This window comes from Dicentrarchus labrax, unplaced genomic scaffold, assembly GCF_905237075.1.
Source record: "Dicentrarchus labrax unplaced genomic scaffold, dlabrax2021, whole genome shotgun sequence".
Taxonomy (NCBI): Eukaryota; Metazoa; Chordata; class Actinopteri; family Moronidae; genus Dicentrarchus; species Dicentrarchus labrax.
The window spans coordinates 23,255,143-23,377,038 of record NW_026136711.1 but is presented as its reverse complement, the minus strand read 5'-3'; the positions used below and the strand labels follow the sequence as shown (position 1 = coordinate 23,377,038).

General features: G+C 40.5%; 7 protein-coding genes across 8 annotated transcripts; 5 read left to right on the top strand and 2 right to left on the bottom strand.

Annotated features, from left to right (window-relative positions):
* Nucleotides 1–12,510: 12,510 nt before the first annotated feature.
* On the bottom strand, nt 12,511–58,180 carry pax7a (paired box 7a). Of its 2 annotated transcripts, none has more exons than XM_051416099.1 (9): nt 57,688–58,180; nt 56,153–56,388; nt 55,296–55,440; nt 54,735–54,863; nt 36,399–36,598; nt 28,783–28,948; nt 28,131–28,324; nt 16,543–16,792; nt 12,511–15,356 (listed from the first exon to the last, which is right to left on the bottom strand). In XM_051416099.1, the coding sequence occupies exons 1-9, from the start codon at nt 57,773–57,775 to the stop codon at nt 15,241–15,243; spliced, it is 1,524 nt and encodes a 507-aa protein (XP_051272059.1). In that variant the 5' UTR covers nt 57,776–58,180; the 3' UTR covers nt 12,511–15,240. The 2 variants fall into 2 exon arrangements, with proteins under 2 accessions (XP_051272059.1, XP_051272060.1); XM_051416100.1 differs by having other exon boundaries at nt 55,311–55,440.
* Nucleotides 58,181–70,490: 12,310 nt separating this feature from the next.
* On the top strand, nt 70,491–73,321 carry mrps16 (mitochondrial ribosomal protein S16). Its single transcript, XM_051415831.1, has 4 exons — nt 70,491–70,652; nt 70,859–70,889; nt 72,046–72,312; nt 72,815–73,321. Exons 2-4 carry the CDS (start codon nt 70,877–70,879, stop codon nt 72,940–72,942), a joined length of 408 nt encoding a protein of 135 aa, XP_051271791.1. The 5' UTR covers nt 70,491–70,652; nt 70,859–70,876; the 3' UTR covers nt 72,943–73,321.
* Nucleotides 73,322–75,775: 2,454 nt separating this feature from the next.
* Nucleotides 75,776–77,895, top strand: LOC127371928 (mucin-5AC-like). Its single transcript, XM_051415167.1, has 4 exons — nt 75,776–76,062; nt 76,965–77,806; nt 77,838–77,851; nt 77,886–77,895. The coding sequence occupies exons 1-4, from the start codon at nt 75,930–75,932 to the stop codon at nt 77,893–77,895; spliced, it is 999 nt and encodes a 332-aa protein (XP_051271127.1). The 5' UTR covers nt 75,776–75,929.
* A 9-nt stretch (nt 77,896–77,904) lies between these two features.
* On the top strand, nt 77,905–84,239 carry LOC127371927 (mucin-3A-like). The gene is made up of 9 exons (XM_051415166.1): nt 77,905–78,268; nt 78,557–80,291; nt 80,499–80,623; nt 80,880–80,944; nt 81,044–81,243; nt 81,397–81,562; nt 81,667–82,333; nt 82,622–84,055; nt 84,234–84,239. The coding sequence occupies exons 1-9, from the start codon at nt 77,972–77,974 to the stop codon at nt 84,237–84,239; spliced, it is 4,695 nt and encodes a 1,564-aa protein (XP_051271126.1). The 5' UTR covers nt 77,905–77,971.
* Nucleotides 84,240–89,801: 5,562 nt separating this feature from the next.
* LOC127371926 (mucin-5AC-like) lies at nt 89,802–92,265 on the top strand. The gene is made up of 2 exons (XM_051415165.1): nt 89,802–91,490; nt 92,260–92,265. Exons 1-2 carry the CDS (start codon nt 89,874–89,876, stop codon nt 92,263–92,265), a joined length of 1,623 nt encoding a protein of 540 aa, XP_051271125.1. The 5' UTR covers nt 89,802–89,873.
* Nucleotides 92,266–93,542: 1,277 nt separating this feature from the next.
* Nucleotides 93,543–102,321, top strand: LOC127372286 (mucin-3B). The gene is made up of 9 exons (XM_051415832.1): nt 93,543–94,333; nt 100,022–100,146; nt 100,400–100,464; nt 100,564–100,763; nt 100,901–101,066; nt 101,177–101,341; nt 101,482–101,552; nt 101,650–101,732; nt 101,864–102,321. Exons 1-9 carry the CDS (start codon nt 93,580–93,582, stop codon nt 101,906–101,908), a joined length of 1,674 nt encoding a protein of 557 aa, XP_051271792.1. The 5' UTR covers nt 93,543–93,579; the 3' UTR covers nt 101,909–102,321.
* Nucleotides 102,322–105,107: 2,786 nt separating this feature from the next.
* errfi1a (ERBB receptor feedback inhibitor 1a) lies at nt 105,108–111,589 on the bottom strand. The gene is made up of 4 exons (XM_051415522.1): nt 111,343–111,589; nt 108,682–108,887; nt 108,411–108,499; nt 105,108–108,156 (listed from the first exon to the last, which is right to left on the bottom strand). The coding sequence occupies exons 2-4, from the start codon at nt 108,831–108,833 to the stop codon at nt 107,063–107,065; spliced, it is 1,335 nt and encodes a 444-aa protein (XP_051271482.1). The 5' UTR covers nt 108,834–108,887; nt 111,343–111,589; the 3' UTR covers nt 105,108–107,062.
* Nucleotides 111,590–121,896: the final 10,307 nt, after the last annotated feature.

Sequence of the window (121,896 nt, the reverse complement as noted above, 5' to 3'; positions counted from 1 at the left end):
ACATAACTTCCTCTTTCAGTTGTAACGGTATGGTGACATGTGTAAAGCCTGCTTTTACACTGCCCATCACTGACACTAAAAAACCCGAACATCTGCTCAGAACAAGGACAGTAAGTCAGGGGAAGAAGACTGCCCGCAAACGCCTCCATCCCTTAATTTGATGACCAGGAGCAGTTGTTAAAAATCCCTTTGAGGAAAGAACTTTATGTGAACTTACAGATCGTGCACGTGGCACTGTTACAGCAGTTTTATATGTATTGTGTTATGTCTATAAAGTGTAATCAAAGGTATGAGGAAATATTTTATAGAAGATTTTACCTTGTCTTGACCTCGCTGTTGTCATCGGTGGAATGCTGTGAACCCGGAAAAAAAAAAAAAGAGTTCCCATCTGGCCTGCCATCACTCCAAACGCTGCTGTTATACGTGTGGGAACTACAATGGTCTCGCACTGGGCACAGAGGAGGAAGAAAAAGAGGGAGGAATAGTAGGAAAGAGGGATGGATTCACTTGAAAGATCCAGCTGTTAGGCCATCCGAACCCTGGGAAAGTCTGATACTGTTTTTAATGTATGGGTGATCACCTTGCCAGCACATCAGCCTGACTTATAAAGCTTCCTAAAAAATGTAGGGAACAGGTGGACGGGGAAGTTTGGCAAAGGGTGAAAGAGGCCGAATGCCAGGTCTGTTCTCTCTGCCAACATTATATGTCGCTTTGAACCCCCACCCCCCCCTTTTTTTTTTACCTCCTGCAATGCAATACATCACTTTTATTTTGTTAATTTCACCACATTTTTTTTAACATCTATTAAACCAAAATCCCTTGACACGTTTCTGTCTCCACCTTTAACGCACACAGATTTCTCCATCTTTTATCACATGCTCTATATGTTGTATGCAGTTGTTTGTGTCAGTACAGACAGGTAGACATGAAAAAAACTCATTCCGAAGCTTTAATGTGGTGCAATGCGGGCGAGGACTGTACAGCAGTGTGTATATTGACTTCTCTGTTTCTGTAATGTTTCATTGAATAAAACAAACAGCCAGCCCCTCAATCCAGTTTTATCCATAACCTCTGAAATGAGACTTTATGTTTCATACAAACGGCATCTCGGTTACATCAATAATCCTGCAAATGAAATCGATTTCCCCTCCCGCTCTTCCAATTCTGATCACAGCTGGGTTCCCCATATGGAGTATTAATGGGGTGGAGCTCCCTGAGCCTGATCTAAAGCTGGAGAATTCTGGGCACACCACAACATCAAATCCCACTGTAATTACCTTCATGCAAACACAGGGGCCCTCTCCAACACAATATGGGTTGAAGATTGGGATTTGTGTGCATTGTTTTTGACGCTGGAATTGATCTTGAAAATTGTTTGGTGCAATTTACCAAGATGCTTAAGAAAATTGAAGAGCACTGACTGTGTGGAATACAAATGTCCTGTTGTGATGAGCACAATACACCAGCTCTATGTGGCTCATCTACATTTTTGACAGCAATGACTTTCTGGTACAATACAACAATAGCTAATCGTTGTATTTTCCATAAATTCAAATTAAAGAGATCATGGATCTTGACAATCGCCACTTATCTTTTTACTTAACAAGAAATTCTCCAAATCGAAAATGAAACCAATTTTGCCCATGCAGCGTGCTGGCTAAGCGGCTGGTTCTTCTCAATTAGCTTACATATGTATTTGAGCCCAATTTTGGCACAGCAAATAAAATGCCACTTTGTCACTAGATTATGCTATCTGACATAAGGCTATTGTCTTAATTCCCTTAGGCTGTGGTGGAGAAAAAAATGCTAAACATTCAGAAGGCCAGGCTATATCCTGTCTTACAGACGTCGCTATCCCATCATGCACATCCCAGCCTTCTCTCTCCAGCAGGTGGGGGTGGTCATGCACCACGCAACACGGTTATGGGTTTAAGTCTGAAATCTACATACTGAAATGACTTCAGCTCTCTTGCACAATGCCAAACTTGCTGGAAGTCTGATGAGTTTATTTCATCAATTCCAGAAATGCTGCAGAGAGAGAGAGAGAGAGAGAGAGAGAGAGAGAGAGAGAGGGAGAGAGACGGACAGACAGAGAAAGAGAGATGGACAGAGTGAGTGGAGAGAGTCTATTTCTACATACAATAGCCTGTGTCCATCATCCTGAGTACGTGTGTGTGTGTGTGTGTGTGTGTGTGTGTGTGTGTGTGTGTATATGTGCACTTATATCCCCTCTGCATACATAGATGTGTGGAAGTAAGTTTGATGTGGATCCTCTCTGCCCTCTGAGTAGCACAGTGACTGCTGTCCATCTGCTCCAGGGTCTCAGGTGTGTGTTATCTCTTCCTGTGCCTCTGGGAACTTTCAACAGATATGCCAGTCAGCTTGGGCTGAACTGCTCTTGTAAATTACTCACTAAACAGCCCTGCCCTGGATTCTGCATTCGGGGGAAAATCAATTATTTGACCCCCCCTTACATTTCACAGTCCATTTTCAGCATGCTGGGGCCAATTACACCCAGCAGAAAGACTACTCTTTATGTCATTCCCACGATGACCTCCATCTTGCTGCTCCACACGGAGCACTGTTAATGCACCAACTACAAGCACTTGTGCCACGAAGGAGCGTGCTAATGCACTGGTTACCCACACTTTAGCCACACCAAGCACACAAATACAGCAGCTGAGAGGCAGTACCACAGCCGTACACAGCCAGCTGTAGTGTCTCTCAACTGGGAGGTGATCATCCCGTGTCCAGTGCACTGAGAGAACGCCGCTGACGGTTTGACAGCCCTAATGAAAGCTGATTACCAGGAGGCATCTATTAATTTGTCCTTAATCATGACAAAGAGAGTCTGTGGCTAACAGCTGTGAAATGGCAGCCGCCGCGCGGAAATGAGGCTCAGGGAAAGGCCGGGGACAAGGGGTTAGGCCCTGCGCTGTCATTAACTGTCTGCCATTGTGTGTGCTCGCTCAGAGCTTAGCTACAGGTAACTCAATAAGATAACACAGACTGCGGTCTGCCCTGGTCTTTGTGAAAAGCTATTGCTGTGAATCCTGGGCGGCTGAGCAAAGAATGGGAGGATATTGGTTTGCATGCTCCGAGCAGGAGTTCTTATGATCCAGGTGAGAAGCTGACAGTAACAGGTTTAAGCTCTGTTCCTTCATCTGCTGGAAGGGTGCTGAGGGAAAAGTCAATCACGGACTGAACAGGTTGCTGAATAAGGAACTGAGCAGGCTTTTCAAAGAGACACAGTGCAACAAATGCTCAATCAGCCGCTAATTTTAGATTTTCAGAATACGAAGACATAAATGACAAATCTTTCTTGTGTGTGTGGAAATTGACCAAAAATAAAGCAAGAATAAATACTGACTGCAATATACACAGATTTCATGCAGGGAGGGCACATCCTAATGAAATCATCATATTTGAATATTTACAGCTGTGTCAAATCCTTGATGAAGCTGCTTTGGCGGATTGGTGGGGTGATGTTCAGAGGAGGAGCCCCCTCATATAAGTCTAAATGATCTGCCTGGCTAGAGTGGCTAATGTGGTTTATAGGACCCTAAGGAAGCATTGGGAGGGGAGATAATTATAGTGGCTGTCACAAGGTCTGTGATATAACAACACCACACAGTATTTAAATCATACAGTGATTCATCCTGAGACTAATGATCTTTGAATATCTAAGCACAATAACTGAAACACATGCTTTTGAGTGTAAAACAACACCACACCCCATCATTAAACACACACACACACACACACACACACACACCAGAAGACGACTGGAAGGCCTCCTGCTAACAGTGTGACTTACCTGTACATGATACCTGTCGGCACCTGTAAAACATGTCGTTGCTTTATTTCCTGGTCGTGAGCGATAGCAATTTGTGTTTTGGCGAACGGCTGTTTCTGGTTAAACAAAAGGTCTATCTCTGTAGGCATCCTTTCTGTCATGTAAAGTAATGTAATGCTTATAATAACAATCAGTAGCAAAAAAAATGCTGATAGTCATAGACATACTTTGACAGACGCATGTGTCCCCAAGGACGTGGCTGCCATTTTAGCCTGTGCTTGCAAATATTTTTACATCTAACTTGATTTAGAGGTTTATTTTGACCAAGCCAGCATTTGTGATTGTTGGGAATTGTTGCTGTTTTTGTGAGCGTTATTATAATAATATAAATAATACTATATGTGAGGTAGAATTGTGTCCTTTTTTTTGGTCTGAGATGCAGTGTGACATCTAGTAGTAATGAATAAGATATATATAACCACTAAAATTCTTGTTGTGCCACTTTGCCTGTTTTTGTATCAGACAAACTGTTGACTCCAGAGAAGGTCAAACAGAAATATATTGCTCTTGTCTGATCCACAGACCCACTGGGATTCCTCTTGATGTGAGATCAGACTCACCAGCAGTAGGATGTTAGATCATCGTTCAAACGATGGTTACTGGGCCTTATTTGAAAACGTCAAATGGAAATGGACTGGGTGATTTTCTGTTTTAATTTCTTTCTGCTGTTAGCTGAACCACTGGGCACTTAGCTTGACCAAATGTCCATGCATCACTAATGTTAAATAATCTGAATAATCCATTTAATTAGTGTACTACAACACAGGCAGATGATGCAGTGATGTTAAATCTGTTCTGCTCTGGAAGACGTTTGGTCTTAAATTGTTCCTGTTCTTCATTACCGTTGCCTTTTTCTGCATCGTGTCCAATCACAACGAGCCCGATAAGTTTTGACCAGTTGGGTGTATAAGGAATAGATCTGACACCAGTGCAGGAATGTGTAGACCTACCAATGATATCTTTGTGAAATTCACCCTGGTGTTCCTCCTTTTCAACATGAATGGCAGTGAGTGGTGTTAAGTTTAAAACAACTCACTTTTCGAGATCCATTCATTTGTAATACAATTTTACGGTGGGGATTGTGTGAAATGATGAATTTTGATTATGTACATCGTGACACACCACAGTGGGACTTTTGTGTTGTGCCGCTGCAAACCTTATTAAATCTCTTATTCTGTCAGGGTTTAAGTTTAATTTTCAGAATAGACATGTATACATTGTGTAGATGCTATGTAAAATCATTATTCTTATTATACATATGAATTCTCTGCTTTATATTTCATTTTGCTCCAGACCAAAAACATTCATTATGATTGGGGGAAAGACTGCAGGGCTTGGATGCAACATGACAAACAAGGCAGAACATTTCGTTTGGCTTCGTACGAATTAATCAGTGGAAATGGGCAGACATGTAGAGCAAACAGTCATTTAAGACTCTGCTGAGACACTGATGGAAACCGTGATTCAATTAGATACTGAGCTCTTAAAGATGCAACAAGTCTTTTAGCTCAGGAGGGAGGACAACAACCCCAGCTAGCTTTAACAGAAACCCACAACTGATTTACTGGTCATACTTTATTTTTCTATAAATGAATATTGTTGAAAATATTAAAATTGCACCAATGTGCTACTGTGTTTATATTTAATTCTCTAAATCCTTGAAAAAATGTGAGACTCCACGTGTGTAAAATACAGCCTCAGTAGCTTGAAACTACTTCAGTTTATTGTTAAGCACATTTTGCTGCTCATTTGCATTGCATCAGAAACTGGCATTAACCCTGTATGACCATATAAAGGATCTCTCTTTAACATCAAATATTCAAACATCAGATTTGATGTGCTACAAAAATAAAAGAAATGTGATCATTGCATTTAACATTATTGAGAAGAGTATATCTATCTGATTTAAATCGCATAACATCCACATGAAACATTCAGGATTCCAGAGAAATTGTTGCCGTTGCTTTAAACGGCAGTTGTATTGAGTCCAAGACATTAGGGGCTGTTACTGTGGGAGCTTTATTATTCCCTCTCCTACCGAGTAAACTTTGAGCCTGCATTTGGCTATTAATCAGACAATTGCAAAAGCGTTCTTAGTCCTTAAGTGCCTATTTGCATATCCTATAAAGCGGTGGCTGAATGTACGTGATCAAGTGACACATTTTAGCGGTAAAGGGGAACTCATATCTCAAGCGAAACAACACAAAGTAGATTTTTAGTGTTTTCATGATTAAAATTCAGGTGTCTTTCTAAGAGTCAGTCGATGTTTTATTAGCATTTGATTATTGCGCACTTTGAATTTGACTGCATTGAAAAGACTTGAATGATGGAATGCAGCCCAGTGAGGTTTTCTGTATTTTTGTTTGGCATTTGGTGGGTGTTGTCAGTTTAGGGTTGGGGCAGCACGGAGCTGAGAGGCACTGTGAGCCTCATGCTGAGTCCCCTGGTGCTGCCCCCTCTCATCTATGAGAAGAGTCTCTTCTCCCCTGCTAAGTTTGCAAAGTCCAATTTTCAGCTAATATGGAGGTCGCAACAGCAGGCGCAGAGGGCGTAGTAGGACATAATGGCTATGGGATTGTAAATATTGGTTTTAGAGAGACACAATTGGAGGGCAAGCGGAGAGAAATTTCCATAGAGTATGTGCTAGCACCATTGGAGGCCTTGGTGCGGCAGAATAGATTTTCCATTCTAGTGTGTCACATTAGATTTTCGGAGGTGCTCAGTGGCAGGTACATGTCATTAGTAACACTTTAGCACAGTAATGAACCTTTTTATTTATCCGGTGCTTCTCTCATGAATGAATAAGGAGCTGCTCCCCAACTGTGCCCATCCATGAGGAGCAGACAGAGGAGGCAGAGAGAGAGAGAGAGAGAGAGGGGGGAGAAAGAGAGAGAGAGAGACAGAGAGAGCCTGGAGCACCATGAAGTCGAAAAGGGGAACGTGGAGCCCAGGGGAATGCTGAGGAGGGTTAAATGATCATTATTGTGACACTCGCATGCACACACTAACACACACATGCGCTCACATATGCATTAGTGAACAAAAGAGCATACACACACATGCGCACAAGCACACACACACACATGCACACTCCCCACCTCCACTCCCTGGGGTCCTGATCTGACACTCTATTTACACACACATTTACACAGTCTACTCCCTCCTTTATAAAGCTGACAGGTACTTAAGCGGTACATTACTCTGAGGAGCTCAAGCCTCACGGCGGTGTAACCAAACTGTCCATTCACTGCTAGCCTTGTCTCAGTGTTCATTCAATAATGGCCTCACAGAAATGCACCAGTAACGAGCGCTTGTAACTGGGCAGGCAGGCTATGGGAGTCTGACACTAAGCATCAGGAGACTTTTAGGATGGACCCAGGCTCATTGAGTGGAAAAGAAAAATCTGTCAGGGTCCAGTAGCTTGTAGAGACACTGAGAGCCTCGGTTTCAGTCAGTGGGAGTTTCAGTCACATGGGAGCTCAGCTCTCCAGACCCGCTGATACCAGCAGAGTTGCTTGACGTTTCTCTGCTCCTGTTAGTGTCTCTTTCCCCTGTGCTGCATCAGAAATCAATAGTACAAATGGGTTTATCTGAGTCTTGATATCACTAAAAACAAATCATTGCATGTCTGTCTTAGGTCAGTGACTTTAACCATTGTTATACAGGTGGCAAACCTCAATCTTAGCACCTCCTACTCGGCTCCTCTCAGATCCCAGCCTGGTGCAGTGAAGCGGTTAGAGTGGCAATGGCTGGCGTGGTCAGGGCCCCATGTCACCCCCAGCATCCTCAGTGTTCATTTCCCTTTCATCTTGAGTGTGAAATCGCTGCCGGTGCAGCGCTGACCTCAGCATTAAGAGGTCAACTATTGAAATCTGATGTGCGCCTCTCTGGCTGAGGGACTTCAACAGATGGAGGGAAAGAGAGGGAAGGTAAGAAATGGAAGGAGAAAAGAGGCTCTTAAAAAAGAATCATCTCAACAAGTCGTCCATTATAGCACCTAAAGTGTTTTCAAAAAGTTACTTTGCTCAAAATAAGTTCAAAAATCTGTTAGCAGAGTAAGAAATTGTTTCTGATTTGTGGATCAAGAATTTTCTCGACTCTAGTGAACTGCTTTATTAATTTGGTAAAAGATGATCAGAATTTTTAAGATTAAACATTTTAGTAGATTATTAGCATTCTTATGGGGAGGTGAGCATCTTTAAATCTCTGCAAAAGCATCACCGTCTGAGCCTTTATTATACTGTAGAAACATAAGAAGTGAAGAGGAGATGTGATGATGAATTTGAATGTCACCATGAAAATGTGCATACATGTATTCAAGGTCATGTGCAGTATTTTGACACACCTTGTTTGTTTCCATCTTAAAACACTCCCACTCATGTAAATACGTAAGTACTTTGTAGCTGTTTGCACATTTATTTGCTAGTAACATTATGTTTTACTTTCATATTTTTCCTCACAGTTGAGGGCACTAATATCTCTGAGTAGAGAAACTCCCACAACTCCAAACTTTGCAGCTTTTGGCAGCTTTCTACAAAATACATGCCAGAACTTCCTGTCTCCATGTGTTTCAAACATAAGGTTCTGCATTTAAAGTCAATTCGACACCTCATCTCAGTATGAATCCCCTCCGAAAGCATATGTGATATGAAGCGTCAGAGAAGTTTGAGGTCTTGTCTCATATTTCCCATCGGCTACACTTTCATCCCTCTCTCTGCAGCAGACCACCCCTAGCAACCCTACCCAAATAAGGTGTTCTGCCTTCAATACTCTCCTCTCTGAAGAATCTGAAGAGTTTGGAATCTGCCGAAACTTTGGATCTCAAACACAAACATCTTTTATTCAAAGGGTGTCTGTAATCACAAATAAATAGCATTTCTAGCGATGAGCACAAGGCACAAGAGAGAGAGAGGAGCCTATCTCAGGAGCAGATAACTAGTAGATATGATTCCTTAGATAAGGAGCAGTAATTTGGCTTTTAGAGATAGCTCCGGGGGCCGCTGTGCTGAGCTGCGCTGATTTACTGTGTGTATGGGAGGTTGTTTTTTTCCACATTTTATCTCTCCTGTTGAAGAGCTTTTCATCTCTGATGATTTTCTCTCTTTTTTATGTATTTCCCCCAGAAGGTGAGATCACAAACCCACAGAAGGCAGAGTGGCATGTTTTAAAGCGATGGACAAAATACAAATATTTGAAAATGTATTTCATGGTAATTATGTCAGGTTTCATGGCCTTGGCACAGTACTGAGGCACAGCCTGGATGCCTTAATTTGTATAGAAACTGTAATCATTTGTTCATTTCAAGGTGAAAATTGCATTTTTTAATTTAAATTGTATCCTGCGTGATAGGCTATTATCTAGAAAAATTGTCGCTGTGTATGGCGGTCTATGCCCTGCCGTCACGCCTGTTTAGAGCCCACCTCTCCTGAGAAAGGGCTTATATATGAATCTCCTGACTGAATGCACCCAGCTTGTTCTTCACTTAGGGCCGCCACTGCACTCATTTCCATTTTTGTTATTAATATTAATTAGTTTGAGAGCACAGCTCAGATTTTAAATGTAAATCAAGCTTGGCTTCACAGTGATTTTTATCTTGCTGTGATTTCTTAGATTTACAACTTTACTTGGACTTTTTTTTTCTCCTTTCGTTTTTTAAAAACTGCTTTAAGGGAAGTGTGCATTGGTCTGAGTGTGTATTTGTGCATGTATGTGCACATTTGTATTTGGACAAATCATGTCGCATAAACTAAATGTAAACTGATCAAATGCAATAAAATATTTTAGGATTGGGACACACAGTTAAGGATAAATCTGATGACTTTAAGCTATGACAATACCCACATTTGAGCTCTTGCTTTTTACTTATACATGACAGATTGTCTATCTATAATACCTGAAAGGGGTAACCATGAAATTCAAAAAACCTAAAATGTTCTGAAAATAAGATTTTCTCCCTATGCAAAACACACAGTTGGGTAGAAGATATATGCACACCAAGCTGTGCGTCTGTGTCTGTGTCAGTGGGATCCTTGAGGTGACGAGCACAAAGCTGAGGCTCAGGTACACGGCGTATGCTGGCATAATTACAGGATTTGGAGGATTATTATACTGTAAGTGCTTTCATGGCGACAGCTGGGAGCTTTTTACTCTCCGTGACACATAATCTCAAAGAATAAAACCAAGACCCCCAGAGCATCTCTTAATCATTTCTTAGCATACCTGCACACGGCTCTGAACTCTCTTTCTGAAGACAGATTTGTAAAATTAGAATATAATTATCATATCTGGTATAAATCATTCTAAAGTCATGTTTTCAAATACATATTTTCCTTAAAATGGTGACATTTCTGGCCTGTTTTTCTCCACAGAAGGCCCCTCACTGCACGTTGTGTTCTTCTTCTTCATGGCTTTCCTGACTCTTCACCAGCGTGTTATTTATCATAGCATGGCCAGGTTTCTGGAGCCTGGTCCTAAATTAGATCTGAATCAGAGCTTCTATTCCATGGCTCAATCTGAGAGTGGGTATGACCAGGCTGAGGCTGTGACTTCTCTATCGCTGCCTCCTGAGTGATAGGGCCTCCTGGTCTCTACAGCGAGGCTCAGGAGTTTCATTTCCATCCCTGTGATCTAAACAAACCCATTACCGCCAGCCATTTATGCACAGGGGCAGTACGCAAGCCCCGGGCCTGAGGACACAGCCCACGGCTAAGCTACCGTGGCGCAGAGCCACCTTCAATGGCCGTATGTCCACATAGAGAGGGAAGAGGAGGAACGGAGAGCTCGGGCCTCTGCACTTTATCTAAACCACTCCAGAGAGGCGAGTGGAATCGGCTCTTGTGGGCTCTGTTTATCCTCTGCTCCTGTAGTCAATCAATTAGGGGATCAAAGGAGGAGATGAGGGGAAGTGTCACAAAGCTCTCCCACACACCACTGCCTGAGCTGCCACCTCGTCCAGTCTGAGTGACAGCAGACCGGAGGGAGACAAAACTCTGGGGCCGGCACCTCAGGAGACAAGCTGGAGCAAAGGGGACAACCATGGCACATGCCAAGGTCTAATCTGGACAACCAGAACACAAACTTTTAGAGGAATATATGAGGGATGACACACAGCAGGCAAAGAGCCACCAAACAATACATATTAAAATGTTGAGAGGATCCACTGAAGTCTCCTCAGAGTGAACACTGCTTTAGAATTGACCACATTTCTGCCTTATTGACATGCTACTCCAGAGCCCAAGAATATTTTCTTTTTTATAAGTATGTGTGTTATAATTAGACACTGATGATAATTTCCATTTGCATCCAATTTAACTGATGATGTGGTGATAACAGTGCAGTTTGTAGCTGATTTGAATCTGTAAATCTAAAGGGAATACTAAATATTTATACTCGCTGAGCTGTTCAAAGTATGAAATATGAATGATAGTTACTTCATGATAACACAGGCTGAATAGAAGTTGATTTAGATGAGCACTTACTTTATTTAGCATCAAATTTATCTCCTAATACAATTTGATGTTAATGATGTTAATACTTGTGATAAGTGATGCCTTTAATTAGTTTTATTTAATTGCAAATTAACAGTAAAGTATTGGTTATTGTTTTATGGTATACAAAATGTAAACACACCTCTCTCAGATCAACTTGGCGTGATTTGCTTCTTTACTAATTTACACAAGATTATGTATAGACACTTTATAGCTACAGTGACTGCAGACATACCCAACATGTTTGAGATTGTTTAAAATCTGTCAGGACTGAATGAACATACCAAAGGCGTGTTTGACATAACTCCAGCAGTGCTGATTGTAAAAACTGAATGAGCTCAACTGTTACTGACGTGTAATATAAAACATAGCGGATGCTTCCATACCACACTGGTTAGTTCCCCTGCATTCACACCATGCCACAGAGATTTGCAGACAGCATTCCCGGGGCCAGCGGCAGGAGAGGACAGCGCTGCTGGTCAGTGGCTAGAATGAATGACTTCCTACAGCTGCAACAAGACACGCTCTCAGTCTGTGTCTCTGAGTCTGGGACGTCTGAGCTCTCATCACTCCCTAATCACATCACCAGCACTGGAACAGTCACTGGTGGCCTGCTGGCTCTACTAATGTACTTGAACACACACGGAGGACACACACACACACACACACACACACACACACACACACACACACACACACACACACAAACACACACACACACACACACACACACACACACACACACACACACACACACACACACACACACAAATGCACAGGCAATGTGCATATACTTAGATATTCGTACAGCCTGTGCACAGGTGCACTCATAAACTTCACACTAGGACTGCAACCAATAATTATTTTCATTATCGATTAATCTGCTGACCTTTTTTTAAATTAATAATTATATTGTAGTCCAATAAATGTAAGAAAATACTGAACAATACCGATCACAATATCTAAATCTCAAAAATATTCAGTTCACAATGATCATTTATGTTTAAAGAGCGACTTAAACAATCAATCAACAATAAAAATTGTGGTCAATTAATTTTATTTTATCAATTATTTGAGGAATCACAATACTTCACACATGCATGCACATGGTCAAACTCATTTGCAAAACAATCAGCACGCACAATAAAGAAGAGACAAATGGCAGAATCAGTTTTGGATCTTTAATTGATAACAGTTACGCCAGTGTTACAGTAAACACACCAACAGGCTGAAGGTAGTAAATACCAGTACAAGTTTCCCACTACTCTAATACTTCATACAGCAGAATAAATTATACCATGATAATATACACACATGCGGAACAGAAAAAGGAGTAAAGCAAAGCACAGATGTCAGAAAGCAACTAAACAGGTTAAGGGTCAAACAGACGGGAGGGGGGATAAGGAGTTGTATGCTTTAAATATCCAAATGTTTATTGACGCAAGTGTTAGAAATGGGTTTGATACACTAAAGACGATTCTAAAATTCTTCCTTTTTAAAATATACACATGAGTGAGGCGTCTAAGCGGAGCAGTTGGAACTGCTGCGATTCAGTGCGGAGTCAGCGTTACTTTGACTTTTTCTCCTGAAGTCTTATTGGTCCACAAATCAAATGTGACTCGATTCAGTTTCCCAGAGCAGAGACAATGTCTTCACCAGCTTCATCATCCTCATCATCATTGTCATGCTGAACCGTTGGTGGACTCCCACACCGAAGTCTCTGGGGTTTTCGGGTGTGTGTTCAGGTCCTCGGTCCAGGCAAGTCTGGTCTGCACTTATAATAAGTCTGTAAGATCTGGTGGTCAAAAACACCCTCGAAATGCTCTGACGCATGAAGATGTTTCGTCCAGCCACCTTTCAAATATACAGCGGTCCTGTGGTCCAGGGAGTCTATCTGTGTCACCAAGCTTTCATTTTCCATTGAGCTCAGTTTGATCCTCCTTTATACAAATTTAATTGGAACATTTTTAATGGAATTTATATTTTACTAATTTATACAAATTCATTCTTACCTGGGTCCAAAACAGTAACAAAACTTTTGGTCAAAACAAGTAAACCAATTAAATACAATTAAAAACAAAACCAACAGAAAACAAGCCAGTTAAGGAAACTCAAATCAAACATTTACTTCCACAGATCCCTCGCTTACCTACCACTCGACATAGTTTTGTTTTAGTATAAAACATACTCTTTATAAACAAACAATACACAATCTGCTCCAGCTACTGTACAGTTTTCAGTTTTTAAAAGGCGACTGAGGACCGAATCCTGTCTTGAGATAAAGTGAACACTTCTGTGTACATCATCATCACACTGATGCCAAGGAAAGAAAAAAACACACACACATCTCAAAGGAACAGCTGGTCCTGGATCGTGTCAAAAGTTAACTATGAGTGCTACACAAATGTCTCATATCCACTATTCTTTAAATTTTTTCTTCTTTTTGTACATTTCAGTGAGTGCGTCAAAGCGAGGATTAGAGGGGGCTCCGGTCCAAACCAGAGAGGGGGGCCAATCAGTGGTGTTACCTGTGCCCTTTCACAACTGACTGGATTAAATGATTTTCCAGAGTGCATGTGAATGGCACAGCTTGTGTACTTTTTAATCTCATAACAGAAAGCATTGGAATGCTTGTAGTATATTCGTAGATTGAGCCTGTGGAATGTTTTGAGGAATGCTTATTTAGTCCAAGAGTGGAAACCAACTGAAGGTGCATTTACAAAATGTGCTAATTACTCTATAAAAACAGAAATAGTGACTGGTAATAGGAAGGGTCACTGTGAATTAGCTTTGACATTATTTTTGTGTGATTTAATCTGCTTTACACTGTTAAAGTCACTCAGGGTTCCCTGGCAGATGGGATTTGGGATGAGCAGAGGAGGGGGAATTGAGTTAGCCCTCCTTGGCAAGGTCCATATTTCTAAACAAAATACATTAATTTCCCCAATCCTGTTTTTGCAGACAATGCCCCCCTCCCCATGGACCGCGGCTAAGGATGGGATGGAGGTTATAAGGGGAAAGCTATTGGCCGCCACAACGCTGCTTTAATTCCCTGCAGAATCCATCCAGCCAGACTTCCCACAGAGTGGCCAAGTTCTTTAGGAATGTCAAGATGAATTTGAAAGTGGGAAGGTCAAATCGCTCACGAACATTAGAGCTCAGGGAACAGGCTGAGGAACAGCAGCTTGGAAAACAATCATCTTCTCTTGTGTGACTGTGCCGACACGCAGAACATGCACACGCAACAGACACTCACTCCCAAATCGTCTCAGTCATTCACACTGTGTTTTACACACCAACATCTAACAGAGAAAAGAGATACGAATGGAATCAAAGAACAACATAAATCACATTAACCATAATCATATAACAGCAACAATAATCTTAACAATATCAAAAAGGAACAAGAATAAGAGTCGTTCAAATGATATTGGCTTTGTTAACTACTATGAACAGCAAGGTCAAAGTACATGTTGTTGATGGCTCTAAATGTGTGCTGGACTGCAGCCATGACAAAGAGGAACCCAGGCCAAGGCGGCCGACTATCCTCGGGTGTTCTGGGGTCCTGTCTGGCCTTCTGAGTAAAACAAAACAGGGTGTGGGGCTGGGGTAGGAGTACAAGGAGCAGGCAGCGACGCCCAAATATTGAGGAGAGCGGGTGCAGAGCCGCCTGGTGGTTGACAATGGCGTGAAAAGTTTAGTTCCATTCCCCGAAGAGCCTTGTCACACCCGCAAGCGTCCCTTTCTCCGGTGCACAGCGAGGCTGCATGTCTGTGCGCTGATGTCATGGCCGGGCTGCAGAGTGAGCAGCAGAGAGACGAGCTGGAGTTGGAGTCCAGACTTGATGGAGCATGGAGGAGGGTGGCAGAGGGCGGAGGAGAGTGGTGCAGGGTGTCTCTAGTAGGCCTGTCCCGTCTCCACCTGCAGCAGTCCCAGCACGGCTGAGTGGTCTCCAAGTTTCATCCTCCTCTGAGTGGACAAGCTCACGTTCTTAGCCAGGTAGTCTACAGCAGCTACACAGAAACAAAAAGACAGGGGGGAAACACACGTCAGACAGGTGGTAGATTCCTGAGACATATGTCCTATTCACTCTCATTTCATTTCTCTGATTAAGGCTGAAATAAGTTGTGGCAGAAGCGAGTGAGTCAAATGAAAAACAATTCACACAGAGAGAGTGAAAGATAAAAACCCCTCCCCTGTCCCTTGTCTGAGGTTGGCACGCTGCTGGCACGGAGCATGTGCATCCTGGTAAAGTCTCCATGCTGTCACTCAGACGGGTCCCCGTGTGTGTTCTATGTGCCAGTCTTCATTACACTTGGCATCTCTGATTTCATGCCCTCCACACTCCACATGGCCGATCATTTTCATCCTCAGACAGCAGCTCTCTCCTCTCTCCTCCATTCATTACCCATCTACTGTGCTCAATCACCATCTTAATTAACCTCACATCAGCTCACATCCGCACTGCCATCAGTTTCTTGCTGCTGACAAAAACACTGGTACGCACACACTCGAAACGTGATGGATAGACACGCACTCATGTGCATTCACGCGCCGCAACACAAACACGTAAAAAAAGAAGAAAGCCAGCAGATGCACAGTGCAGCATATCACTACTAGAAGCTGCATAAATACAAACAAATGTCGGCTAGCTGGCGCTGGCTAGCTTGTTGGGGAAGTGTGCTTTATTTTACCTCCTATGAATGGCTGTGACAGCATCAGTCAATTATGCTAATCTAATAAAGCAAACTCTTTCCTGCCCTGAGGGTGTGTGTATGTGTGTCTGTGATGGAGAACAGAGAAAGAGGGAGAGAGAGAGAGGTGGGCAAGAGGACACTGTGGCCCCTGAGGGTGTGCCGTTCTTTGAAGTGGCCCTCTCCTCTTTCCCATCCAAGTGGAGTGGGGTGTGACTAAGGCAGCTCTCTAGGAGGATGGTGGCGGTGTTGGTGGTGGTGGTGTGAGGGAGGGGGGTCTTTATCAAGAGCACGTGTCTCCCTCCACCAGCCAGGGTGCAAAGGTCAGGAGGCTCTCTTGCTTGGGAGCTGGGCATCACTTCACAGGCTTTTTAAATCTAGTCAACTTAAGAGGGGGATATAAAAGAATGACCTGCTCTCGTTTGGACAAAAGCGCTTGCTTCTTCAGCAACTTAAGCTAAACACAATCATACAGTATGTAAATGTTAACGCAGGGTTTACTCACTCTGGCCGTACTGGCTGTACTGGTAGCCTGCAGTGACGGGGTCCACGCTGTAGCTGGTGGCGCTGTAGGTGGGGGGGCAGTATGACTGGGAGGAAGCCAGGCTGTCCACACTCTTGATGGTGTCAGAGCGCTGGCTGCAGCTGGCTGAGATGGGGTTGGAGCTCTCCAGGCTGCTGTGCAGGGGGGAAATGGAAAAGTCGTGCTGGGGCTGGGAGGATACGGCGCTGGGGTTGCTCAGGATACTCATCACCTGGGGGGAAGGGGGAACGGAGGATGTTAGAAATTTGGAAAATTGAGGATCAAAGCATTGACAGAGTTGCGGGAAAGTACTTTTTTCTGCAAATATAGAGCCATCCTAGCACTTCACGGTAAAGATGGCAATAGAAATACACCATTTCAACTTTGAAATAGGGAATGGGAAAAACTTTTTTTTTTTAAAGAGCAGGGGGAAGGATACAAGAAGGGTGATGAGGTTAAAAAAAAGAGAAAGGGAACAAGAGAGACTGTTTCCATTAGCTGGCGCTGTCAGTAAGTGTTCTGCTGTGGGACAGAAGGGTCCCAGGGTGATAATAGACCCACCATCCGTGCCAGACAGCCCCTGTCCCGGAGCCTGAGGCCTGAGCCCGAGCCTACAGCACAACAAGCACCAAGGGAGTCCCTAATCCCTCGCCCCTAGCCTACCCATCTCATGAATAGTAATGGGGTTGGAACTGGTAAATGATCCCCTCAGATCCCCACACAAAGTAGGCTCCACAAACCTTACTGAGGGGCCCGCTGATACTGCAGGTTGAGGCTCGCCTGAATATCACAGTGTGTATATTATTCATAGTGCATAAAAGCTTCCAATTCAATATTCTAGATTAATGTAATAGCATGTGACATTCGTCAGAAGAAGGTCTCAAAATATGTTAAAATGGAAGAGATTACCTCTAGTGCTACTCCAGTCTGAAGCACAGCGGCCCAGAACACTGTGAAGAATTTTGTTTTCTTATGCTCCGAGTTTCTTTAAGTGAAAAAGGAAAGTGGAGTGTGTGTGTGTGTGTGTGTGTGTGTGTGGGAGGGGGTGGTAAAAAGGGAATTGTCCCACACATGCTTCCCTCCTATAGTAGGGAAGCCTTCCCTTCAACATCAGGTTCATGTTGAGTTTTGCTATGCTGCACTGGCCTTTGGCCCCTTGGCTGCTAAACCAATTAGCCCATCATGGAGGTGGTTACACAGGGGTGATACATAGGCAGACATATGTTTGCATGCACGCACACACGAATGGACATATGCGTGCACACACACATAAGCTGTGAACATAGAGGGGCAAGCCAAACAGTCCACAACTGATGCACTTGGCCAGGAATATCCCGCAGAGGGAAAATTAACCATATTCTGCAAATTAATCATATCTTTAGAAAAGGCCTCCCAGGAAATATAAAGCACTCGAAGCACATCAGAAACATAACGGCTGGTTAGTCATTTCCACATGTTAATTCTATCAGTATGGAAACCCCCACCCCGTCCCCTCCACATCTGCGGACAAAGCATGTGACATGTATCCATAAGAGGGAGATTCATGGCCCTCTTCATGCTGGACACATGTGATGCTCCCTCCCATATGGAGCCGGGCTGGAGGATGAGAGGAATATTATGTCCTGATGGTTTGTGGTGGCTAAAAGTGAAAGGGGGGAGAGCTTGTTAAGTGTCCTGAGAAAGACAGCTGGAGGGCATGAGTCCATTTTAGTCATTGGTTAATTGAAGCTTGATTACATCGCTTCCGTTAGCCAACAATTGGCCCGAATATTATTCATGCTCATAAAAGTTCTTCAAAAGAAAATGACTTCTTATCATTGACATTGTGGCAGTTTTGCTATTTTAGAATGAATTAGGATGGGTCGGACACTTTAGAGTCTAACAAGTATTGTCATCTGTGAGGTTGTCGCTATCCTTCAGTTGTCCTTCCCAAGAGAGGATTCTGTCTTAATGATTTGAATTTTGCTAGAGGGAAGAAGGTAAGCTCTTCTAAAGTAGTCAGGTTCTCATCAGCTGTGTATAAGTTAGATTTTGTGTTCTCAAAACTATAAAAAAATTCAATGTTGTCTCCATTGTCCTCTCAATCTGATGAAGGTGCAGAGAGAGGTGAATTTATCGTTAAAGTGCCAGGTTTGACTATGTTCCACTTCAGTCTCTCAACAAAGTCATCTCCTTCACCCACATGTACAGAATTTTATGTTATAATTGCATGGCTTTGTCACTTTGATGTCCCCATAAAGTTTTCTCCCTTCACATTCAGGGGTTAAACGATACTTAGTCACAAAAGCTTGTAAAAAAAAACATTTGCAGCTGGATACCTTCATGTGTTTCTGTTGCTACATGCGTTGTAAAACAAAAACTTTATAGATGTAAAATTCTGTCACAAACTCTTCGTGAGTGAATTTACTCTTAGAGAGGAATAAAAAGCGCTTTGTTAGAGTTTTATATATGTAACATGCACACAGCTTGATAGACATTAATGGAATGTGGTTTTGGATTGACATGGTTATTGTCAATGCAATTTTCACTGGAGTTTCCCTGGATGGGGTCTGGTGCACCAGGATGTTACGCAAGTTTTAAATTACACATCTCAGTAGTGTACACTCAGGTGCATTAAACAAGACTTGTGGAGTTTGAGTTAGTGTAAAATTTAAGAGCTGAAAAAAAAAGAAGAAATCTTAACAACCACATTATTTTTTCCTAATATACTCTTTACACTCTTGCAGAGAAGACTTCCTCCTTGCTTCTCTCCCTCCCTCCCTCTCCTCTTCCCCCACCTCCCTCTCTTTCCTTGCATACAGCGTCCTCAGCAGCCCAGAGTTCGTTTGTTGTTTGACGTTGTGTGAGTGCTGGTTTGGGAGATAATGTGAGCCAGGACCTAGTTTAAAGGACAATGCTCCAGGGCGTTCCCTGCCTCCTCTGCCCCCCCACCCTCTCCTTCTCCTTCTTTGCTCCCTCTCTACAGATAGATTACTTTATAAATAATAATAAAAAAGTAATTAATTCTCTCAACTTCTGAGCCCTCCAGCCTGTGGCGAAGTGAATGGGGAAGTGTAAATTGATACAATGTGCATCCTTACAGATAAATAAATAGCACACTTGAGACACAAAAAGAGGCCCTTTCATACCTCCCTAATTTCTTCAACAGTCAAATTACATTTTTTTTTTGTCTGTGCGAATGTTTGACGAGATGTTCTTTGTTGGATTTCTTTCCAGAATAAAACAATGTGACAGAGACAGAGCTGAGAGAAACACTGTGAGTGATACAAGAAAAAAATAAAAACAAAAATAAGGGGGAAACAAGTCAGCAAAGCAATAGAGTGTAGATGTGCTGTAACACAACACATTGTTTTAAATTAAAACTTGTTGGTGTTATTGAACTTAAACCATTTAGTTATATCTTGAGCAATTTTGAAATGTGCAGCATTTATGTCTTTTTATACAGTATAATGTCCCCCAAATCTGTGACTATCTGTCATATTATATTGGGACTGTTTGTCCCCGTTCAAGCACCTGACAATAATAAGTGGGCACATGAACTCTTGCGTTGGACTAAAACAACACAAATTCACAAATGTAAAGAGAGGAAATGGAGCAGTGAAAATATGATAGCCTATAGAAAGAGGGCGAGGGGGGCAGAGGAGAGAAGAGAAAGTGATACAGAGTGAGTGAGAGGAAAGTGGAGGCTTTGGGAAGTACAAAGACTCCTGTAGGACTGCGCTGGCCTGAGGGCTAGCCTGCCTGGAGAGCTGATAGGAGCCCCTTCTGTTCCATTCCCGGCGCCAGCGCCAACACACCCCACTCCACAAATACTCTTAATCTGCGCAAGACTGGATTAGTTCCTCTGTCACCGATAGCTCCCTGTTCTGCCCAAATCAAAATGCCCCCAAGATGTACCTTTAAGTTAGGCAGAGGTCACCGGGGCAGACAGGGAAAAATGAGCACTCCAAATGTCTGTAAGTTATCTGAGTGCTGCAGAATAGCATCTTGCACCTTAGCAGATCTGCTTGGCTGATATTCGCTTCAGCAGAGAATGATTAAAGATCCACAGTGATGACACTGAATTTCAGATCAATATTTGAAGGCCAGTCCTGAGGGTGTGATTACAGGAAGAGAATAATGTTTAAATCTGTGACCCAGGACTCACATAGATCCAGTGTCTGGAAAGTGTCTGACTTTGAGAACAGCTCTTAGACAAGAAATATGTATATATGTATATATATATATATATATATATATATATATATATATATATATACATACAACTGTATGTACATATATATATAACTTTTAATTTTAATTTAAAATCCTCTTTCAAAATCTGAATCAAACGCCCCAAAAAACAAACACGAAAGAAGTAAATAACAAATGAAAATATCATCCCCCCCAAAGTCAGTCGACTCCTAGTCCTACAATGTTCCACCCTTCCCCCATCCCTCACATGAGAGGGCCGGCCCAGCGGGCAGTAAGGCCCCTCATCTGAGCAGACAAAATGACTATTTAAAAATAACAGTGATTGCATAAATTGAATTAAAGCGTTTTGGTCACGGTGGAGGTGGCGCGAGGGGTGGCGTGGGGCCACAGCAGACAGCCGGGATGGTGGCAGGCAGCAGATGATGGGCTCTGGCCTGCATGCCACTGTGTTAATTGGCCGCAGCACATTAATAAAAACTGAAAAGTGTCTTCCAGCGCCATAGGATGAAGAGACAGAAGCAGAATGAGAGGTAGAATGGGAGGAAGGGTGGAGGAGGGGGGCCTTGGTGCTGGAGGGAGAGAACTGGGCCTTTGAAGAATGTGGTGCGTATAGGGGGTTGGGGTGGGGTGCTAATTGTGTTCAATTAATTGGCTGATTGGCACTGACAGAATCTGGGCATTGACAAGGCAGGCACAGATGAGGACGATTAGTGGGCACTGGAACAAGCTGTCACTCCTCACAACATGTTAGCCACCCCGCGCCTGTGTCTCTTCTCCCCACACTCCAGGAAGCTGTTCATGCATACAAAGGAAGCTAAAACAAGTGGAAATTGAATAGAATTCATATTTATTTTAGTGTCCACACCTCTTCTCTCTATCTTTGCAAATTTTCATTAAACTAAATCCTCTCCAGCCCACTTTAGCTCATGCTAGTCTTAATGTTCAAGAAAGCACAGCTGCTCAAGCTGGAGGACAGCCCCCCTCCCTCCTAAACGTCCCACAGTATAAGCTATAAACTTGGCCCCGCACTAACCAGAGGTTAATATGCCGTCTATTGGACTGCAATTGGAGAACGTGTGGGGAGCAATCCTCTATTCTCTGGTAGTGATATGCTTGAGTAACTATGGGATGGATTCAGCCACTGGGAACAAGAGAGGCCCCTTCAAAGTGCACACACACACACACACACACACACACACACACACACACACACACACACACACACACACACAGACTTCAACTCTCAGCACCTTGCACCAACGCCTCTTCTAAATTAACCGGCAGATTTTCTGATTCCAGGAGAGTGGTTTCAGCGAGGCAGGGCCTGTGTGTGTGTGAGGGAGCAGTCCCAGAAGGAAAGCGAGGCGGATCGAGGGAGTGAAGGAGAAAAAGGGTGGAGGAAGAGGAGGAGGAGGGGAGGGTGGGGGATGTTTGCTAAAAACAGCAGGGGCCAGGTCTAGTGAAAAATGTCAGGTCAAATTGTTCTTGACAGTGTTAATATCTGCACCTCATAGCCATAATTACATGTAAATAAATAGTGAAATAGCTCTCAGCTGGAGACTGAGAGGGGAGAGCTGCTGCATGAGACAACCAGCTGAGGACCCAACCACCTCCCATATTCTCATCTTATTGTCAGGAGGAAGAAGGGAGGAGAGAGAACGAGACATGTGCAATGAAGCATGCTGGCAATAGATACTCATATTTCTAGCCTTTTTCTTTTTTTTCTTTTTTTTTTTCACAAAGAAAACCGTGAGTGTTAGATCAACTTTGCAAAGGGGTCATGAGCACAGTCCACAGTGAAGCGGGGACATGACATCAGAAACCAATGAGGGACATGCAGAAAGAGACAGCGAGAAGGAGGGACAGAATGAGAAAACGTTGGTGAGAAAAAAAAAGTCAAAGAGAGTATTAATCACAGCTATGCACCTGTCAGAGTGGCATCTGGAACTAAAAGGAACCACATGCAGCCAGACATCATCCCGAGACCTCCGGCTAGCAGGACAGGTTCACAGCAAACCAGCCCTCCTTCTTCCCCCGGCTGTCCCATAACCCTGTGCACCCTGACCCTTGACCCCGAAGAGGTAGGTCACCCAGCATATGCCCAAAAGACGCTTCACCTGCCCTGCAGCATGCTATTATAGACTGATTTATTATTATTATTATTATTATTATTATTATTATTATTATTATTATATTATTATTATTATTATTATTATTATTTCATTACAAGTCACCTTCAAATTGTGTGTGTATGAAGCTGGAAATCTCCGCAGATGAGCATGTGACACAGCGTATGTCTGTGTGTAATAGGTATTTTAGATAGGATCGATGTCTGTGCCTATACTTTAATAAAGGCAGTACCGCTCTCCACCTTATAGGCATTTCAACTGCGTGGGACACACAGCATGTGAATCAGTCTCAGTCATTTTCCTCCTTAAATCCCCATCTTCTAGGATTTACTGAAATTCATATTGGCTGCCTCTGCAAGATAAATGTAAATCACATTCCCTTATATTTACTATTTATCAGGATGCAGCAGCTCACTTTCAGCAGGAAATATCTCTCACCCGCACACAAACACCCTTGCATTTAAATAGCATTTTTATTGTCCGCCATAGCCTTTCATCTGGGCGTAGGGAGAAGAGCTGCCTCTCCAGGGGAGAGAGTTGGAGCAAGAGAGGAAGGTGGGGAGAGAGAGGGAGAGAGCAAAGCACTATTGGCAAGGCATCATGGGTATGACAAAAAGCCAAATGGAGGGAAGGAAGGTTGGTAGGTGAAAAATAGATTATGAATACATAAAGCTCCGACCGAAAATATTTTGGAATGAAAAAGAAAATGGCTTCACTTGGGTGCTCGGGAGACCTAAAAGATGGAATGAGCAACAAATGGCTCAGGTACACAGACGGCTCGTAAGCTGCAGTACAGTCTCAGCTCCAAGCGAAAGAGGCCCTTATGTAAAGCCGTGGCTATAACAATGATTTGCTCTATGAGTGGCACCCTTTGGTTCTTTAAGGTGTCTTAAAGCTTCAACTTTAGACTGTTAAATATTAGTTATGTCATCCTTCACAAAGCATACAGTATGTAGATACAAGTCTCTGCAAGCTGCAGAATCAAACCAGGACACATTATCTGACAGGAGACGAAGGCCAACTCAACACGAGGACGACACAATGTGTGCAGAGGTACATTTCTGGTGTCACAGACGCAGAATCTTTCCTCAGAGTTCAAAAGTGTTGCAAAACAACAGCAAACACTAATAATCTGTACAGAAACAGTATAGCCAGTGGATATGATTTACAGTCCCTGGATTTTCTTGGCAGCTGCCAACAGCAGGTCTCTTTTTTCTGAAAGCCTCTTACATCTTTTTTTATACTTGCCAAATTGAAACAGTATTTGTTTTAATGGGAGTTCTAATTAACCAGTATGTATTCCCCCTCTTGCTCTGCGAGTGGCTGAGCTATGAATGCAGGCTATGTGCTCATCCCCTTTGATTTGTTGTCAGTGGAGCCTGCCAGCTGACACAGTGCCCGGTGAGAGGCTTAATGCCCAAGTTTTAATAATGTGGGGGACTACATGAATCTCCCCCTCTCATTGGTATTCAGGTGCAGAATGTCTTGTTAGAAGTCAGGGAGGGAGGCGGAATGAAGCCAGAGCTCCAGATTGTTCCGTACATTTTCCCCTCTCCATTTTTTTTTTTTTTTTGGGACACGGCAGAGCTCGCTTCTTAAAAATAATTCATCCCGTTTTTAAAAGAAGCGTCTGCGCTAGCTAATGGAAGAGCAGCAGCACAGTTTGGAGTCTCCCCTGGCTTATCTCTCTCAGACAGTTGTGGGGAGTCGCTGGTGAGCATGGTGTCAGCGTGCGTGGTACGGTGCAGCGCCGCGCGGGCAGGCAGGCCTGGGGACACAGATCAAAGGGAGGCAGGGGTGAGAGCCGCTCTGCCTCTGATCCCGTGTACGTGTGTGTGTGTGTGTGTGTGTGTGTGTGTGTGTGGAGGCCCGGCCCACTCACACAGCCCAAAGGCCCTCCTCAGATACACACACACATCCTTGTCATTCCAAAACACACAACACTTTCATAAAACTGCAAAACAGAAAAAAAAAGTTCCTCACAAAACTTTGTGAACTTCCTTCATCAAAACAGCAATAAAATCTCTGTCCACCGTACCTATGGTGTTCACCTTGCACCATCGTGCCTTCTTATCGTGCTAAATAACCTGTGAACACCATACAGCATCACTTCAAAGCACTCAACAGTGCATTTCTCGCTGTTACTTTCCAAGAGAAATGCGTTTTCTCCTTTTTTTTATCACCTGGTGTCATTATTTCTTGAAATTTCTCTTGAGGAGTGAAACCAAAGCTCTGCTACTGAGCTGCTCTCACATGACTCCAGTCAGTGCAGTTGTTTTCTTTCCTCTCCCAGCAGGTGTCCCTGTCATGCAATAATGAGGAATTCAGCCCAAATGTTTCCCCACAAATGCAATGTCCATGAACATTGCTTCTAAAAGGCTCTTTAGAATTTCCTATTACCAGGTTTTGTTGGAAAATATACAATATTCTTGAGAGATGACTGTAACAGCCTCTTCAGTTAAAGGAAAGCTGTCTGTCCAAAGCAAATATTGCTTATTTGTTTTCTAGCAAGAGTATGCTAAATTCATATTTGAAGCATCATCATGGCCATTTAAAAGGCAGAGACAAAGAACTAAAAATGAGAAAGGTCATAATAAAAAAGCAGACATAAGCTTAAATCTTCAGGTAAAGATAGAAAAATACTGGAATGCCTGTCCTTCATGCCCTTGCCTTTCCTTCTTTACTAGACCCGCTGTGCCGCTAAATGAAACAAGACCAACAACAAAACACACTTCTGGTTTTTGCCCAACCATGCACAGCTTCACTCTCACCAACCCTAATATACTGCCTCCCTCAACCAGCCAAACACGCTGTATACCCCACAATGACAGCAACCAGTTTGAGAGTGCATGGCTTTTCCACCGCCTGTAATGGGAAAATGTGTGCTGTCGGGATAGGTTATGGGATTGGGATGGACGCGAGCTCCTGTCGGGACTGCTGAACGCTGCAGGATTCCATTACAGACTTGGCACCTCGCCACCGCAGCCCATTTACTGGGAATCAGAGAATTTTTGTCAATCTTTACAGCAACAGCTAGGCCCTCAATGCCAGACACTTGAAGAAATAGCTTGCACATACCAATGCACAAGCATATCTTCTGCAAACAGATGCTGTCTGTAACTTACAATATCAAATTCTCATTTCCATCTCGATAGAGAGTCTCTTTGTGTTGCTTTTTTCCATTACAGGGAAGGGAAAACAGGAGAGTAAAAACATGCTGTGAGTTGTGAAAAATAAACTGTGAGGTGTCGAACGCGGGTGGATAATCATTAAATCAATTAAAAATAATTTTCCAAAGCTGAAACTGATTTGCCGTTTGAGTGAAATTTGTTTAAATGCAAAGACAAAACAGTGTCTGACTCGGACAGGGTAAACTTGATGTTTATTGTGTGGGTTTTCTGTGTTGTGAGTTTTATGTTGTTAGCTGCATGTTGGTACAGAGAGAGAGAGAGATGAGGGCTGCCCAGCCCAGCAGGACACTGGACCACAGAGTGAACTCTGATTCTGCTGTCAGTGTGAACATTCATCTCCATGCTGAGAGACTGATAGGAATGCCACACAGCATTCTGCATGCATTCAATACATTTCAATTCTGTGCAGCACAAACATGGTGTGACACATCAAAACATCCACACCAAATGCTAAAAAAAATACACCACACCAAATGCTAAAAAAAAATAAAAAACATGAAAATTCACAATTTAATTTTTCAATAAATAAATAAATTGAAAAACAAATAAAATAATTTTCAGGTTTAATCAAACCCACTTGATAGAGTAATTGAATAGTGGAAATCCATGCTGTACAGTTGCCCAAAGGCTCCTGTCCTAATCCTCACTATGACAGGAAATGTTTAATATCCCAACACATTCTTGAATGACTGTTAAGAGAGAGGGAGAGAAAGCGACAGTGTACCCCATGCCAGTATTAGAGAGAGCCATTAATGAAAAAAAAAAAAAAAGACTCCATGTTCCTGGTGTTTTTCTGCAGGTTTGCAGAGAGAGCATTAGCAGTTAAAGCCCCTGTGCCACGATTAACAATCAAACACGCTGTGAGCCTCCATGTTATCCTCCGTCGCTCCAGCAGGAGAGAAAATCTCTTTTTTGTCACAAAATCCTTAATTCTTTCTTCTCTGAAGAAAGAGGGTAATACCAAGAATGTTTCCAATCTGCTTTGAGAAATATTTGAAGAAAAAAAAAACTCCCAATAAAACACGTGTGAACGACGGGGTAATTGTGGACAAATGCAGCATTGAAATTCATTTTCAACTCTTTACACACCATTTCAATCTTATTTTCTGCCTGTTAACCACATCTTGTTGGTGAGGGTGGGCAAGACTGGCCAGTATTGATGGGTAATTGTGTATAATTCACTCCGTACACACGATTTGCATCAATACAAATCATTTTTCATTCTGTGCTACTTAAGGCTCAACCCTTACCATAGAGTCGCATTTAAACGCTCATTAATGGAGGTGTCCAAAGAGGTTAACATGTGAAATCCAGCGCATTTCAGAGGAGGATGCAAACAAACGTGCACATAGCAGCAAAGGAGGATGAGGAGAATGAGTAGAGGAGAGATTTTTGGGCTTTTATAGATTTAAACTGCTATTAGGAGCCTCGGGATCCTAAAGAGGCTGGGTAATGTTCTTCTTTATCATGACATGAGAGCATGTGAAGTGGCCAGCAGGATAAACCTACAAGAAAAACCTCACATGCAGAGAGCACATCGCCTCTGTCGCTTTGCCTGGAAATCATGCAGTAAAGAGATGAGGAAAATCACACATAGCACTGGAGTCTTCCAGCTGCAGACAATTACGTGAAGAAGATTATGGGTCTACATTTATAAGCTTTAGCTAATTATTTCATCTGCATGTGTTCTCACTGCGCTGCACAGGATTTAGATGTCCCAGGAAAGTCGAAAACCGCTGTTTGGAGCAGCTTGAGTACTTGCGGTACTATCAAGATGAATTTTAATTTGTTGATGTTAATCCAATTGTTTTACAAATGTAGCAATTTGGAGTAGCTAAAATAAATCCAGGGCTTTGGAAGGCGAACATAAAAGCCCGCACTGGCGGTTATTTTGCTGAACATGCTGTTTCTGAATTTTAATTTCAGTCAAATACAATTACATGATGAACAGTGAGAGGAGGGGGAGGGGGTAGACTGAAGAATGTGAACACTACCTATATGTGGGGACATTATATATACTTGCAGATATACTAAGGTAGAAATTGTTTGGACTGACCTGTGGGGAGAGCCCGTTGCCGACTGAGTTCATGTGGTTGCTGGATGCTGAGGGGCTCATGAAAGTATCAGAGTAGCTGGAGAAGCTGTGGCGATTGGATGAAAGACCATAAGCAGAGCTGCTGTCAGCCCCCAGACCTCCCTGGTGCATGGATGATGGAGGCAGGGGTTGGGGTCTGTGCAATGTGCTGCCCTCTGACACCAAGAACAACAGAAACAGTGCACAGGTAAGAGAGAATCAAATCAAATTCTGTGCTAAAGCTAAACAAGAATAAACAGTAGCCTCAAGATTTAAGCTCAGTTAGTCATAGGTCATACATTAAATGTCCTTCATGAAAATTCGTTACCATAGGAAAAATGTCTTTTTATACGTTGAAAGTGTTTCAAAGAACAGAAGTGACTTGTACTTGTAATGAAGATGAAAATATGTAAAGGCTTGTTTCTGTTTCACTGAGACAAAGATGTGATTGTAAACATAACGACTGGCTTATATGGTGCACATGGTTCATATGTAATTTATAATGTTATTAAACATTAAATATGACATACCACAAAGAAGTAGGACTAATGTAATTTTTTACCAAAATTAGATTAAACTCACAAATAATTTCTGAAATATTTCCTTAGGCTGCATGCACAAGTGTTGGTCTTACCCTGCGATAGCGTGGTGCTGGGGTAGCTGGAATCTGGTAGCTGGTACGTAGGTAAAGTTGGCATCCCTGTGGGTGGGAATCCTCCAGGAAGCAGGTGGTTGAAGGCCGCTAGCTGATTGGCCCCAGCCTGTTTGCGCCACCTGGCTCGCCTGTTGCTAAACCACACCTGAAAAAGAAGAAGATACACACAACTTGAAATCAGAGCTTCAAATTCTTTGTTTTAACTCAGTTTTAGTTTTGAATGTTGAGTTCCTGCAGGTTACAAATTCGTTTTGCTTTATTTTTCTCTCACTTAAACTCCATTTATGTTCGCACTGTGAGCATTTGACTGCAGTGGACTCTCAGTAGAGCCTGCCGGCTCCTGCCACCTGTGATTAATCTGCCAGTTAGTGTGAGTGGTGGTGCTGGTGGTATTTGGGAGTCTGCTGTCCCTGTGGGAGCTGCCATAGAGGCTCAGTGGTCCGTCCCTGTTGTTCTTAAGGGACTGAAGCTGTGATCTGTGTAAACAGGCTGCCCTAAGCCCCCTTCAGAGGGAAGAAGTCATTTAAAGGTCAGACGTAGGCAACTAGCCTCCACAACACACACCTCAAGTGTGTTTGTGAAGCTTTCAGATGCTTTGAGAGAGGCCATCACTTTTCTGGAGATGGAGAGATACATTAAGCGGTATATTACCACTGTGCTGTTTTAATGTGGTTGTTTTTAAAGCTTTAAAAGTCAGTTTGAAGAGAAAGAAAGTGTTTTAACTTTTGAGTCGAGACAACGAGCTCTCAAGCTGCAAATGGCAAAATGCTCACAAAATGAACAGCACCAAGTTCCCTGAATGAAAGGGGGAAAAAAATAGGACTCTTTTGAACCGCAAAGATTTACACATTTTAAAAAGGCTTCTGCTTCAACAAAACATGAATATAATCAGGCCCTTTTGAAAAGAGCCAGCAACCTGTTCCATTTAACCAAGACAAGGCCCGGGCTTCACTGTGTGCTAAGGGTTGAAGGACATTGATCTATGCCTCGCACAGGCAATTCATCAGAGTTTAATACACTGTCAGCGCAGTTCATCTACTGTTGTGTTTCAAACGGCCGGGGCTATTGTGAGAGCACATGAAAGAGGGGGACAAAAGCCCCTCCATACGCCACAGAGAACAGTGGACACAAAGAGGGGGCGTCCCTTTTAAACAGGTCTTAAAGAGGGACACTTTCAAGGGGACTTACACAGCGACATACTCACTGCTTTTTGGGGGCTGCCTCTTTTTGTACACACAAACATACATATAAACTCGTATAGGCCTACAAGGGATCTCAGCCAAACAGAGATCTTAATTTGAATGTGGTTCTTTTCACACACAGTCACTGCGTCTGCAAAGACCAGGTGATTTTTTTTTGCCTATAGCTCGGTTTAGTCTTGAGCACTCACTAGAAAGAGAATGGGGTGCAACAGGCGATGACTGTGTCGGGCAAACCTCAATTGTGCAACTGGAAAACCAACAGGAAATCTTTATCTCAAGCCTGATCGCTTCTAAGGACCCTGTTTGAATCCCTCAAACAGCTATTCCAAAACAAATGTGGTGAGTGGCTCCAGCAAAATTTCTGCTATTGGGATGTAGTGGAGCGTGGTCCAAGGTCTGAACTAAGCTCCTACTGGGCCAGACAAACAGCTGCCTGGTCCAGGGGAGGGGGCAAGGGGGGCACACCCCTTTCTTCCACACACTCCCCATCACCCCACCCCGCAGTGCCACTTCACCTCCGACCTCATCCACTCACCCCACCCCTCTTTTATGTTCACTTTAACTTCCTTCCCCCGTTGTCATCCAAGCTTAGGAAGGAGGTGTTCCATCATGGCAGACACAAAACTCTTTAACGTTGAAGTCCGCCTTTTGCTTTCACCATTTCCCTTTCTTCAGTGCATTTTCGCTTCCTTTTCCTGCAATCTTCCACTCCTAACATTACTGTTTCTAGTGCATGTGTACATGTCACTAAATTATTTTGTTCTACAGCATGAGGATTGTGGTGTTATTTGATGATAATAAAGCACTAAAGTAGTAAATTAATAAAGCCTTTTGTGTCTCATGCTCCAAGCCATTGTTGATGTATTCAATATTAAACCAACACTCTGATCTTTCTTTAACCCTCAAGCTGTGACCATAAAAATGTTGAATTGTGCATTAGTTGCTATAAGCAGATGTCAATAAACATTTAGCTGATACCTTCAGTATGAACATTTTGCATTGACATTAACGTTTCTATTATGTTGATTCTTTCAAAATGTATTTGCTGTTGCAAATTCATAGCAGCTGCCAGAAAATTCAGAAAGAGAAAAGTCAATGAAGCGTATCCTCATAATTTATTGGAATTTACAGTATTCTCAGGCTTTGAAGAGGCTTTCTTCAACATTAATACACTAAATTTGCCTAAACTACCAAAGAGGCTGCAGCTCTATTGAGTTAGTGTGAACAAAAGCCGGGTGTAGTGTTTTAATATATGTGCCACTTTGTCCAACAATCGTCAGGCTCTCAGCAGAGACGGGGATAAACATGTACACAAGTGGCAATGCACATGCGCACAAGTGCCCATATGCTATCACACACATGCATACATTGCGAGCACACTCTTACACACATATTCACTCGCACGCAGACTAACACACAGCCTGAAGCTGAGGATTTGAGGCTGCGCTCTGGAACCTGATCACAAAGTCACCTTGGACCATAGATTCTCCTCTCCCCAATCCGGTTTAATTCTCTGCAGTACAGAGAGCTGCAGCGCTCCTCCATGTCTCCCCTATCTACCTACAAGTGTGCCACAGAATTCATGTGGCTGACTTCTGTTTTGTTTTCACGGACTAAAAGGTTTCCCTCGATCCACTGCACTTGGATACGTCTGCGCTACATCTCTGAATGGTTATGGAGAAAGTTTTGAGAGGCAGGGAGGATGGAAGAGCAGCAACCCATCTTATAGAAGTCAAGCTTAGCCCTGCTTGTAAAACAAAAGAGGAAGGTCTTGAGGAAGACATACTTGGAAGATTGTTGTAGAGCATAAGTTGAAGGGGGTCTTGTTGTAAACCTCAGAACTTGCAATTGGATAACAATCCTGCAATAGGCAACAGCCACGACATTCACAGTTTTAGTCTCCAGTTAAAGTCTGGTGGCTTGCTTTAAATCTTCCATTCATTCTTAGCCAACAGAATCGATTCCTAGCGATCAAGTGGCATTTTGCATTTTCTTATCGCTGATCAGTGATAATACACACTCCAGCGTAAACGTGTGACACTGCACTGCAGTAAAAACCTCTCTCTGTTGTTTCTCTTAAATAGGATCACTCATATTTCAGAATTCCCCGCTCAGACAATCCTCCATGAATTATTTTGTCAAAGACAAGCGCTGAATATGTGACGCCTTTCAGGAGCCAATTTGCAACATTCGGTAGATGAATACCAAGAGCCGAGATAATGACAAAACAAAATGTGCTGCTGACTTCATATCCACAAAAACACAGAGGGGTGATGCAACCAGCCTCAACATACAAATCCTCTTCTGTCTCATACCACGCAATGCCCTCCCTTCCCCTTACACCTCCTCCTCCTCCTCCCCTTCTCTCGTTTCCCTCTTCTTTCCCCTCTCTCTCTCTCTCTCTCTCTCTCTCTCTGATTCCCTCCCTGCTTGCCTTCCAGACTGGCACTATGCTAATTAAAGTAGCTAGGAGTGTGAATTTGAGAGGAGAGTGGGATTAGCTTGATAAGTATCAGGAGTACAGAAGCACTGTACCAAAGTCATTTAAATTCTAATAATAAGAAACTGTTAGAACATTCACACTGATGCATTGCAACAATTTCTCCTCTACAATCTACACAAATCCTATTTATTCCTTTATGAAACATAAACCCATACTGGCGGGAATACAGTTGCCTGTTGGGTTTGGTTGTCACCACTCAGCTCCATTGTGATTTTCTCTCTTGCCGCTGGTACTCAACTGATATTATAACAATCAGGAAACTGCGTATTACCTCCTGATACCTCCCTATGGGATTATATTTTCACTCGCTATGTTGAAAACTTGTTTAAAAGCATCAGTGTGAGTTTGAAGTTGCCTGTACTGGTCTGTCACATAAAACTGAGGGCCAGAACATAGGATCCATATAGGTCTTTTGCCTGTGCTCATTCCATGCATCAACAGGCCAGCACAAGCCACAGATAAAGAGAGAAACTTTTTACCAAATTGATTTGCACGCTTCGTAAAAAGCAATGCTTATACCTTATTAGATTCCACTAAGTATAATAGCTACATGCAGAATGTTTATTGGTAATGAAAGAGGATCTATGTGACAGATTCGGTAAAGTGAGCCGGAGGCAGCATGCTGAGATGATGAGCCTCAGTCGAGACTCAGGAGTCACTCTCTTAAAAACTTCAGTCTAAATAGAAGAGAATGTAATTTGCTTCATCTGTGAGCGCTGATTTACAGCGGCCTGCAGCCTATTGCCTGCACTCCCCCCTCTCCCTCCTCAGTGCTACCCCCACCTGGTCCACCCCTCAGAGGGAACGGACACAAATGATGCTCTCTTCTCTAATAGCTCATGGAATGGCTTTGCTGCCTGCTCCTGTTAAAACTGAGGGGTTATCAGATGGAAAGTGGCAGCACACACTGCATCAGCGGAGCAGAGACTGAAGGTAGACTTGGCAGTATCCCCTCCCACTGAGACAGCCTGGAACTAATTGCCGAGAGATACGGATCATATCCCACAATTTGTCAGTTGGGGTGATAAAACCATTGCAGGGCTCATGGTGGTGAGTGAGCGCTGGTAGCTCTGCTGAAAGGGGCAGCGGGGCTGATAAAGATGGATGGTGAAAGGGTCTTAAAATGGCAGGCGAGGGCAGACACAAGGGAGTTAGCTCTGTTTATGAGTTTAGGTTGTGAGTCAGCGCTAAGCCAAACACTCATCACTTCCACAAGAATCTAGCAGTTTAATTTACAACACAGCTTTGGGCTGTGGCGGTTGGGAGCAGCCACACTTGCACCTCACAAGTGCAGTTTACCTCTGCATGCAACCTGAACAAACTGCTGTCCACATTATCACCATGTTTAATGACAAACGGATGACAGTGAACCATGACTGCGGACACAAATTCAAGTTAAAATATGAGTCTGTGGGAGCACCAACACCCCCTGTCTATAGTTCCTTTCTCAGCCCTGAACACCGGTTAGTCTGTGAACGACATCTGGAAGATGCGTCATTGCAGCTGTGCTGGAGAAGCTTTGCTCTCAGGCCAAAGGGTCTCCTCTCTCCTGCCCTATGATAGGCCTTTTGGGCACCTATGTGCAAGCCCAGCTGGTGGACATTTACAAACAACATATACATGCACACGCCATTAAATTCACATTTAAGCTAAATTCTTTCATATTTAGTTTATCTTTATGATCAAATTCTTCATTAAAAGGGTTAAATGTTGATGTTTGTGTGGTATTTTCCCATAGTCATTCAGATTCTGCTGAAAAACAATGACTCCTTTGAGATGCATTTGGGGAAATTCTAGGAAATCAGACTTATATAAAAGTTATCTTCCTAAAGAATCCTCTTCCCTCATACAAGCTCACCAAACTGCAGCGCAACTTCAGGCGGCATTATTTATTTTGGCTACCAGAGCTCCATTCTTCGTAACCTTCTCAGAAAATTAAGTTTGAGTTGACCTTTTGAGACTTTCAAAGCCTTTAAGAATTAGATTACGAGGTAAACAGCATTAACAAATTATAGCCATGACTCAAATTCCTCAGGTTTTCACATGACATCATTTAAGTCTATTATCTAACAGCAAAGACACAGCAGTCACTCCGTTTTCTTTCTTCTCTTGCTTTCATGTTTTGATATTTTTGTCAGGCTCAATAAATACACAGGTGCTAATAAAAGATTGGATTTTGTTCTCAAACCTGAGATGTTACTGTCCTACATGATGATTTTGAATTGAACTAGACTGATGCATTTGTACATGGCATTTACTATAAGCATTAAAAAAATGCAGCAATATGCAGTATGTGGCTAAATTAAACCATATTAGGATTGTTTGAACTCAATGCAAAATTTAATTTACCACCTAGGTATTTATTATGTGTGTTGTGGTTTCAGTTCTTCCCCCTCTTGTCCACATTTATCACTTAAACACACAAAAAAAATCCTAATATATTGCCTTATAACAGCCATGAGATAAATTTCTCCTCCCTTGAGTGAGGCATTAAACACTCAGACATATAGGACATCCTTGCATGTTGGGGGGTTTCAAGATGGACAAAGACATGTGTGGAATTAGTTACCCTAACTGCATGTTTGTAGTGTGATGAACAGTTAGCATGCGGTTAGGAGTTTGGGGGCTTCAGAGGGAGTGTGAACGACTGTGGTAAGAGGAGAGGGGTGCCCCAGACCTTTTTCTTTTTTTTTTTTTACTAGCGGCTGATTGATTAATGTTGTTGTCGGGGCATAAGGTCCCTAGAGAGGATGAGGAACCCTGTGTGATATGTGGAGGGTTTTACAAGCAGCGGCGAGCTTGAAAGTGATGGGATGAGATCCTGGCCAAAGGCCGAAATGAGAAATCCATCAGGAATGCATTCCCTTTCTCTCCTCTCCTCTTTTTTCCCTCTCTCTCTGTCTTTGGAGGAACAGCTGCTGCTATAACTCTACTGTACATATCTTCCTTCAATCTTACATACAACCACAGGGCACCCAGGTTGTCAGCCAGGTTCCTAGGTCTGAGGTGTGAAGATGCGTAGAGTCTCTGTCAAACATCTTGAACATGAAGAACTCCCTTACATGCACAGCACAATACGGTAAAAAGGTAAATCATTGCCGTGGGTAAAAGAAGGGCAATATTATTACGTTTTTAGATGGAACACCTTCAAGCGTAAGTTCAGTCAATGTGATGCTTTTTGCCGTGTGTTTAGGGGAATTACGTTATTTGGTGTTCAGGCAGTACAAGTCCCTGTGAGGCCTGAACAAGGTGAAATACAGAGTGAGCTTCTTTTTCTTAACGACTCTTACCCGTAAGCAACTACGGCACATTGATGTTGGCATAGTTTTTAAAGTTAGCATAGCTTGAGTCCAGTTACACGAGTTCAAAGCACTGGTTCACCCAAAATACAAAAAACCAAAATTCTCACTTCTAGCCATGCAGATAGTTTCAGTTTGATTTGCCCAAGTGGTGAGATTGTATCTGTCTCTGACATTTCTGCTTCCACCCCTCCAATACAATGACAATTTTCAATGACAATTCTCATATCAAATTTTGTCATTAAAAAATGACATTTGAAAAGTCATCAGCAATGTGTCTCAACACAAACTACATCTTCTTTATTTAGGAGGATCAACACACGTCACTAAGAACAAGTTTTCACTGGAACTTTCTACGAAAGAAATAGTCCCCGTAAAACAGGACATGCCAGGACATTATTCCTTGAAAGACATGTTGCTGTTAATTTCTTAAAATGCACATTCCTTCATTTGTATTGAAGTGGAAACCGAAATTCAAGTCATACTCTTTTCAGAGCTACGTATGTGTTTTAATGATTTGGGTGAACCGACATGCAGGCATACTGCAGCATAATACTTGGTCTCATTGCTACTGTCAGTGGTATGTCTAACCTGTACTCTCGCCTCTGTGAGTTTTGTCCTCTGAGCCAGCTCCTCTCTGGTGTAGATATCTGGGTAATGTGTCCTTTCAAAGGCCTTCTCCAGCTCCTCCAGCTGTTCAGCAGTGAAGGTGGTGCGACTGCGTCTCTGCTTCCTCTTCAGGGGCAAGTCGGGCTCCGAATCTACATCTGAACCATCATCTGTGCGGTTACCTGACGTGAAAAGAAAAAGACAGAGGGCCATCTGTGTGATCATGACATGGAAGCAAGTTAAGGAGTCTTTAATGTGAATTAACTGAGGTTGGTTGGTAGAAAATAGCATCAAATGTGAGCTGAAACTGATCAAGAAGAAGCTCTAACAGCATTATCTGCATTTTGTAACCTCTTTTGTTGCTCTGTGGCAACACAGAGGATTCAAATGACAGCCTCTCCTCTCTCAATATACGACAGAGAGAATATTATCTTAATCTGTGGATATTTATTTAATATAGAAGAGGCCCTGATACACAATCCTGCCTCTGTGAGGGGCCCCAGAGGCTGTGAAGGGAGAGGGCTGAGGGGGAACGGGGGTGTTGGTGGGTAGAGGGGTTAATCTGCACAGGCCACCTTGCTGCTCCTCACCCTGCTTTTCTCTCTCATTGGCCCAGGGCACACTGTTCATACATAGCACAGCCAAAGTGTATAAAATAGAACACAATATCACACCAAAACCATTCAGTCCCATGTGTTTCCATCTGCTGTCATTAAATGAATTAGAACATATTTTACATTACTTTTTAGGCATTCAACTAAGCTGAATTTTTGCTCGAGGAATATAGATACAGCACAAAGCTGTACAATCCAGGCCGACAGGGAAATTTTTGACAGCAAATACGCATTACCATTGCACATTACCATTATAACTGAATTTAGAAAATTGCATCATTTTCACCTCCTCTGCATGTCTATTCAAACTACATGGCCCTTTTCATTTCATGTCATAAAATTCATATTTTCATAATTTCCTCATTGAGACATTGACAAGGCGGCGTGATGTGCCAGTGTTGCTCCAGGCCTAGTTGGATTGCATCATGCTCAGTCCAGAAAGTGTGGGAGAGGGAAAATAAAGGGAGATATTGAAGGAGAGGGTGTATGAAGAGATTTCTGCTTCTGACAGAGGCCCTTTGCTCGCCTGAGTGAGTTCCTGACGCCTAATTCATTGTTTCACAGCCACGATCTCTGTTTATAGCTCACTCCAGTCAAATCTTTCAACATGAGTGGACAAAAGAATACTCAAACCTAGCCTCCAAATAACAACTGTGAGAACAAAAGAGCAACAGAGCTGGCGGAGTCTCAAGGCCAGCTCCAGAGTTTAATTAAACAAGGAATTATGGGATTATATGGAGACTATCATTACAGGCCACTCTATGAGTCTTCTACGAACATTTTTTGTCCCCCTGAGCTCATGCTCAATGATTCTCTGCGGATTACATGTGGCCGCAGGACATGAGGCCGCATTCATTAAATCAATTCTTCAGTCTTATCCTTTTTAATAAAGATTGATTCTTGAAGCACAGACTCACTCTGCTGCAGAACACCCTTGAACATACAAAGTTGAATATGTACATACACCACATATCCCTTTGTTGGTTTTCATGAGGATGCGTATATCCATTTGCCCGGTAACTTGCCATGACGACACTTGAGACCAGCCCAGCAGTCTGCAGATCACTTTCCAAAGTCACCTCTGTGTCCTACAGGGAGACGTGGGGGCCAGAGTAGACACATACTCAAGGGGCTTCGAGAAAGGCACTAAAATCTTCTCCTCCTCAAATTATTTTCTTTTCTCCCCTTTGTTTGAAGCGCTTTCACAGATTTTATTTTGCAAGTAAACCGCTGTGGCAATCTGTGTCACATTTAGCATGCTATCAGGCTAATGACTGATAAACCTCAACAGACAATAGCTTGTACTGCTGCTCTCCATTAAGCCCTACAGAGCCAACACATCTGCTCGTGTACATGAACCAGAAGCACAAGGTCAACAGCCCTGTCTGTAATGAGTAAGGGAAATGGAAAATGGCACACGCTGCATGGGGCCAACTGGGATTGGGGTTGGACATAAAACTCATCTATATGCTGACTACTTTTGGCACATAGAAGACAGAAAATGCATTAAAACACATGGCTGCTTTCCATGTTGATGTCAGACAGAATCTGAAACTGATTTCTGGTTAACATACAGTAGTGTTACAATAGTCCATCCAATGAACAGATGATTTAGAAACGGGCCTGAATACATGTCAGTGCAAACAAGCCTCTTTGAAGACAAGAAACAACCATTTTTCTTGACAAAAGGCACTTCATCAAATCTCTTTTTCTTTTCGCCTCACATGTGCCAATGTTAACAATCATAGACATAATAGGACTCAGCAAACAAAATCCCTGCAGGCCTGTCGAGGTCAATTCCTTAATGGTCCGTTCTTCACAAAAAGGTACATTCTGATTAGACATTTGTATAATACGACTGCAGTAATTCCATTCACAGGTTCATGGGATATTGATAAACCACTCATGCCTTGTCTCATTACTTATCGTCCAATTAGAATCTAATTATGTCCCATCCAGTGGGCATGATTACCACTGTGTACTCTCCTCCAGGGGCCCTCTGAGGTTTTTCCTCAGTATTGACTTAAAATTGCACCCTCTATAAATAGGAATTAAACAGGTTTACACATCGCTTTGTCTAGGTGAGTGTTTGATTGAGATTAGAAATAACACTGCGTTTGCTTTGAGTAAAAGCTACCTTAACCTAAATTGTAATGAATGTCATGAAAGAGATGGTTTCAATGCAGGAAATAATTCCTTTAACTGAAGATCAAATCAACTAAACTTAACCCTAAACTTAAGATCAATCACTGACCTATAATATAACTGTTCATATAAGTGATAAACCATAGGAAAAGGTTATCACTTTAAAAGGGCAAAATGCAGTTTACGTAATACAGGATGTCTGGGAGAGATTTTTTTCCCCAGCTATAAGCAGCTCCTCTGTATCCTTTGTGCACTGCATTGTGGGAGAATAGTGTGCATCAACAACACACTTAGACAGAGTTAGCTTTTGTTCTGTGTAAACTGACCGTTTTCAGAATATTTTAGTTTTAGTTTGTGCTGGAAAACTCCGCTCTTACTAAACAAACTATGGTTGCACAGTAGGTGAACAATTAATATATTTAAAGGGATTAACAATTAACAATTAACCCTGTTTTAATTCATGTGGTAAATTCCGTTACTAGAAATTATCCCTAAAGACTGTGGAGAACCACCAAATTATTTCACCCTGGTGTGACTTTGCTTTAATGATGCTTTAATTCTGACCAGACCTTTTAGATAAAACAGAGTTCTTGCTCTTGAAGGACTTGTGCAGCTAGTTAATAGTTTTAAGGTCACTATGAGGTTTAAAGCCTGCTCTCTCCCCTGGTGCTCCTCTGCTGACCCCACAGACAGACTCCTCAGACTGCAGGCAGATGGGATCCTCATCATCACCCGGTTTCCTCAAAAACCCCTCCCTTCCTCACATCGACCCCCTCCCACGTACTCCTCCAGTCCTTCTTCTCGTCTTCTCCCTCCAACCCCTCGGACTCCTCCAGTCCCCCACCTTTACCCCAGAGACGCTGAGGTAATGCTGATTAAACAGACAGCTGTCCACTCAATACTGGCAATTAACCACGTGATCTGTAAGGTTACCGATTTATGATATATAACAACAGCAATAAACTTCAGGTCAGCCAGGCTGTTGAAAAATGTTGGCTAAGCACATGATTCTTTAAAGGTGGTTATGAATGAAAAACTATTAACTATTAAGTGTTCACCATGAAGCTTTACAATAAATAGAATGAGCATAAATCACTTATATTATAAAAAATGCTTAAAATTATGTCTTTTCCATCTTACAACCACGTCTCTTAATTAAGTACACCATGAAAGAACTACAAACTAAAACAAAAAAATGGGTAAATGTCAGTACTTCAACCCACGGGGGTACCAATAACTTCTACCAATAAGAAGAAAAACAGCAAAATTCACCACTGAAACAAACAAAATTACAAAAGTTAAACACAGCAGCATTACTGATATATTTTCTGCAAATGTAAGCGATGAAATAAAAAGAAATTGTGCTCTATTTGTGCAAATAAAATAAGAAATATTATTGGAAAATCAACGATTTCTCTATTATAAACATAAAAAAAACCCTCCTCTTTGCCAGTGTCAGGTGTTTTTTTTACCCCTCATCTCACCTGTGAGCAGTATTAAGTTAAGTAGTGCTCGTCCTAGTCAGACTCTCTCTGATATCATAACCCATGGCCTCAATATCAGCCATACCTTTGCAAACTATCCAAGACAGAGGGACAAAAACAGACAGGGCTTTGGCAGTGCAGCATTAGCTCATAATGGCTCATTTTGAAAAGCATATTAGTTCCAGCATAATTACAATCAGGCCTCACGCTCTGTGTTTTGCAGGCATTCACAGGACCAGCCTCTGAGCACCGAGTCACACCAGTTGACTGTGACTGACAGCAGATTTAGTTTAAAATGGTGTTTTTTCCTCCCTCTTTTTTTCCCACAGGACAAAAATAACACCGCATCTTTTCTCCCTATTTATGTTGACTTGTTTATTTTGTGCCTACCTTTTGTCGTAGTTGATACTGCAATTATACTTTTTGTCAGTCAGAGGGGGTGAATATCAAAAGGCCTAATTATGCAAACAGGCCTATGATAAGAGGCATCTGCCTGAGATTGGATCTGCTATCTCTGACATGCATCTGTCTCTGTGCTGTCTTTGGGGCTCCAGGCCTGCATATAAACAGCCCTGCCTGTCCCCAGGACTGCATACGATTCAACCACCAACACTGGAGTGGAGGGATGTTTCGGGGGCGGGGGGGATCGTGCAGCAACATCAAATAACTAACAACTTCCCAATTTGCATTTTTCTGAGAATGGTGCAGCATCTCTGTTTAATGCACTTGCCTGTTCATCCCAAAGGGGTTGCCAAGTTAAAGGAGGCATGTGATTCAAGGCATTTACCGAAGGATGTATCTGAGATAGGAACCTCATGTGAATACAAGATAGACGACAGCGATAACCGGAATGGTTTAAAGACAAATTGTCTATGAATAATCTTTTCCTTTAGTTATCTCACTGCGTGTGAAAAACAAAAACAAAACTCTAAAACTGAGCATAGCCTGAGCATGGCTGGCTTTTATTCATATATATTAGATTAAAATATTCAGATCAACATACCAAACAATTTGTAAAAAAGACTGCATATGTGGCAAAATCAAGTTAACTGTTAACTTGGTTTGGTAACATGCCAAATGCATCATCAATTTCTTCTGGTTGTCAGTGACCTTCTCTGGGCTGTAATTTGACATTTAGCTGAAATTGAATCTGGATGAGATGTGTAACTATACATAAGGATATTAAAACTCCAGTGTCTATCTAAAATAAAATCATTCTCAGCTCACCTTTATGGACAGATGTCATTGGATTCAGCTTTGTCTCATGCCTATCATGTCAATTACCAGTTTATAGCATGTGGCTGAGGGCCAAGGGCACTTGTTCCGAAATCTATTTCAAGTGGTTAGATAGGACAAGTGAGAAAGGAGAGCAGAAGTGAACAAGAGATCTAGAATTTGCACACAACTTGTGTAGCAATTACACGTTTAGTTTTTTGTTTTTAACATCAAAAAACTTTAGATTAAACAACTACCTGCTGAAAATAGAAGGGGCCACCTTAATTTTACTACCAAACGCATAGCCTCTCACTGCCGTTGTCAGAGTCTTTTATATCAACATTCCTCAGGAAAATTCCAATACTTTTCTTCCCTTGTCTCTCAGACAGAATCACATTCTTTAGAAAAGGAGTAAGGGTCTTGAAAAAGAGGAGAAAAAGGCAAGGGAGAAAGAAAGATGGGAGGCTCTATAATCTTTGGCTCTCACAACAAACAATTAGCCCCCTTTTCTCTGTTTGAGGTGGGGAGAAATTGGGAGAAAAGAGGGAAGGAGGGGGATGCAAGAGAAAGCAGAGGAGACAGAGAGGGAGAAGCAGCGAGAGCGATGCTCTTTTATGGCTCTTGTCATATGGATGAAGGCGCGGCGCGTCCATGAGAGCGCACGCTCACCTTCAACAACAGGGCGTCCACTGGGCCTCCCGGCCTTTTCAGCCCGGAGAGACGAGCTCCTCAGGGGGCCATTAGAGCATGAATAGGGGCCTGACAGCCCTGTGCAGCTCTGCAGGGCATCCATAAATGCTGACATATTGACTCCCCATGCCTCTGCACTGCCTAAGTGTGAAAGCGTGAAGGGCTTGAGGGGTGGGATTCTTTTTCTTTAATATACTACTGACTAAAACTAGGATATTAGTGATGATATGAATGTTTTTAACTCTAAGATATAAATACTGTTGTTTTCCCAAGTACTGTATTGTTTTTTATTTTTAATATATAAATTATTGTTTTGAAAGACTTTTGGTGTAAATATTCAATGTAGAGAAAATCCACTTATAAAATAGCATTTTATTTTATTTCATGAGCATATACTTGTCAAATTATCAGTTATCAGTTTTTAGCCAGATTATAAAGGACCTAATAGAGCCACATGGACCTATAAAGACTTCAGAGGAAACAAAATGTGAACCTTGTAAGGAAGACTGTTGCCACCTCTCGCTTCCCCACTAAGACTGAGCTTTGCACCGGGTTTCCTCTTCTGTCGAGCAGAATGTCACTGCCCGTGCTCGAGTCTTTGCTAATTGAGGTCACAGTGAAAGTAATGAAATTAACAGAGAGCACAAGAAAGTAAAAGGAGCCCATGGGGGTCTCTGCCAAATGGCACTGGAGCCAGAGCCTCAGTCCCCCAGCAAAAAGCTCTAAAAACCTACGCAGGAAATCAAACAGTAACGTCTCAGGGCTATGAGCCGAGGTCTCCTGGAGGAACAAATCATTTTCTCAACAAAGCCAAAGAGAGATTACTGGGCACAGTATAGGAATGCACAGCGGACATTTTTATGTGCCCAAGGGAAGTTTCCTAATTTTCTGGACAAGGCTGGGCAGCAAATATTGTGGAAAAGTTTGTGCGATATATAGAGGGCACAAGGAAGGAAAGAAGAGTTGTGAAGAATGAGGGAAACTTTAGTAAAAACTCAGGGTTGATGTCAATAAAGCCACCAAAAAAACTAATTACTGGGCAGATAAGCTAAGGTTATTGTTACAGTTATTGCTACATTTACCTGACTGTTAGAGCTATAATGGTCTTTTGGCTGCTGATTTGTTTGAATATTACTTCCTGCTTATTGACTTGTCTCTGTAATTGGAAAAATTAAAACCAGTATAGTTAGTTTTGAAACCTCCAAAAAATGGCATTTTATATACGATGTGGAAATCATTAAACATATTTTCAAAGATACTATTATACTCCACTGTATTATAGTGCACTGTGTAAACAAACGGTTTCCTTTATATTCAACTATTTAATGAATATTCCATGTAAAGAGCTTTTTTTCTGGGCACAGTGAAAGCATTACAGTGCTTGGCATTAATTTCTGAGATCCCTCCATATTGAGGGGTTGTAATGTGGCATAGTAGCAAAGCTTTTTATACTGAGACTACATATTCCCCAAGGAGAGAATGACTGACGATGCAGAAATAAGCCCATTAGTTGAAAATAGGGAACAACATTTGAAGTTGTTATTTTGTCGGCAAGGACAGGAGCTCCACCCCACTGTTTGGACAACCGCTTACACATTTTAACTTGGTGGGAAAAAACACATTTCTGATTTGCAACACTTAGGGAACATGTTTATTGTCTTTGTGGTTCTGCAAAAAAACACACACGCACAATTAAAACAAATGAATATTTCAGTGGTGAAGCAGATCAAGAGCATAAAATGTGAAATGTTCTGGCCCTAAGTAGCATAGGCTAATGGCGATTTTTAAACTAGCAGACCATGGTCAATGTTTCTCATTCATCACTGAGGACGAGCGCGGGCGCACTGTGCTAAACGTAATTACTGTTGCACATTATGTGGGCTATTCCTGTATTGTAATAAAATTAGCCAGAAATGCTTTTTGTCTTTTCTAATGCAGCTCCATGGTAACCAGTGGACGGTCATAATGCAACACAGTGTCCCGATCTGTGCCAGCTGTCAGAGTTTGACAACCTTAGGTGGCAAGGCGAATTGGAGGAAACTACATTTCTTTCAATAAATTATGTGGCTCTGGCCTGCTTATCCACTGCACAATTTAACATGGACCTAATAATGTCCTGATGTACTGTATACTCATTTTTGTGATCCTTCAGCTTTATTGTTTGGCAGAATAAGAATGGTTTAATCACCAGGACAAAAGTCCTGGTTATTATTACACTGTCCATCTTAAAATGTTCCTAAGATTACCTCAGACAGGCAGGAAATTCAATTGCACTATATAGTTTATTCTATATTCCTCAAGCAGCAAAGAAAAATCTTAGGAGGAGGCTTTAACTTAAAATGGGAAAAAAAATTACAACATTTATCCAAAACAGATATTTGTAATGGCCGGAGTGCATGACTAAATTCAACAATTATTACAGATTCAATCATAATCAATTACTATAATGTGTATATATAAAATATAGAAGGGAAACATAATGCAAAACTACGTTAAATGTGTGCCTATAGGATATTTGTGGAATACCTATAGAAGCATTTAGTAAAAGCTTTCACACTGTTTAAAAAGCATACTATGAAATTTAACAGTAAAAAAAGGCAGCGTTTAATCCAACTGAGCCTCAAACGCAAGATGGTTCTGATTTTTCTGTTGGTATATTTGGCTGAAATCAAAGAGGCAGCCGCACGCCAGTACTCTCCTGACTGATAAGGCCTACATAAATATACTGAAGAATTACTAGTGGACCTTTCACAAATTAACAGGCCTTTGTCATTATTTGACATTATCTGTCAGCTGGCAACAACATTTATGTTGTTTGGTAGATAACTTATTAGGCAAAATGACTATGATTTATGGAATTACATGGTTAATTAAATACTGCTTAAAGCTGAAATTACTCTGTAAACTGTCTGTCCCCTTTAGCAATTCACCTTGTCGAGACAAAAACAAAAAGAGCGAACATTAGATTTTACAGTCTTTAGGAAAAATATACAGTCTATGTGTGAGGCTTGTTCCCTGTGTGTTGTGTGATTGTCCTTAATGCCATGAATGCTCAGAATCATTTTATTGCTTGTTGACATTGTTACTGGCACTTTCTGACAACAGGCTGCATTGTCTGTCGAGGTTATAAGGTCAGTTAATTACACTTGTTTATTGCAGCAAACTGATGGCAGCATCTCTACTGATGTGTGCTGCACAACTGCACCAGGAGGTTTGTTTTAGCAAATGTTACCTGAATTGAACTGTTGTTTTTTGTTTTTTTCTTGGAGGCCAGGAGAGGAAAGACGCCAAGAGGACATCTCAAAGCAATTAAATGAGATTTCTGTCTGATAACTATAGGTTTTTCCATTAAAACCTTTGAAACTAATCCCCCCCCGCTGAGAACACTTGTCTCTCCTTGTGGCATGGCTAGGAATCAGCACTGAGAGATAAATAAATGGCCTTTAAAAAACATCGGCCCTCTTGTCAAGACACATATCCACTCGAGAGCAGCAGCAATCCACATGTCAACTCATTCCCTTCCCATTTCCTCTGCTCAGTTTGCTAAGACACTCCTGTCTAATGAAGTAGAGGGACTGCAATCCCACTGGGCTAAGCAGAGCTCTGTCATCTCTGAGTGTTGTTTTCCCTCCGGACAGCCCAGTTCACTATCGAAGGTAATGCTCACCAATCAGGATTCATTACAACACCAAACCCATGAATGAACTGCCCACAGCAAAGCGAAAACCCGCAACTAACACACAACTGCCCGGGAGAAGAAATAGGCCTCCCAGGGACCCCCCTAAAAACTAAATTGGATTGCCAATACGACCCACAGACGTTTGAGAAGTCGAGAAAAACAATGGAGCAGAAAATAAATACTCCAAAGCCACAATGATGACTCCACTTGGTAAACTAACACAGTATTGATCGTCTTTTTTTTGTTGTTTGTTTAGAAAAGCCTCATCCCTGCTAATAGCTGTCTCAGAGTGTAATCTCTCCCTTGTCCTCCCCCTCCTCTCCTCCCCCTCCACATTCTCTATTATGTGGCTCCTTTCAGCGCGCCTCAAATAGTTTAGGTTCAGTGTCGCACTGGGGTACGGGGCATGGGACTGGGGACCAATTGTTTGCTAATGTTGACACCTGCCAGAGCAGGCTTGGCCTATTTGGGGCCCGCCAAGCTGCAAACTGGATGCTCCCCCTCTTTAGCGAGATTAAGTGTGGGTTGCTGGGGTCACAAATCACTGGACTCCCTCTGATGTTGTGAGGCACAGAGCCAGAAACTGAGAGGACTAAAAGAGAAAGCTGGAGAGGGAGGGACAGAGGAGGGAAGAGGGATAAAGAGTGACAGTCTATTGTTTACTGAAAAGGAGGGGAATAATGTATCTTCTTGAGTGCGCGTAACCAGTGTGCCCCATTCAAAAAAATATATCAACAGTGAAGCCACGTCGCCAAAGCACACAACAGTTTTCCGCCTTGCTTTTCTGTCTCCTTTTAAATGATCAGGAATATTTGAAAGCTTTTTTGTTTTGTTTTTAAATTCAGCATTTAACAGGAAGGACCAATTGTCACACTCTGCTCTTGGTCTCCACCTAACAACTTGTGCAATTTCCACACCTAAAACATAGAGAGTAGGATGCAAGGTATTAAATCATCTACTTTTATGATGATTGACTTTCTGTGAAGTTTCTGTTTAAATGTTTTAAATATGTTGCTCTTCAAGAATAAATAAACATGAAGATATAGCATACTCTAAAACTATGATTTCCTCAGAGAAAAGTAAGAAAGGGCTTGTTTACCCAAACATATATCTTCTTTTAAGTTTGTTTAAGCACATATGTGTAAAGCCCAAGGGTAAACCAGCGTGACCATGACAGACAGTGCCCAGCTCCTCCCTCCCCTCCCTTCCTTTGCAGATGTACATTAATGCAAAAAAAGGCAGAGATCTGAGCTGCAGCAGAAGCACCCTCTCTCCCTTTAAAACTGCTGCTGTCCAGCCTGATCGTGTCAGTTTGAAGGCCCCTATTCAAAAGTATTCATGCATCTGCCTTTGAGGCACAATAGCAGCTAGTTTATAAACTGTCTGCCGAGGCACCCAAAGGCTTTAGTTCTTATTGTTTTCAGCCCCTTAATAAACTTTTTGGAGGAGTTCATCAACTTGCCTGAATAGCCTATGCAGCAAGTCTCAAGACAGAAAATAACAGAAGGGCCTTTTCTCCTCCCTCTTCTTTCTCTCGTCCTTTTCTAGTGGCTGTTCATCTAACAATGGTGAGAGTAGGCTGTCAGACATCACAGGGCTTTTTTTGTACCAATACCAGAAAAAAAAGTATTCAATAAAAAGAGAATGCGGCCTCTTAAAATGGGAATCGGAGGCGATTGTATTTTCACATAAGGTATAGGCTAACTCAAGCAGCACAACAAGTTAAAACATTGTTTACAATGTGTGTGTATATAAAGACAGAGAGTATATGTAAGTCACTAAGCCCTTATTACAGCAGGAAAATAAGTGTTGATAAATGTATTTAAGTTTCAAATACATATGTTTTATTTTCTACATTAAAACACTGTTAAAGGTGAGAAAACAGGACAAACTTATATGAAGATTTTTTTAATTCTGCGTCTGTAAATTCAAACATTGCCTGACACCTGTTAGACAGGCAGCCAAATGACGGGATGCAATAAAATGTAATTTTGGCTGTAAGCCATTAATCCACTGTTATACCTTTAAACTCTGTGGAAAAAAAATTAGGCAAACTTAAAAGTCCTTAATAGATGTCTGTTGTAATTAATTTCATACCTAATTAAAACAAGGCTATACAGTCCATGCAGGCTGGCCTGTTTAGCCCGCTGGATGGCCATAATTGAAGTAATAGCGGAAAAAAGCCTGCTTAGAAAATAAAAGCCGGCAGCGGTCCAATTCAACAACTTCTCCATCCAACCACGCTGCTCATCTACCACCACCACCCCCCTCCCACCCTCCACCATCTGACCCAAAAAGGCCTTATTGGCTGCCCCGGACCAACCACCTACTGTTTCCCACCGATGCACTCGGTGCGTTTTAACACCCTAATTAGATGTGACAAGTTCAACGAGCTGGTTTCAGAGGAGGAAAAGCTGGTCAGGTTATGATTTCCGAGTCAGACTCACAGGGGAATCTCTGGACAGCTGATTCCTGTCAGCCTCATTCATCTTCTTCCAGCCAATTAAACACCACCGCTAACAAAGCGCTGGCAATCTGGGGAATACATTAAACGCCTAAAGTGGAAATGTAAATGTTTAAGGCTGATGTTCAGCAGACTGGTAACACCAACTACTTAATAATAATAATAATAATAATAATAATAATAATAATAATAATAATAATAAATAAGTTAGAGTTGTTAATGACATTTGCCACAAAAATAAAAGGACAATATATAAAATAAAAATACTACAAATATTTGCTAAAACCCGGGGAAATATATCATAAATATATAAATATATCAACAAGAACACTACAAAATCGTCCCCCCAATATTACCATGTAGACCTATGCCAGGAAATTGATTAACTTCTGGAAACATTATAAAATCAGGATAAACTGACATTTTTAAACTACAAAACTATTTGAAAATAACCTAAAAAAGTATCCAATATACAAATCATGTGGCAAATTAAAAATTAAACGAATAAAAATGAAGCTACACATGCAAAGTTTTGCCACTAATACCCCACCTGTTGACATGAGAAGGGTGTGTGTGTGTGTGTGTGTGTGTGTGTGTGTGTGTGTGTGTGTATAAGAGAGAGGGAGGGGATGGAGTCAAACTTAAGCAAAGAAAAGAGAGGAGTAGAAAAAAGAAGATGAGATTTTCTATTTATTTTGGACTACAGCCCTGCAGGCACAGCGCAGGATCCCGGAGCCCCATAGTGAAAATTGGCGGAATAAAACACAGACAGAAATGAGAGACGCGCTGAAGCACCCTACTGTTGTGACAGGATACCTGGAGGGCAACGCTTCCTCTTTAATTTGTCTCGTATGGTTTGAGACCCCCAACCAGACATTCAATCCTCAGAGTATGCGTAAAGCCTACTGAATTTAATTCTCGATGGTAAAATTATATGCTATAATTAAATATCATATCATTTAAAAAATGCTCCGTGGCATAACAGGCATCTTATCAACTTGGTCTTCCCTCGGCTTGGTCGTTGTTATCACATTAATAGTAACAACATCTAAAATGGGCCTATCAGCATTTGTAGGGGGGAAATTGCAGCCTAAACAAAGGGCACCTATGGGCTTACAGCTTATATTCTGATATTTTCGAGCAGGAAATGTTAACCTTGAAATGCTACTATCAGCGCCTAACAATGTGTGATCATAACCCCATAAATGAGGGGAGAAATTGAATCCTTTTAAGTTATTAAGCAGGAAAGGATTATAAACTCGTCTTTATAAATGAGCTAGAAATCCCCATGTCTTCCTCTGTACACTTTTAAATTTCCCACAAGAAGCTGGAGAGGAAAGATTGCCCCTTTTCAAGAGCCCCACAAGAGATGGAAAAACCATTTTTGTGCCCAGATAGGGAGTCGTCCCACATGGTAAGCGCCACTTTAATTAATAGACAGCCCTGAGAGGTATCACTGTCAGCCTGGATAATGGCGGCAGAGCCAGTGTTTGTGCTTCCATGAATATTTCTGATGTGATCAAAGTCAAATGCCAGCACAGAATGAATTTAAGCCTACTCAGTATTTTTTTTTTTTTTTATTTAGCCTAATGCTGCCGACACTTAAAGCTCCTGCCACTGAAATGTCTCTGCAGTATGGTAGGCCTACTAGCTTAAACTGCACTCCTTAAAATTGATGCGTTACTCATTACTCATAAGCAATGGCTTTCATGTTATTATGTTGCATGGTTCGCTCGTGTTACCTTGCCGGAACCAATAGGCTAATTTGTTACACTGGTAGTAGCTCCTCGCCACAAAATATCGCGATATGTCATTAACAACAAATTATGCCACCATTTTTGTATTTAAATAAAATAAATCGTGCTGAATTAAAAAAAAAAAAAAAAAAGAAACTACCAATTTTATCATGTGGGAAATTAATGCATTAAATATATATAAATTAACTCCTGTCTACGGGTCAAGTGTCAACAAAATATATGATTTTAGCCCATTTCTTACTCCACTTTAGGTCTACTGTTACAGCAGTTATAGTTGCTATTGGCAACGGTTACCTGACAACCAACAAACTACAATTTAAGTTAGCTTGTGCTCACTATCAGTTTTTGGTGTTATTATTAATATTTCTGATAGTAATGAGCATACCATAAAAGGAATATGGTACATTATATATGTATATTATATTATCCCAGAGACATGTCATCCTGCTACCTTTTTATTCCAATAATAAGAGAAAGATAGGTAGCCTTTGTTAGCTGAGCGAGCTATCACCTGTGCCAAGTAACCAAACATCATCTAAAAATAAGAAAAAACAAAAAAATGTTGTATATAAAACATTTGTCCACCTGTTTTAAATGTATTAATTTACTGCAAATACAACATAATAATAATAATAATAATAATAATAATAATAATAATAATAATAATAATAATAATAATAATAATGTGTCGTGTCTTTCAGCTCCTGCCCTCTTTATAAGAAATGTAGGCCTACCGATGTAAATTCCAGTGAAATGTGGCTTGAGTGGCTGCGGGGACAGGGGAGGTTAATCCGAGTTTAATGCAGTGAAGCACAGCGCAGGGTCTGGGCTATGATGGGTATGTTATCTCTGCCCAACATTTGGGTCTCCCTCAATTTCCACCCAGCCAAATAGCTGCGAGAAAGTGCAGATGGAGTCACTCTCAATGCCTGAGGAAAAAACGTTATTAATAGCTAAATAACTTCCCCATACTTTCACTGAATCTCTCTCACACACTGTTCCAGATGGATTTGTTTGAAGTGGTCTCTCGCTTCATTCCCCTGTCCTTCTCATTCAGCACGGCTTTAGACCCGAAATATAGCTACATTATATTACCATACACTTAGAGACTGGGTGTGTGCGTACAGGGAAAGTGTGTGTGTGTGTGTGTGTGTGTGTGTGTGTGTGTGTGTGTGTGTGTGTGTGTGTGTGTGTGGTGTGTGTGACGTGGAGAGCACGCAGGGGGCAGCTTTTCACACTTTTCATCACCATAGAGCGAGTTTATCATTAATAACAGCAGAAATTATTCGTTTTGTGTTTCTTTGTTTGTATAGAAAAACTCAGTTGTACCTGGGAGTGGAGGATAAACCTGAAAACGCTTCTTTTTTTGGCGTAATTTGTTGAGGTTTGAAGTAAATTAACAAAGCTTTATGGGTAACTTCCAGGACACACTGAGGCAGAAATGGGGAAGGGAAAATCTAGAGACACTTATATTCTCCAAATATATTTGAAACAAAGTGAGGATCACAATTTGCGCATCATATTCCTCCCATTACAAATGACATTTCACTGAATGTAACAGTAGCCTCCCCTTAACCAACCCTAACTTGGATCTTTGGTTCGTCTGACTTCCTCACACCTCTCCGCTGCTCTGTCACTTTCCCTCCCTGATGCGCGGAAATAATCCCACCTGGCATCTGTTTAATTAGTTTGAGGACCTCAGGTAATCCTGCGATTTGCTGAAGTGTCCATCGCCTGTCTCCACCTCATCTAACGGTCAGGTTGGTTGCATTAGTGTGGCAGATGGACGCCGGACATCTGATTCACCTTCTCTTTCTGAGCAATGTGGCGCAAAACAAAAGGATGCCCAAGTTTGCGCAGATGTAGTGCAACCTTTCCCCCATTTCTTGCGCGTAATTAAACTTTGGCACAGGATTTTAAAGCTGTATGATGAGCATTAAAGTGCGCACCAGTTTCATGGTTTGTATTGGAGCTATGTTAAATTGCATTGTCCAATAAATAAAATAAAATTAAAATTGGGTGGAACAAGATTTCTGCTCAGTGATCCACACACGAGATTAATAATAAGAATAATAAAACCAACACATCAGCGTGAAAAGGTGGAACTATTTTCGGTGCATACGCTAACTTCTGGTTGGTTTAGCACCAAGCACTACATTCGCCTGAGAAATAACTCCACTTAACAAAATAAAACTGACAATATTATAATATGGTTAGCAGTCTAAATACACGTTTAATAAAGCTAGATTAGAGCTGGGATAAATCCGTGATGTAACCTCTGAGAAAATCAAATACACAGGCCTAATAAACAAATAGATAAATAAATAAAGTCTTAAAATCTGGATAAGTAAACGAAAAAAAAAAAATCTCATGAATTTTGTGCCCTGGGCGAGCCACTGTGAGCTCCGCTCTGAGATGAAAGTGAAAAGAAATAAAAGGCTCTATTTAATCTGCTTTAAAACCCCTCTCCACATAAGGGCTGTGCTTCAAACTCGGAGAGTGAGGGGCTGATTGGGGATAAATACATTTCTTACCATGCCTGCGAGCTATTACACCCGGCACGAACACAGCCACCTATTCAGCAACCATCGTTTCCAGTGCTTACTCTAATAAGTATTAACATTATTAGATGCCATCCGGATGCCGGTAGTCTAAACTGCATTACGCAAAGGGTGCGTCTCTTTTTATAGCAACGTAATTGAGTCCCAATTTAAAACACAAGCAGCGCAAAGAGGGGAAAAAAAACTAGAAGCAGGATATTTTGTACCAACAGTAGAGAGTCAACAATAATGCAGTGATAATGTGGTTAACACTTTTCAAGTCAAACTATCACATTACTATAAAAAAAAAAAAACAACGTGTCCTCGGTTTTACGCGGCTGAGTTGTGCGTAACGAGCAGAGTCTCCAAAAAAAAAAAAAAAAAAATACACGTTGGTCATTTACAGCCAGCAGGGTTTACAGACCGACTATTTGAACACTGGAGACATTTGCAACAAAATTGTCACATTTTTCTCATAACATTAATGCGTGGTGTGACAGAAAAAAGGGACCGTTTTCACGCTATCAACTGATTCTTCTCCAACGGGCCATTATATAAAATTACAAAACTATCTACCAGCGGGGCGTACTGAATAATTCATCTCCTTTTATGTCTCTCCTTGCCCTTTGTCCAAAGTTTTCTCTCTCTTTTACCCGGTTTTTGAATGAGAATGGACGGGCCCATACTCTCCTTTTCGCTGCCCTGCTTTCCAGGATTTGCTTTTGTACCTCGGACTCTTCACTTTAGAAAAGCGTCAATGGAGGGGAGGTTTTTCTCGTGAAGTTCATCTTCAAGTTTGAAAAATTTTTGGCAGTGTCTTTTTGAGGCGAAAAAGGGAGGCTTTTGTGAACTCTTATCTAAACCCCATTCAGTCATGTTTGATCATCAAAAAGGGGCAAAACCTTTATATGGTTTTGGAAGCATTTTTTTAACACCATGGGCAAGAAAAAACAGCTCTAAATATAATGTGACAATAAAATATGACAATAAAATCAGAGGTTTGTCTCGTAAAATGTCAAACAACTCTCTCACAAAATTAAACAATCTCACATTTTCTAATTTAAAAAAAAATCTAATCCTCCCAATGTGTCATTTCTCACGTGCAATATTTTATTAAAAAAAAAAGTAAAATAGGCTACAAAAATACCACAAGAGATACCGCTAGATTTTAAGGTTATTATAATCTTATTGACAAACACTGACAGCGAATACCTGCATCAAAGATTTATTTCTCCCTCCTCGCAGCATTACTAATAGAGCAAATAATAATATGAACATTGATTTCCACTTTAACTGACAAGTGGTGAAATGTCAGTGAACTGACATCGATTGTGAAATGGGTCAACTGTCAGCTGTCGTTTAGAGGTCGTTAAATGAGTGAATGAATGAGGAGGAATTCGCTACACAAATTAATTTTCTGCAGTTAAATACCTTCTGCCAAGGCTCTCATAAATAATTGAGTGAATGAACAACTGCTGGCTCGGAGTTAAAAGCAGGAATAAATTCTCTGCGTTTAGCTGCAGCTCGGATGAGGGACAATTTCCCAAGAGGACGTAAAGTAGGAAGTCTGTTTAAAACAATTACTTCCTGCCTACAAGGATGTGATATACTCTACATAGTAGTAATAATAATAATAATAATAATAATGATGATAATAATAATAATAATAATAATAATTAGTTATTTCAGACATATACAAAAGGGCCAAATACTTTCTGCTGTTAACTTACATTTATCACCGAGGATGCCATCGATGCTATGCTTTGTTTTCTTTTCTCCATCTTCATCCTTCTTATCACAGTCATCCTCGTCATCTTTTTTGCCAAATCGGGCCCTCAAAACGCGGCTGATGGAGCTCACTAATGGCAACAAAAAGGTAAATGGGTGATTAGCCCTAAAACCCATAAAAGAACCATAGTAATCCTATCATACATTTTTTTTAGAAGGATACCATACAAAAAAAAATAAAAATAGCACAGGAAAAAGTTTTACATGAAGCAGCTGCGTTGAGAAAATGTTTAAAATAAAACTCTATATTAAAGGAGTAAAATGATACTGTAAATGCAATAATTAAAAAAAACAAACAAAAAAACTATCGAGCAGCAAAGGCATATTTCCCCAACAGGGTGATTTTTTTTCTGGGTCAAACAGCTATAGGTGTGCTTCCTGCTACACTGAAACATTTTATTATCAGTAACTGAGGAGCTTAAAACATGTTGGATTCAAAGTGATGTTCAGAAGTGATGCTGCAGTGTTCGCTCGTAATAAGAAAAAAAAAAAGTGCAGCTTACCAGATGAAGCCTCACCTGAAGGAACTGTGCTTCTGTCGCACACCCCGTCCTTCAGCAGCTTATCCCGGATCTCCCAGCTGAACATACCCGGGTTTTCTCTCTTGTACTCCTCGATCCGCTTCTCCACGTCAGGAGTTGCCACCTGCTTTAGGTTTGAAATGGTGTAAAGGCAGGGAAAAAAAAAAAAAAAAAGGAGGGAAAAGGAGAAATTTCAGACAGTTTTAATTAAGAGGAATTTTTAAAGAACAAAAAATGTGATCCTATAAAACATAACTATAAATTATGTGGACCTATATTTTTTAAATAGGAATATTGTAGTATCAGTGAACGGCACTATAAATAAAATAGCTTATTTTACACATACACACATATATATATACATATAATACAAAATAATATAATGGAAAACCCCCATTATTTATTATTAAATGTTCACAATATGTACAATCAATCACTTATTTAAGTTATTTTTTAGGTAAATGATTTCATAATTTAGTTTAGATGACGTTAAATATATTTATTCAAATATTTAGGAAAAACAAAATATCACCTGCAAGTTTGTTATATCCAAAAAAAGGATGTTACAGGTGGGCTGTAATGTCAATGTATTTGTAATTTAAGGACACATAAGTCACTGGTCAGCTATTATTATTATTATTATTATTGTTATTATTATTATTATTAGATGTCAGACATCCAGATAAAAACATTATTTTTGGTCTTGATCTTTGCTCTCCATCAGGCTGTTTTAATAACACCAGCTTTGAGCTCACTCAGGTGTCATGCACCTCGTGACGCTCATCCTCGCGCTGCAATGAGGGACCCCACTGACAGACCCGTTCCTGGATCCCACTCACCCTGGGCTTGCTGCCTCCTATGGCCCCCGGACGGATCGATCCGGTCTCCTGGTATCGGCAGAGGATCTTGGAGACGCAACCGTGAGAAACTCTCAGTTGTCGCGAGATTACGCAGGGTCGGATGCCGTGGTGGGCCATCTCCACTATCTTGTGTCGGATGTGATTTGGCAGGGGCCTCCCGTTGATGAACACACCGCCGAGCTGGTTCACCCTACCCTGGCCCAGAGGGGTGGATACTGCGCCACAATAAACAATAAAAGTCTCAAAAAACATCAAAAACAACAACAGTTCTCTTAAGCTTTTCAAATGTTCACTCCACCCAAGGCTATAAATGAGAGCTAATTCAGCCTTGTGTTATTGTCAAATAGTGGCGTGTTTGCTGTGTTGCTGACTTTTAATGGGACGCAGTTTACGCACATTATCATATTATACATTTTCAAGAGAGCGTCGAGCCAGATTCATCCAGCGTCTGTCTGGCTGACAGGATGTATCCGAGGCCACTTCACGATCCAATTTCACATTCAAGAGACACTAAAGAGGGTGACACTTCCCACCTTGATTATTCCTAGTCATGCTGTACAAATATTGATGTGATCCTTTGAGTCATCTCTTTGCTGTGTGTATTATTGCCATTTCCAGCAGCAGGACACTTGAGCAAATCCCGGAGCTCGAGTAACTTGCGAGCTACGTGGTTTTTGTACATTTCAGTCCAGAGCACTTGAGCACGAACTGGGTGTAATGGGAAAACTGTTTCAATAAATGCATGCAAATACAAAGTGATCTTTTTTCCGCCCATATGTTCAGACGACTTGAGTGTGGACATCAAAATTTTATAAAATTACCAATTAGATTGCTTTTTTTTTTGGAGTGTGTGTGTAACAATAAAAGTTGGACTGGTAAGAAATGTTTCTTAAAATGTACAAAGAAAAGCATCTGATTATTCTTTCAGCTAAAGTATTATAAAGGTAAATTAGTCTTAGATTGGCTGCAATTTTAGCACAAAGAATAATTGTATTTATTCTGTAGGCCTAAAATTATTATTAATAGAACATATATATAATTTGAACGTCAAATGATCAAAAACATAAAACAAATACTAATAATACTATTAATAAATAAATCGTAATTAATATAAATAATTCAAGTATATTCTGTGCAATAAGCAGGAATTACCGGGAGAAGATATGTCTGAACTCCAAACACAAATCAGTTACAAATAAATACAGATACATACATTCATAAACAATAACATAATAACAGGCTGAATGAGTATAAGATATGTTAAAGGGCTGGTTGGTTATCAAAGCACGAACTGATGCTTTTCTCCAACTATAATTCACTTTTGATTCAGGTTGTTAACTTTAATCAGCACTGACTGGAGGTCGCATTTGTTCACCCACCTTTTTATTTCCCAGCATGTCGCCGGTAACAAACTGTGCTCCGAGTGTGAATATCAGGCTGACAGAGCGGAGTACCGAGGAGTTTTGTCACAGCACAAGTTCAAACATCAACACACATGTTGTCATTTGTCTTACCTTCCAGGGGGAAGCCGGTTCGGGGGTAGTTCTGGCCCGGCCCAGGGCGCACCATCCGAGGCACAGTTCCTGGTAAAGTAGCCATCATTTAGCTACTCAGACAAAACAACACAACGGACTCGAACCTGCTACTCTCACAAAGTCCAAGTCAAAAAAAAAAACCGGAATGTCTTCAAAATGCTCGAACAGATGCTGAGTCTTGCTGTCAAATCCCAATCCCAGGCGGAGAAACTGGACAAGCCCTTCTTCCACCGGGGGAAAAATCAAAGTGATGCGCTCCTCTGGTGCGATGGACGAGCCAAAAATAAAAATAAATAACGGCAGCTACAAATAAAATGTAAAAAAAATTGCAAAATAGAGCAGTTGCACTTAAAGTTGTGTGTAAGGTGGGGAAAAAAATGCACTGTTATTCTTTTCCCTTGGTGTAGTTTGGGTTCAGTATAATGTCTGCTGGCTGGTTGGAAGTAGTTTAAGTGGCCAACTTTCGTGCATGTCGTAGGAGGAGACAGCCGAGCGCTCCCATAGGCTCCCTGGCCTTTCTTTTATGGATGAAAGAGAGTGGGTTTAGCCAGAAGCCGACGGACCAATCAGAGTAACACATTCCACTTTTAATTCACTGCTGCCTCCCTCATAAGACCCCATACACCAAAAACCAGCTCAAAATGTTATTATATCTAAATGTTATTCTAAAGCCTGTCTTTTCTAAATGTGTCTGCTTCCGTGACATTCAGCTGATCAAACCTGTGGAATATTAATGCTTTCAAAATTATGATTTTCTTTCTTTCTTTCTTTGATTGATCAGGAGAATCTCAGTAAATTTAAAAAAGCATAGGCTATAGTCCATATAAACTACATCTATAACAGCAAAGAAAGCTAGAAATTAAAACTGAAATAATTTCGTTTATTTAAAACACACAACCTCAAGTTTCTTAAAATACATGACTTTTCATAATGTCTGCAAATAAAGAATTAAATTCCGATTAAAAAAAAAATCATATTTGGAAAAAATATTTTAATTCATTGACCAAAATTATGCTGTTTTCGATTAAACCTCAATAGTCTATAAACGTCTGCATCCAAAGTTATTCTTCCATAGATGCACCGGTGCACACGCAGACCTTCGTGTGAATAAAAAATCTCGGCCCCAAATAATTGAGTCTAGAGTTGATGATGTGGAGTCTGAATGGACAAATGCTGCGCAAAAAGCAGCCCTGCTTGGCGAAGGTTAGACTATAAGATGCTTTTGGCTTGTTAACCTTTCAATTAAGTAAATGTGCGCAGCATGAACATCTAAATCGCTCCTATAGCTTTTGAGGTAATTACAACATTTGGATCGACCCGCTATTGATGACAACAGGTTGACTTGCCCTCGAGTACGCACAAGAGTAATTGCTTAAAGGTAATTGTTAAAAAAAAAAAAAAGCGCTACTATTAAACTCGAATAAAAAGAGCACATATGGCAGAAAAGAAGAGGTGCATGTGTCAACTCTGTGGGCCCACCGTGCATATAAAATTGTGTGACAATTGCCGTGGAAAACACTCCTGGTGGAAGGCAATTTCACAAATAATTTTAGCAACAATTAGGGAGTGTGGAGGGGTGAAATGGCGATTTCACATGCAGATGTGCCGGTGGGAAGGATCTGGTACCCTGCCGAATAGCTATGACCCTCACTCTCCCGCTTTGGTTTGCTTCACATGGGACAGAAAAGCACAAAGAGACCGCCTCACCCTCCTGGGAAGGCGCAAAGAGCACTGGATTAAGTCAAGCATCAATCATGTGAAATCCAAACAATGGCAAATTTCTCTTACGGAAAGCATGTTCTCTTACAAATATCCAACTTCTCTCTCTCTAAAAGCTACAACAGGTATGTTTTTGAAATCACACAGACACGCAAATAAAGCGAATAATCCCGTCTCCCTGCAAATATTATTGGTTCACATACACCAGGTCTTGCCTCTGTTATCCTAATCATTATTAGCCTGGTATTCATTTGTTCTGCAGCTGTTGACAATTACACCCAAAAGAAAAGAGTTTGCAGTGTGCAGATACATTTTGCATCACTTACATTATTATGAATTTAAATGTATTGTTCAGTTTGTAGTATTTTTGCAAACATAAAGACACAGGTGATTTTTTTCTCTCTTGTAGGACAGAAATAACTGGACTGCAGTGTATCCTGTATATTCTAATGCTTTTATGCTTTTTTAAGTATTTCAAGAATATTAATCAACATACTGTACTGTTCCAATTTTCATCCAAATAAAAAGTCAAGTATGTTGTACTATAGATCAGTTGCCAGATTTTACTTTACTACATTGATCACACTATATTTTATAGTTGTTTGTTTGTGTTCAATTTTTTCTTCATGTGAAGAGGCCAGATGATGAATGTAAAATCATAATGTTTTTCTAAATTTAAAGTAACTTCTTCTAGAAGTGAACTGAAAACAACAGCTTTGAATAGAAAAACAGTTTATTAAAGCCTCCTTATCAAGGCCCCGTAAGAGCTCAACAAAAACAGTTAATTTCAAAAAGACTTACGGTTATAGTTTCTTGTAGTTTTCTTTTTTTATGTTTGGGATTCCAATGTTTTCATATTGTTATGACACAATGTCCACTAGTGGGCGACTACTGTTTCACTCTTTCCATCACTTGAATTATGTTAGAAAAGGACACCTTTATATGATCCGTATGCTGCTCCAAACAGCAGTTTTGTAGTCCTAATGTGCCTGTTTTTGTATTATCTGACCACAAGTGGTGTCTGAATCACACTCGTCCTCGTCACACCCTAAACTCCATTTAGCTTGGTTGTTTCTGCAGGGTTCAGCTCAGCGTCTGGCTCATATAAGTAACTCTGTCACTTAAGTTTCCTTTCAGCCACAGCAGACAGAAAAACACTTCCTCTCTCTCGATAATGTCTCCAATCTTATCTTGATCAGGACCGCTCTTCAAACACTTTCCCACATAGCCTCTCATTATTTGTGTTATGGCAATTACCAAAGTTTCTTTTTTGCTTGTAGGTGAACACCCCCCTCTCCTTCCTATCTACATGTATTTTCTCCATACACAGTGTTTAGTTATTCACATTGAGGAGCACAAAACACCTTTGATGAGAGGCATCACCAATTTAGTCTTTATCTTTGTCTGAGCTGAACAAAGGCGAGAAGTACAGGCATTAAGTGTATATAAACATTATTTTTTTACTCTATTTAAATTTTAACAATGCTTTTATCTTTTGGTAAGCGAGGGTGGAGTGTTAAACGCAACCAAACAACACCTTTTGTCTTCAGTGAATGGCGTGCAGAATATGTTTAGATTATATGTGATTCTGAAAGATGTCTGTCAGAGCTGATCCTCTGTTCTACATTGTCTCTAAATTAACTCCATAAAATAAAAAAGGAATAAGCCTTTTTTTAATATAGACAGTGAAATAACACAAGAGTTTAAAAAACAGGATGTTAATAAATTCACAATTTAGTTCTTAAACAAACCCAAAGCACAGTAAACATTCAGACAAACACTGCATCTCCTGCAGTCTTATGAACCCTGCTGGCCTGAACTGTAAAAAAAAAAGAAAAGAAATATCATTTAATAGTATCCTGAAGCTTTTTTCCATTGTGTGGGCATATTAATGCTAAAGACAAGTTCTGTTTATTGTTGACAATATGGCAGATGTTTTTAAAGATACTCTTACATCTGCACTAGTACTCAAAACATGAATCATAAGCTGCCTTTTTTCTTCCACAATGGCTGGCCTCAACACGGCTGAATTACAAAGTAACGCGTGCAGTATCTGCCTGTCCAAATACAACACAGTGGTCACTATGATAAACAGCCTGCTAACGATTTCAAGGAGGCGGTTTCTGAGTTCATAAAGTCCCTAAAATAGTGAACAATCGATCATGTTTTATCATCATCTTCCATCCATTCATATTTTACCTCTACTGCCAGGCTCAAGGCTCTGAACATAGTTTCTTGATGGTGCTGCATGCTGCTTCAACAGTGACTTCCACCACAGCCTTGTCAACTTGTTGAGACATTTTCACATCTGCTCAGAATTATCCAAATGTGTAATCACTTCCTTATGGGAATTATTTTATCACGATAGAGAGAGAGAGCGTATAAAATGCGCTCTTAGGAGGAGACTGGCGAAAAGCTTACTTTGTGGTGTAACTCTAATTAAAGAAAGCTGATTTGAGATAGTCATCTCATTATGTGTGGCACAGGGAGGAGCTCTGAACAGGCATGTAGGGTCTGACAAGGTGATGTTTGGTTAATAAGGAGAGCAAGTACGCAGGCATTCCTCACACTCATTTGGAACAAGTTAGCCATACGTGTGAACCTTGCTTGAACTCCCGCTGTTCAGTCTCCTCCTAGCCAGCTCTATACAGTACATATATAAGAAACAAAGAGCTATAATAAAATGAAGTCTGCAAAGGCAAGGCTGCTGGTTTGGAAAATGCAATAAATTCTCAAATGTACAACAGAGGACCTCATTTCATGCAACCATAAAGACTACAGTGTGTAGAACAATGACTTTTTGAAACGGCCCTTTAGAGAAGTAACGGTTCCCAACCCTGGGTCAAGAAGACTGAAGGCATCAGAACCTTTCTTTGTAAAAAAAAAACTCAATCAGAGGAGAGACACAACACACCTCTGAGTCACATAGAGTATTTCAGTTTCAGTTTGGGATATCTGAAGCCAAAAAGCTCAGGAAGTGCCGCTTTAGAGCACAATCCCTTACTCTTTCCTACATCACCACATACTCTATTCACGCACAATGTGTGGTAGGGGAGCGGGAAAACAACATATGTTATGTTGACATCTGAGTCTGGAGTCTGAGTTATGAGTCATGGAGACATCTATAACTCAACCAGTGATCAAACACAGCCAAAGGCCACTTAGAGAGGGCAGCTCTCTTTTGAATTCCAAGGAGATCAGAGGTACCAGAAGGAGGACAAGGAAAATACCAAACGATGGCACAACTGTGGAAAAACTGAGAAGACAACTCAGTCATATCAGGTCAGGCTGAGGAACAAGGGACAGAGAGAATGTTGCCTCCTTGTTGCGACATCATCAACAGGCCAATCTTCTCTGCGGCTACAACAACTCTGTGGAAACAAGCGAGGTGTGCGGGCTGACATCATACAAACAGGAGGACTCAGCTGGATGGGTGCAGGTGGGTGCAGGGGTGGCAGCAGCGGGCTGGGGGTTGATCTGTGGCAGAGTGGATGACATCCTGTCACTGCTCATTATAGTGTGAATTCTGTGTATCCTCAATAACACCTTCACTTGGCACAAGCAACACAAGCCAGTGATGTGACACTGGAGATAGGTCTTTCTGGAGGAAAGAAAGAGCTTGAGCACTATGGGAACAGGTGGAAGACAATAAAGATGGTGGACAATGCACTGCACAAATACAGACAATCTGAAGTCTTCAAATGGGAGCGATCTCACACTTTGAAGCCAGGAAATAACAAGGAACAATTAAGCAGAAAATACAAGGCACATGACAAAGCCAGAGATGATGATTGTTGTCTCCTCTGCGTCTCGGGAAGTGCAACAGTGCTCCTTTATCCTCCTTACACAATAGGACTACGTTAAGAAACCTGTTGTCTGTATATCCCGAGGCTCTTATCACCCCACAGCAGAGCTCACCTGTCCTCTTCTGTTTAACGCAACAGAGAACCAATAAAAGGACCTCCTTCTGTTTTACTGTCACATGAAATCACACGTTCACTTCACCAGTTTGTTTAACATTTGTTTATGCAAAGATGGCGTTGGTTGTGAGAGTTTAACGCAATGCCTGCTACTCTGAGTTGTGCATAAACAAGGTACCATGTCATAGCCAACCGCTGATCTCGTGTCTTTGATGATTCGCCTCAGACCGGCACAAACGCATTGAGATAATGCAACATTTTAAATGGTGTATAACTTGTCATGGCCGCCTACGATGTCCCTAAGATAAGGCAGCTTTTGGTTTAGTGTCAGTTTTTCTAAGAGAGGGGCATCATTGCAGTTACACAAGGAGTAAGTCTGTGTTGCTACTGGGTGTTCAATAAACAGGTTACACTAACACCTAAATGTGAAAGATCACAGATGAACAGATTCCCCTGAAGCAGGCATGAACATGACTGAGACTAAATCAATGAACAAACAGTTTGGGAGAATTTGTCCCTGATGATATTTGTCACTCTGCTCAAAATCCCTTCAAAGATCTGACTAAAAAACAACCAGAAGGTTTTTTCTATTAATTGAAACAGGTTTTATTGGTCAAATTAAGAACTTGACTCTAATTTTAAGTTCGTAAAATGTAAACATGGTTGCTTCCTTGTCTGCAGTCAGAACAAGAAACACAGATTATTTACAATGTAAAAAAAAAAAAATAGTTGTTGAAACTCCTGTAACAACACTGGACGCTGAGAGTACACTGAAACCTTTAGTGAGTTTGGCTGTAAAGGAACACTGTGGGTTGCTGGCATCATTTCATTACAGTGGCCAGTGTTACAATCCATTTTACACGACCAAGAATGCTCTCTGTGTGTGTTGTACTTGTGTGAGTGTGTGAGTGTGTGTGTGGCATGTGATAGGACCAAAATGCTTGGGTATCACGCTCTGATGTGCATGCCAAATCCACTTGTCCTCTCACACAACCTACCAGTGTGGCTTTGCCGTTTCAGCTCTGCCAGCAGAGGTCTGGGGAGAGCAGCAGCACAGGAAGCAGGTCACGACCCTGTATAGCAGAAATCACAATATGATGTGCTGACTGAATGTGACCAAATATTACCCTAAAGCAGCTATAGTTACCCTGTCTGCCCTCTCTGACAGTTAATTGTTTCATAATTTAAATTATTAGCATTCTTAAATAGAGCGTCACAGTTTTTTTAAAAACCCAGATCCTATTAAATATAGCTAAATGACTATTGCACACTGTTGAAGGCATAGCTGAAATGTCAGTGCATTTACTCTCTTGAGCTGAACATAGAATTTGATTAAGTTAAAAGAAAAAAATGCAGCATTCAGATAGTTTTGGGTATGTGAACTCCTTTTGTACTTACTGGACTTAATTATAAGCAAAAGTCCTGTGTTTAAAATGCAGTCCCGAAGCATTATCAGCAAAATATACTTAAAAAATTAAAGAACTGAAGACAGAAGACCATATCATTATATTATTGAATTGTTATCACTGATGCATAAACATTTAAGAAGCATTTTGATGTTGTAGTTGTTTGAGGAGCTATTTTAATATATATCATATATTCATATTTTATGTACTGGTAATATGATGTGCCTTTAAAATGTATCTGAATCTGCAATCTGACTGCAGCTGTCAAATAAATGTAGTATATATGTATTTCCCTCTGAAAGTGCAGTACATTTGAGGTATTAGTTGAGTACTACTAAAGTATTTACTGAAATACACATTTCACCACTGTGACTCATTGGTTACATGTGTCCCAGCTTTCTTCTTCCCTGTATTTGTCTGTGACTGAGCACAATATTTTATTTTCAACTCATGTCCATCAAATCAATCAAAATGTTGTTTAACTTAACTTAACTTTAAATTATAGTTACCCTCCCTGATAGCTTTGGTGTACAGCAACTCACCACCGCAATGTAGCTTGTCACTGGTTTTAAAAACTGTTAAATGGGCAATCGTTTCGGCCTTCAAAATGTAATTTTCCAAGTTAGGGAGCTCACATTATAATCAGACAGGCATATTTATTCTACGAGTATAAACATGTTCACAAAACATTTGCTTTTATTAGGCCAAACTAAATTAATTCAATTTTGTTTCCAGTGCTGAAGAAGAAATAAAAGCATTAAAACCAAATAGAAAGTGTAGTTTACAACCCCATTTTAATGATCAACCTTGAGTGGAGCTTTCTGCAGCTTCCTCTTGGTCTTTGAAGACTGTGTTTAAGCTCTACAAGATTAGTATGAGTTTATTAAAGTTAAAGCAGTTTAAGTGGTTGTGTTGTGCAAGATCAAAATTATGGCAAACTTTTAACAGTAGGTTGAACCGTTCTTTGCAGATGTTTGAAAATGGAGCCAGAGTACCATTTTGGCAACAAAACAGTATGCTTTTTAAAATGTACACTTTTACTTCACAGTGACAAGTTTTTCAAAGAAACAATATTGCAAATTAGAGTCTAACATATTTGTCTAATAAATTGGGTTGTGTATCACCCACAACATTCACTACTTTGTTGACTGAGGCAAGTGACCACATGCCTCTTTCAATTCCAAAGAACACAGAACATTTTTGCTTTAATCAGAAGCTGCAAGAGTAGAAGAATCTTAGAAAAAGAGGAACAGAAAAAGAAAAAGTCTCTTTGTTAATGAAGATAAAAGTAATGCATCCATTTTGCATGCTATTACAATTAGTCTCACCACAACCATCTGAAAGATCCTTCCAGAGAAGGGAGATCACTTGACCCCCCATCTGTGACCGAATCCTGTCTTTCCATTAGGTGATCTCCGCAACCATAACGTCTATGTCTGCTCGAGCTGGACACAGATGCTTAAAAAAGCAGAGGGTATCACAAAGAGCTCACAGACAAGAAGTCACACGGCGCCTGTGATTGAAAGGAATCATTATTCTGACTAACCGTGCTGAAGAATCTTATGCATATGGTGTTACTTTCAAAAAACAAACTTGAAACAACAACATAAAAAACTGCCATGTGGTCGGAAGTGCACAAGTTTGAATGTCGATGTGAATGTACACGATCTGATGAAGTCAACACCTTTAACGCCTCCTGTGAAGTATCCATAGTATACAAACAGATAATATATTAATAGAATATAACATAGTTGTAATTGTATAAAATAGCTATACTTTATACCGAGCACATAAATTGACCTTAAGTCTATTGGATTATCTGAAACTTGTCACATCTTTGCAGGAGTCTTAAACTTAAACATAGACTGTTGTGTGCTTTAGTAATGACAAAAGATAATCTGAATAATCTGTTTATCAAAAGGCAATCAGAAAACTTTGCTTGTCATTCAATCCAAAGAAGCACTTTGATTGGCGGTTCTCCTGATAATCTACCTTAGAAAATGTATTATTTGGTGCAGCAATGGTGGTCAGAAGTAAGTAGCATTAAATAGTTTAAGCCATTAAAGAGGTTGGCGTGACACAGTGATTCTGTGGTTAACACTAGTTAGATCCCTGCTGTATGTCGTATTTCAATGTTCCACAAGAATTGAAAATTCAGTTCTTTTACTTCTTATCAAGGACAGAGATCTGGACATTTGACTGCACCATTTTGAATAGTGCATTTTAGTGTTTGTTGATCTGGAAAGGCAACATTGCTCAACCTGTATAATATTAATATTAATACAGTACTTTCTGTGTTGGGAAGTCCCATCAAAGGTATCTTCTTGCTCCCAGCCAACCAAAAGCCTGAAAATATTTCAGCAGGCAGGAAAAAGTGAATGTTAATGTTGCAGTGTCTTCTCCTCAGCACAAATACTGGAAACAGGGAGAAGAAGCTAGCCAACCCGTTCTCTTAAAGCAGCACAATGTATCAGTGGTTAGCACTGTCACCTCACAGCAAGACGGTCTTGGGTTTGATTTGTGTGGGTTTTCTCTGGGTGCTCCGGTTTCCCCAAACACAAGTTCATGTATGTTAGGTTAATTCTCCAGTCAGAGCCCATGACCAAAGGCACTGGCTCAGAGTTGGTCATTTACTGCTCCTATACTTAGGATGGGTTAAATGCAGAGGAATAGTTTCACTGGACATTGTACGGTGTATGATTGTATAAGACAAATGAAGCTGATTTTATTCTGCCCTCTAACTCCAATGTAACCTATCTGCATCAGGTGATGTATTGTTAAGAATGAAAATGTCCACATAAGAAGGTGGTTGGGTTGGGATGGGTCAAACAAACACTTAGGAGACTGCAGTTTGTGTCTCATGTGAAACCAAAAGTCTCACAACATTACGTATGTGACTTGCATCAACTTGTGACTCAATGAAAGAGCATTTTAGGAGAAGAAATAGCCTGACACAAAATGCTCATCAAACAATTAAATGTGTTTTTTACACTTCAGTTCATGTGTGGATTAAACAAACCAGGCATAAGTGATCTTTAGAGGTTCTGGTAGGTCAAGTCTGTTACCTCTGGACAAAGCCAGGCTAGCTGTTTTTAGTCTTGTGCCATAAGCTAACCGGCTGCTGGCTGTAGCTTTATATATATTTAACGAACAGAGTGGAATTAACCTTCTTATCTTATTCTCAACCAAAAAGAGAATAATACATCTTTCCCAAAATGTCAAAGTATTCCTTTAATTCCTGTGATTTGTTTTGGTATGAAGTATGAACTTCAGTGCACAACCAGGTACAGAGTTGGTAAATAAGGAAATAGCTAATATATGCAGTGTCTATCAATCTACCTGAAATCATAAACTTTACCCTATAAACAAAAATTTAAAATAATACGGAAGAAAACATATAAAGATGTTTGGGACTATATGAACCAACGACCTCAGATTATTTCAACTGTTGCTTAAATTCAGTTTACAGAGGAAGTGATGAGAGGTGTTTGTGAGATGTAAGTAATGTAAGAGCAACATCAGTGCTTAGAAGAAAGGCTATTAGTAGCATCTTCCACATAATCTAATTAATTTCAGACATCTTTGACTACAGTGTCTGGAGCAAGCCTTCTTCGTTTAAAGCAAGACTCCTCTTGCTTTTTCCAAGTAAAATATCTGGTCATCTGAGCGTCTCTAACTGAACTGTCACAGATGATTAGAGGAGGAACAACTCGTCTTGGTATCCCAAAGAGCATGGGGTCCTCACGAGAGAGTGAGCCACAACTAGAATCAATGTCACCGTTCAGATAATCACGCATTGCCGATTCACCATGTAAGATGCATTTTGTTTGCTGCCTAACTGTGTAAAAGCCTCTATTCATTTTCAGATTTTTCCACGGAAAAAACGTGGTCAACTCAATAATGACGCCTTCCTCTTCAAATTTCAGCCCTGTTTGTTGAGAAACAAATGTTTTGTGTTACTTCGTCTGTCTGGATGCTGAAATTATTTCTGTGACAAACCAAACTGACAAAATTTTTAAATCTTTTTAAACTAATAACCTTGTAATCTTGTTATTCTTTTCAGTTAAAGATGTGTTAGAATAGTGTGACATAAGTGAGGTTGATTTGTTGGCTATACTATTAAGTACTCCTTGGTAAGTTTGTCTTTAGTATTTGACATGTTTACCTTGAAAAAATTTTAAATAATTAGCATTTACATAATTTACGGTGCTTTATTAATACTTCCTCATTTAGATAAAATAGTTAGACATTAACCATTAACAACAACCTTGTATATATCCTTTACTGAAAGCATGTCAGATATATTTGATTGAATTAATTAAAAGAAATCAATTGATTCAATTAATAGAAAAATATGCAATTTACAAGTATTGATAGGTAATGTCTGTTTGTAATCAGTTAAAAGTCATTACTGGCTTTATGTATGAAGACTCACACATGCACAGTAGAATATTTTCAGAATTACAAACAAGGGCCCATCTCTTTTGTGTGTCTTCAGTGACCTCTCCTCACAGGACCATGTGTTTGTCACACACACACACACTCACACACACAGGGACACACACAGAAAAACAAGCTTTATACAACAGGAGTGTGAAATCACCATGTTCCAAGACTGGGGGGGGTAGTTGAGCTCCCAGTGGGCAGAAATCTCTATGCACTCGGACAACATCAGGCAAAGCAATGACCCCTGAATTCATGAACGCACTCAGGAAATCATTGTTCCATCTCTGCTGGGGTCAACAGCGGAAACTGATTTAAAACACAACACACACAAAACACGACTAGAACAGAATATGATATTCTAATACAAAGCCATAAGATTGGCAACAACATCATTTTTGTCTTGCTTATGATATTATCTTTGGATCAGCTTAATTACATAAAACTATAAACTTTATTTAAGTTCTTAATTTAAGTACATATTCACACAATTTAGGCATTTATCTACATCCTATGTAAATACTTCATACATATAATATACCTGTTTGATCACTGAGTGCAAGAGTGGAATAAATGTGGCTGCTGCACACTAATAATCCACTGAAATCAGTCTTTTAAATATAATTTTCATTCTAAAAAAGTGAGGCAGTTTTGAATCACTTGAGCATTTCCATTCGATGCTACTTTATTTATAATAGTAATATTGAATATTGTATAGATATATGTATTTGTTTTACATTTATCTGACAGATGTAGTTACTAGTTTAAGATTTGGCATACAAAACATAAGATCTGTTTATAAAATATGACAAGTTAAACTACCCAACGGTAAAGTAGCCTAGTTTAAATGAGCTCCACCTACATGTTAATGCACTAATGATAACAATACAAACAATGTAGTAACAGTTGCTTATATAACACTCAAAAGGGGCAAATCTGTTTAACAAGTAGTCTTACTTACTTACTACTACTACTAAAACATTTTGCTGATAATATGTGCCTTTACCTAACATTTTGAATGCGTGATTTTAACATACTAGTGTATTATTACAAATGTTATACAATAATAAAACCGCAGTATTAAAACTTGTCCATCTGTCTTTTCACTGACATTTTCAAGACATAAATTCTTCATTTTTTCAGGCTGAAACGTTTCGTTCACATCATAAACTTCTGATATATTCTCATATACAGTCAGTGTGCAGCACAAAGTGAAGCCTTCAGCGGGAGAGCAGTGCAACGTCGCCATCTAGCGTCACGGCGACGCAATGACGTTGAGGCAGTTGTCCAGCTGCGTAACTTCCTGTTTAAAAAATGGCCGCGCACTGACAAATGTCACGTTACTTCAGCTGCTGAAAACATAAAGTTATTAACGTTAACTTTACCAACCGTTCACCGAGTTCAAAGGGCCGACACCTGGGAAGATTTAGCTTCACTTCGTTCAACATCCACGGAGGTATTGCGTTAAATTTGGTCTCATTTCTAAGCAGCTCTGTAGCTGTTAGCCCGCATGCTAACAGCTACAGGGCTATACTGTGACGTTTAATGACACTCTCAGGGTTATCGGACGTGTGGTGCATTTGTAACAGTATGAGACGCAGTGCTGGTATTGTTTCTTTATACGCACTTGGATTTAAACGTGACTTTTTCTTTCTGTTGCAGGGTAATCCAGTCAGCACTATGGTTCATTTATGTGAGTAGCTATACATTGTGAATGAATCCTGATGGTGAACTTTGTCTGGTGGCAGCAGGGACCCTAAAACCCCCCCAAGAGGCAGAGGTTAGGCAGGAGAAAGTAAACACAACATGGAGAATAAGTGTAATCATACGTTCAGCATAAAGGCATCCTCTTAAATATGACTGCTTTTTAAATTAGTAAACAACAACTGGTTAGAGTAAAGTAAGTTTTATTAATGACTATAGTACTAAAACTAATACATTTCTTACTAGATTTCTTACTTGATTTATCTGTTTAATCTATGAAATGACAGAAATAATAAATATAATATTATAATATTAATAAAAACTACGACTTTAGAGACCTTAAAGGTGACATCTTTAATGTCTTGTTTTGTCCTGCCAACAGTCCAAAACCCAATCATATGTAATTAGAAATGACATAAAACTCTTAAAAGGAGCAAATCTTTACATTTGAGAAGCAAGAAAGGAGACAATAGTTGCCATTATTTATAGCATTATATAAATATCCACTCAGTTGCCAATTTATTAGGTACACATAGCTAAAATTAATGCAGTCTAGGTCATTTTATTAGAGGTGGTTTCGGGTGTTTTTGTTTTGATTTGTATTGCTGTATAGTTAGAAGTGTTTCTTATATTTTGTCCACCCCATATCAATAAGAGTAAACTAAACTAACAAAAACTGAACATTACAAACGTTGGATTTACAGTAGAGTGCAGTAGTCTAGGTATATAGGTATATGTAATAAACTGTCAACTGCACCTTTTTATACATCAAATATTAGTGTTTTACAATATAAGAGAAAATCTACAGACAAAATAAAAGAACAGTAAACCACAGCGAGTACTGCTGTTCCTCCCGTCACTTCAGTTCCCCTTCATCTTGTTCATGAAAGTGACTCTGATTGAAGCAGGATGGATTCAGGGATTTGGAAAACATATGGTTATAAATAAGATGAACACAAGATTTCATGATATAAAAAAGGCTTTTGAGGAAATAACTCACAGTAAGGTAGACCTCCGACAGTACAGCCTTTACTGGAGAATGCAGGTTATCCATCTCTTACTGATTCATGGAGGTGTTATACAGTTACAAGAAACTATTTTTTTTTCTCTTTGACAATGCTTACTGTGCTTATTTCCCTCTGCAGCATCACTCCTGCTAAAGAATTACCACGGGGGCTACGTTGTCATCCGATTGGCTCTTGCAGGCCACAAACAAGCGAACAGACCCTTTTATCGCATTGTGGCAGCTTACAACAAAAGGGCAAGAGATGGAAAATATTTAGAGCAGCTGGGCACCTACGACCCCCTCCCAAACATCTACAACGAAAAACTTGTCAGCTTCAACCTTGACCGAATAAAGTACTGGATCGGCTGTGGTGCACACCCTACAAAGCCAGTGGCCAAACTTCTAGGTGTGTATTCACTACATAAACATGTTCCTCTTAGGTGGATCAACATTGCTCAATGTTATTTTGGGCTTGTCCTAAGAATTGTTCTGCTTTATAGTCGTTTGTTTAATCAGTGAGGTTCATCGACAACTTTTATAGTACCACACACCTTTTACGCAATATTTATCTAGAAATACACTTCTTTGTCTGTGTTGACTATTCTTTGAAACTTTGACTTGGTATCTATATTATCTACAACTATAAATGATGATTGGTACTATTATTGTTAACCGTGCCCTCAAACACCCCATCCATGCACTCTGTAAAGATACTGATTAAACAAGCATCTGTGTATTAATCAGCTGGTTCCCCAGAAATTGCCTATAAGGAAATAAAATGATCTTTGAATTGTAATGTATCAGCTGTCGTTCTAAAAGATTACGGCAACTCCAGGCAATGTCTCTAGTTTGTTGGAAAAGCTTGTAGTGAAAGATGTGGTCTTCCTCTCTCCTCTTTCTTTCCGTAGGGTTGGCAGGATTTTTCCCTCTGCACCCGATGACAATAACAGAGGCAGAGCGTAAAAGAGCCCAAACGGTGCTGACAGAAACAAGAACAGAGGATCTTGAGGAGGTTCAAAAGGAGGCTGAAGTGTGAGAATTAAAGCTGAGGAATGTGTGTGACTGTCCAGAACAAAAGGATGTCGCAGTTATTTGGAGAAAGAACAGACTGATTTGTTTCCTAACTTGTTGGGTGGGCTGTTCGTAGCAATGTCAGCTCCAAAGCAGCTATGAACAATTCATATTAAAATTGATTCAATATCTTCATGTGATGTTTGTGAGAGGGGAGTGTGATAACAGGCAGTTGTTTGTATTTACTGTTTTATGTGACTTAGATAAAGTATTTCAACATTGCATTGTTTTGAGGTTAGATTTTCTCCACTGTGCTCCGTATAACTCTGACCTTTAAAGACGCAGCAAGAATGTCAAGAAATTTGTTTGCTTTTATCCTGATTCATGAACCTACCTTTATTCCCCCTTTTGTATGTCTTCTTTCTTTTTTGACCAGCATATTTTTGAAAGTGCACACATGAATTAAAAGTGAACGTCAGTAATGTCAAACGTAAGGAAAGAAAGAAATGAGAAGAGGGTAGGTCTGTTGATACGATCATTGGCAAGCTTTATGGCACTTAGTTCCTCTTTGGCTCAATAGCAAATTCTCCACCCCTTTACCTTTGTATACTGGAGATTACTGTTCACGGAAAGACGTCACATAATGTTTGACTATATTTTTAGAAAAGATGATAGTGTTTCAGAGGAAACCACCTAGTGACATTTCCCCCATTACAGATTTAAGGTAAGTTCACCAAGTTCGTCTGGGTCATGCTATAAGCTCTAACTTGTATTGATGATCACCAAAATGCACAATAAATCATACACACAGTAAATACTCAGTTTCAGAATAGATTTTAATTGATTTAGATGGAAAAAAGCATAATTACTATCACATTGCCCTCTAAAGCATAATCTAACCATATTATGTAACTATTTGACCCTTTTTGATGGTACACCGACCACAGGCCCCACACAATATTAGAGCTACAATAGGTTTGAAAATAGAAATATTGTGCACAGACTTTGATTGCATTACTGTTTATCAGACCACAAGAGGGACAAGAATTAGGTTGGAAAAACAATAAACTTGAGTGGGGGACTGGACCTCAAAAACACAATCTTATGACTATATATATATATATTTATATTATTAAGTATCCTAGCCTTCTAAAACATAATGCTCAAACTGTGAAACAAATATTCTACTCCCACAAAGGGAGGAATACATTGCCCAAAGTTGAGTTAAGCCTTTATGTTATGTAGTTTAGGCTAATGGGTCATATTGGATTATCAGATGATACAGAGTTTAGGATTGGCACATCCCTATTTGTTGCTAAAATAACTGCTAACTACTGCTACCTGTAGCTGCCGTTAGCTCAGTGAGCTGTGCGAGTTGACTCTGCCTGGACTGGGATCTTGGAGCACTGCAGGAGTGCAGGTGTCTACATCACTCGAACAGGAGTTTTATGCGCATGTTGTATTTAGATAAACCTAGTGTAGAGAACACACACAGGTACTGCACATTCACGTATGTGTTTTATTGTTTGGGCTCTCTGTTCACAATAAACTCTAAGATGGGGTCTGGAGGTCACTATTAAACTGTTTTACAGATAATTCCATGAAGTACCACAAACACTAATCAAATTGAAATATCATTCATATCAGGTGATTTTTCTTCAGTATAAACTGCTGTCCAGTGTGCCTGTTCCCTATCCTTGCATGCTTGTTCTACCTTGAACAGGTCCATATACCAAACCACAAGTGTGGTTTGTGTCAGTCAGGGAGTGATAAGAAGACTAATTTGAGCCAAGACACACTGAACAACACCCAGGTGACAAATGAAAGTGTTATTAACGTTGCTGGCTTTTCTTTAGGATTGTGGAATAAAATTAACTTTGATTCTTTAACATGTTGGCGTAGTGAGCATTCCCAAATTTAACTGTAATTACAAAGTGGCAGGGCAATGCAAAAAAAATGTGAAATTCTGTTACGAAATTATTTCAGTATTGCGTTTCATTGTGAACAGGAAATATATATATTTATTGCTGCGTGACATTTCAGAAATGATTTTCTAAAAAGCAAACAGAGGTGTGGAGAGCTTAACCCAAACCTCTTGTATCTTAAAGATCAAGAGGAATATTTGTGTTTAACCTTGTCAGAGCACATTGTTCCTGGTGCTATTGAGACTGTTGCTGTGATCATGTTTAACAGTCTATTTATAACATCTATTCAAATTGCTATATTGTCAATATGTTGCTCAATGTAACTCCCCCTAGGTTAGAGTCATGTGACCATCATCATGTGACCATCAAACATGAAAATATAGCAACTAATGAAATAAGTAAAGAGCATATATGTAGACATATATAATGTATATATAATTAACTTATAATATACATTCTTTATAATTAACTTATTCAAATAAAATGCACTCTTAGTGAGCATATTGGTTCATACACTGTGTGTGTGACCCTTAGCACATACTTTATGAAAAATGCCAGCAATTGCACAGTGCATATTAAATCTCACTGGTGGCATTGAAAATGAATAATAGCTAATGATGTTACATTGGGTAAGTCTTTTCTTTCTAGAATCACACCCACCCTCAGCTCACCCACTCACACCTTAGTCCTTGTCCACCTCAGCGTCATCATGATCTGGAACTTTGAAAACAGGCATGTGTAGGGTGTGAGTGTACTTTCAGGGAACTTAAAAAATTGCTGTAGCGCCATGGGGCAATACATTAAACAGTTTGCTTAGGGAGGGCACTATATCAGGAACAACTTCAGTTTACTAGTTGATCATTGATACATAGAGTAGATCTGACACTGACAGATAACTGTTTATATGACGAGAACTGCCAACAGGATCAAACTTAACTACAAATTCACCAAGAAGTACTAGGAGAGATATTGAAAATTGAAGAACATCTAAATTATTCTGTTTTATTGTACTGCATGTGTTCATGGAGTGAAAGACATTGCAGCAGTTGAAGTATTTCAGCATTACATCTTTTGGATGATTACCTGAATGCATGGAAAAATGAAAAAGTGGATTTATTTGGGTTTCTGTAATCGGAGGAGGCTTTCCACCCTTCTTCTGATCCTTACATTAGTGGTCATCGTGCTGATCGCAGTCTGCGTATTCTTTACACAAAAAGGAGGTAAGTCTTGGATTTGTGTTATTCTTATCAATTTACTGAAGAACTATTTTGAATGTAACCATTTTACCACACTTTTATAATATTTTCTTTATAATTAATATATATTGTTAGACTGTATATTGTCATTACATTTTATTCATTTTAGCATTGACAGTTTTTCAAGAATAACAACAATAAATGCAGATAGTACAAATAGAAAGACTCTGCTCCTCACTGTTAACTTGCACCCAAATCCTCAAACAATACAGGTAATTTGTACTAAACATGAGTTATTTTTGGAACATTAATGTTCAGAAACGTTTTGAATGTTACTTTAAATGGTCATTCATCTAATCCCCTATCTAGCAATGTTTTATTGGATGTATTTTAGGAAGCATATTCAAAAACTTTTTCAGTGAGTTAATTTTTTAACAACCTCAGATAATCTTAGGCTGAAAGGCTATATTTTTTTTGGGTGCAACTTAACTTCCATGAAAGCAATACAGTTCACATCAAAGGGAAATCACTGATACATACTGTGGACTGATTGGCATATTCCGTTAATAATTGAAGAAACTGCATAGTGTAAGATTAAAAACATTACACAGACATTAGATATGTGCCCGAGATAAGTAACATATGACCTATTGAACGCTGACAGAAAGGATTTTTATTTGAAGTGACCTTAGTTATTGTTATATAAAACTGAGTCAAAAAGCCAACTTCTGCACTGAAGATAAACAAAGTTAACACTGGCCAAACATGAACCAATAAGATTACATCATGATTATTTGCAGAAATAATTGATTATAATTTCTGGAATAGTTCTAAGGAAGCATGGTTAAAATAAAATTTTAAATAAAATGTTACCTTTGTTTTAACTTGAAAATTAAATTGTGATGAAATATTCTCTTTATTAACAGCTAATCAAAATGAAAAACAAGATCAACCTGACGAAACATGGAGGAAACCACAGACAGCAGACAACCATAAAGAAAAGAGTCTATCAAGCATAAACATGACAAATGAATCGTCAGACATTTTACAAATTAGGACAGCATTAAATGATACTGACCAGCAGTATATAACTGAATTACTAGATTTTCAGCAAATGAGCAGCACGTCTACTGAGTCTGATACAAATAGGACAACTTTGCCTTCAACAAAATCAGTCCCTACTGACTCTGAAGCCGTCCCTACTGACTTAACTCATATAACGAAATCAGAAAGCAGTATAGCTACAAGAATTCCTTCTGTAAAGACCAATTTCATCAAAGAAACTCAAGCACGAGAAAATACAAAATTACTAACAACTAAGAACACAACACCGCTTCCAGCAACAAGCAACGAAAAAACAACAAAGCGACAAACTATGTTGACTATAAAAGTAAAACCCACAGCAACAACTCAATTAAGAGTTTTGACCTCGACGCTCACCACAAATGGAGTTACAAGGCCTTCCAGCACTGATATTTCTGCAAAACCCATCACCTCATCCACAAATGAAGAGGTCTCCACAAATTCACAATCTACATTCGCTTCTCACTCCACTCAAGCATCTACTGAACACACAAGTTCAACTTCATTACTGAGTTCCAGCAACACTCAGCTTCCATCAACCAGCCAGGAAACCTCTGCAACGATGATGTCCTCATCCACAGAACCACAATCTACATTGTCACCCACAGAAATGACTGAATTAACAGCCTCAACCTCAACACTCACCACAAATGGAGTCACAAAACCTTCTAGCACTAATCATTCTGCTACAACCATCACCTCATCCACAAATTCAGAAGTCTCCACAAATGCACATTCTACATTGGCTACTCATTCCACTCAAGCATCTACTGAATACACAAGTTTATCTTCGATACTAAGTACCAGCAACACTCAGCCTCCATCAACCAGCCAGGAAACATCTGTAACAATGATGTCCTCATCCACAGAGCCACACTCTACATTCGCTACTCATTCCACTGAAACATCTACTGAAGACACAAGTTCAACTTCAATACTAAGTACAGGAAAAAATCAGCTTCCATCAACCAGCCAGGAAACCTCTGCAACAATGATGTCCTCATCCTCAGAGTCACAATCTACATTGGCACCCACAGAAATGACTGAATTAACAGCCTCGACCTCAACACTCACCACTATCAGAGTCACAAAACCTTCCAGCACTGATCATTCCGCAACAACCATCACCCCAGCCACGACTTCAGAGGTCTCCACAAATTCACAATCTACATTTGCTACTCATTCCACTCAAGAATCTATTGAACATACAAGTCCAACTTTAATGCTAAGTACCAGCAACACCCAGCCTCCATCAACCAGCCAGGAAACTTCTGCAACAATGATATCCTCATCCACAGAGCCACAATCTACATTGGCACCCACAGAAATGACTGAATTAACAGCCTCGACCTCAACACTCACCACAATTAAGGTCACAAAACCTTCCAGCACTGATCATTCCGCAAAAACCATCACCCCAGCCACGAATTCAGAGGTCTCCACAAATTCACAATCTGCATTCGCTACTCATTCCACCCAAGAAATTACGGAACACACAAGTTCATCTTCGATACTAAGTACCAGCAACAATCAGCCTCGATCAACCAGCCAGGAAACATCTGCAACAATGATTTCCTCATCCACAGAGCCACAATCTACTTTTGCACCCACAGAAATGACTGAATTGACAGCCTCGACCTCAACACTCACCACAATTGGAGTCACAAAACCTTCCAGCACTAATCATTCCGCAACAACCATCACCCCAGCCACGAATTCAGAAGTCTCCACAAATTCACAATCTACATTCGCTACTGATTCCACTCAAGAATCTACTAAACATACAAGTCCAACTTTAATGCTAAGTACCAGCAACTCTCAGCCTCAATCAACCAGCCAGGAAACATCTGCAACAATGATGTCCTCATCCACAGAGCCACAATCTACTTTTGCACCCACAGAAATGACTGAATTGACAGCCTCGAGCTCAGCACTCACCACAAATAGAGTTACAAGAGCTTCCAGCACTGATTATTCTGCAACAACCATCACCTCATCCACAAATTCAGAAGTCTCCACGAATTCACACTCTACATTGGCTACTCATTCCACCCAAGCATCTACTGAACACACAAGTTCATCTCCGATACAAAGTACCAGCAACACTCAGCCTCCATCAACCAGCCAGGAAATATCTGCAACAATGATGTCCTCATCCACAGAGTCACAATCTACATTGGCACCCACAGAAATGACTGAATTGACAGCCTCGACCTCAACACTCACCACAATTGGAGTCACAAAACCTTCCAGCACTAATCATTCCGCAACAACCATCACCCCAGCCACGAATTCAGAAGTCTCCACAAATTCACAATCTACATTCGCTACTGATTCCACTCAAGAATCTACTGAACATACAAGTCCAACTTTAATGCTAAGTACCAGCAACTCTCAGCCTCAATCAACCAGCCAGGAAACATTTACAACAATGATGTCCTCATCCACAGAGCGACAATCTACATTGGCACCCACAGAAATGACTGAATTAACAGCCCCTACGTCAACACTCACCACAAATGGAGTTTCACGACCTTCTAGCACAACATCCATCACTTCACCCACAAAGACTTCACAGTCTACATTCCCTACTCATTCCACTGAAACATCTCCTGAACAAAAAACTGAAACAACACTCGTAGGTACCAGACTGACTTCAAAGCACACAGCTCAGACTGTGAGATCAACAGTCAGTTCCACTATTATAACTAATGTGGTGATACCAACTTTTACTCCAACATCTACGTACACTCCAAACACAGATAGTGCCACTACAATCCATCCACCTTCCACAGTCTCCTCCAACGTGACACCTTTGACACAGTCTGCTTCAGCACCAACAAGTGAAGCAACAACAAATAAAAAATCAAGTAGAAGTCCACAAACATCTTCCCCAACCACACCAACTTCAAAGGCTTTGACATCAGCAGAAATCATTAGTACAAACACACTTACAACAGTCATTCATTCAACTTCTATCGCCCTTTCAAATACCACTGTCACTGTGACAACACCATCTACAACTCCTCAGTGTGGAATTAAGGATTGTCCTGGGTGTACTGGTACCTGTAAATTCAATGCAACACTTGGAAGATGTCACTGCAAATGTCCAACGTTTGTCCTTGGAGATGTCTGCGTTTTTGGAGAGAATATTACAACTGCTCAGATTGGTAAGGTTTTTCATCCCTAAATATAGTTTTTTTTTTCTATATTCTAGTACCTGAAAATATTGTTTATTGATACTTTTAGCAAAAAATTCTCTTTAAATTTGTTTTCTTTTGTCACTGATAATTCTTACTTTAGTTTTGAATTCAAAATGTTATTGCAATATATTTAATGTTATTTTAATATTTTATTTATTTATATATTTTTTGCAGATACTGGAGCAATACCAACTCGAAAAGTGAATTTTACTTTGAAAATCAACATCATTTTTAATGAGGCTTTCAATAATTTGAACTCACATCTATCACTAGAATTCATCAAAACATTAAAACCGCAGGTAGATTTTTTTTCTCACTGTTACATGACTTATTATCCAATAATCTATCTAATTTCAGTATTTACTCATGTATTATGTCTTATATCTTCTCATATCTTATAACATAATAATGAATCGACAGGCAAAATTAGCAATGATTTATATAATAAACAGGGATTTTTTTTTTAATTTTGATATCTATTTATTTATGTTAATATTCAACAATGTGGCTTTATTACCATAACTATGTTATAATAACACCGGTCTTGTGTTCCAGCTTGAAGTCCTGTGTAAAGAAGCAGATCCACAAAGCTATAAAACTCTAAAAGTCATCAAGTTATTGTAGGTTTCATTGAATTTGACTGACAAAATTATTTAAATACATTTCTAATTGAGTGCAAGTTGTTTTCTTATGCTTATCTTTATATTTTTCTGTTGTAGACCAGGGAGTGTTGTTGCAGAGACAGTGGCAGAGTACAACTATGCAAACAATGAAACTCAAATTCAGTTTGTCAACACTAAGCTTGATGGAGTGTTGACTGCTATCTTGAAGGACACAAGTAACCTCAGTAATATTTCCCAGGCCTTTAATGCAAGTGTGCAGTTAAATGGAATCACCTTCCCCCTACCTGAGATTACAAGTAAGTGCACTCCATGTCAGTTTTAAATGTGTCTATTTAAGTTTTTGTTTCTTTACACAGTCAGTGTTTCTTCATTTAATTTGTTAGAATTTCTATGTTTGTATCATGGTACTTGTACACAAAGACAAATACCTCACTTTTTTCATCAATCAGATATTAAAGACCTGCAGCCTTTTGTTAACTGCACTCAGTTTGCTAATTACACTGCTGAGATTAGTAATGGTCAATGGCAGTGTGTTGGACCTTGCGAAACAAACCCAGATTACTGTCATCAACATGGAGAATGCCACAATGACATTTACAAAGGGCCTATTTGTAGGTAAGCCAAAACATCTCTTTTTATTTTAATTGCAAAAAAAGTCTTATATTTTTGCTGATACTATTGATTTTATTAACATAATTCACCCTTATGGCTTCACCCAGGTGCTTTGAGTCTAGCCTGGATCAGTTTTATGGCCCACAATGTGACCAGCGTCTATCAACAAGCCCAGAAACACATACAACAATGATATCCTCATCCACAGTGCCACAATCTACATTGGCACCCACAGAGATGACTGAATTAACAGCCTCAAGCCCAACACTCACCACAAATGGAGTTACAAGAGCTTCCAGCACTGATCACTCTGCACCAACCATCACCTCATCCACGAATTCAGAAGTCTCCACAAATTCACACTCTACATTGGCTACTCATTCCACTCAAGCATCTACTGAACACACAAGTTCAACTTCGATACTAAGTACCAGCAACACTCAGCCTCCATCGACCAGCCAGGAAACATCTGCAACAATGATGTCCTTGTCCACAGAGCCACACTCTACATTTGCTACTCATTCCACTGAAACATCTACTGAAGACACAAGTTCAACTTCAATACTAAGTACAAGAAACACTCAGCTTCCATCAACCAGCCAGGAAACATCTGCAACAATGATGTCCTCATCCACAGAGTCACAATCTACATTGGCACCCACAGAAATGACTGAATTAACAGCCTCGACCTCAACACTCACCACAATTGGAGTCACAAAACCTTCCAGCACTGATCATTCCGCAACAACCATCACCCCAGCCACGAATACAGAGGTCTCCACAAATTCACAATCTACATTCGCTACTCATTCCACTCAAGAATCTACTGAACAGACAAGTCCAACTTTAATGCTAAGTACCAGCAACACTCAGCCTCCATCAACCAGCCAGGAAACATCTGCAACAATGATGTCCTCATCCACAGTGCCACAATCTACCTTGGCACCCACAGAAATGACTGGATTAACAGCCTCAACCTCAACACTCACCACAAATGGAGTCACAAAACCTTCCAGCACTTATCATTCCGCAACAACCATCACCCCAGCCATGAATTCAGAGGTCTCCACAAATTCACAATCTGCATTCGCTACTCATTCCACCCAAGAATCTACTGAACACACAAGTTCATCTTCGATACTAAGTTCCAGCAACACTCAGCTTCCATCAACCAGCCAGGAAACATCTGCAACAATGATGTCCTCATCCACAGAGCCACAGTCTTCTTTTGCACACACAGAAATGACTGAATTGACAGCCTCGACCTCAACATTCACCACAAATGTGGTTACAAGACCTTCAAGCACTGATCATTCCGCAACAACCATCACCTTGTCCACGAATACAGAGGTCTCCACAAATTCACAATCTACATTCGCTACTCATTACACTCAAGAATCTACTGAACATACAAGTCCAACTTTAATGCTAAGTACCAGCAACACTCAGCCTCCATCAATCAGCCAGGAAACATCTACAACAATGATGTCCTCATCCACAGAGCCACAATCTACACTGTCACCCACAGAAATGACTGAATTAACAGCCTCAAGCCCAACACTCACCACAAATGGAGTTACAAGAGCTTCCAGCACTGATCACTCTGCAACAACCATCACCTCATCCACGAAATCAGAAGTCTCCACATATTCACACTTTACATTGGCTACTCATTCCACTCAAGCATCTACTGAACACACAAGTTCATCTTCGATACTAAGTACCAGCAACACTCAGCCTCCATCAGCCAGCCAGGAAACATCTGCAACAATGATGTCCTTGTCCACAGAGCCACACTCTACATTCGCTACTCATTCCACTCAAGAATCTACTGAACATACAAGTCCAACTTTGATGCTAAGTACCAGCAACACTCAGCCTCCATCAACCAGCCAGGAAACATCTACAACAATGATGTCCTCATCCACAGAGCCACAATCTACACTGTCACCCACAGAAATGACTGAATTAACAGCCTCAAGCCCAACACTCACCACAAATGGAGTTACAAGAGCTTCCAGCACTTATCACTCTGCAACAACCATCACCTCATCCACGAAATCAGAAGTCTCCACAAATTCACACTCTACATTGGCTACTCATTCCACTCAAGCACCTACTGAACACACAAGTTCATCTTCGATACTAAGTACCAGCAACACTCAGCCTCCATCAGCCAGCCAGGAAACATCTGCAACAATGATGTCCTTGTCCACAGAGCCACACTCTACATTCGCTACTCATTCCACCCAAGAATCTACTGGACACACAAGTTCATCTTCGATACTAAGTACCAGTAACACTCAGCCTCCATCAACCAGCCAGGAAACATCTGCAACAATGATGTCCTCATCCACAGAGTCACAATCTACATTGGCAGCCACAGAAATGACTGAATTAACAGCCTCGACCTCAACACTCACGACAATTGGAGTCACAAAACCTTCCAGCACTGATCATTCCGCAACAACCATCACCCCAGCCAAGAATTCAGAGGTCTCCACAAATTCACAATCTGCATTCGCTACTCATTCCACCCAAAAATCTACTGACCACACAAGTTCATCTTCGATACTAAGTACCAGCAACAATCAGCCTCGATCAACCAGCCAGGAAACATCTGCAACAATGATGTCCTCATCCACAGAGACACACTCTACTTTTGCACCCACAGAAATGACTGAATTGACAGCCTCAACCTCAACACTCACCACAAATGTGGTTACAAGACCTTCAAGCACTGATCATTCCGCAACAACCATCACCTTGTCCACGAATACAGAGGTCTCCACAAATTCACAATCTACATTCGCTACTCATTCCACTCAAGAATCTACTGAACATACAAGTCCAACTTTAATGCTAAGTACCAGCAACACTCAGCCTCCATTAACCAGCCAGGAAACCTCTGCAACAATGATATCGTCATCCACAGTGCCACACTCTACATTCGCTACTCATTCCAGTCAAGCATCTACTGAACACACAAGTTCAACTTCAATACTAAGCACCAGAAACACTCAGCCTCCATCAACCAGCCAGGAAACATCTGCAACAATGATGTCCTCATCCACAGAGTCACAATCTACATTGGCACCAACAGAAATTCCTGAATTTACAGCCTCGAGCCCAACACTCACCACAAATGGAGTTACAAGAGCTTCCAGCACTTATCATTCTGCAACAACCATCACCTCATCCATAAATTCAGAAGTCTCCACAAATTCACACGCTACATTGGCTTCTCATTCCACTCAAGCATCTACTGAACACACAAGTTCATCTTCGATACTAAGTACCAGCAACACTCAGCCTCCATCAACCAGCCAGGAAACATCTGCAACAATGATGTCCTCATCCACAGAGTCACAATCTACATTGGCACCAACAGAAATTCCTGAATTTACAGCCTCGAGCCCAACACTCACCACAAATGGAGTTACAAGAGCTTCCAGCACTGATCATTCTGCAACAACCATCACCTCATCCATAAATTCAGAAGTCTCCACAAATTCACACTCTACATTGGCTTCTCATTCCACTCAAGCATCTACTGAACACACAAGTTCATCTTCGATACTAAGTACCAGCAACACTCAGCCTCCATCAACCAGCCAGGAAACATCTGCAACAATGATGTCCTCATCCACAGAGTCACAATCTACACTGGCACCCACAGAAATGACTGAATTGACAGCCTCGACCTCAACACTCACCGCAATTGGTGTCACAAAACCTTCCAGCACTGATCATTCTGCAACAACCATCACCTCATCCACGAATACAGAGGTCTCCACAAATTCACAATCTACATTCGCTACTCATTCCACTCAAGAATCTACTGAACATACAAGTCCAACTTTAATGCTAAGTACCAGCAACACTCAGCCTCCATCAACCAGCCAGGAAACTTCTGCAACAATGATATCCTCATCCACAGAGTCACAATCTACATTGGTATCCACAGAAATGACTGAATTAACAGCCCCTACATCAACACTCACCACAAATGGAGTTTCACGACCTTCCAGCACGCCATCCATCACTTCACCCACAAAGACTTCACAGTCTACATTCCCTACTCATTCCTCTAAAACATCTCCTGAACAAAAAACTGCAACAACACACGTAGGTACCAGACTGACTTCAAAGCACACAGCCCAGACTGTGAGATCAACTTTCAGTTCCACTATCATAACTAATGTGGTGATACCAACTTTTACTCCAACATCTACTGACAATCCAAACACAGATAGTGCCACTACAATCCATCCACCTGCCACAGTTTCCTCCAACGTGACACCTTTGACACAGTCTGCTTCTGCACCAACAAGTGAAGCAACAACAAATAAAAAATCAAGTAGCAGTCCACAAACATCTTTGCCAACTACACCAACTTCAAAGGCTTTGACATCAGCAGAAATCATTAGTACAAACACACTTACAACAGTCATTCATTCAACATCTGTCGCCCTTTCAAATACCACTGTCACTGTGACAACACCATCTACAACTCCTCAGTGTGGAGTTAAGGATTGTCCTGGGTGTACTGGTACCTGTAAATTCAACGCAACACTTGGAAGATGTCACTGCAAATGTCCAACGTTTGTCCTTGGAGATGTCTGCGTTTTTGGAGAGAATATTACCTCTGCTCAGATTGGTGAGGTTTTCCATCCCAAAATATAGGTTTTTTAAAAAATATATTCTAGTCCCTCAAAATATTTTTTATTGATACTTTTAGCTATAAATTCTCTTTAAATTTGTTTACCTTTGTCACTGATAATTCTTACTTTAATTTTGAATTCAAAATGTTATTGCAATATATTTAATGTTATTTTAATATTTTATTCATTCATATTTTTTGCAGATACTGGAACAATACCAACTCGAAAAGTGAATTTTACTTTAAAAATCAACATCACTTTTAATGAGGCTTTCAATAATTTGAACTCACATCTATCATTAGAATTCATCAAGACATTAAAACCACAGGTAGATTTTTTTTCTCACTGTTACATGACTTATTATCCAATAATCTATCTAATTTCAGTATTTACTCATGTATTATGTCTTATATCTTATCATATCTTATAACATAATAATGAATCGACAGGCAAAATAAGCAATGATTCATATAATAAACAGATCTTTTTTTAGAATTTAGTATCTGTTTATTTATGTTAATATTCAACAATGTGGCTTTATTACCATAAATATGTTATAATAACACCGGTCTTGTGTTCCAGCTTGAAGTCCTGTGTAAAGAAGCAGATCCACAAAGCTATAAAACTCTAAAAGTCATCAAGTTATTGTAGGTTTCTTTAAATTTGACTGACACAATTATTTAAATTGAGTTTTAATTAAGTGCAAGTTGCTTCTTATGCTTATTTTTCTATTTTTCTTTTGTAGACCAGGAAGTGTTGTTGCAGAGACAGTGGCAGAGTACAACTATGCCAACAATGAAACTCAAATCCAGTTTGTCAACACTCAGCTTGATGGATTGTTGACTGCTATCTTGAAGGACACAAGTAACCTCAATAATATTTCTCAGGTCTTTAATGCAAGTGTGCAGTTAAATGGAATCACCTTCCCGCTACCTGAGATTACAAGTAAGTGCACTCCATGTCAGTTTTAAATATGCCTATTTAACTTTTTGCTACTTTACACAGTGTTTCTTCATTTAATTTGTTAGAATTTCTATGTTTGTATCATAGTACTTGTACACAAAGACAAATACATCACTTTTTTCATCAATCAGATATCAAAGACCTGGAGCCTTTTGTTAACTGCACTCAGTTTGCTAATTACACTGCTGAGATTAGTAATGGTCAATGGCAGTGTCTTGGACCTTGCAAAAGAAACCCAAATTACTGTCATCAACATGGAGAATGCCACAATGACATTTACAAAGGGCCTATTTGTAGGTAAGCCAAAACATCTGTTTCTCTTTTAATTGCAAAAACCGTATTTTGTCATACTATTGCTTTTATTAACACAATTTACCCTTATGCCTTCACCCAGGTGCTTTGAGTCTAGCCTGGAGCAATTTTATGGCCCACAGTGTGACCAGCCTCTATCAACAAGCCCGGAAACATATACAACAATGATGTCCTCATCCACAGAGCCACGGTCTACATTGGCACCCACAAAAATGACCGAATCAACAGCCTCGATCTCAACACCCACCACAAATGGAGTTTCAAGACCTTCCAGCACTGATAATTCCGCAACAACCATCACCCCAGCCACAAATTCAGAAGTCTCCAAAAATTCACAATCTACATTTGCTACTCATTCTACTGAAGAATCTACTGAACACACAGGTTCAACTTCAATACCAACTACCAACAACATTCAGCCTCCATCAGCCAGTCAGGAAACATCTGCAACAATGATGTCCTCATCCACAGAGCCACAATCTACCTTGGCACCCACAGAAATTACTGAGTTAACAGCCTCAACCTCAACACTCACCACAAATGGAGTCACAAAACCTTCCAGCACTGATCATTCCGCACCAACCATCACCTCATCCACGAATACAGAGGTCCTCACAAATTCACAATCTGCATTCGCTACTCATTCCACCAAGAATCTACTGAACACACAAGTTCATCTTCAATACTAAGTACCAGCAACACTCAGCCTCCATCAACCAGCCAAGACACATCTGCAACAATGATGTCCTCATCCACAGAGACACAATCTTCGTTGGCACCCACAGAAATGACTGAATTAACAGCTTCAACCTCAACACTCACCACAAATGGATTTACAAGACCTTTTAGCACTGATAATTCTCCAACAACCATCACCTCATCCACAAATACAGAGGTCTCCACAAATTCACAGTCTACATTCGCTACTCATTCCACTCATGCATCTACTGAACACACAAGTTCATCTTCAATACCAATTGCCAACAACACTCAGCCTCCATCAACCAGCCAAGAAACATCTGCAACAATGATGTCCTCATCCAAGAGCCACAGTCTTCCAGCACTGATCCGCAACAACCATCAATTCATCCACTAATACAGAGATCTCCACAAATTCACAACCTACATTCGCTACTTCTTTCACAAGCATCTACTGAATTCACAAGATCAACTTCAATACCAAGTACCAACAACACTCAGCCTCCAACACCCAGCCAGGACACATCTACAACAATGATGTCCTCATCCACAGAGCCACAATCTTCTTTGGCACCCACAGAAATTACTGAATTAACAGCTTCAACATCAACACTCACCACAAATGGAGTCACAAAACCTTCCAGCACTGATCATTCCACACCAACCATCACCTCATCCTCGAATACAGAGGTCTCCCCAAATTCACACTCTACATTCGCTACTCATTCCACTGAAGAATCTACTGAACACACAAGTTCAACTTCAATACCAACTACCAACAACACTCAGCCTCCATCAGCCAGTCAGGAAACATCTGCAACAATGATGTCCTCATCCACAGAGCCACAATCTACCTTGGCACCCACAGAAATGACTGAATTTACAGCCTCGACCTCAACACTCACACAAATGGAGTCACAAAACCTTCAGCATGATCAATCTGCACGACCATCCCTACATCAACGAATACAGATGTCCCCACAAATTACAACATTCATTCGCTACTTCCTTCACTGAAGTATCTACTGAATTCACAAGTTCATCTTCAATACTAAGTACCAGCAACACTCAGCCTCCATCAACCAGCCAGGACACATCTGCAACAATGATATCCTCATCCACAGAGCCACAATCTACATTACCCACAGAAATACTGAATTTACAGCCTCGACCTCAACACTCACCACAAATGGAGTCACAAAACCTTCAAGCACTGATCATTCGCAACAACCATCACCTTGTCCACGAATACAGAGGTCTCCACAAATTCACAATCTACATTCGCTACTCATTACACTCAAGAATCTACTGAACACACAAGTTCATCTTCAATACCAACTACCAACAACATTCAGCCTCCATCAGCCAGTCAGGAAACATCTGCAACAATGATGTCCTCATCCACAGAGCCACAATCTACCTTGGCACCCACAGAAATTACTGAGTTAACAGCCTCAACCTCAACACTCACCACAAATGGAGTCACAAAACCTTCCAGCACTGATCATTCCGCACCAACCATCACCTCATCCACGAATACAGAGGTCCTCACAAATTCACAACCTACATTCGCTACTCATTCCACTGAAGCATCCACTGAACACACAAGTTCAACTTCAATACCAAGTACCAACAACACTCAGCCTCCATCAACCAGCCAGGAAACCTCTGCAACAATGGTGTCCTCATCCACAGAGCCACAATCTACATTGGCACCCACAGAAATTACTGACTCAAGAGCCTCAACCTCAACACTCAACACAAATGGAGTTACAAGACCTTTAGGCACTGATCATTCTGCAACAACCATCACCTCATCCACAAATACAGAGGTCTCCACAAATTCACAATCTACATTCGCTACTCATTCCACTCAAGCATCTAATGAACACACAAGTTCAACTTCAACACTAAGTTCCAACAACACTCAGCCTCCATCAACCAGCCAGGAAACATCTGCAACAATGATGTCCTCATCCACAGAGCCACACTCTGCATTTGCTACTCATTCCACTCAAGCATCTACTGAACCCAGAAGTTCAACTTCAATGCTAAGTTCCAGCAAATCTCAGCCGCCATCAACCAACCAACAAACAGCTGCAACAATGATGTCCTCATCCAAAGAGCCACACTCTACATTAGCTACTCATTCTACTAAACCATCTACTGAACACACAAGTTCAACTTCAATGCTAAGTACCAGCAACTCTCAGCCTCCATCACCCAGCCAGGAAACATCTGCAACAATGATGTCCTCATCCACAGAGCCACGCTCTACATTTGCTACTCATTCCACTCAAGCATCTACCGAACCCAGAAGTTCAACTTCAATGCTCAGTACCAGCAACTCTCAGCCTCCATCACCCAGCCAGGAAACATCTGCAACAATGATGTCCTCATCCACAGAGCCACGCTCTACATTTGCTACTCATTCCACTCAAGCATCTACCGAACCCAGAAGTTCAACTTCAATGCTAAGTACCAGCAACTCTCAGCCGCCATCAACCAGCCAAGAAACAGCTGCAACAATGATGTCCTCATCCAAAGAGCCACACTCTACATTCGCTACTCATTCTACTAAACCATCTAAGGAAAACACAAGTTCAACTTCAATACCAAGTACCAACAACACTCAGCCTCCAACACCCAGCCAGGACACATCTACAACAATGATGTCCTCATCCACAGAGCCACAATCTTCGTTGGCACCCACAGAAATTACTGAATTAACAGCTTCAACATCAACACACACCACAAATGGAGTCACAAAACCTTCCAGCACTGATCATTCCACACCAACCATCACCTCATCCTCGAATACAGACGTCTCCACAAATTCACACTCTACATTCGCTACTCATTCCACTGAAGAATCTACTGAACACACAAGTTCAACTTCAATACCAACTACCAACAACACTCAGCCTCCATCAGCCAGTCAGGAAACATCTGCAACAATGGTGTCCTCATCCACAGAGCCACAATCTACATTGGCACCCACAGAAATTACTGAATCAAGAGCCTCAACCTCAACACCCACCACAAATGGAGTTACAAGACCTTTAAGCACTGATCATTCGGCAACAACCATCACCTCATCCACAAATACAGAGGTCTCCACAAATTCACATTCTACATTCGCTACTCATTCCACTCAAGCATCTACTGAACACACAAGTTCAACTTCAATACCAATTACCAACAACACTCAGCCTCCATCAACCAGCCAAGAAACATCTGCAACAATGATGTCCTCATCCAACGAGCCACAGTCTTCCAGCACTGATCGTTTCGCAACAACCATTAACTCATCCACTAATACAGAGATCTCCACAAATTCACAACCTACATTCGCTACTTCTTTCACCGAAGAATCTACTGAATTCACAAGATCAACTTCAATACCAAGTACCAACAACACTCAGCCTCCAACACCCAGCCAGGACACATCTGCAACAATGATGTCCTCATCCACAGAGCCACAATCTACCTTGGCACCCACAGAAATTACTGAATTAACAGCTTCAACATCAACACTCACCACAAATGGAGTCACAAAACCTTCCAGCACTGATCATTCCACACCAACCATCACCTCATCCTCGAATACAGACGTCTCCACAAATTCACACTCTACATTCGCTACTCATTCCACTGAAGAATCTACTGAACACACAAGTTCAACTTTAATACCAACTACCAACAACACTCAGCCTCCATCAGCCAGTCAGGAAACATCTGCAACAATGGTGTCCTCATCCACAGAGCCACAATCTACATTGGCACCCACAGAAATTACTGAATCAAGAGCCTCAACCTCAACACTCACCACAAATGGAGTTACAAGACCTTTAAGCACTGATCATTCTGCAACAACCATCACCTCATCCACAAATTCACATTCTACATTCGTTACTCATTCCACTCAAGCATCTACTGAACACACAAGTTCAACTTCAATACCAAGTACCAACAGCACTCAGCCTCCATCGACCAGCCAGGAAACATCTGCAACAATGATGTCCTCATCCACAGAGACACAATCTTCGTTGGCACCCACAGAAATGACTGAATTAACAGCTTCAACCTCAACACTCACCACAAATGGATTTACAAGACCTTTTAGCACTGATAATTCTCCAACAACCATCACCTCATCCACAAATACAGAGGTCTCCACAAATTCACAGTCTACATTCGCTACTCATTCCACTCATGCATCTACTGAACACACAAGTTCAACTTCAATACCAAGTGCCAACAACACTCAGCCTCCATCAACCAGCCAAGAAACATCTGCAACAATGATGTCCTCATCCAACGAGCCACAGTCTTCCAGCACTGATCGTTCCGCAACAACCATCAATTCATCCACTAATACAGAGATCTCCACAAATTCACAACCTACATTCGCTACTTCTTTCACCGAAGCATCTACTGAATTCACAAGATCAACTTCAATACCAAGTACCAACAACACTCAGCCTCCAACACCCAGCCAGGACACATCTACAACAATGATGTCCTCATCCACAGAGCCACAATCTTCTTTGGCACCCACAGAAATTACTGAATTAACAGCTTCAACATCAACACTCACCACAAATGGAGTCACAAAACCTTCCAGCACTGATCATTCCACACCAACCATCACCTCATCCTCGAATACAGAGGTCTCCCCAAATTCACACTCTACATTCGCTACTCATTCCACTGAAGAATCTACTGAACACACAAGTTCAACTTCAATACCAACTACCAACAACACTCAGCCTCCATCAGCCAGTCAGGAAACATCTGCAACAATGATGTCCTCATCCACAGAGCCACAATCTACCTTGGCACCCACAGAAATGACTGAATTTACAGCCTCGACCTCAACAATCACCACAAATGGAGTCACAAAACTTTCCAGCACTGATCATTCCGCAACAACCATCACCCCAGCCACGAATTCAGAGGTCTCCACAAATTCACAATCTACATTCGCTACTCATTCCACTCAAGAATCTACTGAAAATACAAGTTCAACTTCAATACTAAGTACCAGCAACACTCAGCCTCCATCAACCAGCCAGGACACATCGGCAACAATGATGTCCTCATCCACAGAGCCACAATCTACATTGGCACCCACAGAAATGACTGAATTAACAGCCTCAACCTCAACACTCACCACAAATGGAGTCACAAAACCTTCCATCATGGATCATTCCTCACCGACCATCACCTCATCCACGAATACAGAGGTCTCCACAAATTCACAATCGTACATTCGCTACTCATTCCACTCAAGAATCTACTGAACACACAAATTCCACTTCAACACTGAGTACCAGCAACACTCCGCCTCCATCAACCAGCCAGGAACCATCTACAACAATGATGTCCTCATCCACAGAGCGACAGTCTACATTGGCACCCACAGAAATGACTGAATTAACAGCCCCCACGTCAACACTCACCACAAATGGAGTTTCAAGACCTTCCACCACAACATCCATCACTTCACCCACAAATACAATGGTCTCCACAAATTCACAGTCTACATTCCCTACTCATTCCACTGAAACATCTCCTGAAGAAAAAACTGCTACAACACTTGTAGGTACCGGACTGACTTCAAAGCACACAGCCCAGACTGTGAGATCAACTTTCAGTTCCACTATCATAACTAATGTGGTGTTACCAACTTTTACTTCAACATCTACTGACAATCCAAACTCAGATAGTGCCATTACAATCCATCCACCTTCCACAGTCTCCTCCAACGTGACACCTTTGTCACAGTCTGCTTCTGCACCAACAAGTGAAGTAACAACAAATAAAAAATCAAGTAGAAGTCCACAAACATCTTCGCCAACCACACCAACTTCAAAGGCTTTGACATCAGCAGAAATCATTAGTACAAACACACTTACAACAGTCATTCATTCAACATCTATTGCCCTTTCAAATACCACTGTCACTGTGACAACACCATCTACAACTCCTCAGTGTGGAGTTAAGGATTGTCCTGGGTGTACTGGTACCTGTAAATTCAATGCAACACTTGGAAGATGTCACTGCAAATGTCCAACGTTTGTCTTTGGAGATGTATGCGTTTTAGGAGAGAATATTACCTCTGCTCAGATTGGTAAGGTTTTTCATCCCTAAATATATACATTTTTTAAAAATATATTATATTACTTGAAAATATTGTTTATTGAAACTTTTAGCTATAAATTCTCTTTAAATTGCTTACCTTTGTCACTGATAATTCTTACTTTAGTTTTAAATTCAAAATGTTATTGCAATATATTTAATGTTAATTTAATGTTTTATTTATTTAAATTTTTTACAGATACTGGAGCAATACCAACTCGAAAAGTGAATTTTACTTTGAAAATCAACATCACTTTTAATGAGGCTTTCAATAATTTGAACTCACATCTATCATTAGAATTCATCAAGACATTAAAACCACAGGTAGATTTTTTTTCTCACTGTTACATGACTTATTATCCAATAATCTATCTAATTTCAGTATTTACTCATGTATTATGTCTTATATCTTATCATATCTTATAACATTATAATGAATCGACAGGCAAAATAAGCAATGATTCATATAATAAACAGATCTTTTTTTAGAATTTAGTATCTGTTTATTTATGTTAATATTCAACAATGTGGCTTTATTACCATAAATATGTTATAATAACACCAGTCCTGTGTTACAGCTTGAAGTCCTATGCAAAGAAGCAGATCCACAAAGCTATAAAACTCTAAAAGTCATCAAGTTATTGTAGGTTTCTTTAAATTTGACTGACACAATTATTTAAATTGAGTTTTAATTAAGTGCAAGTTGCTTCTTATGCTTATTTTTCTATTTTTCTTTTGTAGACCAGGAAGTGTTGTTGCAGAGACAGTGGCAGAGTACAACTATGCCAACAATGAAACTCAAATCCAGTTTGTCAACACTCAGCTTGATGGATTGTTGACTGCTATCTTGAAGGACACAAGTAACCTCAATAATATTTCTCAGGTCTTTAATGCAAGTGTGCAGTTAAATGGAATCACCTTCCCGCTACCTGAGATTACAAGTAAGTGCACTCCATGTCAGTTTTAAATATGCCTATTTAACTTTTTGCTACTTTACACAGTGTTTCTTCATTTAATTTGTTAGAATTTCTATGTTTGTATCATAGTACTTGTACACAAAGACAAATACATCACTTTTTTCATCAATCAGATATCAAAGACCTGGAGCCTTTTGTTAACTGCACTCAGTTTGCTAATTACACTGCTGAGATTAGTAATGGTCAATGGCAGTGTCTTGGACCTTGCAAAAGAAACCCAAATTACTGTCATCAACATGGAGAATGCCACAATGACATTTACAAAGGGCCTATTTGTAGGTAAGCCAAAACATCTGTTTCTCTTTTAATTGCAAAAACCGTATTTTGTCATACTATTGCTTTTATTAACACAATTTACCCTTATGCCTTCACCCAGGTGCTTTGAGTCTAGCCTGGAGCAATTTTATGGCCCAAGGTGTGACCAGCCTCTATCAACAAGCCCGGAAACATATACAACAATGATGTCCTCATCCACAGAGCCACGGTCTACATTGGCACCCACAAAAATGACCGAATCAACAGCCTCGATCTCAACACCCACCACAAATGGAGTTTCAAGACCTTCCAGCACTGATAATTCCGCAACAACCATCACCCCAGCCACAAATTCAGAAGTCTCCAAAATTCACAATCTACATTTGCTACTCATTCCACTGAAGAATCTACTGAACACACAGGTTCAACTTCAATACCAACTACCAACAACATTCAGCCTCCATCAGCCAGTCAGGAAACATCTGCAAAAATGATGTCCTCATCCACAGAGCCACAATCTACCTTGGCACCCACAGAAATGACTGAATTAACAGCCTCAACCTCAACACTCACCACAAATGGAGTCACAAAACCTTCCAGCACTGATCATTCCGCACCAACCATCACCTCATCCACGAATACAGAGGTCTCCACAAATTCACAATCTGCATTCGCTACTCATTCCACCCAAGAATCTACTGAACACACAAGTTCATCTTCAATACTAAGTACCAGCAACACTCAGCCTCCATCAACCAGCCAGGACACATCTGCAACAATGATGTCCTCATCCACAGAGACACAATCTTCGTTGGCACCCACAGAAATGACTGAATTAACAGCTTCAACCTCAACACTCACCACAAATGGATTTACAAGACCTTTTAGCACTGATAATTCTCCAACAACCATCACCTCATCCACAAATACAGAGGTCTCCACAAATTCACAGTCTACATTCGCTACTCATTCCACTCATGCATCTACTGAACACACAAGTTCAACTTCAATACCAATTGCCAACAACACTCAGCCTCCATCAACCAGCCAAGAAACATCTGCAACAATGATGTCCTCATCCAACGAGCCACAGTCTTCCAGCACTGATCGTTCCGCAACAACCATCAATTCATCCACTAATACAGAGATCTCCACAAATTCACAACCTACATTCGCTACTTCTTTCACCGAAGCATCTACTGAATTCACAAGATCAACTTCAATACCAAGTACCAACAACACTCAGCCTCCAACACCCAGCCAGGACACATCTACAACAATGATGTCCTCATCCACAGAGCCACAATCTTCTTTGGCACCCACAGAAATTACTGAATTAACAGCTTCAACATCAACACTCACCACAAATGGAGTCACAAAACCTTCCAGCACTGATCATTCCACACCAACCATCACCTCATCCTCGAATACAGAGGTCTCCCCAAATTCACACTCTACATTCGCTACTCATTCCACTGAAGAATCTACTGAACACACAAGTTCAACTTCAATACCAACTACCAACAACACTCAGCCTCCATCAGCCAGTCAGGAAACATCTGCAACAATGATGTCCTCATCCACAGAGCCACAATCTACCTTGGCACCCACAGAAATGACTGAATTTACAGCCTCGACCTCAACACTCACCACAAATGGAGTCACAAAACCTTTCAGCACTGATCAATCTGCACCGACCATCCCTACATCAACGAATACAGATGTCCCCACAAATTCACAACATTCATTCGCTACTTCCTTCACTGAAGTATCTACTGAATTCACAAGTTCATCTTCGATACTAAGTACCAGCAACACTCAGCCTCCATCAACCAGCCAGGACACATCTGCAACAATGATATCCTCATCCACAGAGCCACAATCTACATTGGCACCCACAGAAATGACTGAATTTACAGCCTCGACCTCAACACTCACCACAAATGGAGTCACAAAACCTTCCAGCACTGATCATTCCGCACCGACCATCCCTTCATCCACGAATACAGAGGTCTCCAGAAATTCACGCTCTACATTCGCTACTCATTCCAATCAAGCATCCACTGAACACACAAGTTCAACTTCAATACCAAGTACCAACAACACTCCACCTCCATCGACCAGCCAGGACACATCTGCAACAATAATGTCCTCATCCACAGTGCCACAATCTACATTGGCACCCACAGAAATGACTGAATTTACAGCCTCGACCTCAACAATCACCACAAATGGAGTCACAAAACTTTCCAGCACTGATCATTCCGCAACAACCATCACCCCAGCCACGAATTCAGAGGTCTCCACAAATTCACAGTCTACATTCGCTACTCATTCCACTCATGCATCTACTGAACAAACAAGTTCAACTTCAATACCAATTGCCAACAACACTCAGCCTCCATCAACCAGCCAAGAAACATCTGCAACAATGATGTCCTCATCCAACGAGCCACAGTCTTCCAGCACTGATCGTTCCGCAACAACCATCAATTCATCCACTAATACAGAGATCTCCACAAATTCACAACCTACATTCGCTACTTCTTTCACCGAAGCATCTACTGAATTCACAAGATCAACTTCAATACCAAGTACCAACAACACTCAGCCTCCAACACCCAGCCAGGACACATCTACAACAATGATGTCCTCATCCACAGAGCCACAATCTTCTTTGGCACCCACAGAAATTACTGAATTAACAGCTTCAACATCAACACTCACCACAAATGGAGTCACAAAACCTTCCAGCACTGATCATTCCACACCAACCATCACCTCATCCTCGAATACAGAGGTCTCCCCAAATTCACACTCTACATTCGCTACTCATTCCACTGAAGAATCTACTGAACACACAAGTTCAACTTCAATACCAACTACCAACAACACTCAGCCTCCATCAGCCAGTCAGGAAACATTTGCAACAATGATGTCCTCATCCACAGAGCCACAATCTACCTTGGCACCCACAGAAATGACTGAATTTACAGCCTCGACCTCAACACTCACCACAAATGGAGTCACAAAACTTTCCAGCACTGATCATTCCGCAACAACCATCACCCCAGCCACGAATTCAGAGGTCTCCACAAATTCACAATCTGCATTCGCTACTCATTCCACCCAAGAATCTACTGAACACTCAAGTTCATCTTCGATACTAAGTACCAGCAACACTCAGCCTCCATCAACCAGCCAGGACACATCGGCAACAATGATGTCCTCATCCACAGAGCCACAATCTACATTGGCACCCACAGAAATGACTGAATTAACAGCCTCAACCTCAACACTCACCACAAATGGAGTCACAAAACCTTCCATCATGGATCATTCCTCACCGACCATCACCTCATCCACGAATACAGAGGTTTCCACAAATTCACAACGTACATTCACTACTCATGCCACTCAAGAATCTACTGAACACACAAATTCCACTTCAACACTGAGTACCACCAACACTCCGCCTCCATCAACCAGCCAGGAACCATCTACAACAATCATGTCCTCATCCACACAGCGACAGTCTACATTGGCACCCACAGAAATGACTGAATTAACAGCCCCCACGTCAACACTCACCACAAATGGAGTTTCAAGACCTTCCACCACAACATCCATCACTTCACCCACAAATACAATGGTCTCCACAAATTCACAGTCTACATTCCCTACTCATTCCACTGAAACATCTCCTGAAGAAAAAACTGCTACAACACTTGTAGGTACCGGACTGACTTCAAAGCACACAGCCCAGACTGTGAGATCAACTGTCAATTCCACTATCATAACTAATGTGGTGTTACCAACTTTTACTCCAACATCTACTGACAATCCAAACTCAGATAGTGCCATTACAATCCATCCACCTTCCACAGTCTCCTCCAACGTGACACCTTTGTCACAGTCTGCTTCTGCACCAACAAGTGAAGTAACAACAAATAAAAAATCAAGTAGAAGTCCACAAACATCTTCGCCAACCACACCAACTTCAAAGGCTTTGACATCAGCAGAAATCATTAGTACAAACACACTTACAACAGTCATTCATTCAACATCTATTGCCCTTTCAAATACCACTGTCACTGTGACAACACCATCTACAACTCCTCAGTGTGGAGTTAAGGATTGTCCTGGGTGTACTGGTACCTGTAAATTCAATGCAACACTTGGAAGATGTCACTGCAAATGTCCAACGTTTGTCTTTGGAGATGTCTGCGTTTTAGGAGAGAATATTACCTCTGCTCAGATTGGTGAGGTTTTTCATCCCTAAATATATACATTTTTAAAATATATTATATTACTTGAAAATATTGTTTATTGAAACTAAATTTTTTTGCTTTTGTCACTGATAATTCTTACTTTAGTTTTAAATTCAAAATGTTATTGCAATATATTTAATGTTAATTTAATGTTTTATTTATTTATATTTTTTACAGATACTGGAGCAATACCAACTCGAAAAGTGAATTTTACTTTGAAAATCAACATCACTTTTAATGAGGCTTTCAATAATTTGAACTCACATCTATCATTAGAATTCATCAAAACATTAAAACCGCAGGTAGATTTTTGTTCTTACTGTTACATGACTTATTATCCAATAATCTATCTAATTTCAGTATTAACTCATGTATTATGTCTTATATCTTATCATATCTTATAACATAATAATGAATCGCCATGCAATATTTGCAATGATTTATATTATTTACAGATCTTTTTTAGAATTTGGTATCTATTTATTTATGTTAATATTCAGCAATGTGGCTTTATTTCCATAACTATGTTATAATAACACCTATCCTGTGTTCCAGCTTGAAGTCCTATGCAAAGAAGCAGATCCACAAAGCTATAAAACTCTAAAAGTCATCAAGTTATCGTAGGTTTCATTAAATTTGACATACAAAATTATTTAAATACATTTCTAATTAAGTGCAAGTTGTTTTCTTATGCTTATCTTTATATGTTTCTGTTGTAGACCAGGAAGTGTTGTTGCAGAGACCCTGGCAGAGTACAACTATGCAAACAATGAAACTCAAATCCAGTTTGTCAACACTCAGCTTGATGGATTGTTGACTGCTATCTTGAATGACACAAGTAACCTCAGTAATATTTCCCAGGCCTTTAATGCAAGTGTGCAGTTAAATGGAATCAACTTCCCCCTACCTGAGATTACAAGTAAGTGCACTCCATGTCAGTTTTAAATATGCCAATTTGATTGGTTTTTTTATTCAATATGTTAGAATTTCCTTTTTTGTATCTTGGTACTACACAATGACAAATAAAACTTTTTTAAATTTTTTTTCATCAATCAGATATCAAAGACCTGCAGCCTTTTGTTAACTGCACTCAGTTTGCTAATTACACTGCTGAGATAGGTAATGGTCAATGGCAATGTGTTGGACCTTGCAAAACAAACCCAGATTACTGTCATCAACATGGAGAATGCCACAATAACGTTTACAAAGGGCCTATTTGTAGGTAAGCCAAAATATCTGTTTTTATTTTAATTGCAAAAAAAAAAACAGTTTAACATTTTTGCTCATAGTATTGACTTTATTAACATAAATCACCCTTATGGCTTCACCTAGGTGCTTTGAGTCTAGCCTGGAGCAGTTTTATGGCCCACAGTGTGACCTCTTCCGTCGGGGTCCAGGTTTCTATGGGGCACTGTTTGGATCATTGGCAGCAGCACTCCTGCTCTTGATTATCATCATCATTGCTGTCATTGTCAAAAAGAGACATATGGGTGTTTGGTGGGTTATGATGCTCAAAATCCTTCCTTTATATTAATATGGAAATTGTCAACAAATATTTTGATTTGACTGTAATCATAAAGTTAAAAACATTACCATGTGAAATTAATCATCACTCATAAATCAACACTCTTTTTTAGGAAAAGAAGAAACTCCTATAACAGAAGACTTTCTGCTTTTGAGGAAGATTTCTTTGACTTCTCAGATACAGGTCTGTCCTGGTCTTTTTTTTTAGTAAAAAGTAAAAATTCAGTAAACTATTTATCTCTAACATTTGCAGTTTCAACATTATTATATATTTTTCCTAGGAGATCACAACTTGGGATTTGCAGGCACTTACACATCAGAGGGTTTTAGGCCCTATCTACAAAATGTTGACACCCGAATGCAGGTATTTTTGTTTTCTCTTCTGTTTATTACATACAAAACCTATAAAAGTATTCTGAAGTACACAAGCAGACAAATGTAAGATTATAGTGAAAATGTTGACATTAATATGTGATCCTCCTTGTGTATTTTAAGGTCACAACAAAACGTCCAGAGGTTTCGAGCGTCAACCCTAGATGAAGAAATTTTTGTTTTAATTACAATGTTTCCCATGCTATCAATTAAGAAAAGCACATATCAATATGAGCTACTAACAATGTTTTGCACATAAATAATATAATAGTAATAAAATATTTATGATTTTATTTATATTAATTGTAATTCACTGTTGCCTATTATGCCCTCAATTCAGACTCCAGTGTTGTTAGTTAATTCACACCACACTATAGCCATAAGTTTTTGTAATTTTCTTCCACTTCAGGAATCAGGAGTAAACTTAATGAAAAAAGAAAGATTAAAATATTTCATGGTTGTTTAGATGAGTGTAGTTTTTACAGTTCATAATGGTGTTGACAAAGGGTTTGGTGCAAGTTTATTTTGAGATGTCATACTGTTTTTGGTATAATTAAACAAAATGCAATGGGCTGTGCTAACTTGCCAGTTCTCATCCTTTGCAATGTGCACTTGCCATACAAGTGATATTTATCAACACAAAGTCACAATAACACATACTATAATATAGCATTCAAACACATGGGGTAGACACAATTACAAACATCTGTTCAATTTTATGAAATCTAATACCATGCTATATGCAACTTTAACTGTGTCAGTGAGGGGTTGTTTTGTCTAAGTTGACATCTAGGGTTTCTGTTTTTGTGTCTAATGGTGTAAATCAGGTTGGTTATGCCCCTGGAGCCTTCAGAGGGTAATGTTTGCTTGTCAGTGTTCCTCAAAGTCAGTATAATATATGGTCACTAGATGGCATACACACACTCATTCTAAAGATGTTTTGCCTTTGCAACTTTTGAAGAGAAAGGCACAGAGTAGTTTTATGCTTTTTTGAAGCAAATTAAAGTGATCTGAAAATGCTTCATTGTTTAATCAACCTCAGCAATGACTTTCGCGATCCTGTTGTAGAATTGTGACCGTCTGACTGTACTGTCAGTATCAGGTAATAACAGCTTTATCAGCACTGTAACAGTCCAGTATTAGTGTTTCTGCCAGTAATACTAGTGTGATAGTGGTATTGGTGAGATCTTTTTGTGTACTGTGCCACTGTAACTCAAAATGCTAGTGCACATCCCTGCCGCTGGTCCATAACAGCAATACACCGTTAATTTCATCTGAACTGTTGATTGCTATTTGTGTCCACCTTGTAACTGACCAATTTCACTACCTTCACTTGATGTACTATATTTTCTTTACAAGTACTCTGACCTGAGTAAAAGTTAACCAGCACCACTTCGGTCAAAGTTAAATATTTACAACTCTGTCCACCCCTCACAGCAAATGATAAGATTAGACCAAAACAGAAAGGCAATGCACACAATGGAATTAATTAGCAATATATTTCAATCTAGCCATGTGTGTTTTTGGTAAAGTGAGATGGGAATAAGAATATCCTTAGAAAGCCTGCATAGAACATATGAACTCCAATTCTCTTGCCTGTTTATATTAAATTTAAATTAAAATTATATTTAACAACAAGCATAACTTTTTGTTTCATTCTATTAATATTTTACTACACCATTTATGATTATTTGTTTATATATATATACGTTTATATATGTGTGTGTATATAAATATGTGTGTGTGTGTGTCTAGAAATGAGATTGAGTGTGAATTTCATTAAATCTGGACGAATATGTTAAGTGAAATGTGCTCCATAGCACTGTTTTTACTGAGTACATTACTATAGAGGACCAATGTTGCACATAACCAATTAATATCTTGATTGTATACAAGTATGTAGCTGCTAGATAGTGATTGATTTAAATTTCTGAACCTTAGAGTTGAATCTATGAATGTAATAATTTTATCTGCATAAACTGTAAAATATGCTGAATTACTCTACGGCTCACCTCTTTGTCCTTCCTAACTTTATAGCAGAACTTGCTGTAATTTGCTTGATCAGTTTCTTTGCTTATCAAATTTCAATAGTACATCTGTAGACCCTATTCAACTATTCTTTATACAGTGCAGATCTGCAGTATTCAACAATGCAGACATGTTAAGAGCCAGACACAGAACACAGACATGCTCTCTTGCACTCCAACAACTGCAGACTAATCAGCAGAGACTGTATCAAAATTGATGAGGCAGTAATCATAATTACTGTAATAATTCTTATCATAAAAACAAGTCTGTTCCACTTGTTAATCCATCAGTAGTGCCAGCCAAGGACTTTTATCTAATTAACTGCGGCCGAAAATATATTTGCATTTGATAGTTGAGCCACTAAAACTGAAAGTTAAGTCCCACATACTCGATACATGAGCTGAACCCAAGTAAGCGCCAAAACACAATAGCAAATTTAAGTTGAAAACTGAAGTTTGTAAAGCTCCAGTCACTAAACAAAAATGTTCATGTGTAATTGCAAATGAAAAGGACAGAAACAACCACAGAACCAGTTTGGGAGACAAAGTGAATGATTCCTTGTGCCTTTTTGGCCAAGTTTTATCAGTTTCACAAGTCAGATAAAAAGTCATGAAAATAGACTCTTAGGAAGTCTAATGTTTGAGTTCTGGCTTAGTGCACAACAACAATGCGTTTATTCAAAGGCTTATCTAAAACCACAGCCTTGTTAATTCACCTGGCACTTGATCTTTCTTGCTTCCAACAGACATTTAAAATGAGCAGCCTGTCTTTAGTTGCTATAGTCACCACCCATGCTGTTGCCTAGCAGCTCACCTAAAAGTGAATGAGGTGAAAGGGTTTGCAGGTGGCCTATATAGTCAAACTTTCAGAGAGTACATTGCAAAATAAATTGCTATCAGCACAGCAACACTCCAAAATGTTACTGTTTTGCTCGGAGGTTATGGGGGATATTTAAGTGCAGCTCAATTGTAGCTTATTTAGTAAATATTTGATCTCTAATACTCTGTGTGGATCACTGTGGTTTCGGCTCTGTGCCTAACCACATGGACTGAAGTCAAGAGTAAAACATTTGCAACATTGTTGAGTACATAAGAACCTGTGGGCGCAAAACTGGCTGCCACAGAGCATCTTAGCACTTATGCAGGAGGAGACCAATGTAACCAGGAAGAGGAAGGCAATAGACTGTACACCTGTCAATCTGCCATTGTAAGTCACTCTTTCTCTGGATAGAGGCCAGTCACAATAAGGCACAGCATGAGGGTGTGTGGGTGATAAAACAGGCCAAACAGCTGAGTTGAGATTTTAGGCTTGACAGATTAAAGAAACAGAATGACGCAAGTTCATAAATAAGTCATTTTTATTTTGCTTTCTTTTTAAAGACTATATACTTATCAACTATTCATAACAACAAATGGAATTGTTAAATACTGTACACAGCATACTTTACTCTCCCAGTGCATGTCTTCACCACAGCAGAGAAGTTATTTCTTGATAAACCAGTCTTCATTCAGTTTTATTATTTCTAATAAGACATATGAATACCTTAAGATTAAATAGTATCAGTGTATGATGTAAACATTTTTTCAGACATTTAAGTCAAAAGCAACATTGTGTTGGCAAGGTTTTGTGAGCAGAAGGGAGAGAAAAAGTATATTTCAATGACCGTTTGACCTTAGCAATTATCTGTTTCCCAAACTGAACATCGTGTTCGATACCAAGGGTTACTTCAATACATGTGCTACATTTACTATATAATTTCAATGCTTTATGAATAATCTACAACAATAAAATTCATATATTTTCCGGGCTGCCAGCAGCCAAAGTCTCTCAGACCACACCCACTGCAATCATGTAAGGCAGGAATGCATGAGCAGAACAGGAAAGTCTGTGTCAGCTAGGTAAACCCTGCACTGTCTTTGTAATGCGTCTGTATTAACAGGTTAGCCTAACATCTCTGTGATCTAAGATCTGCGTGATCTAAAATCTCTATTTAAGGATATCCGGTTAGAATTGACTTTGTGTTACTCTGAACTGAAGGGTAACTGAATTAAAACTTTGTGTCACATCACATTTGAAACTGGTTACCTCATCTTTTTTTTATTATAATTTCCAATTTTGCCTTTATTAATGGGGAGTATGTGAAATATAGGATTAATATCAAAGGGAGGTAGTCCTTGAGGCAAATTAGTTCCAAGCAATAACTCACAGCTTGACCAAAAATAAGCTTCTCCAACTGTTTGATGGAATTTCAGCAAGAATATCATACATTCACTTAATGTTCAACAGGCCAATTTCCGTGCAACAAAACAGACCTGGACACTGAAAGAAAGCAATCAATGTGTACACTTTTAAGAGGGCTGTACTCAAAAGCAGGCACTGCAAATAAGCAGAGCACAGTAACAAGTATGGTTGACAATTTCCTACAAATTGTAGAAAGTAATTTTATCACCAGAACACTTTTCCAACTGCTGTTCACATGCACGTATGCACAAACACGTCCACGCACATACATACATACACACAGACACACTCATCAACAGACAACTACACCATAAAAGCTGCGCTAGACATTCCAATGGAAACATGCATAGCTACCAGTAATGTACCCACCTCTTAGTACATAATGTACCATAACAACGTGCCATGTGGGAAACACAAATTTACACAGATATAATGGCCTGAGTAAGACTCAAACTTCATCAAGGCAGGGAAACCATATCAGTGTTGATATACAATAGCAAAGAGAATAGAGATTTGTGTGCTAGCATCCTTCATTTTTGTTAAAAATTAATTGGCCTTGTATTTAGACTTCATATATTAAGTGATACATGGTTACATTACTGACCTTTTGTCCCTTGTGAGATACAAAAGCAGCATCAATGTATCTCACAGAACATCCTCAACCTTCCACACAGAAAACACTGAGCACATGAGGTTCAAGGCCCGCTTGTACCTTCTGACTGTACCACGTCGTCAGCAAAAACAGAACAATATTGAATGTCAAGAAATAAAAATTATATCAAAAATAAGCTCTACAATGTTGAATTTTGCCCACAATCTATAGTCAGAGATACAGTTTTTACGTAAAGTATCTCGGTTGTGATAGCTATGCCAACATTACCAGTAACTGAATACAGTGCGCTCATACCCTGTGTGTTTAGAATACATGAGGGTTTTTTTTTTTTTTAAAGTAAAAGCAGCAGTTTGAGGGTTGTTAGTGTCCAGTTTCACCATTTTTTCAAGTGGTTTTTGCTCATTTACAGTAGAGTCCTTTGCTACTTCCACTAAACCTTTTCAAACTAAATTCACATGTGCTTTCCTCCTGGTGTGGCAGTCCCAGTCTGAGTCTGATACATCTGTATTGCGAGCTGCAGAGCGAAGAAATTTCTCTACACAAGGTGAGTCCACGAAAGCAGGCCGCTGAGGCAGGAGATAGTAATGTGTGGTGCTGGCCTTCTCGCCCTTCTCCATAACAGGAAGGATACAGGGGGAGCCTTCACTGTTCTGTCTCTGTAAACGACAGCTTACATACTTAGGATCTGGTGCAAAGCTTTGGGTTGGGGGCATCACCCCGTTAATGTATGTTGGGAGGCTCTTGGGGCTGGGGGTGCGGGAGCTGCCTCTGGACAAAGGTTCCCTTGGGGGTACCTTGGGTGGTTTATCCTCATCGCTGTAAGCCCCTGACGAGACCTCTGCTGACCAGCGGCGGTAGTCTCCTGTCTTGATTGTTCGTGGAGGGATAGGGGGTGGCACTTCGGGCTTATCCATACTGTTGGTGTGACGTTTGTGGCACGTGAGGCGCAACAATGAGGGCTTGTTAAAGGATCCAGCTGGGCCAGAGTGTGAGCGCCGCAGCCTCCTCTGAGCTTTGTCCTGCTGTCTCTGACAGACCACTTGCTCAGGTGGTTCCTGTCGTGGTTGCTCATACTCTTCCCGCACTTCCTGTGACAGATGTGCCTGATGCTGCTGTTGGGACTGCCTTGGGCTTTGTGGTCCTAATGGACCATCATAGTAAGCATAGTTAATTTGCCCACAGTCCCTGAAGCTCCTTCGACTGGGGACTCCATATCGAAAGGGAGACGATTTGGGATCAGACACCAGAGCACGGCTGTCGTCCGAACTCGTGAAAAATTCTACCTCATTGTCCATAGCCTGTTCAGGGGAGATGTCTGTTTGTGGAGGGATGGGGGGCAGAGGCTTGGAGCATCTCCCTGGTGTCTGTGGTGGACTGCTGCACTCGTACACTGAGAGCCTCTTGAATGAGGGGACTGCCTGGTCATCATCAGCAGGACTTGGGGTGGACGGTTCAGTGCTGCAAGACAGGGAGAGATGGGAGGGCCGGGATTTCTTTGGGGGCAATCTCTGTGAGCTGGGACTGTGTTTATGTCCTGTCAGTGAGGAAAAATTAAAAAAAAACAGTCACTTAATGGCACAATACTGAATGATTAAGGATGGTTAACAACAATCACAATTTACTACTTCAACTTCATTGTATCCTGTAAAAAAGGACTCCTATGGTGTACTAGCTTTCTCTATATTTCTGGGAAATCACTTACAATATCCAGTATCTAGCAGATGATTCACAGGCACAAGTCATGCAATGCTGCATTTTTGTATTTCAGATGACAGATCACTCACTTACTTTCATAAATTAGAGACGGCGGAGGTGGCCCCTTTTGCTGGGCACGAGGACTGTGATCTGTGTGTGCAGTGTCCATACTGAAGTAGATGCTGTTGAAAAAGGAAAAATAAATAGTACCAGGTTAAATAAGCCACATTTCATTGTAACTTACAAGAAATCTCAGACTGACCTGAATCATTAAAACTTCAGCATGTCATGCAGAATTGAAAAACCGTCCCTTTCCAAAATTCTTCCCCTAATGGACTTCTAGTCGTGGGACCTTAACACTCACTTGTTCAGCTCATTGTGATAGTTCCAAGAGGGTTTGGATCCAGCCATGCTGTGACAGTAGCTACCCCTCAGGAAGGGGTTTTCTATGGGAAAAGAGATCTCCTGGGCAGTCAGGCCCACTGTGGACATGCTCCAGGCACACTCGGGTCGCATCAAAGCCAGGAAACACTCAGATCGCCCGGCTGGCTGCCCCTGCTTCTGGTGTACCTGCAACACAGCCAAGACACAGTCATGAATGACAGTGAAAAGAGGTTGAAAGTAAAAGCAGATGAAGAGAAACAGAATATGTGGTAGCACATTGAAAAATACTCTCAGAAAGCAGAGCCAACATCCTCTAGGGAAGCCAAGAAAGAAAGAAAATCCTGATATTAGAATAGAGAGCAAATTACAAAAATCTCCGTTTCTGCTGTCCACCCAGCCAAATATTTAGTTATGATGATTCTTTTTCCCTCTAAAAAGATGAGACAACAACCTTCTGTAACAGAGGAATGACAAAAGCTAAATTTGACAAGATTTTAGGACACTTGTGTCCCAACACACCATGATCAAAGAGCTCTCTGTCATTCATAATGGTCTGGTCTCGTTGTAAACAAATACAGTACAATTGTTAACTTTCCACCTATATTAGTGTTTCCATACTCACTGAACGATCTTTACATTTCACCTATAGCCAGAGTCTATATAAGCCTAAGTTCAACATAGGGACATTTTCATCTAAGGCCTGACCTCATTAACCAACTTTCAGACTTCTGTCTCTACAGACTGTGCCTCCACTCTTAATAAGTTTAGCTTATTTTATAACTTGACTGTGACTGTGCTTGTCCTGAACAGCAGAGGAAGGGGCTCCTCCTGTTACCAGACCTGATGTTGCAAGAACTCCTCAAGTCAAATGACCTGAATGCGTTGTGTCATGTCAAGTATGTGTCAGGGCTGAGTAAACAATGTATACAAAATTCAGAGGGAAAAAAACCCTGCATCATATTGATATTGCTGGGGTCACCAAAACACAGGAAGCAAAATCTGATTTTTTTTACCCCTCACACTGGATTAACCTGTTCAGTATGTCACGATCTCAGGTGAAATGAGTCTAGTCACTTAATGTTATATATATATATATATATATATATATATATATATATATATATATATAGTATGTAGAGCCTGTATGTTTTAAAGCAAGTGTATCATGGGTAACTATGGGTCTTTGTTGTGCACCATGTCTGAGCTCACAATGACACCAGCCGTGCATTGTTGCAGCAAATCTCCTAATGACTTCAGTGTCCTATCAAAAGTCTTAACCATTAATCCTACTTTTCAGAATGCAGGAAAACAGGTGCATCCATAGTCCTGGTGGTCAACTCTTCTGACGACTGCAAATGTGGTGCATGCACACCCAGAGACACGCTGTCCTCCTTATAATGTAGGAGTGATGACTGAGACGCACACGGCCCCCTCGTTCCAGGTCTCCTGTGAGCCATATTTATGTGCTGCCCTGACAGCTGGTGAGAAACAAAGCTCTAAAACAACAGGAAGCCTGGGGCATCAGCCTCAGCCAAACTGCCCAACAAGGCATGCAATCCCCCTGCCCAGGGCTGTCGATTCGGTTCGGCGGGGATGGGAAGCAACATGATCCTAGATAATGAACCCCCAGGGGCTTGTGCTTCCTCTTGCAACAGGTGCAAAGACAGTTCATCCTGGCAGTTAACCATAGGAGCATTTACAGGCAAAAGGATTAAACAAATGATGTGTAGTCATGCAGAGCATTAACCCGCTTAAAGAGGAATTCTTTAAGTCACTTCATTTGGATACTTTGACCAGAGAATGTAAGTCTTTTTATGGACAAGTCTGTCTGTACAATAGGTAGACAGACTCAATGTGAGTGGGAAGATAACACAGGCCCCATGGGTGCTGGAAAAGAGGAGGTCTGATGGGGTTAGCAGTGATGTAAAACATCAGCAGATAGCTAGCCCTTGATTTAGGACTGTAGTAGTCACACACAGACCTTGAAAGAAGGAGTTCACACCCCGCTCATGACACCCCTGCAGCGGTTTCCGAGCAACCATACCCGCTCTACCTGTGCGGCAAGCAAACAGCGCGCACACCCCCTCACTTTACCGGATTGAGATAATAATGGTTAAAAGCCCTCTAGCAGGCAGGTGACTCACACCACAACACACAAGTCAGCTATCTGGCAAGGCCAGGTAGTGATGATACAGAGTGATTCCCTTTTGTTAAAGATGAAAAGATACAAATAGATATTGTAGACTAATTTAAACCAGGTTATATGTTTGCAATCAGCTAAAAGTTATTCAAGGGATAAAAAACAACAACATCCAATTGTATATTTATCATAGAAGATATAGACTTAGTATGAGTTGACAAATGCGTTCCCAATTTCTGATTCCTTTTTGTCTGAACTTTTAAAAATCCAGCTAAAACACAAGTTGCTTCTCTTAATGACTATCTCTGGCAGTCAGCAAATAACAATAAAACAACAACAACAAGATATATTAGGCACAAAAATAATCGCAATAGGACTTGACGTTGCATCAATTAGTGGTGTCTTTCCTGCTGGCACCAAGATACAAAACAATAGACAGGCGAGACATGGGTTCTTACAGTAGCCCACACAAGACATTTTCAAATCACTTTCTGAACTCACCTAAATAACTTCGCTGTTCTCCTCCGCTGACTGATCTCCTAGGCTCCTCTTTGGACAAGTATAGCTCCTCGGTTTTCTTTTGTGTGTGTGTTGGGAGGTGGTGGAGGAGGAGGAGGAGGAGGAGGAGGAGGGGGGGTTTAATTTGAGTCTGTAATCTTCACACTTCTATTGCATCAGGAACAGGACGCCAGCGCAATGGTGACGCTCCGGCTATAATGTGACACTTTCTGATAAGTCTTGTGTTGTAGTGAGCAATGTTCTTATAAGCTCCACCACGAGAGACGCTCTGGCTCCGCCTTGCAAGCTCGCCCTTAAAGGCACAGCATTCATTTTTTACCAGTCTCTCTCTCTCTCTCTCTCTCGCTCTGTCTCTATGCAATGTACGTGCTGCAGGACAGGCTGAGCGTTGTAAGGATTGCAGAATCACCCTTGAACATACACACACACACACACACACACACACACACACACACACACACACAAAGACGCACAGAGGGCTAATTTAAGCGTAAGTGAACTTAATGTGATCAAAGTCTGCAGCGCTTCATTTGTCTCTCCCTCTACGCTCAGAGGACGGAGCAGGTGTGAACACAAGGATACAAGTCAGCTGATAAACTGTTCCAATGGGGATGGGGGGGACAAGCAGTGTACAGTAAACACCTCGGCTATTAAGATATGCAGCTGCTCTGTGAATGAATTAAAACACAGCTCAAGGAGATTACATACAGTGCAGTGACTGTGTGCTGTTGTTTGCAGCAGTTCAAGTACTAATTATAAAGTGAAACATCATCCTATATGTTTGACCTATATTATACTATGTGTCCCCTGTGTGCTTTCATGAACAAGCGTACATGCCGCAGTCAAAAGTAAACCGCACAGGTCTGCAGGGAGACAGAGGCAGTAATGGGGATGGCTCCAGGGTAGATAACACAGACAGCAGGCAAAGAAACACTCTTATCTGCACAGTTTTTTTCTGCTGCCAACTGAATGGAGCCCAGATTGTTTAGCTGCTACCTTATCAGATCACCCCGGGCATTTTCTTTTAGTTGGACCTGTTCTCTGTTTAGCTGGCATAATGTTCCCTTGAACACAGTGTAATTAGAATAACCAAGGCTACAGACTTAATATTCATAGATATTTCTTTGTTTCAGTTCAAGGTAATAAATGAATCATTTTAAATGTGCAATCCCTCACATCCTCCATTCCAAGTCCCTTACGCCTACTTCGACCTTAAGTGGTGTCACCTAACCGACCCGAGCTAAACAAACCCAACACTGACATGCACACTAACCAAACACGGCAATACAATGGCTACAAACAACTCGTGCATTGAATCAATAGTGGCAGAAAGCAGAGGTGTGTGTGGAGAGAGAACAGAGTGTTCTTGTGCCTGAGTTCGTAAATCCTTTACAGCTTGGGCACAGGGTCCCCCAGAACCCAAAAGGCTTAGCCTATGATTACATATTTGCCCCCCTACATGGACCAGGCTCTTGCTAATCCCCCTTTGTAATTCCTGGCACATTTTTGAGATTCCACGAGGCCAGTTGTGACCAGCAGAGAAAGGGGTGAAAATTTTGCTCTGTAAGTTTTACAGTTTCTGTTAATGATATGAGCATCACATTTTAGATTAAAAACACACAAGTGTGATGTGACAGGAAATACTCGCCTATAATGATAAAAGTATGATAAAAAAGTGAGGAACATGAAATGTAATCAAATCCAGTTCAGTACAATATGTGTGTTCCTGCTTTACATCACTGAATCTGTTATTAAAACTCCATGTTCCACCAAACAGACACGTTCAGTGGGATAAATAGGCTTCACATCCAAACTGTCTCTCCTCCCTCTTCAGCCCCCCGCTTCCCCTCCCTTCTAGTGAGCCACATTGTGATGTCATCACTCACAGGAAGTTCCTTATAAAGTTAGTCAGGGAGGAAGATAAGAACAGATGAGAGTTTGAGATGAAGAAACTATCCTTCTCAGGAAAAATTAGGTGGCCTTTCCTTTGGTTATGCGTTATGACTCACACTGAGCTTTATCCATCACATCCAGCAGAGGATTCCCCCCCCCACAGAAAAAAACATGACACCTTTGGCTCATTTTCATTTTAGCTGCTCTTGGAGCAGAGAGGAATTTCCCTTTGTGGCTCACACTCCAACACAATGGTACGCTTGAAGTGACGTTTCAGTCTCTCAGCTTATTACTATGAATCCCTCACCAACAGGAAGGGTGGCGTTTAGTTGGAAACAAGACAGAAAAAAAAAACCCTGTATCATCAGTGTAAATGATTTATTCACTATGGAGGTCACAGCATTGATTGCCTCTTCCTGCTCAGGTAATTAAATTACGGCATATTTAGCCTGTGTCCAAAGTTCACACTGATATAAACAGAGCAGCAAAAGGTTCAGGTGACGTCAAGCCTGATTTCAAAGATTAGGTGTAAACTTGTGTTTTTGCTCTGTTTACATTTTTTGTATATTTTAAACCAAGTTTTGCTGGGTCTTCATATGTACAATAGCAAAGTGGTTGCAGGCATTTTGAGGTCAGTAAAGTTTGCAACTTCCTCCCTTTAGGTACAAGAACTGTGGCCTCTGTTGATACCTTTAAAACACAGCTTAAACACCCACATAACAACAATAAATACTTTTTTACGTCACCCACTTAGACATGCAGTTTTTTAGTTTGTTTTATCTGCATTGATCTTGAGGTAAAGTATCTGTGTCTGTAATTTCTGCTGGCACCCCAATACAATGGAGATTAATGTAGGTTTATTTGTGGTGGTCAAAGATTTGAAAAAAAACCCCAGAAAAAAACAGTTAATCCAGAAATCTAACTGTGAACAGTTGTCATTGGGGAAAAAGTTATTCCAATGATGTCTAGTGTTTTAATAGCAATGTTATACATACGGTTTGCAGCTGGGTTTTGTTAATGTAATCTTTCACACAAATAAACTACCACAAACATATTCATCCAGACATGTATTAAGGCACGAAACAGTAATGTGTGTCTGATATGTTTTTTCCACAAAAAAGTATAATTTCTACAAAATGTTAAAAAAAATAAATAAAGAATCTATGAATATGTTAATTGTGTTAATTTCTCATGTTTTCCTGCTGGACACAAGATGTCTTCTCCTACTTCACTGTAAAGTCCATTCTCGGTGTACTGGTGGCATCAAGTTTCTACATCACACTTGTATATACGTTGTATTTTGGACCAGGACTAACTTGCAAACTATTTGTTATGTCACAAATCATGCTCGTAGGCCACAACCCTTCCAATCAGATTTCCAACAAGCACAGAGAAACTTTCTGCTTTTAGCAGATGAATGTGAAAACATCCTTCTAGTGTCAAACTCTGCACGCTCAAACATCCAACTGTAGGAACAAGAAGAAAAACATATTTCTGAGTGGAGTATAACTTTAAATATAATATGGATACATAACAATCTTATGTAATAACTTTTTATTACGTTCCAGGTTTTTCCAGAGCATCTAGCCATATCCTATGGACATCATCAGCAGATGGAGCTCAGTTGTCATGGAGCCACTTTAGTTGGTCATAACAGGTGGTCGGATATGGGGTTCATAACCACTCTCTTCTGTTTAAGGAGTCTCTGACGTCTTCTGTCAAACATCCACTGATACAGGCCATAAGATTTCAGCTTCCAGAAAAACCAACCAAGTGGGCTTTGTAATTAGAATTGGAGCTTCAAGCTCAATGTTGCTGTTTTTATTTTGTTTTAACTCTCTGTGTTTGCATCATAAATATATGAAGCTACCCCTAGCAGCCAGTTTGGTTAGATTAGCAGGTAAAAAACGTTGCAGTGTAACAGGGCCTCCTGTGCTGGGCGCAGTGACTTCTTCACAGTGATGGCAAAGCTCCAAGATAGTTAGGGTAAGTCAGGCACATAACTCCCATAACACCATAATATATTGTTTTTGCAGGGATTAAACAAACAAGATATGGTATGTTAATCATTGTTGAGATGTTGGTGGTTGATTTTGTTACCTTCGGACAAAACCAGGCTGGGTAGTCCCCTCTGTTTCCACTCTTTATGCTAAGCTAAGCCAACTGACTAATACATGTAGCTTCATATTTACTGTACAAACATGAGCATGGTATTGAGCTTCTCATCTAACTCATAAGCGTATTTTAAAAAACATCAAACCATTCTTTTAAAGCACATTTTCAGGATGTTTTGAAACAAAATCATGTGAATTTCCTTTGCATTTAAGTTGTGGCAGAAGACAATTTGTTACTAAACTGATTTAAAAAGAGTACAAAGAATGTCAATCAGTCCTTAATTATTCACAGAGAAATACAACAGTAGCCCACAGAAAAAATACACTTTTCATTTCAACATGACTGTGTCCAGCCCCCATGGTTCACACTGGAGATGAGCTGTCGTCCAGTCGTTGCAGCTGCAAACACCACAGCCGAGGCTCAAGCTGACACATCGCAGTGTATTACTGCTGGATCGTGGTTTTGTCTGGCAGTCCCACACACTTGGCTCCTGCCGTGGAAACAAAACACAAATCCCCAGGCAACGGGCTGTCATCTCTCACTAAAATGTAAATACGACCATATTAAAGCACTTCTACTTGTTAACCATACCAAACTCCTGAGAATCCTCCTCCAGCTGCTTCAGTTATTAATCACTTCCTGTATTGGTACAAAGACTTCTGGGAAATGCAGGGATCTTAGGGTAAATCGCCTCACACAGGTATTTTCTATTTTGGAGCTCAGTATAATCAAAAGCAGCAATAACGAGTCATCATTGCATCACTCCTCAACATTGTTATGTTGAGTGGTTCAAGTGCAGCCACAGCCTGCTGTTAGTAATAGGTGGAGCGAGCCAGTCCGCCTCTATGATGATGACAGGGTGTGTTTAGTCTCCACGACCTGAGGATCACTTTAGACATATACCGGGGGAGTTATTGGCAAGTTCATCCTATGACTGAGACTGAATTAATGTCATGTTTGTAATTATGATGGCAAGATATTAATGGCTAACATACTATATTAATTATTCTTCTTGGGGGGGGGGAAGCAGTAAAAATAATGGGAACATACTGTAGATTACATTCTCAGTCACACATAATCCCATACACAGACACCCACACAAACACTCTCATTTGTATCTGGTGTTTGGGGAGAAGCTGTGAAAACGACAGCTGTGGTGTGATGGAGAACGTCACGCTGGTTCGACTTTCTCCAGGCTCTGGTTCAGAGCCAAATCTGCTCACAGGCTGCACCACCGGCGCTCTACAGGATTGACTGACACAGATGGAAACCGGCTCCTAATATGCCTTGTTTCCGGCCTAACAACTAATATTCAGAGTACAGAACATCAGCTATCTTTTTGCCTACATTTTCATTTTCTCTTTCTGTTTCTGGCTGCATTATTGAATCCTAAAGGGGCTCATGAATAAATACATTACCAGTTCCCCCGCAATGTAATGCCCGTATTGTATTTCAAACGGCCAAAACAGGAGTTTCTGGCATTTGGCCGATGAGTATCCCAGGTTTCCGGTGTTCCTAATGTCAGCCTGTAGAAGAGAAGGTTTAGGCTTCCATTAATGTAGCAATCTATTAATCTTAAGTAACAACTGATTGCTGGGGGAGTTTGCTCTTCCCTCGTTATTCCCTCTTCCTGGTTCAGTCTTCCTCATGGGATATATTAGAAAAGCAGCACAAAGCAGGACCCAAGGCTCTGGGCTCTGCTGATAAAGATTTCAGATGTTGTCCACCAAGGAGATCAGCAGGCTTGCCATCATAAGGGGGCACTTCTAATGGATTAAGGCATAAATCAGTAGCCACGGGGTTAAGAAAGCATTGCTCTCTAGGTACACTAAGAGGACAGAAAAACACATGTGTAATGAAGGATGCAGTCCACAGATGAGCAACAGTCAGTGGGTTTAACAAGTCCTGTTTCCCCATTTGTGTGTGTATGAATGAGTGCATGTGGCCGGGCCTTATGACAGGGACTGAGTCATTCAGGGCAGAGTATGTGCTTTGTCAGAGTGCCTTTTGTTCCATTCACACATGGATTTAGGGCCCCTGATGAAGTCAGCCAGACTACCTGAACTGGCGCTGGGCAGCAGCCACATTAATTCCTCACAACAGAAATGCTCTGGATCACTGCTCACACAAGCCTCTTAATGAGCAAGCCTACGGGTTCAGGAGAATGCAGATGAGGTCCAGCTCCCATTTTCCATCCCCTACAAGCAGGTTGGCTGTGCAGACGCATATGTTTGGGGCAAAATGTGGCCCCCCAGGGAGAGAACTGTGCGTGGGTGGAAATGCAGTCCTGTCCTTAACTCAATCGTAAGGATACGAGGACTATAACGGCCTTGGGGCTCTATGCTGAAAGCTAAGCCAGATGAATAACTAGACTGCAATGTATTCTGCACCACAACATAATTTGTACCTTTTCTCAAGGGCTATACAAAGTCTCACTAAGCCATTGTATTATATTAGAGAACACTGAACACTTCATCATCTTCATTACTGTGTTTATTAAATGCACCTAATCATGCAGAGTATACAGAAATATTCCCATTCATAATTTTATTGTTTGACGTTATAATATAGAATATACATATAAGTGATAAATGAAAGGAAAAATTGGAATAAATTCAAGGATTCAAGTTGGAGTCAAGATTCAATTTAAAGGTTCAATTTCTCACATACATAAAGAATATGTAGTGAATTGCAGGGTGGCATGCTTTGTGATAAAAACAAATTATGTGCAATGAATGCTAATAAATAAAATATGAGTAAAATTAAGTATTATAAAAAAGAAATACAGATGATAAAAATTCAAAGATAAAACATTGTAAATATTTATTTAATATATGTTTTAAAATGCACATATATTGGCTGGGTATGTAGATGGGTATATATGTCTCTGTATACATGCTCGGATGTAAATATACAAATAATAAATGAGCTGAGAAAAACAACAAATGTGGATGCTTTCATACAGGGCAGGAGATGGTCACTGAAAGAGTTGAGTATGAACATGATATCAAATTACAGTATGCAATGGCCTTCCCAATCAACAGCTTTGAGCCCAGTTGAACACCTTTGGACCAACATATTACGCTCTCCACCACCATCATCAAAACATTAATTGAGAGAATATCTTTTGGGGTAATGGTGTTCATCCCCCTCTACATACATTTCTATGAATCCTTGAAGCTGTTTTTTGTGAAGCAAGACATATTGGTGATTCTTCCATCTCAATATTTCCATCTGTTTTATCAGATTTAATGCACTTGCTCCTAAAACAATTAAAAAAGAAAGACAGTGACTTATTTTACACGATGTTCCTGCCAAGACAAAACAGATGGCAAAATAGAAGCTTCACAGGAACTACCATCACTGCAATGCATGTAAACTTTGCTCTGGGTGGAAAGAACATTCAAAGTAGAGTTTAAATAAGGACTGTAATTATCTTGGAGCCTGTAGATTATTCACAGCTCTGCAGAAAAATAATGGGTTATCACTGCTGTATACCCTATTTTTAAATCATGTAACAAGTGAAGCTGGTGGATCTTGAGGTCTGATTGCTTGGATACGACTGTGTAATTCTGATTTAGCTTCTCAAACATAGGTCATGCTTCATCCAGTAGGTCTACTGTACATCAAGTGAACTAACAGTTTATAAAACAGTGGGGTCACTAAGACAGGCAGCTTCTGTTTGAAGAGGCGATGAAATGTAGAATTAACGGTTGTTATGCCTCATAAATTTAACAAAGCGCTCCGTTTATCCTTCTTTCTGCCTTCCGGCAAACCCTGCAGACTCTGTCCTCCACGCACTGCTGTGGTGCCGGGCAGGATGTAAATCCGCCAGGGAGCCGCCACAGACCAAACAGTGCAAGGAGCTCTGGAGCCCAAAGGCGTGTGGGAGGTGTGCACCAACCTCACGGGGCACAACGTGCTTGTTACTTCCTCGTCAAGTAAAAAAAAACTGAGTTCGCTGTATACACACACATGCAAATAAACTCATATTGACTCATGAAAAAAATGTGTGCACACATAGATGCCTTCACATACTTGAGTTTACACATAGGCAACAGACAGAGAGACAGACATGCAAATGCGTGTGCTTAAGTCAAACATTTTCTGATTTTTTCTCCCACACTCAATTACAATACTTAGAGTAGTCTATACTTAACACCATCTACCCACAAATCTCTCTCTGAAACTGTATTTACAGTAAAGTTCCTGACATATTACTCCATCATTTAGAGCCTTCCATGAATCCCCTCTACTAAAAAACCTTCTGAGATATTCTGTACACAGGAAAACAATGTCATTTTACACTTCTATGTCACACTCACATACATGTCCTTCTGACCTCAGACTGCCTTCGTTGAAGGACTGGCTTTAAATTGGGGCTCATGTCGAAGTGGTTAAGACACATTGTGACGCTCACTTGCGTTAAAGAGCCTTTCATGTTATCTCTTGTGACCTGAACCAGGCCCTGAAAGTGTCTGTCTTCAGAAGACCTTTTCAAAAGAATAAAGATATGAACCATTACTCTAAATTTACAAAAGAAAGAAAAAGAAAATGGCATAATAAGTACAGCATGTTTAGTAATACTACTTTCTCAGAAGAGAAAGTATTGCAAAAACTCATGTAAAGTTTCCACTTTTCGAAGATATTAGACTTCAGACAATTAAGCCCTTAAGCACGTCTCTCTCTGACATACTACAGCCTGATAATTAGTCTTGCCTAATTAAAATGCTGCCATAATACTCTGGAATAACTCTGAACAGAATACACTTGAGCACAAAGCTTTAGATTAAAGTGCGGGTAATTTTCCACGAGCATGGGTGTCTGTGACGTTGGAGACATCAGTATCTGTGTCCTTCATTTGTAGGCGACAATAGCCGGCCAACCAATTACCAATCATGTTTCCTTGACAAGGATAAGCTTGGCTACCAATGATAGCTTTGACGCATCTGCTCCTCACTTCATTATTTAATGATATCCATTTCTGTAGCTCTTATTTGCTTACAGGATGAGGAGACCGGAGGAAGAGTAGCCTAATGTTTACATCCGCCAAACCACAAACACACACATGATTGCGTTTTCCCAGAGACTGAGAATCTCAGGTCACCATTGTGTCAAGAGAGAGGACACACGGAGTAATACGCAGACTAGACAGACAGGGAGGTTGCCTGTCTTTAAATGTTTACTCAGATTAGAGTTCAAACTGAAAGTAAGCATCTTAAAATGCAGCAGAAGTTGTCAGGAGAACAAGATGGCAGAATCTGTCATGCTGAAGTACTTTATTTCACAAAAAAAACGATTATATATGGCGAACATAATCACACCAACTTGGCCATGGAAGAGAGAAAGAGGGTAAAGACAGTTCAGAAACAGTAGCTGCTGTACATAAAGCAGCAAGTTTTAAACAGATGTTTGGAAAATGAATATTCATCATGGAATATTATAGACTCTTGCTGTTTATATAAAACAAGATGCTGCTTTGAGCAGTGAGTGCTTTGAGCTTATCCTGCATAGCTGCAATCTTTTTTGAAGTGAGCTTGCAAAGTGTTCCCACAACGACCCACTAATTAAGTTCAGGCTCATTAAAGTGCTAAAAGGAGCTCCCTTGAAATACTGTCTGGAATGCTGCAAACACCAAATAAATCCCAATGAAATCTCTCAGTCTAAGTCTTTTCAGAGAAAGACCAAACAATCAAACACTGAAATGAGTATCCAATCTTTGAATGTTGAGGAGGCATGATAAAATTCTGCCTTTAAAAGTGTTCTTACATTAAAGTCTGATAAACGGCTATCTGCAGCTTCACAAATTGTTTACTATTTGTAACAGAGATGGGGAAGCAGGGAGGCTCTAACACATTCTCCCAAACTATGCCCAACTAGTGGATGCATACCAAACTCAAGCCAGATAAGATTGTGAGTCATTGAAAGGGGTCCAAAACACCCAGCTCTTCCCTCCCCCGCTCCAACAGCTCCTTTCAGGGATATCTCTACTTGGCCCTCTATCAGCACAGGAAGCACCCAGCCGAGAGAGACAACAACAGCTCTGCTTCCTCTGGCTTTTCCCTGGCCTGGGAAGCTGAGCTAATAGGAAGTAGATAAAACGTCTTGGAAACTGGAATGTGTTGAGTTTGAAGTTTATGAGCGTTCACATGCATGTACAGTATGTCCACATGCACTTGGGTTTGTGTCATTGCAAGCGTAAGAGTGGGATAAATAACGTCAGCACAGGATGAACAGCAGAGCACAGGCAGCACTTCATGGGAGTATGTCAGCATATTGTTGGCAGGTCTTCACACTGGGTGTGAGGAGAAGCAGACATGATCCCAGACGTGTTTTCCTAGTCCCTGGTTGCCTGTTACTCAGAACAACAGAAGACGCACGGAGGAGGATGAATTTTGTAATGGGACAGATTTAATTCTGATGGACGTGCTGGCCTGCACCGAACACCTTACTTGTACAAGAACACAAATGCCACTCCCTTCTGTCTACTGGCCTTTTGTGTTTGCATAGGCATGTCTCCATGTGACG

What these genes read in the sequence shown, in the direction of transcription:
- pax7a (XM_051416099.1), bottom strand. Translation starts at nt 57,775, where the DNA reads ATGATGGCTACTTTACCAGGAACTGTGCCTCGGATGGTGCGCCCTGGG. An exon ending in CAGCACCACGCTATCGCAGG is followed by an intron (nt 28,325 to 28,782) that starts GTAAGACCAACA and finishes TCTTGGTGTCAG; the next exon opens with AGGGCAGCACATTGCACAGA. An exon ending in GCAACGGGCTCTCCCCACAG is followed by an intron (nt 16,793 to 28,130) that starts GTCAGTCCAAAC and finishes CCTTCCCCCCAG; the next exon opens with GTGATGAGTATCCTGAGCAA.
- mrps16 (XM_051415831.1), top strand. An exon ending in GCCAGTGGCCAAACTTCTAG is followed by an intron (nt 72,313 to 72,814) that starts GTGTGTATTCAC and finishes TTCTTTCCGTAG; the next exon opens with GGTTGGCAGGATTTTTCCCT.
- LOC127371928 (XM_051415167.1), top strand. Translation starts at nt 75,930, where the DNA reads ATGCATGGAAAAATGAAAAAGTGGATTTATTTGGGTTTCTGTAATCGG. An exon ending in ATTCTTTACACAAAAAGGAG is followed by an intron (nt 76,063 to 76,964) that starts GTAAGTCTTGGA and finishes CTTTATTAACAG; the next exon opens with CTAATCAAAATGAAAAACAA.
- LOC127371927 (XM_051415166.1), top strand. Translation starts at nt 77,972, where the DNA reads ATGATGTCCTCATCCACAGAGCCACACTCTACATTCGCTACTCATTCC. An exon ending in TATTACAACTGCTCAGATTG is followed by an intron (nt 80,292 to 80,498) that starts GTAAGGTTTTTC and finishes TATTTTTTGCAG; the next exon opens with ATACTGGAGCAATACCAACT. An exon ending in TACAAAGGGCCTATTTGTAG is followed by an intron (nt 81,563 to 81,666) that starts GTAAGCCAAAAC and finishes GGCTTCACCCAG; the next exon opens with GTGCTTTGAGTCTAGCCTGG.
- LOC127371926 (XM_051415165.1), top strand. Translation starts at nt 89,874, where the DNA reads ATGGTGTCCTCATCCACAGAGCCACAATCTACATTGGCACCCACAGAA.
- LOC127372286 (XM_051415832.1), top strand. Translation starts at nt 93,580, where the DNA reads ATGATGTCCTCATCCACAGAGCGACAGTCTACATTGGCACCCACAGAA. An exon ending in TCAAAACATTAAAACCGCAG is followed by an intron (nt 100,147 to 100,399) that starts GTAGATTTTTGT and finishes CCTGTGTTCCAG; the next exon opens with CTTGAAGTCCTATGCAAAGA. An exon ending in TACAAAGGGCCTATTTGTAG is followed by an intron (nt 101,067 to 101,176) that starts GTAAGCCAAAAT and finishes GGCTTCACCTAG; the next exon opens with GTGCTTTGAGTCTAGCCTGG.
- errfi1a (XM_051415522.1), bottom strand. Translation starts at nt 108,833, where the DNA reads ATGCGACCCGAGTGTGCCTGGAGCATGTCCACAGTGGGCCTGACTGCC. An exon ending in TATCACAATGAGCTGAACAA is followed by an intron (nt 108,500 to 108,681) that starts GTGAGTGTTAAG and finishes CTTTTTCAACAG; the next exon opens with CATCTACTTCAGTATGGACA. An exon ending in GCCGTCTCTAATTTATGAAA is followed by an intron (nt 108,157 to 108,410) that starts GTAAGTGAGTGA and finishes CCTCACTGACAG; the next exon opens with GACATAAACACAGTCCCAGC.